This window comes from Pelodiscus sinensis, chromosome 1, assembly GCF_052426305.1.
Source record: "Pelodiscus sinensis isolate ZL-2025 chromosome 1, ASM5242630v1, whole genome shotgun sequence".
Classification (NCBI taxonomy): domain Eukaryota; kingdom Metazoa; phylum Chordata; order Testudines; family Trionychidae; genus Pelodiscus; species Pelodiscus sinensis.
The window spans coordinates 250,526,454-250,648,349 of NC_143052.1; the positions used below are offsets into that span (position 1 = coordinate 250,526,454).

A 121,896-nucleotide genomic window follows, 5' to 3' on the forward strand; every position below is an offset into this window, starting at 1 on the left:
TTTTTAAATTATGGATATTTCATTTCATGTGCTTCTATCAGAGCAGCTACACACTGGCTAATTCAAGCATGCAGTGTGCTCCAAGTATATATAACACTGCATCCAGTTCTTGGTCAATGAATCTTATGGACATAGAGGTTTGCTCCAGGGAAGGGAAAGACGACACTCCTGTGGAATAACAGGTGTCAGGCTTATGAGGTGGTAAGCTTCAGGCAACTGACAATCATTGACCCTCAACCTACGTTCTTGTGGATCATGTTCCATAAATCAGTGGCCAACTGAAAGATATTCTGCTTTGGGAGAGGAAGGGGAGTCACAAAAAGAAACCTCAGACAGCAGAAGCAGGGACTGCTTCTCAATGGGAAAGGCAGCACCTGCATGTAAAAATGAGAAACCAAGGGCTAACTTTTCCTCTCTTCAGCCACTCACAGCATGGCTGATGCTCACTTTCTACAGAAGGGGGCTGTGGGAAGTGGACTCCTACACTTTTTGCTTGAAATAATTCCTGTGAATGTCATATATTTGTAATCATAGTTTATCGTGTTTGTTTGTACCCCACAGTTTTCACACCAGTTACTTACAAAGTCCTGGAGCAACTCTGTTGTATTTAATAGTTGCCTATTTTTTGTAGAGCTACGGTGACCTCCAGTGGTCAGAATGATCACAGCCCTTTGGTTCATGCCACTATTTCTGGAGTGGCAATCAAATCCCTGATTATTATCTGAGTGTGACATGATGGTTTGGAATGGGAGACAAGAGAGCCATCCATTGGCCTGGGAGCAACATCAAAGCTGAAATACTAGCTATATTATCTCCAAACTAAAGGGGGAAACCTGAGTTTAGGGAATCCATTATTCAGCCATTTCTTTAGAAGGGACACTTTAGTTAAGTAAAACCGATAACATATCTTTCTATGAGTCTCCCTATCAGAATCTCTTCATTTAGAGCTCATAATTTTCATTTCTTTTCATTAAAAAAAAAAAGCCTGGCAAGATAAAAGGTAAAAAAAGGTTTAAAACGTGAAAGAACCTGAATGGAAACCAGTTTTTCCATGTTCCAATTTCCAGGAAAGAGTTATGGGTGGCGAGTTAACACATGGCTGAGGAAGAAAGCAGAAATTATTTACTTAGAACAAAAGCAAACAGATTTCTGGACTTCAAGGTGTGCAGGATATAAAAACCACAAAATATCTTTGGGACTGGTAGATGAGATTTGTTTCAGGTGCAGGTCCGCTGACCAGGAGGGAACAGGAATGGGAGGGGAGCAAAAGAGGCAATTGCCCTAGGGCCTGGGGCCCCAGCCATCAGCACTGCTGCCCTTGAAATCATTGCCAGAGAGTGCACGCTTGCTCTCTCTCACCCTCCCACCCGCCTCCCACACAAGCCTATAGCAAGCCTCCATTCCATTGACCCTTAGCTAATGACTCACTACCAGCTCGCCACTATCAGCCCATATTGGTTTTACAATGCATTTATCTTCTTATCTGTTATCAGGTTTTGTACAGGAACTCATCACTGTGATTTCTGAGCAGGGCAGATACAAGAGTTACTCATACTGAAGGTTGCAAGGTAGCTGAGAAGACTAACAGACTCAGTAAGATTACCACTGACATGCTAAGTTTGGGCTTAAACTGAAAAGCAAGTAACCTTGTGCTGATGAAAGGAAGAGGACGTCCCAAGGGCTCAGTGGGCTTGTTTCATTCAAATTGTTGCTTTGTGTAAATGTCCCGTTTTTACTCTTCCCTTTGGCTACCTCTACATTGCATCTGTCTTGCACAGAAGCCTATGCAAATGAAGCATGAATTAGCATATTGCTGCACTTCATTTGTATAATTAATTTTTTTTTTCCCTTCCATTTTTGCGCAAGAGGCTTTTGTGCAAAAAGGAGCTGTTTACACAGCTCCTTTTTGCACAAAACCCCCTCTTGCTCAAGAGCTGTTCTTCCTGAAAAAATGAGGAAGAATAGCTCTTATGCAAGAAGGGGGGTTTGCACAAAAAGGAGCTGTGTATATGGCTCCTTTTTGCATAAAAGCCTCTTGCGCAAAAACGGCCCCTAATTAATTATGCTTTTGTACAAGAAGGAAGCAGGGTAGACGTAGCCCTAGAGACATGTTAATTCCAGAGGTGAAGTAGGAGACTGAGGTTGGCTGGGGGGGGGCTCTGCTCTGTGTTCCTCCACTTACAGAGATAAGATTACATCTACATGGAGCAGGGCCTTCTCAGCCTTTGCCGCTAGGCTATGGCATTCTCTCCCCTGGGACATTCACCTGGCACCAACGTTGGCACTGTTTCAGCACCAAGCCAAACCCACCCTTTTTACACGTGCTTTTATTGTGTGTGTCCTCCTCTTTTCCCTTCTTTGGAGTCCTATATTTTACTTATATATATATATATATATATATATATGTATATGTGAGAGAGAGTGTTTTTTTAAATGTGTAAGTTGCTTCAAATATTTTGAATAAAAAGGTTGAGTAAAAATATTTTAAATTAAATTAAATAAATATACATACACACATACCCTGCACACTGATTGCCATACCTGATCGCCATCAGTATAAAAGCAGTGTACAGTCTGACACCATCAACTGTCCTCACTTCTGGGACAAACTGGTCTGACTGGAAAGAGCACCAAATACGTTTTTTCTCGTCTAACCAATGTTCATTCAAGCTGGAAAGGACTTACCACACACAGTAAGATGTGTAAGAGATTCCTGTACAAGTGCTTTACCCTGGTGCCTTGTTGTACATTTGGGGTAACTGAGATGCAGTGAGGTTAAGTGACTGGCCGAAAGTCACAAGTCCAGTGGCATAGCTGGGGAAAAATCCAAACTCTCCTGTCTTTCCGTATCATGGTCTATCCAAAACCAAAGTTGCCCCAGAATTAATAAAATGCTAAGGGAATGGCGGCAGCATGACAATAGTAGACTCTGACACTCACAGAACAGGTATACCAAATAGATTAACTCCCCACAGTGTACGTCGAGCTTCTCTCTCTCAATTCTCTGGAGCAGGGCACATATTCAGCAGTGAGGATGCTGAATCTGAGGGAGGTAGAAATAAGGGAACTAAAATGAATGTTGAGGAAACTCAGAATAATGTTGTAACACTGAAGTTTTGGCCACTCTGGTTTGCAGACTGACAGTTTACAAGGTTAGGCTGGTTGATATTCTTGACAGCAGGGTGGTGTCCGCCAGTTCTTGTGGTTGGTGCAAGTGAAAGGACAATAGTTAGAGGATCTAAACAGAAAGTTCTTTATTTTGAATTAGACTGTATGCATTGTCTTCATGAATTAATAGCAACTCACAAGGGGCAGAGGTGAAGTTACAGTTGCTGTATCTTCTGTAGACTTACAAGAAGCAGCATGCTCAAATGTCTCCTCAAAACCATGAGAGTTCATTGATGCTACATACAGTGGCTTGCTTCAAAGACAGGATAATCACAAGAGGCCTTGATGCTAGTATCTTAAAAAGAAAGGGAAAGTAACATTAAATTAAGTTTTAATTGTCCTTATTTAAACATTTTCCTGCCCCTGTTATATTCAGTTCCTTATGGCCATTGTGTGGCCTACCTGGGTTTAGCAAATTTGTTTATGCAACACCACACTACTAAATAAAATGGTGCCGTTTTAAACCATTCTACTTTAATTTCCTTCTTATTGCTACTAAAGCCTTCTGCACAGAGAAGATTTTATCTGTTATGTTCTCCTAATGAGTTTTGTATGGATTCATGCTTTTTTTTAAAAAATTATACACTGTGTATAATTAACCTAACTGCAATTATTTCCTTGTTTTTTTTCTGTCTGTTCTCTCCTTTTTTCTGATAAAGCATGAAAACCCTGTTAGAAAATGCAATTATCTATATAGTATTTACCTCAGAAGTTTCTAACCATGAGCCCTTCTCTGCTCTGCCTATCTCACAGGGGTTGGCTAGAAAGTGTCTTTCCAAATAATGATAATTATGATCCTCTGCATCCATCTAAATACAGCTGTATATTCTCCCTATATCTCAAGGCAACATTGTATAGCACACAATAAGCCAGAATGGGCACAAATCTTTTCTAGCTCTTATATAGTATGACAGCAAGTTCTCTCAGAATCTCATTGTCAGGGTTCTGAAAGCTCTGTCAATGATAGAGCTGGTGGCTTGGAGAAGAGCAACACACTTTTCCTGTTGAAGTATTTCTGAGATCAGTCAAAGGAGTCATTAACCACACTTTCAAAGCCTACAGAGTATTCCCTGTCAGCAAGATATCTTTTTACCAGCCTACAGTGTGTAATCGGGGGTGCTGATAGCCTCTGCAGATCCCCAGGCAACGTGTGTGTGTGTGTGTGTGTGTGTGTGTGTGTGTGTGTGTGTGTGTGTGTGTGTGTGTGTGTGTGTGTGTGTGTGTGTGTGTGTGTGTGTGTGTGTGTGTGTGTGTGTGTGTGTGTGTGTGTGTGTGTGTGTGTGTATAGCCAGCTCAGTGCTCCCAGAAGAGGAGGGGCTAGGGCAGGCATGTCCAAAGTCCGGCCCGCGGGCCAATTGCGGCCCGTGTTCCGGTTTAATACGGCCCCACAGGTAATTTGGCAATATCTATCTTTTATGGCCCCCAACGAATCCATATGTATTGAGATGAATACATTGTAAAATCTCAGTTAATGTCAGTTGGTCTAAATCAGTTATAAATATATTTGGACACAACATGTATACTTGGTGTTATGTTCCTGTTCATATTTTTTTAACTTAAAAGTTGACAGACAACCTTTATTACCAATAATATGTAATGTACTTTACAATGTTCCTGACATATATTTCAGCTTCCTGGATTTTTTTTCATCTGGCCTTCAGATATGAAAGGCAGAGTGATTTAACACCTGTTTAGATTTGTCATCCATGTGACGAAATGAAAAGTGTGCCGTTTGCAATAAACTTTGCATAAAATAGTTCATTTGCATTTAATTTTAATGGTTCAAAGAATGTCAGGCAAAATGGTCGGCCCTCACGCATGTTCACTTCATCAAATCTGGACCTCTTTGAAAAAAGTTTGGACACCCCTGGGCTAGGGGAAGCCAGCCCTCTACGCCACTCAGAGCTCTCTGCCACCCCCTGCCAACCCCGCCTGGATTGCACTATCCCGTTCAGCCCTCACAACCACCCAGAGTACTTGGCATGGCAATCCAGTGACGATTTAAAGGCCATGGGGCTATGGCCGCTCTCATGGTCACAGTAGCAGCAGTGAGAGTCAGGAGCCCTGGGCCCAGAGCAATTGTCCCCTTTGTTCCCCCACCCCTGTCAGTGGGCCTGCATGTAATGCTACCTTGAGCTGACTTGTTGTCTTTATCCAGAACCCAGCCCCCTGCAATCTCTCTGGTCTCTTATCCCACTGTCACACCACAATGTCTGAGAACATGACAGCCATGGCATCTTCCAGAGTGAACTGTTACTTGAGTTAATGATCCCTGTACTTTCCCCCCCAAAGGTGTGTAGGAGGGACATGAATGTTGTCAGGAGCACAAAGGACAGATTGGAAGTCTGTCATATTAGAGACTCCTCTACTGATTTGGCTGCCTATGGAAAAATCTGTATAATTATTGACGGTCCTGAGAATAATGCACAATTCCTCAATGCAACTGGAGGAGTGTAGCTTACCACTGGAGGTGACTCCTTAGAGTCTTTGAAATGTTCTTGTTGCCAGCCGCCCCAGAGTGGTGCTGACTTTGAGTATCAGAAGTATGGTTCTCATAGGTGCCTTTCCACATCCTCTACGAACTCTTCACAGGAGTGCAAAATGGAGCTAGTCAGGCCTTTAAGCTTCAGAAGACTTCTGAGATAAAATCATAAACCTTCAATTTAGCCTACAGATCCTATTTTTCAACACAAGGGCTGTAGTCTGGGTACACCTGCACAAAATGGAAAGCTGAAATGCACAAGGCTTTCCTCCACCTCCCTCTATCCCTCATCTCCCTGCCCCCTTTCCCCCATCTTCACACATCTATCTGGTTTCTCTCCCACTTGAAAAAAAAAACAGACTTGGAAAAAAAATAACACAAATGCAACTCTTGCTTTACTATATGTGAACACTGACAATAGTAGGGCACAAGGATTTAAGAGCTTTTATTTTTGTGGTTTAAGGTACTTCACTCTCACTCAGGAGATCTGGGTTCAATTCCTACGATCTGCCACATGCTTCCTGTGTCACTTTGGGCAAGTCACTTAATCCATGCCTCACAATGTCCTCATCTGTGAAATGGGGATAACAATGCTTCCCTACCTCACAGCAGTATTGTGAAGATAAATATATTATGATTTTGAAGTGCTAAGCTGCAACAGTGATGTCCTGCCTGGACAAATCTCTCTCCTTTTCTAAACTATGTGATTACACTCCAAGGTTGCTACCACTGTAGCACTGATGGCATGACCACCTAAGAGTCCCATAACTTTGGAGGCATTCCTGAGGGCCTGAGAAATCTCCCAAAAGCCTGGATCTCAGGACAAAAATTTGAGGATAGAAATGTCTACATCTGACTCGTGTTATCCATGGCACTTGTAAAAAGCCACCACTTCATAAAGACCTTACTTTTCTGTACCTCAGATTAACCCAAACCTTTGTAAAACATCAGAATCCCTCTAACTCACTTACATTCTTTAGTCAATATGCTTGCAGCCAATCAGTGCTACAAAGACAGGTTGATGGGATCATGCAATGCCATTTGAGTAAGTGCAGTTAACCTTATATTGATTGGTCTCTAGTAGCACCGTAACAACTAATAAAACATGTAGATGGTATCATGAGCTTGCGTGGGCAAAAACCACTTCTTCAGATTAGATGTCATGCTTCGTTAGTCTTTAAGTTGCTACTAGACTATTTGTTGTTTTTTAAGTTTTTCCTGTTGCAGACTCAGGGTATGTCTACACTAGCCCCCTAGTTCAAACTAGGGTGGCTAATTTAGGCATTCAAAGTTGCAAATCAAGCCCGGGATTTAAATATCCCGCACTTAATTTGCATCTTCCCGGCCGGTCACCATTTTTTAAATTTACAAGTCTGGACTAACTGCCCACATCTACACGCAGCAGGGAGCCGGTAGTTCGAATTACCTGTTATTCCTCCTGCAAGAAAGGAGCGGAAGACCCCAAGTTGGGGAGACAGCCTTGATTGGGAGGGGCAACTAGAAAAGAGGTCTCCAGGTGAGTGTGAAGAGTTTGTAATGAGGTTTCAGCATCGAATTAGCCAAGCGTTTTTGTTTCTTTTCATTTGTAACCTACTTTGCTCTGCCTATTCTCACTTATTACCACTTAAATCCTACTGCTTGTACTTAATAAAATCACTTTTATTTTCTATCAAACCCAGTGTAAATAATTATTATGGGGGGGGGGGGGGAACCACTGTGTACATTCCCCCTTTCAGTGTTAAAGGCGGCTTTCCTTTATCTAATTCTTTAGGGTTTGATCCCATCTGGGGAGTGGTATCCCAGGAAGCTGCGCCCTAAACTGCACTCTCCTCGGACCTGAAGAGGTTCATTGTCTGTATTGCTTCTTGGTGGGGGCAGGGATCTCAGGCCAGAACCTTGGATGGGCGAGACTAGCCAAGCTGGTCCAGCAGGATGCGGCAGAGAGGAACTCCAGAGAGCAGGGAGGCAAGTGACAGTGGCTGTGTCAGCACCTCTGGGAGGCACCCCACGGGGTCTTCTGTGACCGTACTGTGTCACACTCTCCCCTATATTGGTGCTGCCAACACAATGCAATGCATTTGGATGCAAACGGAGTTCAAAGAATTACACCCCTGTTGCACTCTTGCAGCACTTCCTCTTGGGCCTGTTAGAGACAAAAGCCTGATCCTGTCACATAAACATAGATAATGCAGAGCAATAATTCAGACATGTAACCTCATAGCATGACTATGAGAGAGAAAGCTATTCAATACAAGCATGTGGAAACCATACAAGGACGAGGAAATTTGTTACTTTAATGTTTAATAGTGAAAAGTAAAAGATTATAACTAGAACTCTCTAGACAGTATAATATGCAGTGAATGGAAGAACATTAATGTTTGTATAAATATTAAATAAAAAAATTAAATGGATGTGTAAGCAGGGTCAGGATAAACTCTACCCTGACACCTGTTGGTGAACTGTGGCAAGTCAGGGTCAGGATAAGCCCTACCCTGACATCTGGGGGTGAACTGTGGCAAGGGATGCAAAAAGACTTCAGGAGCTGATTCATTTGCATAGGCACGCCCACCCTGCCTAGTATGTGCTCTCAGCAGCTAAATGGTCACTTTGGCCACTGTGGGATCTCAAGTTTCTCTGTTATTGAGGCAGGGGGGATAAAGTGTTGTTACCATGATTATGAGAATCAAATAGTGGAAGGGCTCATCTACACTGGCCCCTTTTCCGGAAGGGGCATGTTAATTTCAGCTATCGTAGTAGGGAAATCCGCGGGGGGTTTAAATATCCCCCACGGCATTTAAATAAAAATGTCCGCCGCTTTTTTCCGGCTTTTAGAAAAGCCGGAAAAGAGCCTCTACACTGGCCCCGATCCTCCGGAAAAAGCGCCCTTTTCCGGAGGCTCTTATTCAAAGTAGGAATAAGAGCCTCCGGAAAAGGGCGCTTTTTCCGGAGGATCGGGGCCAGTGTAGACGCTCTTTTCCGGCTTTTCTAAAAGCCAGAAAAAAGCGGCAGACATTTTTATTTAAATGCCGTGGAGGATATTTAAATCCCCCGCGGATTTCCCTACTACGATAGCTGAAATTAACATGCCCCTTCCAGAAAAGGGGCCAGTGTAGACGTAGCCGAACTGTTTCACCATGAACTAAGTAGCACTCGCTAGACGAGGGGCATGGGTTCCAAACCCCGTCAGACTGAGCCGGAGAAAAGCAGCAGCCATCTTCATGCAAATGCCGTGGGGGATATTTAAATCCCCCGCAGCATTTGCAATTCCGACTGGTCTCATTAGCATCCCTTTTCCAGAAAAGGGTGCCAATGTAGACACAGCCTAATAGATTAGTAAGACAGGATTTCCCTTTATAGAAACCATGTTGACTTTTGTCTAACAAATTATGTTATTCTACATGCTTCACAAAGGGAGTTCAGCATGTGGGTATACTGAGGACCTGGGCTTTAACTGAAGCACTAACTGGTATAACAGTCACTGAAAAACAGCTGAGTTTTATTGCCTCTTTGTAACACAAAAGGTTTCTGTTTTCTTCTTTCAGACAACTGGCCATATTCCCCTGAAATATTTTGGAGATCATTTCCCCTTTTAAAGAACTTTCCTGTTGTGGGTTTGGGTTTGTGCAGGACCTTGCTGTTAATTATAAGTTAAGAGCCAGCACTATTCATTTATCTATTAAATGCTCCTGTGTCGAAATGACCTTTGGAGTTCCAGTCTCACAGCCACAAGCCCATATGACTCAAGGAATCTAGAAATGACAGTGTTCCCTGGAAGATGTGCACTTGTGCAGCCACTCAGGAGCAATTCAAATGCTATCACATTGATTAGCAGAACACCCACAGCTAGGTTTTGAGGTTCTATTGGTGATGCACATTCACACATGCCTCCATGCATATATTTATTCCACACATGGATGGAAAAAATCTGCACATGGAAAAAATTGGCAGTGTGTGTTGGCTTTCTCTAAAAAGAAGGATGGAGCTCTTTTCCTTGTGCAGAGAGATTTGCAAGCAAATGGATCTTCTGGCATGGAAAGTTTGTCACTGATTTTTCCTAAAAATTTTCAATTATTTTCATCCCCACCAAATCATCCAATGTTGGCTTTGGCATATCTTCCACCACAAAAAAGGGGGGAGTGGTAGAGATCCCCATCCTTCCCAGGCGAGCGCCCTATCCCCTAGGCCATGCGGTAACCCGCCCCACCACCTTACCGTCAGGGTGCCCTTTATCCCTCCTGCCCCGGGGCTGACCGGTTTTTGCAGATCAATTCTCTGCAATCAATTCTCACCGCATCTCTTATTAACTGGACTGCACTTGGAGCCACTGATAAGGTTAAGTCGGGGTGACCAACCTGTGGCTCTTCAGAAGTTAATATGCAGCTCCTTGAATAGATACCAAATCCAGGGCTGGAGCTACAGGTGCCAACTTTCCACTGGGCCAGAGGTTGCTCACTGTTCAATCCCGAACTCTGCCCTAGGCCCGTTCCCCCTAGTATCCTGCCACTTCCCACTCTCTCCACTGAGCCTGTCACACCCATGCGTCCCCTCTCTAGTGTCTCCCACTGAGAGAGCGCTGATCCCATTTAGCAGGAGAAAGAGGCACTGACTGGTGGAGCTGCAGGTGGGTGGAATGTGCTGAGAGTGGTGGTGTCAGGGCTGGTGACATAGAACTGTTGCTCTTTGGCTACGTGCATTAGTAATTTCTGGCTCCTCCTTAGGCTGGCCACCCCTGGGTTAAGTCCTTCCAGGCTGGCTCCCTGTACCTGAGTAGGTTCCTCTGCCAAGAGCCCCTGTGCTCCCTAACCACTGAGAGAATGAAAGCTCAGTTGTCTGAGATAGCCAGTATGCCAAGGGCAGGACTGAGCAAGGGATACTTACATTCTAATATGGGTTTTCTCACCCACTGGTGTTAGACAAGTTGCTTAATTTTTCGGCCTTTTTTTTTTCCAGTTTGACCCAGGAGTCATGAGGATGAATGCATTTTGTAAAGCAGCATAAACAAGTGCTACAGTTTACACAAATGCTGTGATAGCCATCAAGGCCCCACTTTATAATCCTTAAGAAAACTTTTCTAAATTACAGTGATTTCATGCATGGACTCTAGCCCAAGCAGCTGAGTTTGCCTTTCTGCTTTGTTAGGCTGGAATTGACCTGAAAATCCCTACATCTATGTATTTAGGAGTGCATCCATCTGTGCATCTCTGAGTCTGTTTGTTCAAGAACTCCTCTTAAACCGTAAGAGCTAGGACCACCAAATTTGGTATGCAGCTTCCTTTTACCCTAACTTTAGTTTGTTAGGGCTCAGTTGTGCCTAGAAGATGGGAAGTGCCAGGAATGGGAATGTTTCCATAAAATGGAAAGGGAGGGAGTAGAGAGAAGAAACACAAAAGGAAAGGGCACAGAGAGGAGCGATGTGATACTGAGTGGCCCCTGGGGGCAGCTGCAGCACCAAGAGGTGGCCAGCAGGTCTGGGGCTCTGCCATCTTTCCTGCCTCCAGACCAGGTAAGAAGCTCCCAAACCTGGAGCCTGTGCCCCCCATCCTGCCCGTGGAGGGCCTGCAGGAGGGACGCTGCAGGAGGGGACAGCTACCAGAGCCTGCTCCCCCAATAGAGAGCCTTCAGGCCACAGGGAAGGCTGCTGGAGGGGGCAGCCCCCAGAGTCTGTCTTCCTCCTACCAGACAACCTGAAGGCTCAGGGGGGACTGCTGGAGAGGGCAGCCTCTAGAGCCTTGACCCCACCTCAACAGCCTGCGGTTCATGGGGGAGGCACTGCAGGAGACTGGGGGCAGCCCCAGGAACCTCCTCCTCCCCCGACAGCCTATAGGCCATTGGGGGGTACTGGAGGCCAGGGGCAGCCCCCAGACAGCCTGCAGGCCACAGGGAGTAACTTGAGGTGAGGAGGGTTAGGGTTAGGAGCGGGCAGCCCCCAGAGCCTTGACCACCCCCCCAGACAGCCCGCAGACCCCAGGGAGTAATTTACGGGAGTAACTCCCACTTGCAGGGGAGCACTGCCCTGGTCCCCTGGGAGGAATCTCCATTGGAGTTGCATCTTCACTGTCACAAGCGGCCCCAGTAAGACCCCTTCCCACTTCCCAGCCCCATCCTGACTCCGGCACCTCCCACCTGCCTTGAATCTCACAACCTTCTGCCCTAAGCCACCCACCCACTACCCCTTCTCATCCCGAACTCTCACTCCAGCCTTCATTTTCAAAAAATTCAACAACTGGAATAATGCATGTACATTTTTCATTTATTTTTCCGAAAAAAATTACTTCAGTTAAAGACCTGAGCAATGCCATGTACATCTGCTAGAAACTTACTTAATGAATCAGGAAATTTGCTAGCATTCAAAGAACCATCCATACAAATCTCCCTAAAACAAAGTTATTTGATCTGTTTCAAGCAAAGTTGAAATACCAAACTCTACTATAGTTTAAAGAACAGGACAAAAATTGCCCAGGGTATAATCTTGACTGATAGAGAGCTGGGTCCCCTCAATTTGCCAATCTAGGGTGCTTTGCCATAAGAGTAACAACTCTTTGATCTGCTTAATCACAGCCTCGAGCATGCAAATCACTCTCAGCTATACTGTACGAATGCTATAGCCAGCTATCTATGAATTGAACTGCAGGCCAACACCAGCAAACTCCCAGTCCAAGACTTCATTCTAGAAGTGTGTGCCTTGTACAGCCTGGCATACTCATGGACAGCACAAGCTCATATAAAGTCTATAATTTCCATTAATAGGAAGTGTTGTGCACATATCTTATAATCTCAGATGGAGCTTCCCAAACACTCCAGGCACACTGGTTTAGATAAAACATGTATGTTTATTAGCTACAGGGAGATGGATTTTAAGTGATTACAAGTGGTTAGGCATAGGAGTGAAAACTGATTACAAGAAAACAAAAGATAAAATCTAACTTGACAAGCTAAATGAATTCAAAGCAAAGGTCTCTCTCACCACATGCTTCAGTAGTCTCACTGCCTGGATTTCATTTGGCCAGGACTACAATCTTCCTCTGCACACCCTCCTCCTTCTTTCCCCCCTTCACAGTTCAGTGTTACTTTCCTTGTTTTTCAGGTGGTGTTGTCATGGACAGAGAAAAAGGGAATATGTGGGGTAGGGGGGCTTGTTTCCCTTTTCTTTTTAATCAATTCCAGATAAGGTTCAGAAGATGTGTGGAAATAGGAAGCTCCAGATGTTTCTTTGCCAAGATGTAAATTTCTTGCTCACACCTTTTCCTACTGAAGAATGGCAGTTTAGCCAGATGATAGACCATGTGATTTTAACAACGCCTGAGGTGTCAGTTTGAATTTTGTCTTTGAGGAACTGGTTTGTGCCTGTTTTTACAGACTTAGAATATCTCTCAATGTCATATAATAGAGTCTTATAACTTAACATTGGTGTGGCAACATAGTATGTAATCAGGACATTAATGATCAGCAAATTATGAATTTTCAAATGATACTTCAGGGGCATACTTTTAAAAAAATGCAATCTAGTTTTGTAAAAGGTGAACACAGGGATAAAGACTTTCACAATGGGACTATCCAAAAATGTTAATGCCGTTTTACTATTATCTGCCCATACTTAAGCACACAGAGTATTTTTGGTCTCAAGGTACCACAATCAGGCAGGGATGCAAAACACTGGCTTGAGAGCAATTGTTAGTATTGTTGGGTTCTCAAAGTTATAGGTGAACAGTGGTCTATTTTGAGAAGGGAAAAGCTCCAAGGATTTAATAATTTGTTTTAAAGAAATTGGTAGTAATGCAGCACTATTCTTATGCAGGACCATTTGTTCAAATTTACAATATGGGGGAAAAGAGCCACTTGCCCCAAGGCTGTGATGCTCACAACAACCATACTTAAAAGGATGCAAAGAGTGGTACTGGAAAGAGACTTTTGTCTGAAGGGAACAGAGGCATCTATCCACTGACCTGACATCTCAAGAAAGATATTGCCTGTACGGAGGTCATATCTGAGATATCACTGAAATATTGTCAAGGAACTATTCACTAAAATATATATTCCTATACTCTGGCCTATGGTTTATTGTCCTGTGTAAACTATTAAAACAACATTACTATGAACAGAATAGGTGACAATGAAGAAATACAGGAATGTAATTTGATAGCACAACTTTTAATTTTAACTAGGCTTTATTATAATCTTATGTTTTGTGTAGTCAGCTGAGCTTATCAGGCACTATTATAAATTGCACTAGAAAGTTGTTTGCAGCAATACAACAGAATTCTGGATGTATGATCCACACAACTTGTGAAAAACATTAGTGTTGCACAATTTAGTACCTACAGTTCAGGAAATGCCAAATGTATGTTCCCCTCACATGTACCACCAGATGAAAATGTTAATTCAGGCTATCATTGCAAGCATTGTAGGGGAGCCGAGGCTACCCTGCCTTGGCAATAAATAGTGATGTCTGCCTTGTCCAAAGTGCGGATTTCTGGCCTGTTTCAATTCGTGTGCAAATAAGTACACAGGCAAGACCAGAGAGTCAGGAATTGTTTTGCATAACAATGCAGATTAAGCATGATACACGAGACCATGTCAAGAACACAGGACAAGTGGCCTTGTACTGGTACTTCTGTTTCTGATAAGCAAAAAGTATAGATGGAGCCGTGGAACTGTCAACAGCGCACATAGTTTAGGTAACATGCTGGGTAGCAGGATGTACCCCAAATACGGGCACTGGGCTTTTTACATATCCTACACAATACATAATCAGTTGGTGAATATTAGATGTACTAAATCTCGCCTTGCTATAAATTGGGCTTAGTAAGAACAATTGATGGGAGGGAATGGGTAGGATTGACCCACACGTCCTGCTCCATGTAACTAGAAGTAATTAGGCCCTTCACATCGACAGCCCAGTGCGTTGTGTTCCAATGAGTGGGAAGAAAACAGAACCACAATCTTCTGCCTGGCACTGTAGGTAGCATACCGGTAAAGTGTAAATGAGTTAGGTTTTATTATTATATATAGCAGATCTTGTAAGAATTGCTTTTGCATTGCTTTGCACTGTATTAATTACTTCAGAATTTATAATATTTAAGGTTTAAATTGTATAGTAATTGTTCTTAAGGCTTGTAAAACTTAAACAACTGTATTAACTGCTTAAAGCTTTCAATAAATAAGAAAGTGGTTAAGTAGCCCTGGAGTGTCTGTTTTCCCTTGGATCTAAAATAAATCCAACTGCACAACAAGCACACAAGAGGTTTTACACTTTATTAAAGATATCACATTGGTTTAATCCTAACACCACCATGAACTGCAGGTATCATTAAGCATTATCATGAAACCTGTGAAAAAAACTCAAAACCGCCCACACACACACTTACTTTCTAGTACCCAAGAGGGGACATCACATCATCTTCTTGCCTCTTCTCATTGCCTTGTACAACGTTATGTTTAAACTGGAGAAATTGCAAATTACCTCCAAGTCAAACAATTCCTGAAATCTGCCTATAAATCGATTATCTTTGTCCAGCCTGAATCTCATGGCCCAGAGAATAACAGTGTTGTCCTGACACAAATGATTGAAGGTAAGAAGGAGCTCTTCCAGGAAGGGATGGTAGTATACCACATCAGCAGCCATGATGTAGTCGAACTGACACAAAGACTTGGGGAAATTCTTCTCTAAATCAACTCCCCATGAGAGTTCTTTAATCTGGGGCTGATGCTTACATTTCGTTGTAGTATTTTTTAGAACATTGTACTGAAGGTTTCCTAGCAATTCAGGCAGATCTGTAGCAGTCACATGTGCACCTGGAACAAGAAAACCACCACCACATATTAACCTATAGTTCAAGAATTACAAAGAAATCTGTTGCAGTACAATATACATTTCAAGTGTGTTTCCACGCAAAAACAAACAATTAAAATATGGGCCTGTTCTGCAAGATCAAAAATAGAATGGGGCCTTTATATCAAATCTGCTTGGTATACTAGTCAAGAGATGGGGGAGAGCACTTTAACTACCAACCCTGCAAAATCATCCCGGGATCTGAAAATCCCCTGAATTCTTTCCTTCTTATAAAAGACACTGCAGGCGAAATGGTGTCCTCAGTTACAATGCAGTGGTTAGCGATTCCAGTTACTGTTGGTAGAGAACAGGTTGTCAGGCAAGAAGACTTTATGGATAACGGATGGGACAGCAAACTCAAGCATACACTGTGTTCAAAGTGACTTGAGAAAACAGGAAGGGGTTGCTTAATAATCATAAGATAAACTGCTCTTGTGAAAAGTTGTCTGAATTTAGCCTCTTCTACATGAATCTGACCTCTTGGTCTAACAGGACCCCTAGATCTCACAACATCTGACTTTTGTCCTCTGTTTAATATTGAATGGTGGTCAAAACTACTGCCTCCCAAGTAATTTTATGAGGATAAAAGCAGAACTGGCTTTGAAGTTGGCTGGAAATCCCAAAGAATTCAGTGTTTCTTCCTTGGTTTTTTACAACATTTTAGAGGAACTGAACAAATATACACTCCAGTAGTCATCAATATTCATCTTAACGACATTTCCAAACCCAGAAAAGCAAATCTAAATACTTACCAAGTAAACTGGCTACTATGGAGACCAGCCCTGTCCCAGCCCCAATTTCAATTACACTTTTATCAACCAGGCTGTATTGTTTAGCATTTGTTTCCAAAAAGTGAGATAGAACAAGAGCCTGCAGAGAAAAACATAAGAACATATTGAACAAAAAGAACCCGCTCTGTGCGCACACAAAACCTATCACTATATGAATGCTAACCTTTCTGAATCTGAATTACAAAAACACCCAGCTTTTTTAAAAAGTCAAGATTTTATGTAATTTATTTCACATCTATCTAGGTCCAACTGCACAGTAATAAGGCAGAGTTTTATTTCAGTTCTCTTACAATAACAGATCATCCTTTATCCATTATCTGATGGAGAGATTATGCACCTTGCCTCCAACAGCACCTTCTGCTGCCTAATTTGAGGAACTGCATTATCTTTCCAATCACAGCCATCTGAATAATTCCACCTACCACTGAATAATTCCACCTACCACTTCAATAGCTCCTTCCATTCCAGAATCTCAAAACACTTCACGACCATCATGCATTTTTGTCCAACCTCTCTCCACCCCTCTCCATGTGAGAGACACGGGAGAATGATGAGCCTGAAGCACAAATTGCTGAAGTGATTTGCCCAAGCTTACAGCACAAGCTTGTGATAAGGCTGGGAACATAACCAGTATTTCCTAACTCCTGTGCCTATGCCTCAAAACACAAGGCCATCACTTTCTCACAGAAACAATGAGAATAATGGGAGCATTGTGGTTAACACAGTAGAGGCAACCAGTGCCCTGCAGAGGAGGGGAGACAGGAAAGGGGGCCAGCGTGACAGCACTTGGCTTCAGCAATTAAAATCTAGGGGGAGGAGTGCATGGCCCATCTAGGGGGCATGTGACCCTGTATGCACCACACACACAGCACCCATGTGGGGAGATTTGCGGTCAGAACCAGAGGAACCAACCCAGAAATGACTGCCAAGAGATATATTTCAACCCCAGTGGAGGAACAGGAAGCAGTGATTCTGAATGTCCATGTCTCTGAGTTTCAGTTGGACCATAAACATCCTTTAACGGTTTGGGGGTCTGGTTCCCATGTGTGTTCCTAGGACCCTTCAACAGTTGTTCTGGCACCCTTACTGAAAAGATTTTCTCGCAATATCTAGTTGTGTTGCTGTTTATTGTATTAATTTTCATCCTAGTCTACAGTGGGGGAGGAGGAAGAGATTTCATTTGTAAAGTGCCCTGGACACACACACATTAACACAAGCATGATCTATATGCATTCCAGAGTAGTTTCCCGCTCTCCAAGAAGGCTGGGGAAGCTATTACTAAATATTATTTGTTAAGATCTTATGTCATGCTTTGGCACTGAATGATATATGCATCTAAATACAATTCCTCTCCTGAAGGAACCAAGGTTCTCAATCACCTTTGAGCTATATAAGCTGCAGAAATATACCACAACAAAAAAACCCTAGATACAGATTCATGGATTTTAAAGCCAGAAGGAACTGTTGTGATCATCTAGTGTGGCTTCCAGCAGAAAACAAACCAAAGATGTAACCAAAAAACAGGACTATGTAGCACTTTAAAGACTAACAAGATGGTTTATTAGGTGATGATAGATAGATGTAACCAGTAATTCCTGACTGAAATCCAATAACTTCTGGATGATTTAGAGTGCACAGTTTAGAAAGGCATCTCATTTTGATTTAAAGACTTCAAATAACAGAGAAACCAATACATCTCCTGCTAAGCAGCTTTAATAGATAATTACAGTTAAAAATCTGCCCTTCTCTCCCACTTTCAAAATGTCTAGCTTCAGCTATTAGCTCTTGTTACAGCTTAGGTTAAGAAACTCTTTACAATCTTCTCTCCATGTATGCACTTACAGATTAATTAATGGAGATGCCTATGTCCTAGAACTGGAAGGAACCTTGAAAGGTCATCAAGTCCAGTCCCCTGCCTTCACAGCAGGACCAAGTACCATCCCTGACAGATTTTGTCCCAGATCCCTAATTGGCCTCCTCAAGGACTGAACTTACAACCCTGGGTTTAGCAGGCCAATGCTCAAACCACTGAGCTATCCCTCCCCCCCTAACTTTAATTGATCAAGTAACATCTTAAACTTCTACATCCCTGCTTACTCCCCTAACTTTTCTCCATAAAACAGCTTCCAGTAAACCACAGCGACCTGAAGCATTCTAAGTGATATTTTAGTTTCACGACTGAAGCAGAAAAGCAAAGTTACTCACTTTGGTGCAGTAACTGTCGTTTGAGATGTGTCCCCCCATGGCTGCTCCACCGTAGGCGCGGGAGAATGGAGATTTTTCTAGTAGCAGTACTCGGCCGGACTACGCATGCGCAGTGGTGTCTCACGGCGTTCGTGCTCTTTTATGTGATTGCACGGTCCGGCCCCCGCCAGTTCCTTGAGACCGCCTTGGAATCTGGAAGTCATAAAGAAAGAAAGACTCCGAAGCGAGGAGGAGGGTGGGTAGTGGAGCACCCATGGGGGGGGACACATCTCGAAGAATGACAGTTACTGCACCGAGATGAGTAACTTCGCTTTCTTCTTCGAGTGATGTCCCCGTGGGTGCTCCACCGTAGCAGCAGCAGTACTCCACTAAGCAAGAAGGTGGGATACGGAGACCCTATTTGTCTGCTGAAGAGAGCACTGCTGATGCCACCATGGTATCTAAGAGCCCCCTCTGCTGTACTGCGTAATGTTTTACAAAAGTGTCATGCGAAGACCAGGTGTCTGCTCTGCAGATGTCTTTAAGGGAAACACCCTTGAGAAGGCTGTTGAAGCTGCCATTGCTCTCATGAAATGGGCTCAAGGTTGTGTCAGAAGCGGTATAAGCCTGGATGCGTAGGCTTCAGTTATGCACATGGTTATGAGTTTTGAGATGCGCTGCGATAATATTGGCTGTCTTTTTGATCTCTCGGCCAGAGACACAATCAGCCGGTCAGTTTTTCTGAAGGGTCTCCTGCATTCTATATAAAGTGCAAGGGCTCTGCAAATATCAAGTGTATAAAGGGACGCATCACACAACGAAGCATGAGGTTTTGAGTAAAAAGATGTAAGGACAATTGGTTCATTGACGTGAAAGGTCGAAGAAACTTTAGGGATAAATGCTGGGTGAAGCCTTAGGACTACCCCATCGGTATTGAAAATGGTATATGGGGATGTTGCCATAAGTGCCGATAACTCACCAACTCTGCGTGCCGAAATAATGGCAAGAAGGAAAACCACCTTCATAGTTAACATCTGAAGTGGTATAGTTGCCAACAGTTCGAATGGTAAAGTAGTTAGAGCTCCAAGTACGACATCTAAGTTCCACACTGGAGAAACGGGCTTGTGAGGAGGGCTTAGGTTCATAAGGCCCTTCATGAATCTCTTGGTAGTTGGGTGGGCTAACAGGGAGGTGCCTTCAATCGGTTGTCTGAAAGCAGAAAATGGACGCTAGATGAACTCTGAGAGAAGCTAACATCAGCCCTGTGTGTTTTAGGTGTAGCAAGTAGTCGAGAATAATGTGAAGTGGAGTCGACTGAGGGAGCAGTTGCTGTGTGGAGCACCAGGAAATGAACCTGTGCCATTTGGAGAGGTATGTGGTTCTGGTTGTTTGTCTTCTGCTGTGGATTAGTATTTCTCTGACTTGTGTAGAGCAAAGGGAATCTGAAAGATTCAGCCAGCTAGGAACCATGCGGCGAGCTTCAAGGCATGTATCTGGGGGTGTCGTAATAACCCTTGGTTCTGGGTGAGAAGGTTCGGGAGGGCTGGAAGTGGATACGGTCTGCATAGTGACATGCGTCAGAGGAAAGGAAACCAGTGCTGACACGTCCATGCTGGCGCTATCAGTATGACCATGGCACTGTCCATTTTGACCTCCTGCAGAACTTTGGGAATGAGAACTGTAGGTGGAAAGGCATAGAGGTCCGTTCCAATTGAAGAAAAATGCATCGCCTAGGGAGCCGGGGCCAAGTCCGGCTCTGGAGCAGTAGTCTTGACATTTCTTGTTGTGACAAGTGGCAAAAAGATCTATTGAGGGTGTGCCCCAGCATTGGAAGAGAATGTGGAGGACTCCATCGTGTAACTCCCACTTGTGATCTGGAGTGAAGTGCCTGCTGAGAAAATTCGCCGCAATGTCTGTGGTGCCAGATAAGTAAGATGCCATAGGTGTAATGCTGTGGTGAATGCACCAGTTCCAAAACTGGATTGCCTCCACACACAGGGAGCAGGATTGAGCGCCACCTTGATGGTTTACATAATACATTGCTGTGACATTGTCTGTGAGGATTCTCACTATGGTATTGCGGATGTGGTCGTGGAAGTATCTGCAGGTATTGAAGATTGCCCCAAGTTCCAGAAGATTTATATGGAGCCATGTCTCTGATGGCGACCATTAGCCCTGGGGGGATATGATGCCCATATGTGCTCCCCACCCTAGAAGGGAGGCCTCAGAAGTGATGTGGTGCGAGGGTTGGTGGTGGTGGAAGGGCACGCCGGCAAGAAGTTTTGTGCTGTTCGTCCACCACTGTAGCGACTGGAGGACCAATTGCAGAGGGGTCACTGATCTGTATAGATCATGTTTCGTGTGATTATATACCAGTGCTAGCCAATACTGAAGACTGCGAAAGTGTAGTCTGGCGAAGTGTACCATGTCAGTTGTGGCAGCCATGTGACCCATGAGCATTAAGCAAATGATTATCTGAACGGTCAGACTGCCTTGAATGATTTGTATCAAGTCTTAAATGGCTTGGAACTTCTGGAAGGGTAGATATGCTCTGGCGGTGTTCGCCTCTAGCAGGGACTGATGAATTCCAGCTCTTGAGTAGGGTAAAAAGTGGACTTTTGGTCACTGATAAGGAGTCCGAGGATATAGAAGGTTCTCATAGTGGAGTGGACCATATTGAGCACTTCAGTACGTGAGTGACCCTTCAGCAGGCAGTTGTCAAGGTAAGGAAATATGATTACTCCTCCTTGACGGAAGTGTGCGTGTGGTGACTGCTGTCATCGTAGGAGACTGTCTGCATACCCCTGGCCAAGACATCAAACCTGCTGTTTGTTGTTCAGCGGGGTCTGCATACGGTTGCCCAGGTTTTGATGCCTCTGAGGTCTTTGGCGCGGACGTTGCTGATTGAGGATCCATGCTGCCATTGCTGCCTGATATATAGGTAATTGTAACGCCATTGGTAGGCAGCATAACGGCATCGCCTATATGGCGGAGCATACATACCCAACGTCTGGAGGGTTGTGCATGAGTCTTTAGATGAATGTAACACACTGTCTGTCTTTTTGGAGAATAATTTGTCTTTGTTGAACGGCAAGTCTTCTACTTTATTTTGTAGGTCTTTTGGGACTCCTGCTGACTGAAGGTAGGATGCTTGTCTCATGACTATTGCCATAGCCGTGGACCGGGCCGCTGTATCTGCCACTTCCATGGCTATCTGGAGAGCTGTTCTCATTGAGGTGTAGCCCTCCTGCACAACTGATCTTAATATGGGTCTTTTTGACTCCAGTAGATGGTCCAGCAGTAGCATCAGCTTTGTGAAAGTATCAAAAATGTGCTTAGAAAGATGTGTGGTGTAATTAGATATTCCGAGCATGAGCATTGTGGAAGTGTAAACTTTTCTGCCCAATAAAATCGAGTTTTTGTGTCTTTGTCGGAAGAGACGTGTTTGTATTGCGGCATTTTAGACCTTTGATGGGCTGCATCCACCACTAAAGAGTTGGGTTGGGGGATGGGTAAAGAGGAACTCCATGCCTTTAGGAGGTACAAAATACTTCCTGATAAGCTTTCTTGCTGGTAGGTGGTACAGAGGCCAGGGTATGCCAGATTTCTTCAGCGACCTCCAGTATGGAATCATCTAAGGGTATAGCTATTCTTGATCTGTGTTGGGGCTGGAGATTTTTAAGACAGCGATGTCCTCTTTTGTGTCATCCAACTGTATCTCATGGCTTACTGATACCCATTTGAAGAGCTCTTGGAATTGCCGAAGGTCATCAGGCCGAGAAACATCTCGAGGGATGACAGCTTCAACTGGAGAAGAAGAATGGTTAGTGGGGGACACTTCCGGTGGGTGCTCCTTGGTGATGGAATGATGCATATCATCTGGTTCCGATAGAAGTTGTTGTAGAGATGCAGGCTGTCCTGTTGGGATGGGAGGGGCTAGAATTGGGGAGTGTCTGGGAGATGTATAGCCACAGTATGATCTTCCATGAGATCTGGACCTATGGTGGTAGGAGTATCTGTTGGGTGAGTAATGATGGTAACGGTCATCACGGTGGTAAAGTCTGTCAAGTGGTGAGTGCCTGTCAGAGTAAGTAGTTTGGCCATGTTCCCAATGCCTTATGTGAGAACACAGAGAGCAGGAATGGATGTACGACACTCTAGAGGAAGCCAGAGATATGGAGAAGTATTGTTGATGGTAGTGACGATGGTCCCTGTGGGCTGCTAGGAATGGAGAGGGCAGACTCTGGTGTGGAGAATACGGTGTTCAGCAGCGTCCCCCACTGTAAGATCTTGAGAAGCGTGATGCCGGTGGGGAAGGGGACGATGCCGGTGAAAATACTAATGAACGAGAGCAACTCTGCGGAGGAGGAGTACTCGGTGCCGGGACATGTGGTTTGATGCTTATATGTGGAGTCGGTGCCGTTGGTGCCAGTACTGTAGATATCGGTGCTGACCCCCGCCCTGAAACTGTAGTAGGCACCGGTGCCAAAGTTGCTGCTGCCAGTGCCGATGATGACCTCAGCATGGAAGAATCCTTTGGTGCTGGAGGTTTAATAGTGGGTGGTGCCAAGGAAACCTTCGGTGCTGCTGTCAGTGCCGCTTCTGCTGGTCTTTTGGTTTTCGGTGCCGCAGGAGTCTTTAGACGCTGTTTCACAGTGCCTGAAGTACTGGGCTTATCTCCTGTACTAACTCTGCTGTGAGATGGCCAGTAGAGACCTGGCAGGTGACGCCTGAGATATTTTGGATGAAACATTTGTAGGAGATGAAGTCCTAGGTTTCAGAGGCTGGCCTGAGGAGGCCAACTCTGAGCCCGTGAGCTGGAGGGCTTTATCAAACAAAATCATCCACAGCCTCATCTCCCTGTCCCGTTGGGCCCTTATGGTCAGTTTGTGCAATGTGGGCACTTTTGTGGGACATGAGCTTCCCCGAGGCAATGGATACATGAGGAATGCCAATAAGAGGTGGGCATTGTCTTGTGGCAAGTGTCACACTTCTTAAAGCCAGGTGAGGATGGCATTTTCAATCTTCAAGTTTGTGGTTTTTTTTGTTTTTTGTTTTTGTTTTTTTAAGTTTTAGGGTTTCAAAGGGGAGTTTAACTAGTAAATATCTCTATCTCTATATAACTATGCACAACGGGAGAGGAAAAAAACCTTGAGGTATTAGTATTATCAGGGCATGCCAGCTGTGCAGTTCGGTACGCTGCGCATGCACTGACCGTGCTGCGCGGCTGTGCTGGCTTGTAATCTACTCACCACAGGCAAGTAGATTACAGTAATTGTCGAGCCTTGATTATTATTATTATTATTATTATTATTATTTTGAAAACTAGGAGGAATGAAGTAAAACCATGAAGAACAGTAACTATTAACAAAAACAGTCTCATGATTGAGGTGGTAAAAGAGGGAAGTTGAGGAGATCAGTTCACTCTGTCTGCAGCCTGAGGCGATTGTGCAGTCTGGCCCCTGCCAGTTCCTTTATATCACACAAAAGAATGCGAACGCTGCGTGACACCACGGCACATGTGCTGAACTAGAAAAATCACCATTCTGCGGTGCCAGGGCAAGCCCAGCACCTACGATGGAGCACCCACGGGGACATCACTCGAAGAAGCAGCACTAGTTCCATTCATCATCTGAAAAAAGGTAGGGGCAGAAATTCAGAACTATTTCCAAGTTTAGGTAAAAGTTAAATGACAACTTTGGGTAGAAAAGTTCCAGGTCCCCATGAAAAAGAATACATATAATGGTTTCTTCTGGTCTCCTTGCAACAGAAATTACTTTTAGGAAGGCTACTTTTTAGAGGTCCAGGATATAACAAAATAGTTCTTTCCTTTGTTTTATTTGTAGCAGGTTAAAAAAGAAATGGGAAGCATTGACCCAAATGTTGCTGAAAGCACAAAAAAATGAAAAATTATATACATTTTCCTTTATCTAGCTCTTCAACTGAAGGACTATGGAGCCCTGTGCACTCAGCAAGTTCATGATTAATTGTGTGGAAGCATGGCCATCTCCCACCTGCACAGCTCTGACATAGAAGATTTGTGGGTTGCAAAGCAGAGGCAAAGAAAATGCAGAACATTTCTCTTGGTTTTATAGGGTAGGGCTGAACAAATATGCAAAGCAATTTAAAGGGCTAGTGTTTTAGAGGAATAAAACCTGATAATAATTCATAAATATTGTACCGATGGCCAGACGAATGCCCCATAACAGTCAGTGCCTTCTGTAATTTTTATCTCATGACCAGCAAAGTAAAAACCTTCCCAACATCTGTTAGTTAAAACAGAAGGAGAAAAACGCCTTCTCATGATTTCTGCAACTGTCTGTTCGTCTTCATTTTTACCTGGAAATAAAATGATGAGAGATCATACAAGTTATACAGTACTGCAACAGAACTGAAAGACACACAGAACTGACTGACCAGGAAGCTACTGGTTTATACAGGCAGGCAGCTCTCTAGCTGCCAATCTGACTTATGCCTGAGAGTGGAAATGTATTTTACAATAAATTGTCTTGTATGATATGGCCCTACTTTTGCTACTAGTACAGCCACTACCAACAACAGTCTCCTAAGATATAATTCAAAACTATTTATGCAGATCACAATGCATTTCTTCTCATTGATGATGCAGATGGGCACAGAAAATATAAAGAAAGCAATTAGAAAAGTGGCAATATCTTAATATACACACACTTATATAAAATTATATATAAAAATATATAACCTTGTTATTAAATAGGAAGTATTTTCAATTAATGCTACTATGCTGTTAACTCTCATATTTGCGTTTGTGTATTTTTCATGTTTTATTTCCAAGGCTCTTTATGGGATCCAAGAGTACTATTCCCTTTGACAATTTACAAAAGAAGTCAAAATACCAACTTGAATCTGTCACTGAGCATGTGAAGAAAAGACTTTAGCAACACACATTATGATAGCTAAGAGAAGAAAGCACGACTGTTGGCAGTTAAGCATATCCATTCAACCCACTCTACCTTTATATACAAATTCTTTCCAGTTGGCTAGATCATCCAAGTATCTTCCTTGTTACTGTGTGAAGAATATTTAGGACAGCTAACACAACCATGCATACATTTTAATAGATACATTTATATATATGGTGTCATCTGACGTCTCACAATAAAAGGAAGTTACCCACCTTGTGCAGTAATGACTGTTCTTCAAGGCGTGTGTCCCCGGGGGTGCTCCACTGTAAGTGAGGGGTCTCCCTGGAGCCACGGCAACATCCACAGCATTCCTAAAGGGGCTGCCTCTCAAAGACATTTATTGTGCAGCCACATGGTCATCAGACCACACATTTTCAAAACATTATGCCATCATGCCCCAACTGGCAGCTGACACATTAATGGCTAAGGCAGTTCTATCTACTGTTACAAAGTAGTGACTCCAAGTCCCACCAGCCACACTGAGCACTGTTTTGTAGTCACCTATAGTGGAGCACCACTGGGACATCACCCGAAGAAGAAAATGAAGTTACTCGCCTTGTGTAGTAACACTGTTCTTTGAGGTGTATCCCCTCATGGGTGCTCCATGATTGTCCCTTCCTCCCCTCTATTCAGAGTCCAATTGCTCTGCAGTAGATGAGGAACTGAGGGGAGGAGGTCGGGCCGTGCTCAACTGTCAAACCGCCAGCAACATGAGAGGTTCACTGAGCATGTGTGGCCCAACTGTTAACTGCCATCAAAAAGTCTCCGATCCTGCAGCTGCAGGGAGACCCTTTACCTATAGTTGAGCACCCACAGGGACATCACCTGAAGAAGAACATGCAAAACTGATATAAATATAACCACCATAAAAAGCACAAGAGTTAACATTTTCTACACTAAACTATGGACACACGTTTCAAAATGGGCTCTTAGGCTAAATCATCTGGAAGATTGGAGCTTCTTGGTTAACTACTGGAGGGTTAGTTATATAACAGTGTAATTACATTTATTTCTTAAACCTTACATAGGGGGGCAGAGCTCTTTCATTATAATATCAAATTAGGTGACTTTTATTGCTCAAAAACTGGAGTAAAAAAGGGGTTATGTTTCCTTTTAAAGAACAAAGAACCAGGGGCAGAGACACAGGAGATCTGTAGTAAAAAACATAGAAAAAAAAGTTCAGAAGAAAACTTGTGCTGAAGTTTATTTTTTGTTCTATACGTTAATAAATTATATCCCTAGAGTGGGGCAAATTAGAACTATGTTGAGTCCAAATACTTTGTTTGGAAGTGGTCGGTATACAACCTGTTTAAAAGTAGGTACATTCCAGTAACTATCCAATTTGCACTAAATCCCATACACTTTAAACAACAATAATCTGTTGTTTTAAAATCATGAAGCAGTAGCCTAAAAACTGAGTTAAATACCATTCCTCAATTACTAGCATGTATCAGATATACTGTAAGACAGGGATGGGGAAATTGGATCCGCTGGCTGGATCCGGTCCACAGAGTTAGTCTCAGGAGGGCTCCCAATGCTAACCCTTGTCTCTGAAAATACCAGAGGTTCACAACTCTCATTGGCCACAAATTGCCATTCATAGCCAATGTGAGTGGCAGGAAGTTATGTCTCAGGCCACGATACTTCCTGCCACTTGCAGCCAATCAGAGCTGTGATCCTCTGACACCTGCAGAGGTGCAGGTATATATAGCGGCAGCAGCCCACCGGGCTGCCTTTTTTTTTTTATTGTCCACCCCTAATGTAAGAGATAAGATGAATTCAGCACTTTCTTTACTCAAATTATGAGCTAAGTAAGAATCCCCTTGTCACCAGATAATTTGTTGCAAGGATTGATCAAAATTTCCTGTTGTAGTGGAGCAGCAGAGGCGGTGTAATAATCAGGTGCCCGCTCCAATTTTGCTTGCAATCAATGAATTCTCCCCCAATAAGCAGTTAGTAATACTTTGCACTTATACAATGCTTTTATCCAGAAGATCATTAAGTGTTTTATGAATATTAATTAAAATTCATACCCTTCTGTGACGTAGGACAAGGATACTTCACCTACTATTGAAAAGCAGCAATTTTGGGAAAGGAACGTGGCATCATTCAACAGCACAAAGTGGAGGAAAAGAAGTGAAGACAATTACATTGAAACAGCACGAGGACTGTTAATAAGCAAAAGTTAAGTATCCAAGCTGGCATGTGACCAAGACAATGGGATTAAGTACCCCTCCTATACAGAATCTGCAATGATTATCAGCAATCAGATAGCAGTTTTCTGTATCATCAATAAGACACGCATGCAGCAGCCAAGCACACATTGTACACTTTGCTGGTGGACAGCCACAGCACTTACTCAGATGCAAAAGTGCCACCTACTACGGAGCAACCTGAATCACTTCCTCAGGAAAAAGTGATAGCCCCTTCCAAGAATTGACCTGACCTAACCTTATTAAACTTTCTAAGTCTGATGTGGCACACAGCAATCTTATTTACCTCTGAAGCCATATCATCTTGTGCTGTGACCTTAACTCTCCCAGCTGGATAGCCCCTCTTCCAGCTGACATGAAAACAGAAACCCAAGCCTTCCTATTTGCAGTGTAGGACATGACCTGACAAGGTTCAGCTCTGCAACAACATACTCAACCTGCTACAGAAGCTACATACTCTCTAACCTACAGTTATTCAAGCCCTGTACTTGTAAATATCTGAATGCCATGTATCGCAGCTCTAGGACTGCATGTAGTTCCTCCAAGCACTACTCTTGGTAGAGCCACAATTTCTAATCGTTATATTTAGAAACAAGCCAATTCAACATTCTGATTCAACTTTGAATGCCATGTTGAGCTCTAAAAAATACCACAAAAGCCCTGTTAGATGAGCCTAAATTTTTAAAAGCAACTATTCATTTTGGGTGCCCAGTCAGAGCTATCTGAAATGGGCCTACCTGATTTTCAAAAAGTGCTGAGAATACACCCTCTGAAAATCAGGCCCCTTCATTTTTAAATATCTCAAATTGTCCTAAAATGGAGGCTTCCAAAGACACTTCAGATGAAGACAATATCCTTCTTTAGCTGTATTTAAGTCTTACTTATTAACAAACTTACTGCATTGTATATTTTAAGCATGCTAATGTCTTTTGTGGTTCTCTCTGACTCAATCTGATGTCAATATTGCCCTTAAACTACTGAAGAATGAATGCTACCAATGCTCTAGCAGTGCTGCAGCAACAATTTAGAGAAGTTTGGAGCATCATGTGCTTCCACTCTTGTTAGTCACGAAGGACAGAGCCGGTCACAGATTATCAGAGGAGATAGCAAACAGGAGCAGCTAATAGGGGTGTTTTACAAGGTAATTGTGACGGGGCATGTGAGTGGGGCTAGATACGCTTAACATTCTTTAAACTTCTGTAAAATTAAATCCAACACCACCGGATTTTTTTAAAAAAAATCCAATCAAGAAAGTAGTTCAGGCGTAAAAAGAGCATGCATGGGGCCTATCCAGTTTATTGCACCATATGTAGAATGTATGATTACCTGCCCTATGGATAGGTAAATCCTTGCCCTCAGAGTCCATGTATGAGCTTTGGAGACCAGAGTGGAAGAGAGACAACTAAGAGGGAATATGATAAAGACGTATAAAATCATGACTGGTATGTAGTAGGGATGTCAGCGACTAGTCAAGTAGTCAAAGTCGACTACTTGATAAACCTAGGCTTATCGGGTAGTCAAGTTGCTACTCAACTAGTTGCTTCCACCCCTTCTCCCACCTCTGTATTAGCAGCAAGCGGAGGGAGTAGGAGCTGGTCCCCCCAGCACCATCTCTGCAGGTAGGCAGATGTGCAGCAGGGCACCCGGCATGAACCAGGACTGAGCACTTCCAGCTCGCATCAGGTCCCAGACCCAGTGCCTCTGCTTTTTAAATGTAGTAAGAGATGCCTGGCGGCTGGTCATTCTTACTACATTAAAAAAGCAGAGCTGCAGCATCTGGTACCTGATGTGAGCCGGGAACTCAGCTGTCCCGGTTTATGCCCGGTCTGAGATCACTGCAGCTCTGCCTTTTAAATGTGGTAACCCCCTTATTGATTAATCAAGTAGCCGATGGAAATTCCATCAACTACTCGGTTAGCTTACTATCTGCTATTTAACATCCCTAGTATACAGAAAATAAATAAGAAAACATTTCCTTCGCATACCACCAGGTAGGGTGTTACCACATGAAATTAATAGGCAGCAGATTTAAAACAAACAATAGGAAATATTTCTTCATGCCACACACAGTTAATCAGTGGGACTCCCTGTCAGAGTATGCATAAGACCAAGACTTTAACAGGTTAAAACAAAAACCTTAGATAAATTCATGAAGGATAGCTCCATCAATAGCTATTAGTCAGGATAGTCAGGGATAGTGTCTCTAGCCTTTGATGTTAAGGCTGGGAATAAGCAACAGGGGATGAATCATGTGATTGTTGCCTGTTCTGTTCATTCCCTCTGGCATACTTGGTATTAACCACTGTCAAAAGAGAGGATACTGGTCTAGAAGGACCTTTGGTCTGAGGGAGTGGGCCATTCTTATGTTAGCTCAGTGATTTTTTTTATAAACAAAAAAGGTGCTGGTATTAGGGTTGCCAAGCAAAAAAAAAAAAAAAAAAAAAAAAGGTCAGAGGTCGGGGCCGAAATGTGGCCACAGCCCCTTTAATTGCCAGTGGGTTTCTGTCCGGTGTGGCACGAGTGCTCCCAGGGCTGGCTGAGGGCTTTGCTGGAGAAAAGCGAGTGTTCCCAAAAAAAGATGACGGAAGGTCGTACTGGTGCGTAACGGCACAAAAAAAGCAGTGTTACACCTGAGGCTGAGATGGAATTTTCATTTCATGTTACTATTTTCTTTTCATAAACTTATTTTGGGAGCTGAGATTTATCATGCTGAAATACAGCCAAGCAGCAATGTACACATGTGGTAAGTTTCTGATAAATTCTTATGTTCATTTCTGAGTTATCAGAGTGGGAGTAAGTATTTTTCTGGAGTCAAATTTGGGTTTGGATAGCTCAAAAGCAGGGCTCCTAGAAAACTTCCAACTTTGCATACGCAGAGATATAAATGTGCGGAATATTTTGTAGTATTTGTTTTGCCTTATCTGAAGAATTTTGATTTGAAATAGCATTTTGTGACTTTGAAATCAATGGACTGCATTAGCAAAGTCATAATTCGAAATGGTCTGAGATAAACAGAATGAAGTTTAATAAGGACAAATGCAAAGTGCTCCACTTAGGAAGACACAACCAGTTTCACACATACAGAATGGGAAGCGACTGTCTAGAAGGAGTACAGCAGAAAGGGATTTAGGGGTTATAGTGGACCACAAGCTAAATATGAATCAACATATTTATCAACAGTGTGACGCTGTTGCAAAAAAAGCCAACATGATTCTAGGATGCATTAATAGGTGTGTTGTGAGCAAGACACAAGAAGTCATTCTTCCACTCTATTCTGCGCTGATTAGGCCTCAGTTGGAGTATTGTGAGCAGTTCTGGGCACCACATTTCAAGAGAGACGTGGAGAAATTGGAGAAGGTCCAGAGAAAAGCAACAAGAATGATTAATTGTCTAGAGAACATGACCTATGAAGGAAGACTGAAAAAATTGGGCTTGTTTAGTTTGGAAAAAGAGAAGATTGAGAGGGGTCATGATAGCGGTTTTCAGGTATCTAAAAGGGTGTCACAAGGAGGAGGGAGAAAAATTGTTCTTCCTGACCTCTGAGGATAGAACAAGAAGCCATGGGCTTAAACTGCAGCAAGGGAGGTTTAGGTTGGACATTAGGAAAAAGTTCTTAACTCTCAAGGTGGTTAAACACTGGAATAAATTGCCTAGGGAGGTTGTAAAGTCTCCATCTCTGGAGATATTTAAGAGTAGCTTAGATAAATGTCTATCAGGGATGGTCTAGACAGTAGTGGGTCCTGCCATGAGGGCAAGGGACTGGACTCTATGATCTCTCAAGGTCCCTTCCAGTCTTAGTATTCTATGAAAGTACAATGTTCTGACAATAGTGCTTTCATCTTAAAGCAATTGTGTAACAACTTCTTTATTTTTACTTCCAATAAAGGTTACTTTCCCAATTCATAAAGGAGGGGTAGGGAGAACACATAGTCATATTTAGTAACACTTAAGGGTAAACCTCAGAAGCTATTGCTCATTTTGCATACACATCTTTCAGATGTTAGTCTGAATCTCTTTGGCCTATAAAAATTAGAGCCTCTATTTTGATCTAGATTAGGGTCCAATCCTGAGAATACTGACAAGTCCCCTGAGCTATTAGCATGATCTAAGAATATAAGAACAGCCATACTAGCTCAGGCCAAAGGTCCATCTAGCCCAGTATCCTGTCTGCTGATTGTGGTCAATATCAGATGCCCGAGAGGGAGGGAACACAACAAATAATCATCACATGATTCCTTTCCTGTCATCCATTTCCAGACTAACAAACAGAGGCTAGAGATATCATTCCTACCCATCCTGGCTAATAGCCATTGATGGATCTAACCTCCATGAATTTATCTAGCTCTTTTTTGAACCGTGTTAAAGTCCTAGTCTTCACAACATCCTGTGACAAGGAGTTCCACAGGTTGACTGTGCCTTACTCTTACAAGCCTTACTCTTGTGAAAAATCCCTGATGTCAATGACCACTAATGAACTCCTTGCACATGCAAAGGCTTCAGGACTGGAGCCCAGAGTCCAATAATCTTTGTTCCTATTTCATTTTATCTGCTTCTTGTTACCTTGTTTGAGGGGTCCTTGAGAAACAAGGAATTCTTCAGTTATTCATGCCCTTGTCACCTTTCAGCTCGACTGCAGCATGAAGCACTCAGCACTTAGGAAACACCAATGGATCCAGAAGGCCACAGCTCATCTCTTCAGAACCACAGGCTACCATGAACTCATCAAACCTGACCTCTGCTCTTTACTTTCTATAGAACACTGAATCAGATTAAAGGTCTCACTCCTTATCTTCAAGGTGCTCCTCAGCCTGGGGCCACAGTATCTAAAAATGCCTAATGATCCAGGATGAGGACCATAATCTACAACTTCATTCCTGAGGTACAACAGAAAACTGCCGTAGATGGAAGTCTGTGGAATATAGTCCCTCCCAGGAGCTAAGGGCCAGCACAAACTTTATCACCTTCTGCTCTAAGTGCAAGGCATATTTCTTTGACCTGCCTTCTCTAACAAACACATACCAACATGTGTGCACATGTGTACATTGCACATAAAAAAGGATATACTGTAGACAGAATAAAGCAGAGGTCCTGTGGAAAAATCAGTATGTGTTCATGTAATTAAAGACCATATCATAATGTACATGCTCAAGGAACCCAAATAAGGGCTAACAGCAGAGGAATGCTAAAATGCTAGGATATGAGTTCCAATCCAGGTGCTTGAGGGAAGCGTACTTTAATGGTCAGTCTGTTGCCCATTCCCCTCAAACTGGACCTCTTCTGCCTAGTATGTCAACATGGAGGATGACTACATAAGTAAACAATAAGGGTTTACTGGTTAATCCTGTCGACACCACACATACCTCCTTCCTTCCCCCCCCCCACACACGCTGCCTCTGTATCAGGGCAGCAAGGGGGGGGGAGGATGTGGGAGCCAGTGCCATGGGAAGCCAGCTTTAAGCCAGCTCCCCACAAGCACTGGATCCGCCTGCTCCTCGACCTCTGTGCTGCTGCTTCTGATAGAAAGGCAGAAACACAGAGTGCTCCCCAGGATTGGGGCCGGGAATGCATGGCTCCCGGCCCACCCACAGGGACTATTGAATAACTGTGTAACTAAATTTTGATGTGGTTACACAACTAATTACACACTAACTGTCTGTCCACCAGTCCTCTTTCTACCTCAACACTGGCTCCTCTTCCCATCACATTCTCCGTGCCTAAATCAGTCTCAGACTCCCCTCCTCAGCTTTCTGGTCCCAGTCTCAGTAATTCTAAATCTCTCCATTCCAGACTCCCCATCCAGCAGCTCCGTTATAATAAAAAAACCCCTCAACCAACAACACTCCTTCACATACCCCTCTGCCGCTGTGAAGAATAGGAGAGAAAATATGTGACAAATGATAGTTATGCTGGTTTATGCTCACATGATATTACTGGGACGAATATAGCATAAGAACCTAAATAGAACATAACATTAACAATGCCCTTGAAAGATTTGAAAGAGTAGTCAGGAAGCGCCTTGCAGACTAATTCAATATAGCAATTGTTAGATGAGCTAGTAGTGATTAGCAGAGGCTGTAGAACACTAAATCCTTCCACTTCACTTAACACATCCTGACAGTAATTTGCTACTTTCAAAGAACATGAAACAAAATATTTTTCCAGAGAATAAATTTACATAGAGACTATTTGACTAATGTTCTTTGGCTTAATCTTTTATAGGTCTTGCAGATAATCCAATACTACTGCTATTAATGCCTGCAAAGATATTAATAGGAAGAGATGAGCTCTGCAAAGACCTGGGTAATGTCATCCCTTCCCCTCCTCCTCTCCCTCGACTGGAAGGAGCTCCTGACTCTTCCCTCCTGCAGTGCCAAAAGGCTGCTAAGTCAAGTCATGTTCAGGTGTGAACTCTAGCAGAAATAAGGGGGCATGTGACTCTTTGTACTTCCCACACACACATTGCCTTGGCATGACATGGCACCAGGAATCAGAAGAGGAGGGTCCTTCCCAGGTGCCCAGCCAGGCATGGAGAGTGAAGAGTTCTGAGCAAGGAGGGTTGGGTCAGTCAGTCAGCTGCTTGATCTCAATGTAAGAGAGATGTTTGGGAGTAGCATCTGTGTGTATGTGGCAGAGTAGGGGTGTGTGTCTCACCTTTCTCTGTGGAAATCCTAAAGCCTTAAAGAAGGTAAATAAAATAAAAATTCTCAACTTCACAGTATTTCTTTTTAACAGTCACCTGGATGTTGATTTGAACGTTTGTATTGTATAGATGATCGCCATGGAACTTGCTTGAATAGGAGTAATTTTATTAGGTGTCCCATATTCAGCGTGAGGAAATATGGTCATCCTATGTTGGCGGAAGGTCTATCTGGGTTGGGCTCGAGTGCCAACAAGAACTTAATGAATTAAACACATATGAATGAAGTATCCAGGAGAGAAAAAGAAAGACCCGGTAGTCAAACACTGACTAAACATTGTCTTTTAATGCCTGGTAGTCAGGGAAGGAGAAGGCATGGAACACACAGGGCTGCAACTGGGGAGAAAGACACAGGAGTCTGTGAGTGCTGTTCTTCTTAATGTGGTCACCTGACACCAGGCAGACACATACCAGGGTCAGGGGTCCAGAAGAGACTGAGATGGACTGCAGGAAGCCATGGAAACATAGACCAGTTTTTCCTGTCACTATAAACACAGACATAAGCTTGACTTTTCCATGCTGATCTAAGGAGTCTTAAAAGATTGTATACCAGCTAATAAATGCTATCTTGTTTTGAAAATGCTGCCCAGTGCAGCTGCAAAAACTTACAGGTTACATTGCTCCCTGAATAAATACAATCTCTACCAGGAGTTTTAATTCATTTGGACTTGCTGTAGAGGAAGTCTTATGCTTGCTTGAAACTAATCCCCAAAGCATTGTAATGCCTGCATTTCAGACTTCTGATCTTCCACTTTCTGTCTGCATGACAAGAACCAGGGAAGGAGGTGAATGGAAAAAGCCCTCGAACAATTGTGGGTGCCTTTTTCTGGTTACTTAACTTGAGACCATAGAGTTTGATTTGCAAAAGTGCTGAAAACTCATAGCAGCAACTAACATGAACGGGTACTGAGCTTTATGCGTTCAAAGTGCTATATAATGGCAGGACCTGATTTTTCACAGTTCCTAAGCATCTCAAATTGGGTATCCAAAATAAATGGATACTTTTGACTTCAATCTCTCTGTGCCTCAATTTTTGGATAATACCACTCCCTGACCTCACAGGGGAAGTGTTATGAAAATACATGCTGATGTTTGTGAAGCATGCATATACTGTAGTGACTAATACAATTGAAAAAGCATATGAGGATGTTAACTGCCTTTAAAGCAGGGTCTGAACAATGTGCAATAGAAAAACATGAATACTGAATAGTTGCTCAAGAAGTGAATGCTGACCATTCATTATGACAAATGTCCAGTCCTAGATATAAGTTAACATTTTGAAAACTCCCATCCCAGCCACTATTTTACAGGGTTTTTTTAATTTAAAACCTAAAATCTGAGATTAGCCTTAAAGGTTAAGGGTCTTTACAAATCAGAGGGCCCGCAGTCACAAATTTTGTAGGAGCAAAGCCTGACCCTGTTACCAGCTTTATGTGATGATTTCTCAGGATTAAGTTGGAGGCAGTCCAAACCAAAATTGAGCTTATAAGTAATTCATTTTGACTAATTGATACCCCACATAGAAACTCTACATTAATATCCTGATCTATGGCAACAGCTTAATTCACTGGAACCAGAAATGAGCAACCTGCCATACACACTACTGTGCACTCTGGTAAGAAACTGCTAGGGTTGGGGTGAGCTGGCATGGCATAATATTATGAATTTGGGCTATAAAACTGCAATAAATGCATTTTTATATAAATGTTAACACAGTTCCTTATGTGAAATGAGTATGAAAATACCTCACAGAACACCACATTTTCTTCCTCCTCAATCTCAAGCATACAGGAAAATGAAGCAGATAATTAAAATAAATTACCTTCTTTGTGTTCCAGATTCCTTGTTAATACAGCAGATATCAGATGATTACACTGCGATGGTGTCACGTCCATTTTATGTGATACAATACTGGACAGAAAATATATTCATTAAAATATCAAATGGAATATTTTTTTTATATATATATATATAGTGTGTGTGTGCGCATGTGCGTCAGAGAGAGAAAGAAAATTTTGTGCTGGAAACCAAAATTCTGCTTAGGAAAAAACAGACAAGGCAAACAATGAGGAATACACAGTTAAGAGCTGCATGAAAAATAAAAATATAGTTTTAAAAAGTGAGTTCATATTGATGTAGAATGCATTGTTTTTCTTTATATTGGAGGAGAAATTAATGAGGCACTCTGCATGACAGACAATATTGTTTTACCACACAGCCACTTTAAGCTGGGAAAACATTTCTTTTTATATCACCCATGCGTATTTTCTTCTTAAGGCCATGTCCACAATACACTTATGTCTACTAAACTAGAAAACATCCTATTAGATTTTGAACGTTAATTCATAGCCTGCTTACTGGATTTTGCACTCCAGTGCTATGATTAACTAAAAGTACTCCAGTACTAAACAGTTCAATCAGTAACTTACACTGCTTATATTAAATAACACAAAGTAATTCAGATTAATTAGAATGAATTATGAAAATTCAGGCATGAAGAATTTCTATGGTGTCCAGTGTGTAAAAGCTATATTACATTGTATCCATCAACATACCTGAATCTATTCTCCTGGCCTTCAAATAAAGGAGATACAGAAAGGTTTATCTGCTGGACTTTCCCTTTCAATTAGCTCAAATAGTCCCAGATAGAAAAGCACTCAAGTCTGTTACATACTGCGAACAATTCCCCACCAAAAGGCATTAATAAATCCTGACAGCTGCAGCCTGAACACAAAGTGGTCACACAGTGCTGCGTTTCCCAGATAACTTGGTACTCTTACATAAGGGAGGAGGAGTTTCATAACAGCAAGAGGTCTAAATGCAATAGCACTCCAACAAGTAAAATTAAGTAATCTGAACAAATTCACAAAAATAGAATAGCACTTACTAAGGCTGTGACTATCTAGATCATTTAAAAAAAATAAAGGAAAAAATCATTCAAAACTAAACTTTTCTTCCAGACATTAAGGGTAATATTTAAAGCAATAGAGGTCTGGTTTGTGAGATGCATGTACAATTGCATGTGTAAATTTGAGTGCAAAATTACTACAACTGATTACCTCAGAGCAGATCTGTACACTCACATGCTCAATTTAAAAAAGAGGCAAGTACAGGCATATAATTGTACATCTTTGTATACAAACTTCAAATACTGAAAATTTGGCAGTAAGTGCATCTATAAGATCTCTCATCTCAGAATCTTTTCTATCAGCAGTTTCCCCTTCAATCTCTTCCAAGAAAAGAACAATTAGATCAGTGGAGTCACATATCTCTCTCAAAATCTTATTTAGACTGAAAACTCTTAAGGGCACAGATTGTTTCTTACTCTACCTTTATATAGCACCTAGATCAAGGTTTCCCAACATATGGGTCACCATTACATTTCAAAAGGGTCGCCAGGTGTCTCCCCAGGTGGCTCTTAAGGAGCCATTCACATATTTTTTGAATTGCCCTGGGTCACCAAGTCTTCCTGAATTGTCAAAATGGGTCCTCATCTGGAAGATTGGGAACCGCCGATCTAGATATAATAGAGCCTCAAAATCTCATTAGCCTATAGGTGTTATTAAAAATATTCATAAAATTAAACTGCACTAGAACTTAAAGAACAGTAGAATTCTACCATACTTAACAATTGTAAATTCTGGAAAGAACATTTTATACTTGGGAGCCACTGTCAAACAAAACATATTTATTTCAAATACAAGGCTAGCTTACCACTAGAGAAAGATCTGCAACCACCTCTTTCAGCTGAATCTACAACTATGGATATTTGCTTGGGATATCAGCAAATATCCATAGTTGTGGATTCAGCTGAAGCAGGGATGTTAAATTTAGATTAATCAATCAAACAGTCGATGGGATTTTTCTTATAAAGGAAGCACACAGAGTGTGCGGGGCCAGCAGGGGAACTCCCGCTGGCCCCTCGCTCCCTGCAGGGCTTCCTTTTGAAATGTACAAGAGTCCCATTAGGGCTCTGTACATGTCAATGGCTGAGGCACTGCAAGACTCCTGTACGTTGCAAAAGCAGACTTGCAGCAGAAGCAACGCAAGTGGAGACTGCTTCTATTCCCACTCGCCGTTTCCACTGTGCCTCTACCTGCCCCTGTGGAGATGGTGCTATAGGGAACCAGCTTCTAAGCAGAAGGTTATCGGATACAACTAGTCTCTTACATCCCTCATCAGAAGGCATAATTTTCTACACAGAGGGTTTGGATTACTACTGTAAGACTCCTTCATGAAATACTTGACTCCCGGGAGCCCCAAGGTCAAGTCCTATCAAAATCATCTCAGCATTTCATCCTTCGGAGGTAGATAAATAAAGTTCTATGCAATTCACTGTATGTCTGTGGACTTTCAAATGTAGCAGTGGGCATCCTTCCTCAAGAGCCATAGGTAGGCTCCCTAAGAGGTAAAGAATTTATTCAGATGCTTTTATGGCAGACATGACTGAAGAGACCCATTCAAGAGAGAGAATTTCTGCCACATGTGTCACATTTCAAGGTGATGTTTTGACCCTTTGGGCTCAGACTTCTGCAAACTCTCGTCTCCTCTGCTGAACTGAACTGTTTCCTCTCATAACTCCAGAGACCTTTGTTTAGCGTGTTTCCAAAGGCTGCAGTGTTGAGTGTGATCTTCCCAATTGTTCACATCCATCTGATGTCACATTCAAAGGATGAAAAGTTAAAACTAAAGATCCTTCCACTATATGAGACATTAAAAAGATAACATTCAGGAACTGAAGTTTACACTCAGAACTCTCTCCAAGGAACAGAGATATTTAATTTCTGCTGTTTTCTAATCTTTAAGAGCTAGATGCACATTCTTCATACCCTAACAAAAATAAGATTACATCAGTTATTTCTCACCTTTAAATTTCTCTTCTCATAAAAAGTGACCCTCTGGGTCAACTTATCGATATGTTTCTTGAGGCAGGAATATGCAAACATCTTTCTCCAGGTATTAGCCCCATTATAGCCCTGAGGCCTTGTAGGGCACCTAAACTTCTGTAGAATAATACTGAAGTTGGAAAAACACAAGAAAGATAACTAGGAAAAAACAGAGGGATGTCTCAGATTGAGAGAGGCCTGTTTTACAAGATGTTAACAAGAAAGAAAAAATTGGTCTGTACTCATGCAGTGGCCCTCACTGACCCAGAGAACTGCTGAGAAGTGGCAAGAAGTACAACAGAGAGGAAAGTCGCACAGAAAAAACCCCAAAGTTACACCAACGTAGATACTCTTACATTGTAATAAAATTAAGTGGCTCATATGTAGAGCAGGTGAGAATTGAGGGATTTTGGTTTGCCTCTAGCTGCGATATATTGCTCCTGAAACAGCATGTGAAATTGGCATTATTGTCTGTTCACTGGATAGTCACGAAACAAAGAAATATAATTTTTTCTTTGCTGCTAATTGGCAGGTAGCCTACCACCTTTGGGAGTTCCAGTTGGAAAGCTGCATCTCTAGAGGCTTTCAGCCACAGAGATGTCCTGGCTCAAACAGATACTCCTAGGGATGCTATCACAGCATGGGAAGCCTGCTAGTCTGCCACAGGCTAGCAGGCACACTGAAATACCAAGACGGTATTTTCATGAATTCACTGCCTGCATCAATGCCAGTATTTTGTCTATTCTTATGGGAAGTCTAAGTTTCACATCACCTCTGAATTTGGACAATATTTGCCTTCACATGCTCAAATGACTCCTATGACTTCAATGAAAGTTATACACATCTGAAGGCAAAATGTATAATTTTAGATTAATATCACAGTAGATTAATACTACTACAGAGATCATTCCTGTTTGGATTATGTAAATTCTCACAGTGATGAATCTTGTGGTAGGGGAAGAGACAATAGACTTTTTTGTACTATGAATGATGCAGTGAACAAGAAACTTTGAACATGCAGTTTTTGAAGACAGGTAGATAGATAAAGTAACCAAACCTGGCAGATTTTTTCTCCCAGTACTCAAATTGTGTACATCAAACTTCACTGAGTTATGACATTGATAGATGGTGATGTAACAAAACTCACCATCCAATAGGAAATATAACTGACAAATCATCTTCTGGCCCAATTTTATTAATTAAGTCAGAAAACTCGCATTTAATGTAACAGATACTTTCACTGAATAAGAAGTCCAACACTGGACATTCTGAGTAACTATCCTGAAAAAGCTATAATTCAAGCTTGCTAAAACTACTTCTTGTTTAAAGTCTAATCACAATGTAAATTCAATACACACAAAAACAAGGGATAATTTATGTTTATTCTATTCTACCAAAGAATTCATTAGAATATTTACAATGAAGATTTGATCATAAAACAAAATACAATTAGCACTTTTTCTTTTTTCTTCCTCTCATATTCCATAATTTCCCTTTTTTGCCCTCAAACACAGACCTGGCGGTTACCATGACAGTTTTCTCCTCATTTTCATCCTCACTACTTGAGCTACCATTCCCCTCTTCCTCTTTACTGTACTTTTGTCTCACTGTGTTTTTCTGAACTGGTGACTTCTTGATAGTTTTTCCTCTTTTGCACAGATGTAAAACTTTGCTTTCAGAATCTTCCTCTGAAGACCCACTGGATGCTTCCGAAAGCTGCACATCTCCAATGAAACCACCTCCATAGAAACTCTCCTCTTTGGACTTCGAATGCTTTTTCCTCTTTGTCTTTTGGCTTTGTACTACAATATCTTGAACAGCTACTTTTCCTTTCTCATCATGTTTCAATTTTTTCTCTGCAACAGCAGTAGCCTCCTGAATCTTATCAGTTGCTGCTTCTTTTTCTTTCCTTTGCATACAAGTCACAGCTCTTCGAAGTCTCTGGCTCTTAATGGCTTGCTTTTCATGTTCTGCTAATCTGAAGAACGAGTCAATTCGAAGCTGAGTCTACAAGTGTACACAACAATTAAAGACGTGTAAGTTTAGATACCATGATGATAAGCATTCTATAAATAAAACAGATTATGCCATAGTCTAAATTGGTATAGAACATACACTAACCAAACAAATGAAATATGAATCACAAGTAGATATAGAATATGAGTTACCAGAAGAGTTTAGCAATCTTACAATAATATAATTATGCAGTAAGTTTTAAAAGCTTACTTACAGCACGGAACACTACTACAGCCCCGTTTAAAGAAACAAATTAATGGTTATAGAAACAAAATTTCCTTCACATTTTAAAAATACTACATTTATACTTATAACAAGTTATTTGCAATTACAGCACAAATGGTGACACCCAAACTTGCAAAAAAAACCACACTTCAAGTATTCTCAAATGCAAAATTATTAACATAATAAAATGATTGATTTACTAGCAAAGCCTACAACTATGTCTTTCATTTGCACAAACCAGCAAAGTAAAAACATTATTTTGATTAAATGAACTGAATGCTTACTGCAACATTTTAAAGTCTTAACTTTAATGAACTTTAACTTTTTGAATAATTTAAAATTCAACATTTTTAACTGTGTGTGTAGATTAAAAGTTATCAATATATTCATGTAATACAATAAAAAGTATTCCTATTCCTATATTACTATAGTTGCATCTCCCTGCAACAGCTGATATTTCTAATGTATAGACTTTACAGGGAGTAAAGTACAACCTCATTTAGTAAAACTGTTGGAGAGAATACTTAAAAACATTCACATATATTAGGCTTTTCATCAGTGGTTTTCAAACTTTTTGGCCCATGGACGACCTAGCTCAATGTAAACCTTTCCATGAACCACCAGCTACTAATGGAAACTCACCATTAAGTACATAATTACACCCGAGCCCTTTTGTTAATGCTGCAGCTAAGGACACTAGTTTAATTTAAATTATTAAATAGATGAAGCACTTTAACTTTCTCATGTTAGTTTATGAAACTTCATTTTAAATAAAATAAAATATTAATGTATGTTCAACATAAAAGCTTTCAATGGTTTTATTTGGGGGGGGGGGGGAGAGAACCTTTTGTGTGTTAGGGCAACCGACCCACAGAAAAATCAGTTGGAGACCTCACAAGTGAAAAGCAAAAAAAGTCTTCAAAATAACCCCAACCCTCACTCATGCGGCCTCTAACTGAGACACAGTTAGAGGGGAAGGACCGAGGTATAGGTCTTCCCATAGACCACATTTACTCTTCTGGGGTTCTGGAGTTAGTGGATTTTATGGACCCCCTTAAACCCTGGGGTGAGGGGGGAGAAATAAGGGGTTCAGTGTTAGGGACATGGCTGCTAGTGAGTGGGATGGGTTGCAGGATATAGGAGGTGGGGTGCAGAAGCAGACTAGGAATAGGGTATCTGGTCGGGAGGAGGGTAAAGACTGGGTGTAGGGTGCCTGGCCAGGAGGGAGGGTGCAGGAGCATACTGGGGGTAGGGTTATCTGGCCTGGAGCAGGGAGATGGGGGCAGCGAGTGCCTGGGGCTAAAGCTGGTGGGCAGAGTGGCTGAGGGGGTTCAGACAGATCGAGGCAGGGTGCCCCTAGGAATAGTGCTAGGGTCAAGATGGCTCAGGGGGTGGGGTTCAGGGAAATGGATGGGCAAGGAAGCTAGGCGCAGTGCAGAAAGGCAGGGTTGGGCGGGTAGGTGACCCCGGGTGTCCAGGACTGCAGGGGAGACTTGCCAACCCACTTTGAAAATCCTAGACGAGTCAAGCTTCAATGCACCAGAAGTAGGAATTACATGGGTCTTTCTTATGCTAATTTAGGAATCGGTAATATTAGCTACTGTAGAACAAACAGAAGCACGAACTCATGAGCTGATAGGCAGCAGTACTAGATTTTACTAATTTATAGTTTGCACCTCCCAAACTGTATTTATGGTCAAAAATTTAGAATCTAATGATATTTAGTTTTAAAAATATATGTATTTATAATTGTACTATTCATATACACAAGACCTAATTACATGCTGATTTACAACTTATGAGAGCTCATGAATTCAAAGGAATTGTAGGGGTTGCAGTTCAGCTCAGAGTCTGTTAAATGATTTGGGTTTGTAATACATTTTTGGTTGAAGTTTTGTTGGTCATTTAAAAAATACTAAATGTTTATATTTTCCAACCAACCTTAAACTACATTAAAGCTTCCAACAACATGATTACCTGTTGTGAGTTCAGCTGTTTAAGTACAGGCAAAAGGATTTCATCTGTCTTTGTCCTAGTCCAGCCAAAGCAATTCTGACAGAATGTATAAGCAGTTAAGGTTCATCAAAACTTAAACACTTCTTAATACCCAAGTGTGAATATGAAATATAGAAGTTCCTCACCTAACCAAGCATCTTTCAAAGATACTGTAAATACAAATTTTTGAACTGTAAGAACAAAGGAAAATTCAAGATCTAGTTATATATATAATGCCAGGATTATCCTAAATGTTGTCAAAAAAATGTTCCCACCTATTGTTCATAAATTGTGTTAACAAAAAGATCACTCCGGATACATCCATTATTGACAAATATGTGAAACTTAAGGAAAAAAAATCCCAATGTTTGTACATACAGCAAAGGCTTAGTTACCTAACAATGGATCAATTACCACCCATTTTTAGACACAGAGCACGCTCTCTCAAATTGCAGTGAGTGCAAGAAATAGAAGTACACTATGACAAGGGATGCTAGGCAAAGTGAAGATGGGATAACTGATTTTGTTTGCAATTTACATTTAGAGTGAAATCCTCCTCATGGAGAGAATTTGGTTCTTGGTTACTGAACTTGCTAACTGACTCTTGTACTCTTTTTGATCAAAGCAACTTCGGTTCACAACTCAAATCACATATGATTTTTAAAAGATATTCTCTGATCTGTTCTACATCAGGCCTTCCCCAGATGAATGTTCCCTTTGATTCATCCACCACAGGTTTCAGGTAAGCTTCTACTACTGCTGGATTTGGGAAGCCAGAACTCAGCTGCAGTTGGCGCAGTTTTTTCTTTACTTTGGTATCATGTGGGTTGGGTCTTATTTTCTTATTCTTCTGAGCTTCAGTCCACCATTCACTGAAGAATATAGGAGGAGAGAGGTATTCAGTTGTTTCAGTGAAATACATTTAGAACGTCAAAGACTATTAAGCTAACTTAAACAGACTTTATTATTATTTCTTATTTGTTTCCAGTAGTGCCAAGAAATGATAGGCAATTTTCAAACAGCAATGTGTTACAAGCTCTGCCCCCAGAAGCATGCAATCAAAAGGCACACAAACATGATAGGGAAAAGGTACACAACCTATAAATACCATTAGGTCAAGGTGATCTTTTGCCACATCTTGATCTGGACAGCAGAAGTCAACTAAATTTCTCAAAGCCAGCACACAACAGAAGTTGGTCTTTAAGAGGCACGTAAATACAAAAGGGTGAAAGCCTCAATTAACTGTGAAAGAGTGTATCATGCCTAGTCATAATTCTTGGATGACTTCTGTAACAATCTGACTTTCATTGTTTTTTAAATAATAAGTCATAGCCTCAGCCACTTCCACTTCCAAGCGAAATTTCTCCATAAAATTTTAAACATTTGGCTCCAGTGTAGTGAGCTATGGATTTATAAGTGGTTTAAAACAATTTTATTGGAAAATAGGGAAATCTTCCTACTTACTAAATTATTTTATTCAATTAGGTTTTCTATAACAACCTGTACTGTTCACCTATGTTCACGTTTATCTCTTTGCATTCTAAAGTGATAGAAAAACATGTGAAACTAACATCTGTCTTAGAGAAAGAAAAATTAAATAAATCATACGTGAATTTTAAGAGAGGTTCCATTCCATGCCCAGGGAATTCATTTAAAATCTCCATTGCTGTTACATAGCCAACAGATGGGATCCCTTCAGTGTAGTCACTTCCAAGCAAATAGGCCAAATTAATTAACTTGCTTCTGTCTAACCCTGTAAGACAGAAAATGTAAACTAGACATTCTATGAAATTTAAGCTCTGTTCTCCCAAAAACAAGAACAGCACATAATCTGAAAACTAAAACAGCAACAAGAAAAAGAACAAGCAAGACCAGAGATCGAAGCTACTCTGATTCAAAGCAGGGCTTACTTTATTTCATTCTGGACAAAACACTATGGCTAGTCCAGGCACTAGAAACTGGCTTAACATATTGTATCAGACAACCCCTTAGAACCAAAATTAAATGCTATTAAGAACCCCGGAGAACTGATTAATTTCTGGCCTTTACATGATTTCACTTTTTTTTTTTTTTTTTTTTTTTAAGAAATCTACATCTCACCCCTTTGTCAATTCTGAGCTAAGGTTTAGTGGCTTCTATATCAGGAATTCAGAAACTGTGTGCAGCATTAGTTCTATCTCCTGAAGTCTGGAATCACTGTATTCAAATGGCTTAACGTAGTGGTTCTCAAATTGCATGCTCTATGCTCCCTGGCTGGAGGCTGATCACACTGTGTTGGCAGCACACAGGGTGATGATGTTCGTTGCTTCAAGTTGCATCAACAGGCCTCCAAGGCTCTTTTTGAAACTGCTGGAAAGGAATAGAAGAAATCAGCATAGCTGCTTCTACTAGGAATTGCTGTTATAAAATGACAGAAAAAACTGAACTACTCCTCAGGGACTGAATCCACCAGTTTACTCTCCATGAAAATAATTTCTGGAAAGAGACGGGAAGAGTGTGCATGCTCATGAGGTTCGTCAGACAGCTAATCAGAATGCCTAAATGTCCAGAGCAGCAAAAGAGAAAGGTCACTGAGTATAGGAATCCCTATGCAGAGGAAAGGAAGAATAGGAAAGATGGCAGAGAGAAAGTGAAAATAGGCCAAACAAAATATAGGTTAGCAAAGAAAAGAGGCTTGCTTTTATACATTCACAATTAGATATTTTCTGCACTTATCTTCTTGAACTTCTGTTGCATACAGAAATAAGAAGCACCTATCACATCAGCCACAACAGTGGACAAAAATATTCTCAGAATTTGCTCGGAGAAAATAATTTTCCATTATATAAAATAGAGAAATTCTGCATGATCAATAACCAACAAACACATTACAATATTATTTCAAAACCCTAACCTGGGAGTTTTGAAATAGTTGTGTAGAAGTAATGGCTAAGAAAGAGCAGGAATGGGCAAAAATTGTCCATAGTAAATTAAGTGACAGACATACAACTTTAAAAGTTCAATAATTTACTATGTGCCATGACTAAAAACTTTTTTGTTTAGACCAGTATATACTTTTTTAATCTTTGGTCTTATAACAGCAACCAGAAAGAAAAACACTACAATGGATTAATTAGTAACTGAAAATCTACAAAGTGATTTAATCCCTTGGATCTCCTTATAACACAGTGTTTGTCAGTACGTCCAAAACAAACTTCTATTTAGAGATGTTTATAGTCTGCCTGTATAATTTGCTCTGAATAAAACTATGAATGGTCTTTTCTTCACACAAAATGTGAATGTTTATCAGAAAGCAGACATTCCAATACATACTATTACTTTCATAATTAGGTCAGCAATATAGCCCCAGATGCAATAACTGGCTGTGAACTCAGAGAAATTACTTAATGCACAAACCACATAGAAGTTTGATGTGACTTTGATCTCTCAAAAAAAGTCATCACTGCTAGGGATGTTAAAATGAGATTAATCAACTATTCAATTAGTTGATAAGGACACTTCTGCTTTAAAATGTAGCAAGAGCTGCCGGGAGCCTAGGTCTAGCAGGAAGTCCCCCACTGTCCCCCGGGCTCCACGCGGGCACTTCCACTTTGAAATGTATAAGAGCCCCATCATGGGCTCTTGTGTATTTCAAAGATTGAAACACTCCACTGGCCCCGAATCCATGCGGAGTCCCCTGCTGACTCTGGGCTCCATGTGGACACTTCCGCTTTCAAATGTACAAGAGCCCACAGGGGTGCAGCAAGGGGTGGGAAAGCCAATAGTGAACTTGTGTGTCAACTACAGGCAGTCCCCGAGTTACACGGATCTGACTTATGTCGGATCTGCAGTTACGAACGGGGTTTGCTCCCCATCTCCCTGGTCTGCTGGAGACCAGCAGACCAGGGAGACGCGGAGCAAAGCCGCGGAGGACCTGGGCGGCGGGACCGCGGTGTGTCTCGGTCCCCCGCCCGTGTCTCCCTGGTCTGCTGGGGGGCGGGGGGCGCGCCGCTAGTAACCCCCCCCCCCCCAATCAGTCCAGGCTTTTCTCCCAACGCCTGGGGCAGAGCAGCTGGGGCGCTGCCAGTTGGTCCCGCAGCGCCGCTCTGGGCGCTACTGGACCAACCGGGCAGCACCCCAGCTGCTCTGCCCCAGGCGTCCTGATTCAGCCACTGCTGGTCAGTTTCAGCAGCGGCTGAATCAGGACGCCTGGGGCAGAGCAGCTGGGGTGCTGGTGGATTGGTCCAGTAGCGCCAAGGAGCGGCGCTACTGGAGCAACCCAACAGCACCCCAGCTGCTCTGCCCCAGGCGTCCCCAAGTCAGCCGCTGCTGAAACTGACCAGCGCTGACTACAGGAAGCCCGAGGCAGAGTTGCTCTGCCCCAGGCTTCCTGGAATCAGCCGCTGATCAGTTTCAGCAGTAGCTGACTTGGGGATGCCTGGGGTTCTTAAATTGAATCTGTATGTAAGAACTGGCGTCCAGATTCAGCCTGTTGAAACTGATCAGAGGCTGATTCCAGGAAGCCCGGGCAGATCAACTCTGCCTCGGGCTTCCTGTAGTCAGCCGCTGGTCAGTTTCAGCAGCGGCTGAATCTGGACGCCAGTTCCGACTTACATACAGATTCAACTTAAGAACAAACCTACAGTCCCTATCTTGTACATAACCCGGGGACTGCCTGTAGTCAATTAGTCACTTACATCCCTAATCAATGCAACAGTTATATAGAATACTGAGTTCCAATACAGAAAAGGAATAGAACAATACTGCCCATCAAAAACAAGCAAAAAAACCCAACATATCAATCATAAAAGCACTTGCACCTTACCTAGCTGGTTTTGAATGTCCACATATTGGTAATATTCCACATATTTATTTTGACTGAAGAAATTTTTATAAACATGCCGTGCTCCAAATAGCCAAATATCACTATCATCAGTAATTGTCCCAGAGGTCTGATCAGTAAGGTCCAAGAGAGCACACTGGGCCTCTGCCTCCATAGGTGCTTCAATGTAAGGAACTCCAAACAGACGGAGAAGTTCCTACAGGAAGCAAGGCTAGGGTTAATATGTAATAAAAAACCCCACAGCTCATCACACATGCCTTCCTGAATCAAAAATGTGCTTGGTTCACATCTGGAGAGCATTTAACCCATTCTTTACAAATCTAAACTATTTACATTAAAAAGTCAAAGGACTAAACCTACTTACTTTACTCATACAAGCAGTGCCATGGTGGAGTTTGAGGATTTTGGTTTCTGGCCTATCATAGTTCTTTTTATTTTATAGGGGAAGCAGTCCTGGAACATGCTGGTAGGGCTGAACTGGAGAAGAGATGGGGGCATTCCCAATCCCCCATCCAAACCCAATCCCCCAGTCTCTAACTGAAATGATATGCTGACCTCATAAAGAAGGTAGACTTCACCAGCTGGATAGGGTCATTACTTTGTCATCTGTTCTCTCTTTGAATCCAACCCTAACACATGGCAAGTAGAACCTTATTCTGCGAGGAAACCCAGTATGACTCAATGTAAGCTAAATTGAAAGAAGACAGTTCAATAATTTAAGGTGTCAGGCAAGTTGTACTTAATCTAAATATGTACAGGAACAGGACTGAATTATATTTCAAAAGCATATGTCTATTGATTTTCTTTTAAAAAATTTTTACATGAAACATTTTAAATGAAAAGAATGTATACAGGAACGATGTGTCTCAGTGCAGAGACAAAAGAAAACAAATATGTTTCCATAGACTTTTGAGGTCTGATCTGATAATCTAGTCTGATCCCTGAAAAACACATCTCATCGAATTTTCCATAGTAACTCCTGCAACAAACCCACAACTTTTGGTTGAATTAGAGCATACCTTTCAGAAAGATATCTAGTCTTGATTTAAAGACTGCAAGTGACAAAGAATTTCTCCACATCCCTTCGTAAGTTGTTTCATTGCTTACTTTTTCCCCCCTAATTGTTAAAAACACGAGCCTTATTGTTACACTGAATTTGTCCAGTTTCAGCTTCAAGCCACTAGATCTGTTATAACTGTCTTTAGATTAAACAGCCATCTGCTGGCAGAAATCTTTTCCCCATGTTGGTACTTATAGACCACAATCAAATCAATCCTCTCTCTAATTTATCTCCTTGCGTTTCTGAATTCTGAAATGACTGAAAACTAGATTGTGAAATATATGTAGATCACTAATTTGAGAGGGGAAAAACACACAGCCTTCTTGTATTAACTGTTTGCAATACAAGTTACTCTTGTAAATTCTCTTTTAGGAAAGTGAAGTTTTACAAAGATTGGAAAGTCGTCAAGCATGTTTGAGAGCAGACATCAGGTTAATGCTGGGTGTTCCCAATTTACAGATCCCAGTAAGACCACTTTAGAATACATTATTGCAATTATTTTAACATGAAAGATGCTCTAATTCTATAATGATTTAGCATAAAACAGGAAGACAAACAGATGTGAGCAAGTAACCTTATAGTCACCGTTCTGACCATGAATTGAAGCAAAATCATCATAGGAGCTTCTTATTAGTTTTTCAAAACAATTTACTTGGTTTTTAATGTCAAATACAAGCACAGGATCAGTTACAACATTAGTAGTTTGCCACCACATCTCTTGCAATATCTCAAGCTCTTAAATATTTGAACTTTTAAAAAAAATGTACATCAAGGTAAAAGTATGAGGAAACCTTTTAACCAAGGAAAAATTTTAATAATTTATACCATATGAACTATCCCCCTTTCCTTTCAAAGAAAATCTCTAATTTAGTGTTTTGGAACATAATTTACAAATATTAAATCATTTATACTACCACTGTGTATTACTTCATGTGGTGTCAAGTCAGTAAAGTCTTTAATCAAGATCAGAAACCTTTACACACCCAAGAGTATTTAAATCAAGATAGAACATCTTTCTAAAACAGGGCTACTCAACTTTGGAAGCCCTGGAGGCCACAATGATACCTCACAGCACATGCCGAGGGCCGCAACTTAAGTGTGGTTGCATATGCATGCAAATATATATGCAAATAGCTTCTTTCACACTGAGGCATGAATACAAAGATTAAGGCAAGACTACACAACACACAGGCCCCATTGAAGTCAGTTCTGCTGATTTATTCGATTTCCACCTATATGACAGCACTTTTTCTGAGCAATGACAGTCCAGGAATTTAACTACTAAAACGCATATTAACAGAAGACCATTATATTAACTATTTTTTTGTTTTGGCTCCCACCTGCAGACTGTGTGTTCAGCCCCGCGTAAACCCAAACCAGACCAGGGGCTGCAAACAAATTTTGTAGCTCTAACTAAAGTTATGGGCTTGATGAAGAGACTACTAGGTGAGGCTCTTTGGCCAACTGGCATACAGGAAGTCACATAATGATCATAATGGTCTCTTCTGACCATAAAATCTATTAAATTCAAATGAAACTTTAGCTGACTAAAATTTGCCTTCATTAAAGTGATTCAAGGTTGTTGTGAGGGTTTAATACTCAAAGGAGTATGCCTGGTACACCAAGACCCAAAGGTCAAATTCTGGGGGTTACTTCCACCTGCCTTTCCATACAAAATTATACAGTGTTGTACAGATTTTTTTTTTTAAAGGAGTCAGGGGTAGCACACAAGCACATTTTTTATTCAACTATGCTAAACATGAAATCTAAGATCTACCAAAGTTAAAATCCTGTAAGGATTCAAAAATACTTTTGTGCATACATGCAATAACCAGAGCCTGATACAGAGAGTACTTACACTTTCAAAAACTCAGCTACCAGACTGACTTCAATTGGTAAGAAATGCCAAAAAATGAACACAGTGTTTTAGAAAGCTCGATATGACACACCCAAGCATAATCTAAAAGACTTTTTTTAAATTTTCATAGAATTATAGAAATGTAGTTTGAAACACCTCAAGAATCATCCAGACCACCCACCCTTGAGACACATTGTTCTTTAAAAACCTCCAATGATGTGAATTCCCAGCGTCTTTTGGAAGCCTGTTCCAGAGCTTAGCAGCCCTTATAGTTAGAAAAGTTTTCCTAATACCTAACTAAAACCTCTCGCAGATTAAGGTCATCATCCTTCCTTCTGTGAACATGGAGACCAATTGTTTGTTTATTTGTATATTTTCAAAAATTGTACATTTCTACAATACAGTTTTTTTAAATGTTTCACTTCAAATATTAGCTACAACTTACTTAACTTCATCTTAAAGGCTTTTCAATTTCTATTCAATTTTATTGTTTCCTCCCCACACTAAAAAAAAGTTATGATAGTTAAAAAAAATGAAGGTATTTTCTCTTATTTATTCGCAAAATATATATTATAAACTGTTCAGTGATATTTCCGGCATTTTGAATCTGAGACACATGTTCTTTTAATATTCTCTCAAGTAGGTGGAGGAAACACTAGCTCATAAGAGAGAAAAGTGACGCAGAATTAAACATTATAAACAGTGTTGAACGCACTCTTTGACTTGCCAAGACATACCGTGATTTTTATTTTTAAAGTCAAAATAACCTTCAAGAAATATTACCTGACTTTCCAAGAACATCTGTCCTGTTACAGTGGCAGCAATACGCTCCTGCTGTTGTTTTTGAGCATGAAGCATATTTTGTTCAACAGAAAGGTCATTCTCTAAGGCTTCCAATTCCTCCTGAATATTAAATAAAAGCAAAGTCTGATCGTATCAACAGTGAAGTATATTAATCATACATATATCCTTGACTATAGTTACAACAGGAGCCTGTGCACCATTAACTCACAGTTGCTTGCAAGTCTTCTTACACTATTCACTCAATATAACTGACAAAAAAACAAGCATTGTTACCAAACTAATATCTTGCCACTCATTCACTGCATCTTTCCCGTCTTTTTTGGTTTCAGCTTTCTGATGACATGCCAACTGCACTTCTTCGGTAGTGTCTTTAAGGGGGTTCTCTGTGACATCGTCCTCTCCTTTCTTCTGCAGTTCTGTAGCTGCTGCTTCAACAGTGATTGTCTCATCAGGTTCAGAGGGAGCAATTGATGTTTTAAATATTTCACCTGGAAACTCAGTGTCATTGCTACTTTCACTATCCACTTCAATAAAGCTACCTGCACAAGAGGAAGCGGGTGGGGGAAGGGGAAAAAAACAACACAATTTCCTCCTCATTAAGGGGAAAAACATACTCCAATCCTAAGATACATTAATAGCTTTTTTATTTCCAACATTAATGGCTTTTTTATTTCCATCAGACACAATTTCATGCTCCAGGATTCCTGTGAGCAGCCCTACTATTAGATGTTGGTATTTCCTACTTCTCTCTAACATTACCAGAGCTTTTGCTGCTCTCACTGTTTCTGTACATCTTTTTGTTTGTTTACACTAGTGATGTTCTGAGCAGACAGAATTAAATACTGGTTGTCTGAACTGGCTTTACATTTCTTTATTTCCTTTTAGAAGACTGATATGGACATAGATTGTGAAAGGGCTTAAAGAGTCTTTAGAGGAAATATAACAGATTTTCTCTTTGAAAATGTTAGCAATTGGCCTTTTTTTATTCATTCATTTTTAAATAATTTTGTATTGAATAGATGAAAACTACCATTTTACTTTCCCCTCCACTCTGTGTAAAGTTTAGGGTGAATGCTGACAGGAATATAAAATTAATAAAGATGTGCAATTTAGGAAATGTCAAGCTTTCTGGAAGACCACCAATAACATATTCTTTACACAGAGAGTTACTACTTTAGAGGAAAAAAGGAAGTGGAGGATGTACATGTGAGACTACATATTTGTGTTTTTCCTATTGGGTAGAACTTTCCACAAGATATTCATGTTAAATGGCTTCTGGTTGGTAGGACTGCTGGAGAGCTTTTCTATCAGAAACCCTTATATAGAGCTGTGCAAACCTGTTTGAATAAAAATGTGGTGGGAAAAGCAGATTGATTTATTCAATGGCATTAGGCCTACCTGTTTTTGGGGGGCAACTTATTTTTTGTTTGTTTTAAAACAGAAGATAATACTCATTACTTTGCATAATATTGTTTTAAATGAGTATTAAAATTGTGTCAGTGTGTATTAAAAGCACAAAACTGAGCATAAAGCATTTACTGTTTTATATACTGTACAGGAAAACAAAACAGCTCAATAGCAAATTTTAGTGTAGGTTTTGAATGATAGAAGCAGGCATCTAAATTATTCCATCCCCCTTCAATGAATTTATCTCTTCACCAACTCTATAAGAGGAGGGAAGCTTATACTCATGAATCCAGCACACGAGAGGAATACAGCCGCTCCCCAACTTATGAACGGGTTACGTACCAAACACCTGGTCATAACTTGGATTACATTCACTTACCGCTGTTTGTAAGTGCGGATTTTGTTCATAACTCAGGTTCCGGCTGAAGGTTGGTCGTAAATACGAATGGACGTAAGTTGATCCGTTTGTAACTCGGGGACTGGCTGTACTGCCCTTCCTGCTGATCTCATAGCTCTATGGTTAGGGAAGGACATCAGGTGTCCACTAGATTCTATATCAAGCTCACATATCAAAATACTTTAAATTAATTTATGCGGCTTAGATATCTGTGCCACAGAATTTCCTCACCCCTTCAAGGTGGGATCCAGATAGAGCAGTCAGATAATACCTTAACAGCATGGCTTTCTACAAGAGTCAAATGATTCGTAGAGCTAAGTCAGCTAAAGTGGCTGATCATCAATATATACATTTGCTCAAATATAGGGGAAAAAAGAATGGTAAACTTTGCCTTCCCTGTGCAAAAATTACATAAAACTACAAACTGAAACTTCAGGTTACAATTACCATGAATGGCAATAATGTTCACAAGGAGAATCTAGCCCATGGGGTGGACAATTTTTGATGGGGAGACACACCAAGATTTTCGTAACGGGTCAATGGCTGCATTTTTCTAGGAAGCAGGTACTTGGTCTGGGACACAGGTTGAGTACAGAAGGGAGCATGAGGAGTTTGGGTGAAGAAGGGGATAGTGATCTGGGACACCCCTGATCTAGCCCAAAGATTTTTCTCCTCCTATACAAAAAGAATGTTTATTATAGGGGTGTGGGAGCACCTTTACAATTAAAGCAGTAACATCATGGCATGTGCTTAAAGGTCAACCTTTCTAAATCCTCTAAAATTGACATTTCTTTTAAATTTTGTATCTCTCAGGATATTGCTGGATAGGGTTAGTGACGTAGATTTCAATTAACTGAAGACAGAAGATCTGGAGATAAGGCCTCCCCAAAATGACATTTTAAAGTTTCTACATGTCCTCCCCCCTCCCCCCCCCCCCGACCTAGAAACCAAACTATTGATGACAATAGGTTAAAAAAACTGATTAAATCTGCAGAGTTTTATCCAAGGTTGTGCCTGGTACCCACCAAATCTTTGAGGGACCCAAATAGAGAACAGCATTAAAGAAAATATACATGTTTGCATTGTACCAATATAGAGAAAAACTGACATGCACTTAAAACAAGAACACAAAGTGTGGTGCCTGCTGATTGCGCACAATACTGTAAGAGCCATGAACTCCTTCTGCATCTGATCAAAGTGCTGCTATGATTCAATCGGCATACCCTGTAAATTCTACGTATGCAAGCAGAATTAGAAAAACTACCAATCCTGGGAGACTGTCTTGGTTCCAACAATCTTGCAGCCCACTGAGACGGAAGGCCACTCATGTGCCTCACTCACTAGCCTCACATAGCTGGATTATGTATTTATTTATTGTCAATAAAACCAGATTCTAAAAAAAAAAAATCATACATAAGAGATGTTTTTAAAAAATACAGCTGTCTATTAGATGTGGTAACTGTAAGGTTCACATCAGAAGATTGTAAACTCTTCAGGGTAAGAAACAGTCTTCCTGTAAATCTGTTCAGCATTAAGCACAACAGGGCTCTAATCCTGACTGAGGCCTTGGCTACCACAATCAAATGCGGAAAAAACCCAGCATGCTGCACATACCGTCTGAATCACTCTCTTCAGACTGTGATTCCCTTTCCACTCTTGCCTCATTAAGTTTTGCTATTTCTGGAGTGACTGAAAGTGGATGCTGTAGCTCAGAGATACTCTTCTCTGCTTTTGGTAAAACACACTCTACGTTTTCAGATTCCCCATTGTTGGAAATTTCTGTAGTTTCTGTATGAACCATAGCTACTGAAGTAGTCTCTGTTGTGGAACTTATTGGCTTCTGCATGCAAACATTCATGTTTTCTTGCAGAGAACCTGATTCCATTTGTGAAGTGTCATCTTGTTGATTTTCTGTCTCTTCTTTATCTATTCTAATGTTTTCAACAAATGAATAATTTTTAACACAAGGTGTGCACACGCCTTTAGGTAAAGGAATTAAAAACAATTCTGATTGACTTTTTTGGTCTGATTCACCATCTTGCACAAAAGCTGTGTTTGCTGAAAGAATTGTAGGTAAAAGTAGAGGTTCTTTTTCATCCTTAATTTTAGGAACCTCATTTTCTTCATCTGAGTTATTACTAAGATCCTTCACCCTTGACCTTTCCATTTGTGTTATATCAGCACCAGTGGTAATAACTGCTTTCACATCACCATCACTTAGATCTTGCTGAACAGCCTGTATTGTTCTTGGTGAGACATTGCCTTCAGCTATACTAGGGCAGAGAGTGGCTTGGTCCAAATGCAGCTGCCTTTTATCTTCATCCTCTGGCTCCTCTTCTGAGCTGTTTTCTAGCAAAGCTGCTTGTATAGCAAGCAACGTTCTGGGGGAAGGTGGTGCTCCGACTGCATTGCTATCCTCTATCTTTAACTTTTCAGGTGAAGGTGGCTTGAGATTAGCATTCATTTCATTATGTATTTTATCAGGTATATTATATTCCGATCTTGTGGAAGAATGCCCAACCGAAAGAGTTTCCAAGTGTTTACTGGTGGCTTCCTTTACTTGAATTCCTGAAAAATGAAAAAAAAGGATTGCTACATTTCTTCATATGTTTATATATTCATTTTCTGCTATAACAAATTAGATTTAAAATCATAGAAGTTGGTGCTTGATAACCGAGTAGTTTATTATTCTATTTCACTGCAATTTATAATTCATTATACTAAAAGTATCAACTGTAACTTTCTGTACATGAAACTCAGATTTTTTAGCAGTACACATAAGAATGACAGCAATACAGAGTGCCTACTCCCAGTGAGAAATTTCATGAAGTGAAGCAATAAGTCCACAATACCTTTTATCAAAATATAGTGAGAAGTATCTTCAGAGACCACCCTCTTGCTTTCCACTTCTTTCATAAAGCCTCCCTCATTTTCATACTGGGTTTGGATATGGCCTGAGTGTTGCTGATTCATCTCTTTTTCCACATTTTCTATGTATCGATTGAGATTATTTTTTTTAAGCAAGCCATTGAGTTGGTATTGCGAGAAGTCATTGGACTCCTTAAATAAACAAAATAAGCTTCAAATTAAAACATAAAATGAACCAAAGTCTATTTAAATAAAATGCAACTTTTGTATCTGAGGCAAATGCATTCACTGGGCTCTGGAGAAAAAAGCTGTGTTTTTCTACATCTCTTTTTGTCATCACTTTTAGACACAAGATATTTTTCTGTTAGGGGTTGCAATGTCACAATATCCTGACATATTAATACAAGACAAAAATAAATTAATAAGTGAGATAGATTGACAATGTTTTGCAATATCCTGAACCAAATGGAATTAAGATAAAGTTTCACTTCATTCAATAAAGTTTATCAAATTAGTGATATCGTCTTTATTTATGATGTATTAAAAATGCAATTGTGTATGTTACTGTGGCACTGCAAATACCTTTTCTCATGGCAGTGGAAGGGGGAGGTTTATAATATACTTCCTATATTATAAACCCACCTAGAAATATATATATTATTTCCATCTAGATTCTACAGAGACCAACAGGCAAAGAAAGAATTTTTGGATTAAAAGCCAAGTACTGAGCCTGCCAGAATCCAAGTTAGAGCTGAAGTTAATTCTGCTACACTTAATCACTTGCTCATATGTTCCTTTTCTATTTTTTATTATGTTTTACCTTAATAATAAATAGACGTGTACATGGTGTGCTGCATGTTAACATAACTGTTGATAATCACACTTATCAGTCTCTGAAAAGAAACCAAGCAGGTGTTCCTACACAACCTGTCTATGCTGAGAAATAGTCAGTTAAAGCAGGGAACTGAGCAGCTTGGGAATACCAAGGTCAGAAAGAAGAGAAATGCAGATTTCTCCCTCTCTTTCCCCACTCCCCTCCGAAAGGTAACAGCTGGTAAGCTGGAAGCAGTCAGTAGGTGCCCTGGCTATACCAAAGGGAAATACAGATGCAGCTGTCCTTGACATAGTATTAAACAATTATTTTAAATACGCTTAGTAACACTATTTAAATATTTTGAGACCTCTATTATATGTTCAGCTAAAACTGCTCATTTAATGGAGATGGTCTATAACTCAAGAGCAAATAAAATTATAAATGTTACATATAAATTATCTCTCACACTGGGGTGATTTAAATGTGATTGGCTATTACAATGTCTACCCTATTATACAGTAAAACATAGCTGTGGTCTCAAAAGTAATTCCAAAAATAGCACTGCAGGGTTCCAGTTGCCTCTTAATGATTTCTACACATTTGCTTAGTTTACAATTAAAAAAATAATTTCCCCAACTGCCAGCTCTGCATGCAACTTGGGATTTAGAAGTGAAGCTGTGTTCTATCCACCTGACTCAACATAAATAATAAGATTCTGTAATTGGAACTCACTAAATAATTCTGGTGAGGATGCATGAGCAACAATACAAATTGCCCATTCTTACAAGACAATCTGGGCTCTGCAATTCTAACAGAAATCAGAGATTAAGATTCTGAATACACACAGAAAGCAAGTTTGTTAAGAACCATTACCCTGACTTTTTTGTGCAGTCACTTTTCTTGACATAGCACCAAGAGTAAGGATTTCTTGATGTCAGATACTAATGCAATCTTTATCAGCACTAATGGCAGCAGATTCTATCCAGGCTTTAAAAAGGCTGAAGGATTTTTTTTTTATTTTACCTCTGGCATTGCCTCAAATAATGTTCTTCGTCGTTTTGTAAACTCCTTTATGTCCGTCAGGATTTCATGTTTCACTTCTGGAGGCAGACTGCCAAAGTCTTCTGATTCAATGTCTACAGAATGAGGATTGTCAAAGAATTCTTCCTGTAAAAATCGAAAGAAAATTTGCAAACACTGATGTCACATGATCAAGACAACATGTGCATGGAGGCACTCATAACCAAATGGAAAATCAACATGCAATATTTAGTGTTTGAAAGGAGAAGCTAAAAATAAAAGCTCTATTGTACTATCTATCAGTATACTGTACCACACTAAGAAGGTAAAAAAAAAATTGTTGCCCTTACAAAACCAACTATTGAAAGTGCTAAATTATATGGATGAAGTATTAACAGGAAATTTACTTCTGAATCAAATAACAGGTTTCTTATAACAAGCTAATCATATATTTGGCATGAATCACATCATTTACAGGGAGTAGAACTGTGCAGCTGGGGCCCTGGCATGCCACATGTGACCAACCACCAAGCCCCAGTTTTGCAAAGCAGCCCCGCCCCCTCACGAAGCAGGAAGCAGAGCCTGTAGTGTAGGAGGAGGAGAAGGATTAACCTTTTAGCTCCCGGGAGCTACATGCCCAGGCCAACCAGGGGCAGCCCCAAGGCCACACGTGCCTCTGCCATGCCCCTTCCCCACCAGCAGGAAGCTGACGCCGTTACAGGGGAGGGACAGGGCTAAGCTCCTGCCCATGTGCCAGTGAAAACTGGTTTGCGTGCCACTTGTGGCACACATACCAGAGGTTGCCGACCCCAGGCTTAGAATTATTCAGTGAAGAGAAAAAGGGAAGAGGAAATATTTAAAAAGAGTGCATGTGCTGCAAATATTTAAAAAGAGTGTATGGACAGCATTTGTTGTAGAGACAAACACAAAAGTTGGAATGTGAACCAAGGGAGGAGCAGAGACAACAGGACTGGAACAAACAAAAAAGGGACATCTAGCTATACTATTATAAAAGGAGAGGTGTCTGTCATGCTATCTATCACAGAGAACATTTGAAAACACTTGAGAAGCTTCTAGGGGGAGTCAGGCCTCCAGCCTCACCTACAGCCCTGCCCCATCGGCTGAGGCCCTGTCCCCACCAGGGGAAGGGAGGAGCAGCACGCCGAGCGTGCGTGCGCCTGCAGCCCATCACAGGAGGGGAAGAGTGCACGTGTGCCACAGCATCCCCAGAGCAGCAGGGAGGGAAGAGGATGCACAAGCCCAACCCCTGCCCCTCAGCACCAGGAGCAGTGGGGAGGGAGGAGGACACATGCACATGCTCACCCCCACCACAGGGAAGGGAAGAACATGCATGCCCGAGCATCCCCGGGGCAGTGGGGAGTCTCCGCATCCCCAGGAGCAGAAGGGAGGGAGGAGGCCCTGTGGCCCAAGCGGCCCAGGGAGCAGCAGGGAGGGTGGAGGCCACATGTACGTCTACTGCCACAACAGCACGGGTAATGCTAGTAATGATAAAAGAGGAAACCCAACTGAGTTAAAGTTTTGAAGTTAATAAATTGTGAATTTTGACAGGAGAGACTCCAACATCCTCTCAAACTTCACTGAGAAAGCAAATGACAGAAAAGATACATATATCAATTTTATTCTAAGTTTTCTACAGTGTTTTAGAGAGTTAACTTTCAAAAAATTATTTTTCCTTAAATGGTCAATATTTCATGAATCACCTTAGAAAGAAATACTATAGAATACTGGAACATTGAGTCTCTAGTTTTCCCCCAATAGGTGGAAAGCTCTACTTTCTACATTTTGAGATTAGCAAGAAATCAGACATTTAAAAAGTCATTGGGCCCATAGGGCATGTCTACACTAGGAAATTATTTCAAAATAAAAACTCCTGAAATAACAGTTTTGAAACAGCATGTCCACATCACAGGGAAGCCTTGAAATTAGTCTGAGGCAAGCTCCCTTAATATGGACACGCTACCTCAACTTAGAGGAAACACTGGGGAGTAATTACTCTGAATGACTCTGGGGAGTAGTTATTTTGAAATAGCAGCAGTGGAGCATCCACACTATATAATCATTTCAAATATATAACTATTTCAAAATAAGTGTTATTTCTCATGGACAGTTATTGTTTCGAAATAACCAGACTGTTATTTTGAAATAACAGGCTTGGTAGTGTGGACACTCTGCTTGTTATTTCAAAATAACTCCCTAGTATTCCAGAGCTTAGGCAGACAATCCTATTGTGACACCAGGAATTAAATGTGGCACGTACATACTGCCTCCCCCTGCCTGCCCCCCCCTCCCCCCCCCACACACCCCGGGTATATTTTCGTTCTTGTTGTTAATATTATCCATTTGAAGTGAACAACTGAAAATGTTCACAATTACAAGGCTACCCAACTACAATTACCTGCAATATTTTTTTTTGGCTCATTCTTTCTTCCCACTCTCTCTCATCTTCATCTTCTGAGCTAAAATTACAAAAGAAATCAAGGTTGACAAAAAGGAAGCGGCAGGGGTTTTTTAATGCATGTATCAGTAAAGCTTTTTTATATATAATAACCAAAACAGAATTCACCTACTGCTTGCTCATGAACAGGAAAACCATATGTCATTAACTAATCTGAAATGTACAATAAAAAAGATACAGCCTAGCAGAAAAGATGGAGAGGAATTGAATGGGATATAAAGATCATCACTAAGGCTACGATTATGTCACAGTCACGAAAGACACGGAATCCATGATATCCAGAGACCTCCATGACATTTGGACACTTGTGAAGGTCAGTCACTGCTGGTAGTGTGGGACCCTTTTTCAGCAGCCCAGCCACCATAGTCAGCAGAGGGACCAGAGAACTCCCTATACATCGCAGGCACCTCCAACCCAGCAGTTTCCAGTCCCCGTAGACCCCCAACAGATCCCAGCCCCGCAGGACAGTGGGGAACGCCACCTCCCAAGCTCCTAATCAACGAGCAGGAACTGGGGTTATCGCTACCAGGCATTGCACACAGCAAAGCATGCAGGAGCCTCTTCTCTCCCCATTTTGTCAGGTATGTTTTTAGTTAAAGTCAGGGACAGGTCATGGCTTTCATTAATTTTAGTTTGTTTATTGCCTATGACCTGTCCATGACCTTTCAGTAAAAACATTCATGACAAAACTGTAACTTTAATCATCACTACAGATAACATACTCATCAGTCAAATCTGGATCAGGTCAGTTGTGACAGTTATTTGGAGACCTCATGCAGATTCTTAGCACAGAAATAGCAGCATTAAAAACCAATACTGTAAAAGGCACCCCTGCAGGTTACTCTGATAAAAAAAAAGGGGCCAACAACTGAATAAACATGGAGACTAATCTAACCCTCTCTTCCTAAGAAATCACTGCAGTTCACTATGGAGGCACATTTATAGGTTAGTGTAGGAAAGATTCCTCTATCAATTACTCCCCTATAAATACAATAAAGGGCTTCAGTCTCTGGAGCTATCAACCGAGCCTCTATCATGAAAGCTAAATGAACTTAAAACAGGGAGAAGCAAGTAAATACAGATGATGTCCAATCACAGAATGCTCTAGGATGGGGTGGCCAACCCATGGCGCTCGAGCCACATGCAGCTCTTTGCTCAAAGAAATGCGGCTCTTGCTAGTTCGGAGCTGCGCACCCGGACTGCTCACGGCTGCTCTGCGCACCCGCCTCAGTGCCTGGAGGGAGAAGCGCGTGACTGCAGTGGTGGCTCCAGTGAGACCCAGGCATTGGGTTAGAGCAGGGAGGGAGGGTTGGGAGGGTGCCTGGCTCTGGGGGAGGAGATCTGGGTCAGAGTGGGGGGTTGGGGGTGCCTAGCTCTGGGAGAGGGCACTGTGTTCGAGCGGGGGGCCTGGAGGTTCCTGGCTCTGGGGAAAGGATGGGTGCATTGGGTTACAGCAAGGCAGCTGGTGGTGCCTGGCTCCCCGGGAGAGGAGGGGGATTGGGTTAGAGAGGGGAGCTGGTGGTTTCTGGATTTGGGGGAGGGGTGGGGCATTGGATTAGAGCTGGGTGGCTGACGCACCTTAAACTGAGTCCATGGATGCAGCATTAGGCAGCCAACACAGATGTCATATTTAAATTCCAGGGCTAAAAAAGAATCGGCATATACCTGGTTTACACTGTGTTTCTTTAAAGAAAATTCAAAGGCTATTGTTTGCCAGGTTGAGGCAATTATTCTGATATACGAGTCTCTCCCTTATTGTATTTGCAGTCTGGGACAGACCTGAATTTTTAGAATTATAAAAAGCCATAATCATAAGTAAAAAAAAAAAAAAAAAAATGAGGAAACCATACCAGAGATCAACAAGCTGGAATGAAACAGGAACTTCAAACTGTGCTAATTTACTTCTCAATTCAGTTTAATTAAAAAAAAAGAAATATCACAGGATAGAATAGGACAGTAGTGTTAAACTTAAAATACATGGTGGTGATGCTTATTTTTAGTGTGAGAATATTACTGTATTTTTAAAGGGGTTTTTTTTGTTTGTTTTTTTTAAATCTGATATTTGTTCCTTAGCAAGTTCTCTGAAGATCTATGGACTGGCCATGAATTTTTTAAGTGACTAGAGACTTTTTTATTGTTTTTTGTCCAAAATGTTATTTTTAATCACTATGTTTTGTGTACGATAGATAGATAGATAGATAGATAGATAGATAGATAGATAGATAGATAGATAGATAGATAGATAAATAGATAGATAGATAGATAGCTACGTGACTCTATCCACAACTATTTTGGCTCTTTGTCTCTAATTGGTTGGCCACCCCTGCTCTAGGACAAAGAGTAAACCTCAAAAGCAGCATTAAAAACGTTCAATATAGATTTTAAACTTATCAGACTAAGCTACTTGTCTTAGCATTGCTTACCTCTTTTTTTCTTCCTCTTGTAAAGACGACAATACATACATATCATCAATTTCTTCTCTTTGAACTTGTGAAATACTGGGCAATGCTTCATTGCTTAAGAAAAAGTTGGAAGAGTTATTAATATATAAGTAAAAACAGCAGAGAAACAGGAGGAAAATCAATTTTGTCCTTGCCTTTTGCCTGTTAAAGCCGTTTTGATAGCTTGTCTTTTCAGGAAAGTTTTCAAGAGTTTTTCGGTAGTTTTCTTAGAGTCACTGACTGCCAATTCTTTTCTTTGCCTTCGCTTAGCCTAAGAACATGTAATGAGTAATATCAAATCTCATTAAAAGGGCATTTCTTATTAACTGAAGATATTTTTCCAGTGAATTACTCTTATAAGTAGCTATAAACAGAGAGTATTATACAACCCAATCCCGCAATATTTATTCATTGGTTTTCAGTTTTAAAATGGGTAACTTGGAAGCTACTAAACTTTTCCTCCTCCCTCAGTTTTCACAAATCTGCTATATATAATCATATCTGGAATCCACAATAACCTTGTAAACTGCACCATTAGTCTACACATATCCCTGCCAGTGCTATCCTCATTCTGACTCTCCTAATTCTTTACATACACTTGTTGTGTCATCTTAATTTAGGGTCTAATCCTGCAACTGATTCCGTGCAGACAGATCCCTCCATCAGACCTTATTAAACTTGAATCCCTTGGAGTATCAATCTGGCCCCAATAAATTAGTGCAAACTCCAAGCAGGGACATGTTACATCCACACAATGTCAGATGTCCAATCAGAGGCCAATATTTTGACTTGCACAGTACTTGGGACAAAAGACCCACAATCTTAAAGTAACTTCTGCACACTTCTGTAGCACAAACCATAGCAGTGGTTCACTATATAAATTATCTCTGTAAACTTGAGATGAAAAATTTATCAACCCTGGCACAAAAATCGATTAGGCCACCATTTAGATTATCATAAAAAGTCATTGTGGTAATCATATATTCTAGTCATCCATTTAAACATACACATGCCCAGACAAGTGAGAAACTAGAATTTTTGAGCCTGGTTTAAATATATCAATTCACTTGCATGAGCAGAGTAACTATACACTATCAACTGATCTTTAGACTATAGTTATGCGCATATGCATGCAAAAACAATGTATAAGAATAACCTTGGTTTCTACACTTGTAGCTGATTTAACACCTATCCTGCCTTCACTGACATCAGTTGCAGAATTGCCATTAACTACAAAGATGCAGGACTGGGCACCTACTCATATAAAACTTTCCTACTGATAATTCTCTATCTTATTTAGCACTATAAAGAACATAAAATTGCTCAAAGAAAGTACATACCAAAGTTTGTCTCTTCAGTAATGGTGCCTCCCCATCAAAAACAAAGACAGGACGGATTCGAAAAAACAATAATTTACAGAGTCGATGGAACAAAGTGAGTAGGTGAGCATTTTGTATGGTGTTACCATGACGGTCCCTTACTCCTTTTACTGCCTGATTCAACCAAATGCTAATATCTTGAAGGACAGTTAAGAGAAAAAAGTTATAGTCTTACAAGCACATTTCACAATGTTAACCATGCAGTAAACAAGTTATATAAAATATTTAGATCTAAATCTTGTCTAAGGTTCTAAGCCCAAAAAGATAGGTTTGGTACACAGGAGACCAGTTGATCCTCTGAGGAATATGAAGATGGGAAAAAAAGGAATTCCCAATATAATATGTAAGCTAAACAGCAACAATTGAGTCACTCTATAGCCAATACAAGAACACACGTTGTCCCTGTAAGTGAATGAACTGTAATAGTTTCCCAGCTTTCACTCATGTTAATAACATGATTTGAACTGTTTTTTTCCTGTCCCAACACATAGTCATTTGAACAAGAATTCAGAAAAAGGGAAACTGTCAGTACTGCAGACATCAGATGTTCTCATAAAATACATAAACAAATGACATGTTGTAGGAACCTCTAAGGAACATATAACAATAAAGTCAATTTGTTTTTTCTTATGTATTATCCTTTGATTCCTAAATGTTTACTGGTAAGCCTTGAATTCAGACCATAAAGATAACGAAATAAGATTAGTGCTTAGTTTCAAAGCCACATAGAGGGTATTAAAAATAAAATATACAGAATTTTGACAAAGGCTAGTTCTAAAAGAAAAAGTACACCTTCATTTTCTAAAGATGTGTCTCAAGCATGCTTTGATAAATTTTCTGCCAGCATGTCCTAAGCGAACTGTTATAGAATACCACTCCCCTCTGCCTCCTCTAGAATGCTTGAGCAAATATGCTTTGCAACTATCCTTTGATGCTCAAGTGACGAGTATGATACAAGTGGTTCATATAATTTATTTTTTTTAAACACAACAATATCCAAATTAAGTTTTGAACAGTCAGGTGGAACAGACCTGCCACATTATGAGTTTTTTTTAAACTGGCTTATGTCTCTTCCTGAGCTAATGGTTTTTTTTTTAATTCCTCTCTGTAACATCTGCCAAACCTGTTGTGTAACTCATTTCAATCTGAAGTATGTCTTAAATAGAGACTCTGAATGTGTCTGGTAACAGCGGAAAAACATTTTATTAACTGACTGCACTTGAATATCTAGAAAAACTTCAGGAACAGAGCTAGAGTCAACCAGATGCAGCATTCCACCTCATCCTCTTTTGACATGAGCTAAAGTCCAACGTACAGAATAGCAGAATTAATTCAGTTCCTTTCAGCTTTTCAGACTTGTACCCCCTCGGAAGCACATTTAATTTGACATTTGTGTGAGAGATTTAAAGCCCAAACTAGTGGGAAGCAATCCTTGCCATTTCATCTATCCAAACATGAGGAGTAGTTGTTTCTCCAACTGCCCAACTCACAGGCTCTATACCTGTACCCTGCCTGGCTCTAGCGGACTCTTGTGTCCATTCGGGAGATTTCTGCATCTTTTCGCGGCGGGGCAGAGGCTCCGATATGTTTCAGCAGCGCCTGTCAGCGCACGGGGATAAGGATACCGACAGCAAGAATTTTTCCTTCCAAAGTTTCTGGGTTTATTGGTCTTCCGGAGCATTCAAGCAGCTTCCAAAGTCCTTGGACTCCCATCGCGCTGCCTCACGTTGCAGGAAGCGAATCAGGAGGAGGGGGGGGGGGTGAATATTTGCAGCGCGGGGCAACGGCGCTCGCAGACGAAAAGGCTCGTTACAGGCACAGACATTGACACGCAGCCACGCGGGGCACGACACGATCCGGCTCCCCCACAAGCAGCTGCATTAAGACCACGGCCCTGCGGGCTCCTCCCCCGGGCGCGGCCCCGGCTGCGGTTGGAGCTGGGGCCGCGCGACTCACCCTCCCGGCGCCGCCAGCTGGTCTCACCCGGGATAGGGCCCCGGCGCCTGCGCGGAGTGGGGAAGCGGAAGGGGCGGGGCTTCCGGCGGAAGGGGTGGTGTTGGAGCTACCGTTGGTTCCCTGGGCCGCTCGCGCAGCCGCGGGGAGCGTTGACGCAAGGGAACGGCCCTATGGAAGGCCAGTGGCGTGCCTTGCGCTCTGCGGGGTTTCCCTGCGCTCGGCAGGGGCGCGGGCGCGTGGCGGTAGCTCTGCCCCCCTCGCGCCTGCTCGGGCGCTGCGTGTTTGTAGCCCAGGCGGCGGTGACAAGTTGGCCTCCAGCCGGGTTTGACTCCGAACTGAAAGGCTAAACCTGTTTCGCTCAGACGGAGCGTGGCGAGCCCGCTGCCTCTCGCACGGGGGTGGGGAGCCTGTAATGGGGCCGCTGGCCCGCAGCAAAAACTAGTTGGGGCTGCCCACAGGTGAGCAAAAAATCCCCCCAAACACCCAACTTTCTCAGACGTGCCCCCCCCCCCCCCCGGAGAAAGATGCCCCCGCCATATTCCCCTTGTACAGGGGGGTAGTGGATTGTGTGCGTCAAACATGCCTCACGGATGGCGGGGGATCTGGAGCCCCAGTGCTCGGGGAGTCCTGAACCTCAGGGGCTTCTGGCCCCCAGGCTTTAGGTTCCTGACCTCTGCTCTGATAGCTGCAGGGGCAGGCCCAGTTAATCTGTACAGGATAAACTTAAAAAGAAAAAACAAATAGTCTGGTAGCACTTTAAAGACTAACAAAACATGTAGATGGTGTCATGAGCTTTGTGGGCACAACTCACTTCAGATGAAAATCAACAATGCCTGGATGTAAAACTTCTGTTTCACTCCCAATGCATCTTGAGAGAGGAGCTAGGTCACAACTTATCTTTTGGGTTCTTAGAGCGCTTGCATACTTCAGTCTTCAATACATTCCACTTGTACTGAATCAGAATGACAGTCTGACCCTCAGAACAAAAGTTTTCTAGTAGGTATAAAATCATGTAATAGTAAGTGGAATGCCAACTGGCAGACATCTCAAATTAACTGCGTTAACAGGCTGGCCTTTTGTATGACAACAATTGAGAAGTCTTTGAAAGGTCCATTCAACCTTAATCTGACAAGAGGATGTCTTGGAAGAGTATATACACAAAGTAGTATCCAAAGTATCCTGTGGTGTACATATTGCAGTCATAAGTTTGCACTACATTTTGTTTCACTGGGTGGATGCCTCCTTTACTGATTTTGCTATATAATATACAAACTCAGAAATGTTGCTGAAATGATGGTATCTAGATATTTGTAATTAAATTCCTCACACAGTATAGTTCAGATGTTCTTTTAGTAAACCTCTTGTTGATCCAGTATCCTGTTAAGCTGTCAGAAAGTTTCTGTAGTGTAGCTCTGGGCACACACTTTCAACTTATTAAATCAATGGGAGTCATTTCCATTGAATGTTAGTAAGGAAACACAACTATGACATAGTTGGTACAACAGAAACATGGTGGGATAATACATGGTTGGAATATTGTTATAGAAGGGTACAGCTTGCTCAGGAAGAATATGCTGGAGGAAAAAGGAAGAGGTGTTGCTTTATATATTAAAAATGTACAGCCGGTCCCTGAGTTACGAACGAGTTACGGACCAAACACTTGGCCGTAACTTGAAGTGTTTGTAACTCGGATCCCATTGAGTTACATGGCAACCACGCTGTTTGTAAGCGTGGATCATGTTCGTAACTTGGGGACCGCATTTCTGACCGCTTTGGTCATAAGTGCAGATGGTCGTAAGTGGAGGTGGTCATAAGTCGGAGACCGGCTGTATACACTTGGACTCAAGTTGAGATGGACATAGGAGACAGACTTGTTGAGAGTCTCTGGAGAAGATTAAAAAGGATAAAAAATTAGGGTGATGTCATGCTAGGGGGTCTACTAGAAACCACCTAATCAAGAAGAAGAGGTAGATGAGGCTTTTTTTAAACAACTAACAAAAATCATTCAAGGCACAGGACTAGATGGTTGATGGGAGTCTTCAACTATACAGATACTTGTTGGGGAAATAACAGCCAGCAGGTCACAGGTTGTCCATTGTTGGAATGCATTGGAGACATTTTTTATTTCAGAAAGTGGAGAAAGCTATTGGGTGATCTGTTCTAGATTTGATTTTAATGAATAGGGAAGTATTGGTTCAGAAGTTGAAGGTGGAAGGCAGGTTAGGTGAGAGTGATCATGAAATCAGAGTTAATGATTCTATAGAACGGTAGAAAGGAGAACAGCAAAACAAAGACAGTGGATTTCCAGAAGGCAGATTTTAGTAAACTCAGGGAGCTGGTAGTTAAAGTGCCAAGGGAAACAAGACTAAGAGGAAAAACAATTGAAGACAGTTGTCCGTTTTTCAAAAGGACTTTATTAAGGGTACAAAAGCACACCATTCCACTGCGTAGAAAAGATAGGAAGTATAGCAAGAGGTCACCCTGGATTAACCAGGAGATCTTAAATCTTATAAAAAATGAAAACTGGTCAAATAGAAAGGATGAATATAAACACAAATCTGTAGGTGCAAAATTTGAAAGGCAAAGGCACAAAATGAGCTCAATCTAGCTAGAGACATAAAGGTTAACAAGAAAATATTCTTAAAATATATAAGAAGCAAGAGGAAGACCAAGGACAGCGTAGGCCAATTGCTTAATTAAGAGGGAAAAACAATAACAGAAAATGTGGAAATGGCAGCAATGCTTAATGACATCTTTGTGTCAGTTGTCACCAAGAATGGATGCCTAACATTATGAATGCCAGTGAAAATCATGTAGGCTCAGAAGGTAAAATAGGAAAAGAACAAGTTAAAAATTACTTAGAAAAGTTAGATGTCTTCAAGTCACCAGGGCCTCATGGAATGCATCCTTATCAATAAATTAGGGAAATACAACCTAGATGGAGCTACTATAAGATGGGTGCATAACTGGTAGGATAAGAGTTCTGAGAGAGTACTTATCAATGGTTCACAGTCATGCTGGAAAGGCATCACAAGTTGGGATCCACTTAGGAAGGAATAAACAGTTTCACACATACAAAGTGGGAAGTGACTATCTTAAGAGGAAGTACTGCGGAGAGGAATCTAAGGGTCATAGGAACCACAGGGTAAATAGGAGTGAATAGTGTGACACTTCCAAAAAATGCAAACCTAGTTCTGGGATACATCAACAGGAGTGTTGTAAGCAAAACATCAGGGCTGTGTCTACACTGGGCCATTTATTCCGGAAAAGCAGCCGCTTTTCCGGAATAACTTGCCAGCTGTCTACACTGGCCGCTTGCTTTTCCGAAAAAACAATGACTATCTACTGTAAAATTGTCAGTGTTTTTCCGGAAAAACTATGCTGCTCCCGTTCGGGCAAAAGTCCTTTTCCAGAAAAACTGTTCCGGAAAAGGGCCAGTGTAGACAGCACAGTAGTCTTTTCCACAAAAAAGCCCCGATCGCGAAAATGACGATCGGGGCTTTTTTCCGGAAAAGCGTCCATGGCCAATGTAGACGCGCTTTTTCCGGAAATACTTATAACGGAAAACTGTTCCGTTTTAAGCATTTCCGGAAAAGGGTGCCAGTGAAGACATAGCCCAGAAGTAATTCTTCTGCTATACAGGCAATCCCCGGGTTACGTACAAGATAGGGACTGTAGGTTTGTTCTTAAGTTGAATTTGTATGTAAGTCGGAACTGGTACATATTGTAGGGGAAACTCTAGCCAAACATTTCTCCAGAGCTCAGTTTTATTCTCCCACACCTCACTTTCCTCAGTCCTTTATTCTCAGGCTGAGGTGTCTGCTGAGAAAAGCCGCTCCGTGTCTCCTGGTATGCTGGGGGGGGGGGGGGGGGCGCTAGCTTTGTGTCTCCCTGGTCTGCTGGGGGGAAGCAGCTAGTGCGGGGTTGCCTCACCCCGTTTGTAAGTAGGGATCCGATGTAAGTCGGATCCATGTAACCCGGGGACTGCCTGTACTCTGTTCTGATAAGGCCTCCTTTGGAATATTGTGTCCTGTTCTGAGCACCATATTTCAGGAAAGATGTGGAGAAACTGGAGAAGGTCCAAGAGAAGAGAAATACAAATGATTAATGATCTAGAAAATGTGACTTATGAGGGAAGACTGAAAGAACTGGATTTGTTTAGCTTATAAAAGAGAAAACTGAGATGGGACATGATAGGCTATGTATTAGGCTATCACCTATGAATTAATCACTGAAGTAGATCCCTCCTCCCCCCATCGCTCTCTTTATTGTAGGTGCAATAAATAAGAGTATGCAATGTCGAGTTGCATACAAGGTAAAATATTATTTAGGAATTAATTACAAAAGAGGGAGAAATGGGGAGATAATCTGATGCAGATATAACAAAACTGGTGATAGTGACAGCACAAATAGGGACTTAAATCAAACCCTTTTGGCCTAGTGTTTTAAAATGGTAAGAATAGCCCCTAAATGCAGTGACTTTTCTCTCCTGAGGACTTGTTAGTGGCGATGGTGGAGGTGCCCAGAACCTTCTACCCTCATGCTGATTTAGAGCCCTTAGAGAGGAGAACTGGAGAGTTTCATAATGTTCTGTCCCAGACTGGCAGTTGAAGAGAAGTTGCAGGCTGTTGGTGGTACGGGCAGAATGTATGTTGGTGAGGATGGTAATCCCCTTCTTCCTCCACTTTAGATCTGACTGGGTATGTCCTTTGTTGCCAGGTGACAGCACAGACAGACCCGTGCACTGCTGCCACTATGGCAGACAGCACTGAGGCTGAGACAACACAGTCATTATAAAGTCACAAGGGCGGGAAAACCCTGAGGAGAATGGAACCCGTGTGACCACTTGGTGGGAAAATATGGTTTAGACTGCTCTCTGAATGGTTAGTGCATGAGGAGATCCAACATGGAAGCCTAGCTCAAGGGTTACAGACTCCATGTTGGTTGTCCCAATTACTGACTTAAACACTGTCATAACATTATAGTTAACAAGGTAGAACAATTAAACCATACTGTTTCCTGGGAGACTTAGCTAAACAATTGCTGTGTAGCCTAAGCAATTAATTAAAGCCTAAGGCTGTCATCCCACCGATGTTACGTGAATACTTTTAATAAGTACCAACAGATCAAGGATGCCAAAGGTGTAAGAGGGCAATCCTCAAAGAAGTGCTTGGCACTTCCCAATCCTCAAGGGATGGTAAAACAGGTTCGATCTCTATTCGTATCTATTCACCGTTTAAAGTGCGAACCGCAATGAATGAAAACATAAGTCCAGGTATACATTTTATAACAACAGGACTATATTGTTTAACAAGGTAAAAAAATTTAACACACACAATATCTCGGTTTAACAATAACCCGGGGCCAGTCCCCGTTATACAATAACCTAAAGGATAAGAAGGGGAAGTCCCCTCAAATCCTTGAATATTACCAGAGTCTTCGACGATAGTGGAGCCACAGAAGCTGGTGACCTCAAGCCTTTGGCTGTTTTGGAGCCTTGGGCGAGGAACAACCAGGCGATCCCTCGTCGGGCGATTCGAGGCAGGATAGTCCCACGAAGGCAGGAATTGGGAACGATGACCGGCGATTCGTCTTCCACGAATCGTTCTCCCGTCAGCCCCTTTTCACGCTCTTCAGTAGCGTCTCGAACCGGCGATGATAGACCCTGTACTTAGCTTATCCTAATCCTAAAATAAAACCCTACACTCTCCGACGCACCCGTCGAACAAAGTTGACCGACGCACCTGTCGATGACATGTGGGAGATCTATCCTATTCTAAGAACTAAACTACACTAAACTAAAAGTGGGAAAATGACCTTCTGTCATGTAACCCAAGGAAGAGGACTAGAACACCATAAAGATGTTCGGTACCACAAGGATACCTAGTACCATTAAGATACTAACAGATTCTGTATATGACAAATACCATTAAGGTATTCTTTCTGAAAAGAGCCCAGGCTAGGATGCTCTACTAACCCGACAAAACACACGACGCTGCAGGCCCCAGCTATGTCCGGGAACCAGCACGAACTGACATTCGGTCCAAACTTATATAAGGTGGTCTCATACATATTCATTACCTAGATGTTTTAAATTGATTGGATATGGCAAAGATGCTTTTCCAGCGTGGTATGAATTGATTGGCTAATATAGATGCTCATGCATATTCATATTTATGCAAATTTAACTGACAGGTAGCTTAGGGTTTGAACTCAAATATTCTACCTGCACATTCTATGCCATACCCAACTGTAAAAGACAAATCTGCAAAGTTCCAGGTACAAAATGGAGTTTTGGACTCCATTTTGGAAAACTACATTTTAAACAGCTTCTCCATTATTAATGGTTTTACAAACATTTTCTTACAATTTACAATTCTTCACAGCATTGACAAGAGTACATAGTGCTATATTACATCACTAATATCCATTACAGGTGACAGGCCTTAAAATTTACTTAGATCTTCCTCTATTCAGCATTTCTGCCTTACACAGAAGAGAGAGTCAGCCTGGTGGTACATGTCTAATTACCGTTGGAATGGAGTCACAAATCAGACCAGAGACAAAATGTAGGGCCAAACCATATATTTTGAAAATAGGAACACGCATCAACAAACAACAAGACAACTGTAATTGTCCCACCCTATCCCATAAGAAAAGAAAGATAGAAAGGTTCCCGTACATAAAAGGATTATACGTTACAAAACCTGAAGGCGGCGATGGGTGCCTGTGACCTGCTACCCTGTGGCTAATTTGAAGCCGTAGGGGAGGATCAGCAGGGAGATCCCTCAAACGTAGATCGGTCCGGATTCTGGAGCAATCCTCAAGCTGGATCCTCATCTCCACGTGTGTTGACACCTTTAGGATCCGCTAACACCAGTCCTTTGGCTAGATGCACGATCCGTAGGCAGGACACGTAGTGGATAACAACAGTCCCAAAGTCCCACAGCACTGGTCCCAGTTTCTTTAAAGGGAGGCTTCCCTCACACCTCAGGAAATCACAGCACTATGAATGGACTCGGACAGTCCTAGTCAGATTAGCACGCATGGTTGGAGCTTCTCAGGGATGACGACGACACACAATCTCGGAGGGATGGAGAAGAACCAACCCAAGCTCTTCTCAACAGAGGGCTTATAAAGAGTCTAAGGCAGGAAAACTGGGTTGGCATGAGAGGTGCAGAAAATAGGGTGGTGTGCACACAAAAAGAGGGTTGGGTACACAACCTAGATGTGCATGTATCATATTGGAGAGGAGTGCACAGGTATAGGGATCTGTGCACAGGCTAGGGGGTGGAGTGCAAAGCCTTCTGAGGCGATGCACTCTGTATAGGGTTTGGCGGGAAAAACTGCTGAGGTAAAATGGAACCCAGCAGACTCCATTTTGATTATTATCTTCTCTTAGTCTGGGTAACAGTTCCCCTCCTTGACGGTGACAACTAAATTACTGAGGATGGGAATTTTGTTGCACCACCATCACAGTTACAAAATATACAATGTAACTAGTTACAAGTTATTATGATTAACAGTAACAATGTAATGTTAGGCTTCTTCCTTTTAAAGTATAAAGGTATCCTTATGCCTCCTTTTAGATTGGTTACATATGTACACTGTTAACACAATTATATAGAATAATATACAAACATGCAATACAAAACTAATAATCAAAGGATTACTAAACATGGAAGTGATATTTTCAAATGGTACAAACAGTTCCTACCAATGATGAGATACAATACTGGTTTTCACATTTTTACTAATTTTATAGATTTCATCTATAGCATACTGCACGATGATTCCAGCCTTATTACCAACATTAGTTACTTCCTCTATCAGACCAATTAATTCAGGATGGTGGAATAGGGAGGCCATCGCATTTAAATTAGGTCCTATTTGAATGGGTTCAATTTCTTTTATGATTTGTAAATCAGTATGGAGCTGTTCTTGGGACGCCTTAAACAGGGTTCTCTCTACATCGCAACCTTGGATGTGAAAAATCTTACACAGACATAAATTGTTTACAACCGAATTATTTACCCAATAATAGGTATTTACAGTAAAAACTGGGCATAGGCTCTGGATACACACACACACACACACACCCTTCTGCGATTTGTACTACCACCAAGTGGTTATTTGTGGAATCAGAGGGATGCAGATCATAATGACATTCCCCTGAATCTTAGTTGAGACAAATATGATAGTTTGTGGGAAAACTATCTCACCTGCTCTACGCAAGCTTGTAGATTTACTGTCTTGATTATACGACCTTTGAAATGAGCCCACATTTGGTCTTGTAACGGGAGTAACAATGAATGGTTGACAAACAAGCCAAGAGGAATTATAGGATATATTTGTTCTTTAAGGGCATCCCGTAACATGAGTATTGATAATTGTAATTGCTTTTCTTTTAAATCATAATTAGTATTTACAACTGACCACCATTCTGGGTTTTCTTGTTCAAAAGCACTTAATTGAGGCCTCAGTAGTTTCACAAATTCAATTGGAACTTTTCCGGCAGCACTGTCTCTAATAATGTCTTTGGCGATGTCAATCAACAAAGATTGAGCTTGGATGCATGCCAACACAAGTGACACATTATTTTGGATATATTCCATGGCATGTAATAGTATGAGGTTATCCTCCTTTTGCGCAGCAATCCATAATGGGAGTATTTTCGTGATATCTAGTTGCAATTTATCCAGGGCTAGCAAGGCATCCTGAACTGGATGAATTAGTTCTGCAAAATTATTGGACAGGGTAACTAACCATTGAGCCATATGGATTTGATCTATCGTATTTATTGCCCCTAAACTGGCTCCAGCTCCTCCCATTAGTTTGGCAATGAGAACTCGTTTCGGGCGCTTGGGAGTAAATTCTGGTTCCATGACATGTAGCCACCTATTCCATCCGATTAGTAGTGGAAGCATGTAAGACTGACATGCGGGGTTCAGCTTGATTGTGGAAACATGTAGAGGTATGGTGACCATCTTTATAGAGTCTTTAGGTTCCACCATCATAGTTTTGATGATATCCCTCTTAATAACATAGGGACCCGCATTTGTGATAGTTGGAGGATGGGCTACCGTAACATTTAGCTTATATTTGACCTCATAAGGCCCTCGGATTATCCAAGTGCCAGATGTTGTCGCCTTCATCTGCACATTTCCATTACATCCATGCCCGATCGTGTTGCTTCTCTTCTCCCATGTACAATATAGAGATCCATGGTGGGTATTGGACTGGGCGGCCTGTCCATATGGTCCACATGGAATTCGGCGATCATGTTTTTGTTCATCAGGGCTGAAGATGACAACAGGAACGCTCTCAATATTAGATGCAAGATGTACTATCTGGATGGTGATGTTCATGTGACCGGGCTTGACAACGGTGGGGCTTAATATGTCCATAAAAACATATTTGGTGTTATCCCATTGCTTAATGACTTGAAGGCAGTTGATGATACACCACACCGGTTTTCGATCTAGGCACCCAACTTGTTCAATATCAATGCTCCAGTCACATCTGCCGTGGGAACTTAGGCCCATATCAAACCAGTTAGGCGTGCTCAGAACTATCTTTTTAGATTCCTTCTTGGCTGAAAAGGTTAATTCTGAGCGGCCTGTCTGCTCGTCAATCACATTGAAATAACATTTCCCTTCTGCGGAATAGGCATACATTAACAAGTTCTGGGACTGGAAATGTTCCAATTCTACCACTCCTTGCCTATTGGTGATGAGGATTGAGGAAGTTTTAGGTATGTTCCAGTACCATAATGGTCAATGAAGAGCGGTACACCTCCAGTAGTCATATAAAGCAATCCTTGTCCCATCTGGACATATGCTGACACTAAAACTATGAACAGTAATTCTTCCATATCCTGGAAAACAAGTAGAAAGAACAGCAGTTAGTTTCAACCTTATGGAGGATTGTCTGGCACTTGGTCTTTTGATGAGGGTAAATATGACTTGTGGTTTACTATTTTTAGGTTTCCATCTTTTTAATTGGGAGCTATGGAACCATTTTTTAATTTTCCGCTTTCCTGAGGTAATTTTGACTTGATAGACGGTGGGTCCCACTTTGTTAATGATAAAACAAGGTCCCATCCATCTAGGATTTAGAAGATGTTGTTTTTCGCTTATATATCCGTACAAGACTCGATCTCCTACTTCCCACTCCTGGGTGTTAAAATGCTCTCCCAATCTCTGGTCTACCTTTTTGATGTTTTTCTTTAGATTCAGAGCCACTGTGCGTTGGATAGAAGAGATAGTTTTAAGTATTTGCCGTATATACAGGTTGGTTACTAAGCGCGGCTGGCATTCATCTGGGGGCACCCTATCTTGAATCCACCATTGTTCAGGAGTTTTCATTGGTCTTCCAAACAGGGCTTCATGAGGTGAGAACCCATTGGCACTTCTGGTCGATCTTATTGCCATAAGGATTATCGGGAAGTGTTCATCCCACCGTTTTCCAGATGAATTGATTACTTTCCACAGTGCCATTTTAAGTGTTCTATTTGAGCTTTCTACCAGCCCCAATGACTGGGGGTGACCTGGAATGTGCAATTGCTGGCATATCCCTAAAGCCGTGCATAGGTGTTGGATTACATTGCCAGTGAAATGCATCCCCTGATTGCTGCCCATTTCTGCTGGCAAACCAAAACATGCAAAGACTTCATTTAGCAGTACTCTGGCTATTGTCTTGGCCATACAATTTCTTATGGATATGGCTTCGATCCATTTGGTAAAGGGATCAACGATGACCAGGCAATATAAGTTTTCCTTTGCAGTCTTTGGGAGCAGTCCAATGAAATCCACTTGCAATCTATGCCAGGGACCATTTACAGGCTAATGTCGAATAGGTTTACAGTGATTGTCATTTTGGGGATTGTTTTAAACACAGTGAAGACAGTTCTGAATAAAATGTTCTATATCAGACTGGATATGTGGCCACCATGCTACTGCTGATAGTAGTATAAGGGCCCTACCATCAATCAAATGTTAGCCCCGCCCCTAACCCCGGAAGTCCCGTCTCCCCTGTCACCGGAAGTCCCGCCCCTGGAGGGTAGTACATCCGGGTCAAGAGAGACAGGTGACCAGAAGTAAGGGGTGTCATGTGACCCCCTCTAAGGATTCGCCCCACCTCCCTCTACCAATCAGGAAGGGTTTTTCCCCTGTAGGACCGCCCCGCGAACCGCTTTGACCAATCAGGGGGGCAGTTCCAGGACCGGATGACCTGCCCAGAAGTGGGACGTGTGACCCCTCTAAGAACTCGCCCCGCCTCCTTCTACCAATTTATTTGTAATTCTGGGCTAGTATAAACAGTGATTGGTAATGTGGAGTCTGTACAAGAGGTATAGGACATTCATGATTGTCATTTCCAGAATTGCATAATGGTGCTGGAATGATACTTGGAGATTTGATCTTTTCTATTTTTGTGTCCTTATTGAGGAGAGCCAAAGTCCAATTAGCTAATCTAGGATTGCTGATTTGTCCTTCATTGATGCTTCCAGATATTACATATCTCACGGGTGTATGGGTAGTTCTTAATATCATGGGAGCCATACCGATCAGGCACTGCCAAAGTTGCATAGCCCATACGAGAGCTAAGACCTCACGTTCACATGGAGAACATAGGCGTATGCAGCATATTTATTTAGGGTATGCACCCAGAGAATTTTATTTTTTATTTTTTTGAAGGCAAACATTTATTGAATACTCAATCATAAAGGACATGCTGCGAGCGAACGCGGGCTTTCTATACATTTCTACAACATCTATATTACGCAATTTGGCGCTTATTGCATAATACAACAATCCATACTTTAAAACTAAAAGAGCATATCGTGATTAAATTAAAACTCAAAGCTACTTTTTTTGAGACAGTAGGGCACACCTGGCACACCCCCTGCGCACACCTATGATGGAGTAAACTGTTGTTCAACATCTGAAAGTAACCAGGAGCCATAAGCCACTGGTTTAATTGAAGTGCCATGATGTTGTAATAACATGCACCAATAACTGGTCCGATGGTAGACAGTTTGAGATAATAAGGCTGTGAAGGATCTGGATAGGCTAAAGCCAGGGGCATCTATTAAAGATTTCTTCAGGCCACATAATGATTTCTGTTCATCCTCTTCCCACTTCCATAACTGGCTTTTACTCAATGGATTGTACAATGGTTTAGCCTTCAAACTAAACTTCTCAATAAAATCCCTACAGAAACCCATTCAACCCAAAAATGATCTTAAGCTGGTAATATTGTCCGGAGCTGGAATCTTGGATATTAATTTGACCCAATCTTGGTCAGGCTGTCTTCCTTGAGGCCCCAACTTGACACCTAGATAAGTCACCTCTCTTTTTACTAATTGTGCCTTATGTGGGTTGATCAGGAAACCCTTCTGTTGTAGGATTTGAAGCACTTCCTCTAGCCCTTCATGTAGATTTCACGATCTCGTGTAGCAATCAAGATGTTATCAAGGTAGCTGATTATATGCTTTGAATATTTTGCATCCTTCCATACAGAGGCTACAATTTTATGGCATATACTTGGTGCATTATGAAAGCCTCGTGGGACTCTCGTGAATGTATACTGGCTTTCGTTGTATGTGAAGGCGAATTTGTAGTACAAATCAGAGTGTAACAGAATTGAAAAGAAAGCATTGGAAATGTCTAGCACCGTGCACCAGCATGCTGCTTCAGCGATGTGTGCTATGATTTTGGGATATTTTGCAACCACTGGCGTCATTCTGGGAATAGCACAGTTCAGATGTTGATAGTCTATTGAGAGACTCCAAGTGGTGCCATCTGCCTTCTTCATGGGCCAAATTGGTGAGTTGTACGTACTTTTGCAAGGGATCAGCACACCTTGATTTTAAAAGTGCTTTGATAGTGCTTCTGATTCCTTCTTTTGCTTCTTCTGGGAATCTGTACTGGCGTTGTGGGATAGGATCTGGTCCCACTACTCTGATGGCTGCATCCACCTTCCCATAGCTTAACTTGTGTGGAGCGTATACTGAAAAGTGCTTGTTGGTTATTTCTTCCACATCAGGATCCCATCGAGGAAGCTCTATTCTTTCGCTGGCCTTGATTGTTCCAATTCGGTGGCTGGCAGAAATCACAAATCCGTATTTGTTCTTTATATTCTCTGATCGGTACATCCACGATTAATTGGAACTGCTTCAGAAGATCGATTCCCAATATCCCAACTTCGTCCAATGCTTGCAATCCAATGACAATATTCCTGGTTGTTGATCCAATTGGGATCCATTATATGATTGTAAAGTTTTGATGTGATCAATTTGCAGCTTATCCATGTTAGGTATTGTTGATATGCACATTAAACTGGTAGAAGCTGCTGTATCCACTGGCATCTGTTGACGGATAGTACCAAACCTCCCTTTTAGAGTCACATATATACATGGTCTTCCCCATTGGTCTTGCTGTACGGGTAAAACCTCTTGCAGGGGCTGGGAATCATAGAATCATAGAATAATAGGACTGGAAGGGACCTCGAGAGGTCATCGAGTCCAGCCCCCCGCCCTCAAGGCAGGATCAAGCTCCGTCTACACCATCCCTGACAGATGTCTATCTAACCTGTTCTTAAATATCTCCAGAGAGGGAGATTCCACCACCTCCCTTGGCAATTTATTCCAATATTTGACCACCCTGACAGTTAGGAATTTTTTCCTAATGTCCAATCTAAACCTCCCCTGCTGCACTTTAAGCCCATTACTCCTTGTCCTGTCCTCAGAAACCAAGAGGAACAAATTTTCGCCTTCCTCCTTGTGACACCCTTTTAGATATTTGAAAACCGCTATCATGTCCCCCCTTAATCTTCTTTTTTCCAAACTAAACAAGCCCAGTTCATGAAGCCTGGCTTCATAGGTCATGTTCTCTAGACCTTTAATCATTCTTGTCGCTCTTCTCTGTACCCTTTCCAATTTCTCCACATCTTTCTTGAAATGTGGCGCCCAGAACTGGACACAGTACTCCAGCTGAGGCCTAACTAGTGCAGAGTAGAGCGGCAGAATGACTTCACGAGTTTTGCTTACAACACACCTGTTGATACAACCTAGAATCATATTTGCTTTTTTTGCAACAGCATCACACTGTTGACTCATATTCAACTTGTGGTCCACTATGACCCCTAGATCCCTTTCCGCCATGCTCCTTCCTAGACAGTCGCTTCCCATCTTGTATGTATGGAACTGATTGTTCCTTCCTAAGTGGAGCACTTTGCATTTCTCTTTATTAAACCTCATCCTGTTTACCTCTGACCATTTCTCTAACTTGCTAAGGTCATTTTGAATTATGTCCCTATCCTCCAAAGAAGTCGCAACCCCACCCAGTTTGGTATCATCTGCAAACTTAATAAGAGTACTCTCTATCCCAATATCTACATCATTGATGAAGATATTGAATAGTACGGGTCCCAAAACAGACCCTTGAGGAACTCCACTTGTTATCCCTTTCCAGCAGGATTTAGAACCGTTAACAACAACTCTCTGACTATGGTTATCCAGCCAATTATGCACCCACCTTATCGTGGCCCTATCTAAGTTATATTTGCCTAGTTTATCAATAAGAATATCATGCAAGACTGTATCAAATGCCTTACTAAAGTCTAGGTATATGACATCCACCGCTTCTCCCTTATCCACAAGGCTCGTTATCTTATCAAAGAAAGCTATCAGATTAGTTTGGCATGACTTGTTCTTCACAAACCCATGCTGGCTATTCCCTATCACTTTATTACTTTCCAAGTGTTTGCATACGATTTCCTTAATTACCTGCTCCATTATCTTCCCTGGGACAGACGTTAAACTGACCGGTCTATAATTTCCTGGGTTGTTCTTATTCCCCTTTTTATAGATGGGCACAATATTTGCCCTTTTCCAGTCTTCTGGAATCTCCCCTGTCTGCCATGATTTTTCAAAGATCATAGCTAAAGGCTCAGATACCTCCTCTATCAGCTCCTTGAGTATCCTGGGATGCATTTCATCAGGACCTGGTGACTTGCTGACATCTAACTTTCCTAAGTGATTTTTAACTTGTTCTTTGTGTATCCTATCTTCTAAACTTACCCTCTCTCTGCTTGTATTCACTACGTTAGGCACACCTCCAGACTTCTTGGTGAAGACCGAAACAAAGAAGTCATTGAGCATCTCCGCCATTTCCAAGTTCCCTGTTACTGCTTCTCCCTCCTCGCTAAACAGTGGGCCTACCCTGTCCTTGGTCTTCCTCTTGCTTTTAATGTATTTATAAAAGGTCTTCTTGTTTCCCTTTATGCCTGTAGCTAGTTTGATCTCATTTTGTGCCTTTGCCTTTCTAATCTTGCCCCTGCATTCCCGTGTTGCTTGCCTATATTCATCCTTTGTTAGTTGTCCTAGTTTCCATTTTTTATATGACTCCTTTTTTATTTTGAGATCATGCAAGATCTCCTTGTTAAGCCAAGCTGGTCTTTTGCCATATTTTCTATCTTTCCTACACAGCGGAATTGTTTGCTTTTGGGCCCTTAACAACGTCCCTTTGAAATACTTCCAACTCTCCTCAGTTGTTTTTCCCTTCAGTCTTGCTTCCCATGGGACCTTACCTACAAGTTCTCTGAGCTTATCAAAATCTGCCTTCCTGAAATCCATAACCTCAATTGTGCTGGTCTCCCTTCTACCTTTCCTTAAGATCATGAACTCTATTATTTCGTGATCACTGTCCCCTATACTGTCTTCCACTTTCAAGTTCTCAACTAGTTCCTCCCTATTTGTTAAAACCAAATCCAGAACAGCTTCTCCTCTGGTAGCTTTTTCAACCTTCTGAAACAGAAAGTTGTCTCCAATGCAGTCCAGAAACTTATTGGATAGCCTGTGCCTCGCTGTGTTAGTTTCCCAACATATGTCTGGATAGTTGAAGTCTCCCATCACCACCAAATCTTGGGCTTTGGATAGTTTTGTTAATTGTTTAAAAAAGGCCTCATCCACCTCTTCCACCTGGCTAGGTGGCCTGTAGTAGACTCCTAGCATGATATCACCTTCGTTTTTTACCCCTTTTAGCTTAACCCAGAGACTCTCTACACAGCTATCTCCTACGTTCATCTCCACTTCAGTCCAAGTGTGTACATTTTTAATATACAAGGCAACCCCTCCTCCCTTTTTTCCCTGTCTGTCCTTCCTGAGCAAGCCGTACCCTTCCATACCAATATTCCAATCATGCGTCCCATCCCACCAGGTTTCTGTAATACCAATGATATCATAGTTGTATTTATTGGTTAGCAATTCCAGTTCTTCCTGCTTATTACCCATACTTCTCGCATTTGTATATAGGCATCTAAGATACTGATTTGATCTTGCCTCCCTGTTATGCCCTGACCCTCCTTTCTCCTTGCCATTATAGGCCGTAGTCCCCCCCATTTCCAACCCATCTCCCAGTCCCGCACATTCAGCACTTACCTGTGGGCTTTGCTCACCTGCCCCCGACAAACCTAGTTTAAAGCCCTCCTCACAAGGTTAGCCAGTCTGTGTCCAAACAAGGCCTTCCCGCTCCTGGAAAGGTGAACTCCATCTCCGCCAAGCAGTCCTTCCTGGAAGAGCACCCCGTGATCAAGGAAGCCGAATCCCTCCTGGCGACACCATCGTCGCAGCCAGGCATTCACCTCCAGGATGCACCTCTCTCTGCCCGGGCCCCTACCTGCATGGCATCTTCATTGCTGTTCATTGGTGTTGTTATGGCTTCCGGATTCCGTACAATGTGGAGCACAGCTATGGCTTCCGGGTTCTGTATGGATCCGACTTCTAGAGTCCGTGCAATATGGCGGCTCACAGTTCCGGTTTCCGTACGGCAAGGCGGCCTGCTTGATTCAAAATGGCCGACAGATGCCATGTTGCCCGATGATGCTGGTACTTCCTCGTATTGCGTAAGCCTTTTAAAGAATTCATCTGTGTTTAGATTTTTGAAACGTTCCCATGGCTCATGTTTACTATTCTCTGTGATGGTAACCTTCTCATTGCGCTGACATCCTCCGGTTTACCATTGAAAAGTCTAGGCTGATATCCTGGCCTTTTACCTTGATAATGCTGTTTATTTTCACGGTTATTAAATGCTGCCATTTTCCTATTCCGCATTTTATAACTAGGGTGAGCTAACTGGTGGAGATCAAAAATCTCCCTCACCTTATTTTCCAGCACAGACAGTGGTGTGCTTCATATGTCAATTGTTCCTTAGGCCAATTTTATGGCAGGGAGCAAACCTGAGTGGTGTGGAGAGGGCCAATAAAGAAAAGTTATTTATTAGTTCCCTAAATAGAAGAACTAGAGGACACCAAATGAAATTAATGGGTAGCAGGTTTAAAACTAATAAAAGAAAGTTCTTCTTCACGCAGCGTGTAGTCAACCTGTGGAACTCCTTGCCAGAGGAGGCTGTGAAGGCTAGGACTATAACAGAGTTTAAAGAGAAGCTAGATAATTTCATGGAGGTTAGGTCCATAAACGGCTATTAGCCAGGGGATAAAATGGTGTCGTTGGCCTCTGTCTGTCAGAGGCTGGAGAGGGATGGCAGGAGACAAATAGCTTGATCGTTGTCTTCGGTCCACCCTCTCAGGGACACCTGGTGCTGGCCACTGTCGGTAGATAGGATACTAGGCTAGATGGACCTTTGGTCTGACCCAGTACGGCGGTTCTTATGCTCTTATGTTCTTATGTTAAATTTCTTTCAGTTCAGGTGTGTCATAAGACAGTGCATGTCCCCGCAATTCCCCAAGACCATTAATCCAAAATAACAATTTCTCATTGCATAGGTTTCTGGTCTTTCACTTTCATGTTGTCTCTCGATATTCATCCTTCCCATCAAATTGTCATAAAGAAAATAAACCTTATAGATGTTTTTGTATACTTCATCTAACCCAATGCAATGATTATTTACAATAGAATAAGGCAACATGTTATAGTCATCCCCAGTCATGCATTCACGCAGCAATAACACAAGATCTTCATGTATAAGGTTGGGAGTCATAGCAACCTTAGCCAGCCAGTTCATGACTGTGTCCCTAGTACACACTCCCAAGGATTTGCCCAGTGCTCTGGCCTGCTCAGAGAACAGTGGCTTGGTCTCCCTTTTAACCACAGGGTGATTACTCCCCTCTGTGGTGGTATAGGTGATTATAATGGAAGCCATGGCATCCTCTCCTGCATAGGCTGGGGGAAGCACTTGGGTATTTAGTGGGCTCACCCAAACCATCTTCAGGTCCCCAATGGCTTTTAGGTTTTACTGCCACTACTAAGCCCCTGGCAGTTTGTAACTGAGCCATTAAGGCAGTGGTCCCCAACATTTTGGGGCTGCCGGGTGCCTGAGGGCAGGGCCGCGCACATGCTGCGCATCCAAGGGTGGGGCCGCACATGTGCTGTGCACCCGGGACCGGCACAATGCATGCGCCGTGTGCCCGGGCCAGGAGCCGCGCATGTGCCGTGCATCTGGGGTTGGGGCCGCGCATGCACCACGCATCCGTGGGCAGGGCCGCACATGCGCCACGTGTCTGGGGCAGGAGCTGTGCATGTGCCATGCGCCCGGGCAGGGAACGCCCATGCCCTGTGCACCCAGAGAAGGGCCAGCCCTGATCACTCAGCAGGTGCACATAAATGCCCCAGCGGGCACCATGGCGCCCGTGGGCACCGCGTTGAAGACCACTGCCTTAAGGCTTCAATCTCTACCTAGCAGGCTGAATGGTTTGCCTGCCCTTCTGAAGCCTTAGCTTCCTTCAGGAGTTTCCAAACTGCTGCCTGAGATTCTTGCAACTCAGTACCAGTTAGGGAGGCCACTTTCTTTGCGACTGTAGAACGAGGTTTACAGGGATGCTGAAAAAATGCATCTGCTTTTCCGATTTTTTTTTTTGGAAAAACAAACTCATTCCTTGGATGCGGCAGAGCTTTTCCAGGATACCTCTGGTATCCTGGAAAAGCTCTGCAGTATAGACATAGTTTGATAGAGCACCTTCTGTTATTAACAAAAGGGGTTGCACTGCCTTACACTATACGACTTGAGAATTTTAACTTCTTTGATAGGTAAATCCTTCACCTCAGGGCTTGCTTTGGTACAAGCAAGGCTGGCAGATGCCCCAGTATTTACCAAAGCCCTCTGCCTGAAATAAGCAAACCTCCCCTGATATTTTAGATCTATGATTGGTCTACGCACTGGTCTTGGAAAATTGGGAGCTACGATCCCTTGAATCAGAGCGGCTCGGCCACTTCAGTATGTTTTGCTCACTGAGGTGCCTTGCTCTGGAAGGCTGGCTGATCCTTTCTGCACTGAAACCTGCTCTGCTGTTTTGTATTTTGCCAATTGGTGGAAAATGTCTTTTAGGGTGAGCTGTTAAACTTCCTCCCACAACTCATATTTCAACAATCTCTTAACAAGCAGTTTTCTCATTATTTTTATTTCATCATGACTGCCACAAAATATAAAATAGTTCTGATTGTAATTGGATGACCCCTTTTCATTTAGCTCCTTGGGTTTATTATCTATGTTGAGAGCACATATTTTCCTTTTCGCGGCTAACCCCGGATTTGCCAGTAGCTGCAGCTCAAATACTTCCCTAACTCTAGCCTCTAACACAGGCAATCTAGTGTTCTGCGTGTTTACCGGCCCATACCTAACTTGATAACAGGAGAGAAACCCTGAATGTATAGATCTCTCAAATTCAGGGGTATCATAATGAATCATACCATTCCACAGCACACCCAATCCAGCCATCCAGAATAACTTTTTCCTCATGAAGTGCATTTCTGGGTCTTACTAGTCTGCTGCCTTTCTGCAAACATTTTGTCTGTGATATTTTCAGATGGAAAATATAGCCTTAAAACACACTTGTATAACTCAGATTGGCTGGTCTGTTTATCACTAGTACATGATAAGGTGGGGAATAAAATCCTTGCCCGACATGCATTCTCATAAGACGGCAACCACATCCTCCTGGCTATGGTTAGGAGTAACTGACAACCTTGCCAGCCAATTTAGTTTGGTGTCTCAGGTACAAAGATCCATTTGTTTGCCCAAAGCTCTTGCTTGTTCTGGTGCTAGGACTTTGCGCTCATGTTTTACCACAGAAGGGTGATGATTGTTATAACTTGTCACTGTTGTGACTACTAGGGCCAATGGCCCTCCAAATGACATCTCTCCTTCATACCCCTCAGGAGCAAAGAGCGTTAAGTGATGTTTACCAGCATATATTGGCAGCTTCTTCTTATAATACTCCATAAGGGATTCACTTACTCCCATACCAAATGCTGCCAAAGGGCTTGCTTGGATAGCATCAACCATACCCTTTGATGATTGCAGCTGCTGCTGCAATTTTCTTATTTACAATTGACATTCGGCATAGTTCAAATGTTCTGCTAGCAGGGTGTTAATCTCCTTCATCAGCTGCCTGATTGCTGCTTTTGATTCTGCTAACTGGTCTTTTAAACTAGCAGCCTTTTCTAAAGCACCTTAGACACCCTTGAAGAATTCCACACAGATTTCAACAACTTCCGCCATCAACCTTAGCCTGGACCAGTCCACACTAGAGATCCACTTCCTTGACACTACAGTACAATTACACAAGAGCCACATTTTCACCACTTTATACTGGAAATGTACCAACCGTTACACTTACCTACATGCTTCTTGCTTCCATCCAGGACACATTTCCCTATCATTTACAGCCAGCTCCTAAGATACAACTGGATTTGCTTCAATCCCACAGAGACAAACACCTACATGATCTATATCATTCTGAAAACTAAAATATTCACCCAGAGAAGTGAAAAAACAGATTGACAGAGCCAGATGGTATCCAGACATCAGCTTCTTCAAGACAGGCCTAACAAAGAAAACAATAGGACACGACTTGTCATGACCTATGGTCCCCAACTTACACCCCTCTCCCAGCACATTATCAACAATCTACAACCTATCCTGGAAAATGACCCCTCACTCTCACAGGCCTTGGAGGACAAGCCAATCCTTGCCTACAGACAACCCCCTAATCTCAAACAAATTCTTTCCATCAACCACACAGCACACCTCCATCATACTCATCCAGGAATCCACCCATGCAATCAACTCCGGTGCCAACTCTGTCCACACATCTATACAGGCAATATCATCACAAGACCTAACCACTAGAGGTTCATATAACTGCACATCCACCAATGAGATCTATGCCATCAAGTGCCAGCAATGCCCCACTGCCATGTATATTGGTCAGATTGGATAGCCTTGATGACAAAGGATTAATGGACACAAATCAGATATTTGAAAAGGCAACACACAGAAACCTGTTGGGGAACATTTTAACGTGTTGGGCACTCATTAATGGATCTCAAAGTTACCATATTATTACATGCCAATTTCAAAACAGAACTTAAATTTAATTTACTAGTTTGATACCAGCAATAGAGGTTTAAACAAAGACCTTAACTGGATTACCCACTACATTGCAAATCCTAATGACAAACAGGCAACCACTGGTACTTAAAAATACGTAGAATCCCCCCTATCAGCTTCATTTAGCTTGGGCACTCTAACATTTTTTCCTTCTCTTTCCCTCTCCATCTCCTCTCTCTGCTATTTATTTTGCAATCTGGATCCTTTAACTCCAATTTATCTGAAGAAGTGAGTAGTGCCTATGAAAGCTCATGATACCATCTACATTTTTTGTTCGTCTCTAAGATGCCGCAGGACTATTCATTGTGTTTAAGTGTTTTCAGTTACAGACTAACATGGCTACCTCTCCAAAACTTTTTCTGCAGCAAACACTCAAATGCAGGTCCCGTAGATGCTGGTCTAGATGGGACAGCTGCAGAGTGAGGCTAATAATCATAGCATTTGCTGCCTGATGTTCTGCAGTCTGCTTCTGGAGATCTTTTTCCAGCTTTTGTTTCTCATCAGGAGTCATTTCGGTCTGGGTTTTTAGGTGAGCCACTTGGGAGTTTAGTTCTCAGCTGACTGAAGCCAAGCTGTGTAGATCAAGGCCCATTTCTGTGCCTTTTTTTCAGGGCTAGTTTAGCTTTTAAATACTGAACCCATAAAATTGCATATTCACTTAATGAGTCTTCTCCTGTCAAGGACTCTGTCACTCAAGGATTTTTCCTGAAATGATTCACACTATACTTGATGGAACTTTTATTATTCAGGAACGTCCATCCTTGGAGCCTAAATAATTTTGATGCCATCAGCACTAAAGGATTGCTTACCCATCAACCCAAAGAAAAGGTTAGCAGGAACAGAAACTTCTACAGGCCCAGGGGAGGCAGTATTAGCCATTGTCTAGTACCACTAGGCAGCTCCCTCTCTGGGTACAGACTGTTTCAGGGATAGGGTGACAGGCAAGGAATCATGAACTGCCAGCCTCTCTGGGTATGGCAGCCTCTACATTACAGAGTTTTTTCAAAAAAATGGCAGTTTTCTGAAAAAACTTCAGTTATGTCCACACTGCAAAATTGAAAGAACAGAGAGGTTTTTCCAACATTGGTAATCCTCTATGAGGAAGAAGACTTTTTCCAAAAGAGCTCTTTCGGAAAAAGGCGTGTGTGGACAGGGAGTTCTTTCGAAAGAAGAGGAAAGAGGAAAAAGCACAGGTGCTCTGGTGACCAGTTCATCATTAGTAATCACAGCTGAAATGCGAGATAGCATCCACACTGAATAAACGCTATCTTTCGAAAAAGCAGTTCGCTTTTTCAATGTGTTTTTGCAGTGTGGATGCTCTCTTTTGGAAGAAGTTTTTCTGGAAGATCTCTTCCGGAAAAGCTTCTTCTGAAAGAAGCGTACAGTCTAGACATAGCCTAAGAGGAGTAGATGATCAGTTTCAGCATTAATGCCTTATGATAGTTCCCATTTGCCCTGTTGCCATGGAAAAGGGCAGTCGATATCTTTCCCCATGCCCAACCCTATGGTTAGACATTAACAAGGTAGTTGGAGGTACACCAGCACTGCTACCTGAGTCTCTGGAGGGACTACTGAAGGTATCTTCTCTCCTCCACTCCGATCAGGATTTAATTGAAAGGCCTGAGGCCACTTCTTCTGAGTGGCTTACCTCACCAAATGCACCAAAGAGAAACAGGAAACCCTCCCCAAGTCAGTGGACCATTAATCCCTGACACAGAAAATATAAAATGTCCTAGGATGCTTACTGGACCTAATCACGGCAATTACTCCTCAGAAGGTCCTGAGTTGCCACAAACTGTTACCCAAGGTACAAAGGCAAATAGGAAAAATAGGAAGCAAGAAAGTGACCCTGTTTCAGAAGATACAAGCACCCTTTTCCCATATTTGTCACTGGTATGGAATAATCATACTGGGAGGGTGCACTGAGTAATGTGATGAGAATAAAGAATGACACTCCAGCTAAGTTTAACAACTGTATTAAGGGATTAAGTTACAATAATTAGGAAAATGGGAGAATTCAGATTACAACCGAAAACAAAGAACAATTGTAAGCATCCTTAAATCAACAAATAACCGTACAACAGTGCAGGGATTCTATCAGTAGGGCATGTGGTCTAGGCCCAAATGCCCTCTTTGGCCAGTAAGAAGGGAAAAGACAACAGTAAAGAAGGGAAAAAGTAATAAACCCCTTTTACATTTTAGAGGTGCCGATGGGTGCTGTGCGCAGTCCGAGGTCTGGGACCTTCGACCCTCGAGCTAATTGGATGCTCTTGGGGAGGAACTCTGGAGAGATCCCAGCGGGGAACTTCAATGAGCAATGGTGGATCACTAATGGTAAGTAAATCTTCCCTTTCCTTCCTCACAGCCTTGATGGTGTTGTGGTGATCCGATGTTGACGGGAGTGTTGATGGAATGGAAAAAGATGGCTAAGATCAAAAACCACGCCACCCAGCAGCTGCACAGAGCCTTATTATATCATTTCTGTGGTGTGAAAACTCTGAGGTGATGAAATGCTCAGGGTCTGCTCAGGCTGGAAAAACTAGTTTTGGCTGGTAAAAACCAGCACAGCTCAGAGTTCTCTAGCTTCTGACAGGCACTCTGATCAAAATGGAGTTCTTAGGGTTAAAAGTTCACTGACTCCATCTCGAATGGTTTTCATAAACAATACACTAGAATCATGTTCAATTAAACACTTAAATACAAACCTATACATTGATGATGATGATGATGATATGTTGATACATTAACCCTTTATTCCGAACAGCTGCTAGAGTTCAGTTCCCCTTCTGGGGTGGCTCACAGTACAGGCCTCTTCTCCCAGTGACTAATAGAGCTGGGGGTGGCGGAGGCCCAGGCCCACCTTCTACTCCAGGTCCCAGGATAGGGACCCTGTAAGATAGCAGCTGTCTGTAACGTACCTTTAAATAATTGCATTGCTGCTACAATTCCATGGGGCACTTCTCCATGGCTCCAGCATATTCTTGACTCTTACCTCAGGTCATTGTCCTGGTACCAGCCCAGAGCACCATCTGCTCACCTTCAGATCTAGCAAGGAACTGCTCTTGCATTGAAGCTCTTCTTATAACAGGGGTCCTCAGGGCCTAGTCCACCCTGTCACATTCTCTCATGAGTCTATTTCTGAATCCAAAGTATTCTGCTACAATCTTTAACTCTTGTAAAGCAAACTTGCTTCTTTTCATGCGTTTTTCCTGAGAAAAAAAATCATTTTTTCTTAGGTTGAGCCCATTGTTCCCATTGCTTACATAGTTGCTACCAGGCACAATGAATGCACCTTGCTTCCAAGGACTGCATCATACCCTTTTAACAAAATCGTCTAAGTTATGTCCCAATGTCCTTTCTAAAGTATGGTTACATTGGTCATATTGCAGCACAGTGAGCATATGATAGTGACTCTAACAAATAAAAGTGGTTAACGGCAGAAAGAGAGGAGTTAAAGAGAAAATTGAGCTAGACAAAGAAATATTCAGCCTGAGGGCAGCTCAGTTAGTGACACTGCAGAAGAAGGGTGTGATGTGAAGGACCGAGGAACAGGCTGCAACAGGCAGCGTCTAGCTTGAAACAGCAGATGAAGAAGAGTGAAGAAATTGTTAGAGGATCCTTACTAAAGGATTCCCAGAAGACACAAGCAGATCATGGGGACTGTAAGAGAGAAAGCTGTGCTGTCAAACTGGGAAAACAGAATGAAATAAAGGTTGCCATTTGTGGGGGTTACAGCCCAGAAACTAGAAGCAAGTTAGAGGAGACTCTCTACTTTTATCCTTACCACTATGATTATGAGAAGAATGAGCTCCTTTAACTTCCTTTTCCCTTAGGCTGTTGTGGGCAGTTCCTGTATGGTCTTTGCTTGAAAACTAGAAGAGCTGCAAATGCCTATACACCTAGCCTCCTTGATAGATCACCATGGAGGTAACTTAGGAGAAAAAGAATGAGTAGAGGACAGGCCCTTCACCCCTGACCAGGTTAGAGCTGCAGGAAAATTGGTTGGTCCATTAACTCAGAGCACAGCAGGATAGAGGTTAGGGGTATGAGTTTCCCACATGCTTTGGCCCGAAGAGCCCTACATCTAGATTTGTTGTTGCTTTCTATGTTGTGGGTGCTTGTCTTATGTTTTCCTTTTCCCTAAGTCCTCTCACTCTTCCTCTCTCTGCTTTTTTCACACACCTTCTCCCCTTTTCTTGTCTCCTATTCTCTCTGCTTCTTCTCTCACTTCCCATTCTCTCTCCCTCCTACTCATTTCTGCCCCTCTTCTGCTGCTTTTTTCCTTTTTGTGTATACTTTTGGTTTGGAAAGTTAAAAGGTAAAGCCACAGTTGGCTTTTACTGAAAATATTTTACTGTCTTTGAAGATGTAGTTGCCAGGAGTTGAGGAATGTTATTACAGGTTACTGCCTTGAAATTAGTTTAGGAAAAGCAGTAAACAAACAAAAGAAGGATCAAAGATTGTGAAGTTTGTGTCCACACAAAGCAATGTTGTTTAAAGCAGAAGCTCATCCAGATAAAGTAAAAGGAGGGAAAAAGGAAAGAGAATGGATTTTCAAGGCTGTTTACCTGACCAGATCAGGAACGAGGGTTGAAAGTATTCTTGTCACGTGCTCACAACTCCTCTTCCTGCAGTAGTAGTTTGATTAAGTGATCATTAGAGATGTAAGAATGTTATTTATTTTTAAAAATTGTAGTTATTTATTTAGGCCCTGCCCTTCTGGGGATAGCTCCACTTGGGTGCCTTTCCTCCTCTTCCTCCCCTTCCCAAACACACCGTGCCAGGAGAATTCCAATAGCATAATTTCTTTGGATCTCCTGGTGGACAGGCAACCTGATCTCTTCCAGACTGAGCAACAGGCACTGAATTTATGGTTCCTGCCTTGCTTTTACAAGCAGCCACCGCCTCCAAATCCCTATCTTTAAGGCTATGTCTAGACTACATTGATCTATCGGAAAAAGGTACATAAATTGCGCTCCGCAATTTACGTACCTTTTTCCAGTTCTTTTTTCGGAAGAGGCTTTTCTGAAATTTGGCCAATCTACACTGGGCCAAATTTTGGAAAAGCCTCCTCTTTCGGAAGAGCCCTTTTTCCTCGTGGAAGGAGGAAGACAAGGCTTCTGAAAAAGTGCAAAAAAGTGGAAGAGCAGACGCATTCCCTGGATGCGGCGGAGTTTTTCTGGGATACCAGGAAAAACCCTGTAGTGTAGACATGGCTTAAGAGGCTAAGACCCACAACAGGAATAAGGGTTGCAGCTTGACTTGCAGCACCAACACACAGTCACATGCAGGTTGAGACAGTAAGAAACACCTAAGAAATGAGTAACTTACACATTAATATTACTTTTCCAACTGTGGCTATTATTCCCATGTTTTAGATAGGGAAACTAAACACAAATACAAATACATCAAATAGCTTGTTCAAGTCCATGCAATAAGCCATGGGTAGAGCATAGAATAGAACGCCACTTTTGCAGTTTTCTACTCTAGGCACTAAATCTACATTGCATCCTCTGGTGCTTACTGATGTAATTTTAACATAAGTTTTTTAACCAAGTCGCCTAAGAACAAGTGCTTCACATTTTCACTTTCGGGTTCCAATTTGCCACATTAGCTGGCTGCCAGTAATTACATCTTGGTTTCTCCTGACACACAATCTGGGCCTCCTTCTAACTCTTTGTCAGCATTCCTCCACAGCAGCTATACAAATGGAAGGCAGGTGTGACACTATTTAGTTTGCCAAAGGAATGTCTTTCTAGGTTAGTATATAGTAGTATGAGTAAGTTAATTGTAAGAGGTACATTCTTAAATTAGATGTGCACTTGTCTAAAGTTTTGTCAGCTTTGAGAGTGACATGCCAGACACCGATTTTTGGAGCATTCCAGGTACTCTTAAACAATACATGTTTAGATCTCGCACTGATACACACAAAATCCAACTTGTAAATTAGAGCAATATGAGCTGACAGAACCTGTGTGTGCTGCCTAAACTTGTTGGATCCTCCTCACACTTTCACGTTTTACTGGTGATCCACTCATATCCCCAGCTGTTATCAAATCACCTGTCGATCCCATAATCTTCTTTTCTTTCCCTTGCAAATTACTCTCTTTTAGGAAAAAATATTGCACTTTTCAATTCCTATGCTTACTATATCAACACCATGGTTTTATCAAAGATACTTAAAAAAAAAAAAAAAAAGCAGATGCAATCTATGTAAACAGCAGACATATTATGGACTCAGTCAAGAAGAAGTTGTCAGGAAATCCAGTGGAACTACTCCACTGCGTGAGAGCAACAGGAATGATTCCTCAGTTAGACAATAAACTCTTCAAGACTAAGAACAGGGACATTACCACAACAAATAAATGACAAAGTAGAAAACAAATTTTATTGGATGAACAAATTGTCTAAAAGTCTCCCTTTTTTTGGTTAACAAAAGCAGCAACCCACAAAATATCCTGCATTCCAGGACAAGTGTTCATGTCAACAAAAATTATCCTTAAGCACATTTCATTTGTATGTAGAATATTATAATCGCTAAAATATTTTTCGGCAAAGTTATTAATCCAAACAGAGGTGCTTTACAAGGAAACCTGAAAAATAATGCTGACAGAGGTATACTTTTAGGGCTGCCAATATTTTTGGTACTTAATAGTGTCATCCCTCATAGAAAAATTAACAAGTAAAAATGCGATGACATTTGGAGACACAATGAAAGAAAAGAATAGCCAACAAGTCACAGTGTATTCAGCTTGATTATCAGCAAATTCAACTTCATTTTTATTTAAAAAGGCTGTGGAAAATGAAGCGAATTCAATGGTCACAAAGGTGATATAGTCAGAAGTCCTCACTACTTCATCCACAGAACAGGCAGAAGAGGGGTAACAAGACAAGCTTATTCTATACTGTTGTGCCTCAAGCCTTCCACAAAGTAATGTAATTTTCCCTGTACAATCAATCAATCTCAAGCTTTTCAGATACAACAGCACTAATTGGTACCAGCTGGCAAAAAATGTTTTAAGGGAAATAGATACTAAATCCACTGGGAATTAGACTGAGACCACCCACTTCAGTTAAGTTTCACACATTTTTTGCATTACAATATTTCTAATAGACAGTGGCAGCCTTATTGCATTTAAAATAAAAATGTTACAAAGAAAGGAAACACTGACATTTTTACCTTTATATATTATGCAGGATAACTAATCATTTTAGAAAGTCATAAGAGATGAAGTTTCATGCTTTGAGTATCCTACTTTTCAATGCTGCTTGTTTACATCAATGGCTTTAACCACAATTTGTTCTTTTGTTTTCATGGTCCCAAATGCAGTTCAATTATTTGAAGTGACAGTTTACTTATTATATTTACTCTGATTACAAAGTACAATAATCTGTGCTTGTCAAGTTTACACATCTGATCTCAGTCACCACGGCCATATGTATTTAAATAACTATGAGATTGTATTTTATACCATGATTTCTATTCATATGTACCCTAGGCTTAATAAACTCCTACTATGTCTTAGCACAATTTTAGTATACCAGCTGTGCTGTACTAAAGTTAATTTCTATCATTCCCTTCATAATCAGTATAACTCTGATAGCCACTGTTCCTCCTCTCATGTATATTACACATCTTCTTCCACGTGGACTCTGGATGGAAACCAGCACTGAAAGATCTACCCAGATGTCCATGCTGTTTCTTGGTGATACTGTCTTCGCTTTCAGATTTGGCAATTCCCTGTGCTTGTGGTTGAATATCTCGCCTAATGTTTCCAAATGGGAAATTCCAAGGACCAAATCTTTGCCAATTAAGTCTCTGAAAAGCGATGATACAATGCAGATTTCCTCCTACCTGACAAAAGGTAAAGAATGTTAAGAAGAGTCCAGAGAAAAAAGTAATTAATGATCTACTAGTATTATTTATGAGACAAACTGCTTTCGCTTAGTTCTTCAACTCCTTTACTTGCTCCCTTTTTAATCTTTTACACAGTACGTAAGTTTACCTAACATTCTCATACTAGCATAACCAAGCTTCTGCCTAACTTACCTTTACACCAGGCATGTCCAAAGTCCGGCCCGCGGGCCAATTGCGGCCCGTGCTCCAGTTTAATACGGCCCCACAGGTAATTTGGCAATATCTATCTTTAATGGCCCCCAACGAATCCAAATGTATTGAGATGAATACATTGTAAAATCTCAGTTAATGTCAGTTGGTCTAAATCAGTTATAAATATATTTGGACACAACATGTATACTTGGTGTTATGTTCCTGTTCATATTTTTTGAACTTAAAAGTTGACAGACAACCTTTATTACCAATAATATGTAATGTACTTTACAATGTTCCTGACATATATTTCAGCTTCCTGGATTTTTTTTTCATCTGGCCTTCAGATATGAAAGGCAGAGTGATTTAACACCTGTTTAGATTTGTCATCCATGTGACGAAATGAAAAGTATGCTGTTTGCAATAAACTTTACATAAAATAGTTAATTTGCATTTAATTTTAATGGTTCAAAGAATGTCAGGCAAAATGGTCGGCCCTCACGCATGTTCACTTCATCAAATCTGGCCCTCTTTGAAAAAAGTTTGGACACCCCTGCTTTACACTCTCCATGCAAAACACATAATTATCACGTTGTTTCTGTCTTCTTTCTATTCATCTTCAGATTTCTTTCATGCATCGAGAGTTACAGTAACCAAGATTCCAAGATGTATGTCCCTGTGGGTGCTCTACCTCAGGTGTTGGTGTATCCCAATGCCGTTGATTAGAGATTTTTAGCAGAAGGTCAGAATGTGCATGTGCTGTAGCTGTCATGTGGTGCCGCTGGAATTTCATTTAGCACGCAGATGGCCCAACCTTCTCAGTTCCTTCTCTACAGTAGTGCCTTTATATTGAACTCCGAAACAGAGGGGGACAGTGGAACATCCACAGAGAAACACATCTTGAAGAACCTCAGCTACTGCACAAGGTGAGCGACTTTCTCTTTTTCATTGAGTGCTATCGCTATAGGCCCTCCACTTCAGGTGATTGTACACGGGCATCCACTATAAGTTTTACTTGGTGGAGAAGAGGACTGTTAGGCCTAGTATGGTACTGGCTTGTGGGCACAGTTCCTTGGAAAGTGCACATCTGAGTTACCACATAGGAAGAAATTAAGATCCGCCCACCTCATTAGTGGAGCCAGGCAGTGTGCCCCTACTAGTCAGGTGCTTCCTCCTAAGTTCTAACCCTGCAGATGGAGAATGTGGGAAATACAAGCTGGTGGGCTTGGTGGGGGGAGTCAGTGGGAGAGGTGACTGAGAGTCCGACTCTTTCCCAGACAGCCCCAGCTGCTGGGCTGTTTTGAGAATAGCACTGCCCGTCCCATCCCTGTCACCTCTGCCTACCCCTAACCCCCGTAGCTGTAGCTGCTGGGCTGCTTCAAGAGTAGCAGTGGCATCTCTCTATCCCCTCTCCCCTCCTCAGATAACTCCAGGCTCTTCTATTCAGAGGACAAGGGAGGGGCAGTCAGAAGCGGGAAAAGAAAGTCCTAGGCAGCCCCAGCTGGGCTGCAGACTTTCCAGGAAGCAGCTGGGAGAGAGCAGACAAGGAGACCCACAGGCAGGTCCAACTGAGCTGTGGGCAGTGCCTAGGATAGTAAAGGCAAGGCAGTAAAAATGAAAGAAAAAAAAAAGGATTCAACTAAATTTTACTTTTTAAATGCGATATTTCTTTGTCACGGTGTTGGAGATTACCCCATGTGTGCCATTTACAAGTTACATGCATTTTGCAGGATTTTTCCTCTCTTGGCCTTTCAGGTAATTTTTTCAGTCTCTGCCTGATTTGGACCTTTCAGGAAGTGGTTGTCTAGGAATGGGAAGAGTATGATCCCTTGCTTGTGCAGGTGTGTTGCTATGACCACAAGGGTTTTGGAGAATAACCTTCGGTCAAGTGAACAGTCCAAAGGCCAGTATTCTGTATTGGAAACGGTCACGTCCAACTGTGAATTGAAGGAATCATCTGTGAGCTGGGTTCATGGTAATGTGGAAATACGCATCTTATAGGTCAAGGACTGAAAACCACTCCAACATTCCAGTGCTGGATTTATTGTGCCTAATGTGACCATCTTGAATTTATGGGACCATACAAATCTGTTGAGTTTCTTTAGATTTAGTATGTGCTGCCATCTTCCTTTTTTTCCTCCTGGATCAAAAAAGTGGGAATAGAAGCCCTTCTCTCTGTATTGTGTAGGCACTGGTTCTACAGCATCTTGGTGCAATAGATGATCTAATTCCTGCCTTAGGAATGATTGTGAGAAGGGTCTCTGAAGAGGGACAGAGGGGGTACGTCTAGACTACAGGCTTTTGTCAACAGCTTCTGTCGACAAAGAGAGTCTAGACTACATCCAGTTCTGTCGACAAAGCAAGCCGCTTTATCGACATGACAGTGTAGATGCAAAGGACAGTGTAGATGCAATAACGCCTTCTGTCGATAGAACTCTGTTGACAAAAGGCGTTATTCCTCGTAGAATGAGGTTTACAGCCGTCGCCAAAATTGCTGAGTTCTGTTGACGTTATGTCGACAGAATTCAGTGGCAGTGTAGACGCAGGTATAGTTTTGTCAACAAAAGTCGTTTTGTCGACAAAACCCTGTAATCTAGACACATCCAGAAGGGTTATGGCAGGGGGCAAGAAATAAAGGGGATGGCATAACCCAATCTTATGCTTTATAAGGCCCAATGATCCTTCATGGTGCACTCCCATGCACAGCAGAAGTGCCTCATTCAGTGGCCACAGGGCAAAGTGGTGTTGATGTGAGGGGAGGTTGTTCAAACCTTCAATCAACTTTTCAAAAACATTGTTAGGTGGTGGCTGTGATGCCATTTGCTGAGGTGATGAGGGTTGTTGCCTTGAAGGTCTATATCTGTCTTCTGGACTCATGTGGTCTGGACCATGGATGAGTAAACTGCATCCCTCTGGCATGCTGGTAAGGCTAGTAGCACTTTCTCTTTGCAAGAGGTGTGTAGATGCTCAGTATGTGAAGAGTCACACATGCATCTTTCAGAGAGTGGAGAATTTCATTGGTCTTAGATTAAAACAATTTATTTTTGACATGGAGAGGTCCTCTAACTTAATTTGTGGATTGTTTGGGGGGGGGGGGCTGGAAACAAGAGCCAAGATGATCTACACATCACAATAGTTGGGGCAGGAGTGCATGCTGCCCTATCAACAATTTCCAGAGAAGCCTATAGGGCAGGACTACTCAACTTTGGAAACCCCAGGGGCCACAATGATACTCTCAGCACATGCCAAGGGCTGCAACTTAAGTGTGATTGCATATATATATGCAAATAGCTTCTTTAACACTGACGGGCATGAATACAAAGATTAAGGCAAGACTACACAGCACACAGATCCCATTTAAGTCAGTTCTGCTGATATTAATAAAATACAATATTTACCCGATTTCCACCCATATTTTACCACTTTTAATGAGCAATGACAGTCCAGGAATTTAACTACTAAAATGCATATCAACAGAAGACAACTATATTGACTACTTTTTTGTTTTGGCTTCCATGTTGAGCCCCATGTAAACTTCTGACCTTGGAAACTGCACCACGGGCCGCATGTGGCCCATATGTTGAGTAGTCCTGCTATAGGGCAATCCTAGATATTATAGGTCCCTCAGTGAGCAATGTCTCGAATTGTGCTCTTTTATCTTCAAGAGAGCCAGTCATAAACGCTAATAACGTCCCATAATTGTCAAATTCTGCTAGAAAGATATTGTAGTCAGTCACCTAGGATTGTTAAGGTGTAGACTTTCCATCCTCAGAGGTCTAGTCTCCTGTAGTCTTTGTCCGAGGTGTGGATGTGGACTGGGGACGTTTGAAGTGATGGTTCGCCACCTCAAACACCAACTAGTTTTGTGGTAGGTGGGAAAAGAAAAAGTCCATTCCCTTGGACAGCATGTGCTATTTTCTATCAGCCCAGTTGTCTGCCATACCACTTCAGTAGGTTCCAGAATTGCATCATTTATTGAGGAAGAGAATGATTGCAAGATTTTGAGCAGCTTATGTTGGTTTTCCTGGATATCCTCCAATGAGATGTCCTAACCTAGAGTGATTCTTTTAAAGAGGTCTTGAAATTGTTTGAAGTCATCTGCCACTGTAAGTGGGGTGGCATGGTGGCCACACTTAGAGGAAGAAGAAGAGTTGTATGTTGGCTACACATTCTCAGGGTCTGTTTCTTCACTAAAAAAAATATATCACTATTTCATGAAGATAAAATCCAGCTTCACTATCAGGAAAGGGGTAATTTTATGCTCCCAAAAATTTGAGTAAAATGTGTTGTCTTTTAGCATCTTTGTCTGGTTTTCTTAATTTCAATAGCATTTTTTCTCAGCAGGAGTTATAATTAACAGATTCAGAAATTTCAAGGTCAGAAGAGACCACCATGATCATGTAGGCTGACGTGCTGCATAACATAAGCCATAGACCTACCCCAATAATTTTCACTCTCCCAGGCATGGCAGCCATAGGATTTGAATTCTCAACTTCTAACCATGTAGGAGATTTCATCAAAAGTTAAAACTACAGATTCTTAAGTGCAGCAAAGTTTGAATAAGCTTCTTGGGGAAAGAGAAGACTACTGTAAAAGTTTTTTCACCCATCTTAATAAGTCAGTATTACCTTCTTTGTTTTTCTATGCTGCAGACCTCTTTCCAGGTGCCGAATATCCAAGTATTCTGGATTTTGAGTGTTCAGATCAGTAACAATATCTGCCCACCTACAAAATAAAATAGACTAACATGTAGAAAAGATTACAAAACTCTGCTGCTATAATTTATGGAAATACACAAATAATTCATTTCCACAATTGTTAAAGGCACGTTATCATTTCCTGTGATAACCAAACTAAGATTTGAATGAGCACATGAAAAAAAAAATCAATATTAAAGACTTGGGGATGTGATAAACATTTTAAGCTTTAATAACCAATTCCCATTATTCACTGCAGTGGAGGATGGTGCCTAAAATGAGTGACACAGCTGCAGATAAGTAAAAAATTGGGACAGCACTTTACAGTAAAAAATAACATGGAAAGAAAAATATTTACACCTCCATGTCTCACCTTTACTGTCCTTATTCCCAACCTCTCCCTCTCTAATCTGGTTTTTATCCTAGGATCCACATGCTCTTGTTCTTACAGCCTCAAATCAAAGGGCAGACAAAGTCTGTAGGCGCAGTTTACAAAGGGATACCCCTCTCACCGGGTACATATGGCCCTAAGGTCTAGGCCCCAAGAACACATTCCCCTCTGACAGGGTATTTATGACCCTGAGGCCTAGTCATCGGGTAAGCCCTCTCCCCCCCGGTTGTAGGGTGGGGAGGTAGGGGGACCCGGGCCCTCCCACTCCACCAGGTCCCAGCGCAAGGCCCTGTAGGCAGAGGTGAGTTCCACTGCCAGCTCAGCGGAGATTCCTACTGATACGCACCAAGCTCCTGGAGGACAATCCTCCACTCTGGGCTACTTTCTACCACTCCCGACGAGTTGCTCCACTCCCCAAGTGTTGCTTGGCAGGTCGCACCCCAGTAGTCGGCCTCCTGGGTTGGGGCTGTCAATCCTGGGGCATCTGGGATTGCAGTTGCGGCGGCTGTTGCTCCAGGGGTTGCTGGGGCGACGGCTGCTGCGGCTGCTTCTCTGGTGGCTGTGGTTGTGACTGCTGTCCCTCAGGCAGCTCTGGCTGCACAGGAGCTCTGGACCGTGCTCCTTCCCCTCCCGGTGGTCAGCCCCAACTGAGTGGCTCCCTGGGCTTTTATACCATGACCCCTCTGGGGGTGGAGCTTTTTTGGCCAGGGCAACTCTCTGCCCCATTGTGTGAGGTAGATTCACCCCGTCACACTCAAATTTCCTATGTTCTGGAGGGAAACCGATCTCTCAGAAATGCTGATTTTTTTGGAGAAAAGCTGTTTCCTCCCTCTAGAATCTGGTACAGTTTTTTAGAAATCCAGCACCACATGAGACTGAGGAAGCTGTTCAGTGAATTAGTTACAACAAAGACACTGGTATTTCCTGAACAAAAACAAAGTGCTTTGAGTAACACCTTTTCTAAGTCTCTTTTCATATTTTCTGATTTTTGATTGTCTATTTAGGTCGTAAACATCTGGGATTGGAACCTTATCTCCTGTACTTTGTACTCACTCTATGCTCAAACTAACACTGTCAACATGTTGTAGATTTGATTACAGAATTAGTAACTCAGATCTAGTATAATATGAAAAAAATCAAAACAGTCACTAAAGCTCTGACTATTGTAAAAATATTGAGTACTCCATGAGTTATGGAAGCTACAAATCCAGGCAGGCTGCACTCCCATCAATCCCATTGGCTGGAAATCATGGCCAATGGCAGTGGGGCAGTGCTTTCCTGACTGGAGAGGGCAATTCTTAAAAGAAACTGAATTTTTAAGTACCTATATTCTAGAACTTAAAAAAAAGACATAGAAAAGTATATGGACTTACTTTTTACAGTGAATGGTAGGGTGTTTTCTACTTGATTCTCCAATTAAGACCCAATATTCCACTTCTTGTTGCAAGAGGTGACCTCTGTTGAACAAAAAATGCAATTCTAATAAGACTCAGCACACATACTGCAATGAAATATAGCAGCATATTAACTTGCTATTGGTTTTTTAGATTAGTATGATTGAGACATTACAACTTGTTAATGAACTAAAATTAACATCTCATGACAAACATGCTACACATACACTTACAGTCTCATAAAAATGAGTTAATGGCTGTAGTCTGTCCAGCCTAACTACTAGCTTTTACTTCTTGAAATTTCTGGGCTTTCAATTTCTGTTTCTTAGCAGACTAAAAAGTAACACGTGCAAAAGAAGACACAGGTTGGAAAAGATTGTTTTTGTACTGTGCTTATGTGTTGGTAGACATTAGCCAACCATGGAGTTAGTTAAGACACTGTCTTAAAGACAGACACACAATGTATAGGGATGGATGGAGGCAACATAAAAAGGAAGGCTGTGTCTACACTGGCATGAATTTCCAGAAATGCTTAAAACAGAATAGTTTTCGTTATAAGTATTTCCGGAAAAAGAGCGTCTACATTGGCAGGCTGCTTTTCCGGAAAAGCCCTTTTTCCGGAAAAGCGTCTGTGGCCAATGTAGACGCGCTTTTCCGGAAAAGAGCCCCGATCGCCATTTTCGTGATCGGGGCTTTTTTCTGGAAAAGACTACTGGGCTGTCTACACTGGCCCTTTTCCGGAACAGTGTTCCGGAATAAGGACTTATGCCCGAGCGGGAGCAGCGTAGCTTTTCCGGAATAGCGGCTGATTTTGTACAGTAGAGCGTCGTTGCTTTTCCGGAAATTCAAGGGCCAGTGTAGACAGCTCGCAGCTTATTCCGGAAAAGCAGCTGATTTTCCGGAATAAGTGGCCCAGTGTAGACACAGCCGAACAGTGGAGTGGACTAGAAAGAAAAAGGGAAGACAGTCAGCATACACACACTCAGATTCCTATAGTCTCCTACATTTTTGCCACAGAAAAACTGTCATGGCCTCTGGGCAAGAGAGAATATTTTGGAAAAATCCATTCCCTGCGTAAAAAAGGAAAACGTGTCAAGTATAAGAAAATGATGCAGGGCCTAGTTGCAAGAATGAATCATCATAAGGAACATTGCTTATTGAGAAAAAATGATGTGGATGTGGCTGAGTAGATCAACAGGTTAGTAACTTAAATAAATAATTCACTTTGCAATGCGTCATTCTTCAAGACTCTCTCTATGCCTTTTAGTATAAGAGTGATTTCACAAGTAAGTTCTCAAGCTGTTTGCTATGTTGAATGTTGCTAGAAATAAAGTTTAGATTAAACAAGTCAGAAGGATTAGCTAATTAGTTAACTAATGTAGAATCTGTCACTCAAATATACAATTCAGAAAGCTTCAGTATGAGAAACCTAGAGTTGATATAGTTGCCACTGAGTGTCATTTTCTTATTTTATATTATATAATATATGCTCCTTTTGGAACATCATGGCCACAGACTATAATGGTGATGCCATAAATCTATTTCCTATTTTACTTCAGCATAACTCAGCTTTTCCAGGGAACTCCATGCTGTACTTGTTTTCTCGAAAAAACAACAGAAGTGCCAGTCAGGTCAATGGGGCTTACTCCAAAATTAAGTGCACTTTAAGCAAAGTCAGTTTTAGCTTTTTGGATAATTTAGTTTAAATCAATTATTCTTTTTGGTAATTTAAAGCAAACCCACTCTGAACAAGAGTATTCGGAGTTCAAGTCCAGCACCCTATCTTCCTTTTACTTATTATTTAATTATTTTATATTAAGATTTAATTATTAAAACCAACTTCACAGTGACAAGGCAAAAACAAGAGGCCAAAACTTGCTGCAGAGACTATCAACAGGAGACCTGGAAATCTGTAAAATAATGAGACATTCCATTCCCACTCAGATGCTAACATTCTGTCCCTACAACACTTTCAATTCATATATAAATGCCATGCTCATCTGTAGCCATCATTTTGATGGAAGATTCACATAAGAGCAAGCATAATTAAAGATTCTTACCTGTATGCTTTATTAGCTTTTACAGGGGTAGCTTCGAATCCAATTGGACAAAAATAATGATTTTGGCAATGATAGATATAAGCCATTGACTCATCTTTCAATCCTTGTGTTAACTTTACCAAGGCCCCTGCAGCTACAAAGAAAGACACTTTTAATCTTGCATTCAGTAGGAACCAGAAGAGTTGAGTTATTTCTCTTACATCTGCTGATATTATATTTATTGTCGCAGTGCACAAGCAGCAGTATAATACTTTACAGGAAAGGTTTAAAATAAACAAATATATTTAATTTTTAGTTTGTTCTTTCAGATCCCATTCTCTAAAAACATATTACCCTGAAACAGTTACAAGAACTATTTCTCTAGAAATGGCACACAATTGAAACACTTGTCATTTAGATCTAAGTGAAGGGTTGTTTTTTTCCATTTTCCAAGAGTCTTAATTAAAGACTTAGGGCTTGTTTTTGTTTTAAGCTACATTAAAATATAAACTGACAAAAGCAAGAATATTGACAACTATTCAGAGGAAACCCACTGTCTTTAATTCCACTGACTCCAGTTAATACAGCATTAGTACAGAAGTATATTTTAGAGAGACCTGTAATTCTTAGCCCCACACCCACCACAAAGAGGGAGCTGCTCTAGCCTGGCTGGGTGCGCCGTGTGCAGGAGCACTCCAACCTGGCTGAGGCACGACGGGGAACCACCCCAACCCAGCCAGGCCGAAGCAACCCTTCTCCCTGCCAGTCTCTCCATTTAACCAGTTAAACATAACATTATATCCCTAATCTGAACCTTGACCGCAACATATTCCTTAACCCAGTGGTCTCCAACCTTTTTACCCCCAAGTTCACTTTTTAAATGTCCGGGCAAGCAAAGATCTACCCCATCTCTTCCCCAAGACCCCACCCCTTCCTTGAGGTCCCACCCTGTCCATTCCCCTCCTCTCCATCATTTGCTGTCCCCAGCCCTTACTCACTCTCACTGGGTTGAAACAGGAGGTTCAGGCTCTGGGGTGGGAATGAGGGATTTGGGTGTGGGAAGGGGTGAAAGATGCAAGCTCTAGGAGGGAATTTGGGTGCAGGAGGTGGTAGAGAAGGGGATGCTGGCTCAGGGAGGGGGCTCCACACTGGAGAATGTTGGGGTTAGGTGGAGGGTTGGGGTGCTGAGCTTGTGGATGGAGGTGCAGGATTTTGGGTTGGAGTGTATGAGGACACAGATTTGCAGTGCGTGGATAGTGCAGGAGTGTTGTAGTCCAACTATAGTGCTTGCAGATAGGAGAGAGACTAGAGGAGCACTGAAACAAGGAAAACTTATTTCTCTCCTTAAAGAGCAGAGATACAATATGTTATTTCTACTCCCTGGGTATAGAATTTAGCAAACTGTCCCTCACAAGAGCAGTGGAGATTGCTAGCTATCTCCCAGTTCCTTTTTCAGCATGGTGCATCCTCCATCTTAGCTCTCTTCCCTTTGACATTTTATTACCTTAAATGTAATTAAAAGGTTCAGCTACATACTTTTATATGCAGAGTAGTCTTCAATTAGAGAATGATACAGCTTATATATTCATAAACACCTGCACTCAGCCTGGGGTCAGCTGAGGACTCCAGCTGATCCCAGCTTCCACAGCGCTGCCCCTTTGAAACGCTGCAGCAGCATTTCAAAGGGACAGTGCACGTGATTAATCACAATTATTTTTTTTTGATTGCTTGACAGCCCTAGTACAGTAAACTTCCGATAATCCAGCATCTTTAGGACCCAGGGGGTGCCGGATTATCAGATATGCCGGGCTATCGGAAGGGGGGAGGAGCTATGAGGGGTCTAGGGTGGGGTGGGGGAGATGGCGCTGCAGGACCAACCCGGCAGCACCCCAGCTGCTCTGCCCCAGACTTCTAAGTCAGCTGCTGCTGAAACTGACCAGTGGCTGACTCTGGGAAGCCTGGGGCAGTGCACCCCAGCTGCTCTGCCCCTGACTTCCACAAGTCAACGGCTGCTGAAACTGACCAGTGGCTGATTCGGGGAAGCCCGGGGCAGAGCAGCTCCAATTGTCCGGCTGCCTGGAGCACTTCTGGACTAGCAGGAGTGCCGGACCACTGGATGCTGGACAACTGGAGCTTTACTGTATTTATATACAAAAAAAAAAAAAAAGACTTCCCAAGTGTTGAAACATATCAGTTGAAGGGATATGCTGTGAAGGTGAATTCACATCTTGAGAGAGAAACCATGCACAGGCTGGGAAGCCAAATGCCTGTAGCATCATAGGAGTGCAGCTGTTTCTCAGTAATCACATATGAGGTATATTATTTTAGTTAAAAGAAAGGAAAATTGAGTACATGGAGGGAGGAAAGGAAGATTAGAAAAAGCTATACAACTCAGAGCCATTTGTTGTTCTGCCTGTAACTATGTTAAGTTGGCACTTCAGTTACACAAATTGTTCTCTTGATCCTAAAAAAATTTACAACTACAGTTTTCCAACGTACACACTAAATTAGTGTTTAATTTTAGCTACTTACCAGTTTCTCCAGCTGTCTTGTTCTTCCCATGAGGTTTATACAGAACATATGAACATCCTTTAACATGGAAATGATCATTAATTTGTCTAAACCATCTGAAAAACAATAAGATTTGTTTTAAACATTTAGGTATTTTAAAAACAAAGACTGAAGAAAATATGTTTGTAATATTTATAATTCCTTTCATCCATCTTCTCTTCTTTTAGTGATTTAGAATATAAACTCATTGGGGCAAGGTCAATCTCCCCATGCATTTATTTAGTACTTTGCCCAATAGTGGGTTGGTCTCAATTAGAGTTGTGAGGTCCTCTAGTAGTACAAGTAATAAATAATTTATCACAAAGAGTTGGAAGCACCAGAAGTCTAATAATGGATATATAACTTGTTCACCTTTATCTTACCAGCTCAAATACTACACAGATCCATACTGAACAAAGTTCTTATTCTCAGATACAGCTAATTAGGTCTTACTCCAGTTTCTAAATAGGTCTGCACATAAAACTATCATGACATCTGACATATTTGATGATGTATTAAAAAAAGGAAAGGATTGATTGGATATGGAGAACAGACATAGAGACTGATGTGCATCTAAAATGAAAGGTGAATTACAGATTTTTTTAAAAGAAGAGTATTCCCTGCCATATTAATTTTTGGATGCTCCATGTCACCCTGCCAGTGAAGGCTCACAGTACAGGCAGTAGTAATGCAACTAGAGCCATCAACTTAGAAGCATAACAAAAAATACTAGGACACCAAAAACAGCTCAAGAAAAAAAAACTATTAAAGGAAACTAAAATTGATTTCATTGTTCATAATAGAACAACAAGAAGTCCTGTGGCACCTTATAGGCTAACAGATTTATTGGAGCAGAAGCTTTTGTGGGCAAAGACCCACTTTGTCAGATGCATGTAGTAAAAATTCCAGAGGCAGGTATAAATATATAGGCATAAGAAGAAAGTTCCAATCAAGCATAAGGCTAGAGATAATGAGGTCAATTCAGTCAGGGAGGATGAGGCCCACGTCTAGCAGCTGATGTGGAGGTATGAACACCAAGGCTGTGTCCAGACTCAGGGGTTTTTTCGAAAAAAGTAGCCTTTTTTCGAAAAAACTTCCCCTGCATCCAGACTCAAGCCGCGTTCTTTCGAAATTAATTCGAAAGAACGCGGCTTTTCTTTCGATGGCGGTAAACCTCAATTTACGAGGAAGAACGCCTTCTTTCGAAAGTTCCTCTTTCGAAAGAAGGCGTTCTTCAATGTAAATAGGGCTTCTTCGAAAGAGAGCATCCAGACTCACTGGATGCTTTCTTTCGAAAAAGCAAGCCGCTTTTTCGAAATTTCTCCGTGCAGTCTAGACGCTCTCTTTCGAAAGAGGCTCTTTCGAAAGATGCTTTCGAAAGAGCCTCTTTCGAAAGAAGCCTGCAGTCTAGACATAGCCCAAGAGAGGAGAAACTACTTTTGTAGTTGGCTAGCCATTCACAGTCTTTGTTTAATCGTAAACTGAGAGTATCACATTTGCAGATGAATTGTAGGTCTGCAGTTTCTCTTTGAAGTTCTTGAAGTTTTTTTGTTGCAGGACGGCTACTTTTAAATCTGCTACTGTGTGTCCAGGGAGATTGAAGTGTTCTCCTACAGGTTTTTGTGCATTGCCATTCCTGATTTGTGTCCATTTATTCTTTTACATAGGGACTGTCCAGTTTGGCCGATGCATATGGCAGAGGGGCATTGCTGGCACATGATTGCATATATTATATTGGTAGATGTGCAGGTGAATGAGCCTGTAATGATGTGGCTGATGTGGTTAGGTCCTGTGATGGTGTCTCTGGTGTAGATATGGGGGCAGAGTTGGCACTGAGGTTTATTGCAGGGATTGGTTCCAGAGTGGAAGTTACTCCACATCAGCTGTTAAAAGTGGGCCTCATCCTCCCTGACTGAATTGACCTCCTTAACTCTAGCCTTACTCTTGATTGGAACTCTTTTCTTATGCCTGTATATTTATACCTGCCTCTGGAATTTCCACTACATACATCTGATGAATGGGTCTTTGCCCATGAAAGCTTCTGCTCCAAGAACACGGCTACCCCTCTGATAATTGTTCATAATGTTTTCAGAAATCCAAAATAAAACACACTGAGTTTGAGTATATTATTGGTTTTTTAAGAGTGTTAATTATTTTTAGTATTAGAAAATTATTCTATATATTAACATTTCAGTTATATCAAGAAAACAAATTGTACCTCATTAAAGTAGTATTTCCAGTGAAGGGACCAAATCTAATTTCCTCAAATGGGGGTTGAAAGCCCAAAATATGCAAGGCTTCTTCTTGAGTAATAGGTGGTAGACTGAAAATTAAGTTAATAATCACAATTAACAGAGTATTTAGATAGCTATTTTAGGTCCCATGACTTTGAAATGGAATAGAAATGACTTACTTTCCCGTTCCAAGTGTGCTATATAAGTAATTCCAGCAAGACACTAGAGAGGAAATTCCACAGGAAGTCTTATATTGTGGTCGGCTAATACAGTACCTGAGGGGAGAGAGTAAAATTTTATTTAGATATATGCAGTTTATTACATTTTCTTTTGCGACAATTTACCCAAAGGTTAAATAGTATTTTTTTAAAAGTATTTTGTCTCACCTTGTCTTTACAATAAGTCACTAGTAAGACTCAATATCCATATGTGAATTAAAATATCTGTAATAAATATGCCAATTTCTCTTTCATGAGACGTCACCCAGAAAAAAAGTGAACGAAATGGAAATCTGACACATTTCACAAACACCAGTCTCACACACATTCGTTTGCTTATCACTTCTAAAGCTAAGTGGTGATATCAATCCCACTCCATCAAGATCTGTGCGGAGACCACCAACTCAATTTACAAGGGCCTAATAACTATTTTAACAATTTTGGGGCAGAAATGAAATAAGTCAAATTTACATTAATGATATTGTGGAAAAGATGATGAGTATCCCTGTAGTAATATCTTGGCCCGACAGCCTTTCAAATCAATAGCTTCCTAATACTTCAGTTCCTTTCTAAATTGCAACCTTTTCAAACTTCACCAACGGAGACGATTTTACATCACAGGTTCCTAGTACTAAACTTCATTTCCCATAACATAGAAACTTTTTGAAGGGTTAAAATTAGATTGGTGGCTTCAACCCAGTTCTCAGCGAACATTCTGCAGTATATTCACAGTTCTATATGACTGCAAATTTTAATCAAGTAGCTCCAATCACAAGGGCAGAATGTTAGTTAAAGTACACCTGTACATGTGAGTAAATTTACGCATTGCTTGCTCATGCTTCTGGGCTTTCAACAATAAGGAAAAACATAAAGTTACTATACATCCCAGGCCCTCTTGTAATATCAGGTCTAGTTCAGTAACTATTTTTAACCAATCCCATATACCCTTCAATTCGATTAAATAAAAACTCTTACACATTAAAGTTTAAAATAAGTCAGACAGCATGCATTTACAAACAAGTTCTGCATACTGTGGTAGTCTTAATTAGGACTTTTAAATAATACCATCTTCTGATGTCAAGCACTTTCCGCTGCTTTATGTCTTCAACAATGGAATGCTGAGAACACTCCCGGTACTGTTTGCTTTTTTTGTCCAGAGATTTTTTCTTTATTACTTGTTTTTTCATGTTGCCTACAAGATAAATTTTAGAAGCAGTTAACAAATATTTAATATTCGAGCTAAATATTTCCACCAGAATGCCCTTCCAGTAGGCATTCAGTGTACTGCTAACAAAAAGACAATATGCTGCATGGCTAGAAGTGTAATCACCCCTGTGATTAAGGGATGTTAAGAAGTGGGTATTTTCGCTAATTGTGTAGTTGATAAAATTTGTATCGACTACCCTATTAGTCAATAAAGGAAGGCACTCAGCCCTGGCTTGTGCCAGGTCCGGGAACTTTCCCCACTGCTTGCCCGCCCGGCTCTTACTACATTTAAACTGGGGTAGCTCCTGGACCCGCACAAGCCAGGACCAAGCCAGGCTTGCTCACTCCCCACTTGCGCCGGGTCCAGCAGCCCCATCTACAGACACAGAGGGGAGCTGGAACCCCTTGCAGACAAGGGCTGCTGCAGGAGCAGCTTCTGTTCATGGCCAGCCCAGGCCTCCGTGGACAGGGCCTGCTTTGCGGGGGAGGAAGGTGGGCAGCCGGGAGCTGAGGCCCCCTGTGGACAGGTGCTGCTTCGTGGGATGTGGACCAGTCTCTGCCTGCAGTAAGGCTAAGCCCCACGCTGTTGCCTCTGCCACCACAGAGATGGTGCTGGGAGAAATAAGCTTTTAAGTCAGCTCCCGCTCCCCACCCTTTCTGCCTCTGATACAGAGGCAACAAGGGGGAGGAGGGAGAAAGGAAAAGTTAGCCTGTGAACTGGCACAGTTTTGGGAAGAGCGAGTTAACTGGTATATAATATTACACAATAGTATATTTTACTGAACACTATTTCTATTCTCTATTACAGTGGTCACCAACCAATAGATCGGGATCTACTGGTAGATCCTGAAGCCTTTGACAGGTGATCCTGGCAGGTTTGGCCAGGAGGCTGTCAAGTGCTGACACTTCATGTGCCCCTCTCAGCACTGCCACGTTGTTCCTGCCCTCTGCGTTGGAGCTGCCCCACCACCCCCAGGAGCCTCCTGCTTGCTGTGCAGGGCACAGGAAGAAGAGGAGGAGATGCTAATATCAGGGTGCCCCTCCCCTCACCCTGTATCCCATCTCCACAGAGTGGGAGAGGGCAGGGATGGAGAGAATTTGCTGGGTGCTTCTGGGAGTGGTAGAGGGCCAGAGTAGGGTTGAGCCTGCCTTAGTCCCCTGCAGCACCACCCAGAAGCCACCTGTGGTAAGCGGTGCCCAGCTGGAGCCTGCATTCCAAACCGCATCCCCAGTCCTCAACCCCTCCTGCACCCAAAACCATTACCCTAGCCCTGAGTCCCCCTGCACCCAAACTCCCTCCTAGAGCCTATTCCCTCAACCCCCTCCTGCACTTTTAGCCCAAGATCAGAGTCTGCATCCCCTTGCCCCAAACCCTAGCCCTCTTCCCTCAGTCTGATAAAAGTGAGTGAGGATGGGGGAGGGAGGAAGAATGGTGTGAGCAGGAGTGGGGCAGGAAGGAGACAGGGAAAGGTTATTTGGGTTTGAGGTGGATCCCGGATTGCATTTAAATTAAAAAAGTGATCTCAGAAAGAGCAGTGGTCTCCAGCCTATCAACTGAATGGACTTTCTTACCCCAGCCATCCCAGGAATTGGTGGCTTTTAATGACTTTTTCACTTGGTGCACTAGAGGGAGAGCAGACCACTGACACTAATGTAAAATCATACATCTAATCTTTCTATTACTAATTTGCACCTAAGGCTATGAAGAGCGGAAATATATCCCCAGCAACTTTCCCTTATTGCAAGTCACTATATAGGAAGAACAACAACAACAAAAATAGGTGAGGGGGACTATTTTCCATCTTGTTTTGCAATTACATATTTTTGAACCACAGTGAAATATGTTTCAGCAGTGAAACCATACCTGTAAAATACACATTATCCATACATCTTCTCTTTCAAAAGAGCACTTTATGTATGCATATAGTCAAAGCCGATATAGATAAGATAGATAAGATAGATAGCTGCAAAGACTGTTTTATGATCTTTAAGATACTTGAGAACTTGACTGGTGAGCCAACACAAAAATTCAATATGGAGAGAACACAATAATATTCATTTTCCCCTCCTCCTTAGGTGGAAAATAGGCTGAATTATATGAGCATATAAGATTTATACCACCTTGTATTAGTTCTACAGCTTGAAAATGTATGCCATATCACTCATAAACTATTGTGTTGTACAGGAAAGCACACGTACAGTAAGGAAGCAAGAGTCACAAGGTTGGATACACTGTGGCCACTACGCTTCTGGCCTGACCCACTCCTATCCTAACCCACCCCAGCCAGCATCTGTGAGGCCACCACAAAGACTATTTCTACAACAGAAATGGCATGCACGTATGGGAGGGGTTGCATTGGCCGTCCACGTCACCCAGGCAGCATTTTTCTGAATAGTTCATTGCTGTAATGTCATACCTGTTCTGTTTTTCAGCTTTGGGGCCACTCCATTGAACTCTGTTTTGTCAATTTCCCATGCCAGTGGAAGCTTTCCAAGACTACTAGATAAATTTTCCAAGTTAGTGTCTTCATTGTAGATTATCTCTGAAGCACCATCTCGAATACCAGTAAAGTTAGGTGTATTATTTCCAACATTTAAGGCAGCACTATCTTGTAGGCAGGCATTAACTGTAGCACTTGGACTTCTACAAACAGACGTTACCTGGTTTAAAAAAGCATAGTCTGAACAGATAGTATAAATTTTTTCCCGGGTGTGAGTCACAGGACATCCCCAGGGATAATGCCCATCTCCAGAAGGAGCCAGTGACACAGGGGAGGTACCAGAAGTACAATATGGCTTTACGTCATCATGAAGAGCCGCTTCTGGAGATTTTTTTTCAGGTCTGTCTTCAACATGTCCAGAACCATTCTCCCTTTCACTTTCTGCAATGTTCGGCATTGAATGATACTAAAAAGTTCCGTCTAGTTAAGAAGTGTTCCGCAATTTTTGTAAATAAAAATACAGCCTACATCATTGCCTGCAGGTTTGCAAGCTATGGATGAGGCACCTGCAAAAAGAAAAAAGCAACAGTTAGCACAGCAAGCCTCAACTGATAAACATGCTATATACAATCTTTAAATAAGGGCTTTTATTTTAAAAATTGCAAACAATGATACTTGCAGTATATTTCAGGGTAAGTCAGTATACAAAATGCTCTACATTGCTGTCTAAACATTTGCTTTCTGTAAGTACAGGCAGTCCCCGAGTTACGCGGATCCGACTTATGTCGGATCCGCAGTTACAAACGGGGCCCTTCCTCTCCCTGGTCTCCAGCAGACCAGGGAGAGGAAGCAAAGCGGCGGAACACGCGGGCAGCGGACAGGGCTGTCCGCTGCCCACGTGCTCCGCGGCTTGGCTCTGCTTTGCCCCCCCCACCCCCCCGTCCCCCTGGTCTGCAGACCAGGGGGACGGGGGGGGGGGGGCAAAGCAGAGCCAAGCCACGGAGCAGCGGCCAGCTGACAGCCCAGACGCGTCTGGGCTGTCAGCTGACCGCGCGCTCCCCGGCTTGGCTCTGCTTTGCCCCCTCCCCCACCCCGTCCCCCTGGTCTGCAGATCAGGGGGACGGGGAGCAAAGCAGAGCAAAGCCACGGAGCCCAAGGGCACCAGGACAGCCACGGCGCGTCTAGGCTGTCCCGCTGCCCCCGTGCTCCGCGGCTTTGCTCCGGACACCTGTGGTACAGCAGCTGGGGCGCTGCCAGTTGGTCCCGTAGCGCCGCTCTGGGCGCTACTGGACCAACCGGGCAGCACCCCAGCTGCTCTGCCCCAGGCGTCCTGATTCAGCCACTGCTAGTCAGTTTCAGCAGCGGCTGAATCAGGACGCCTGGGGCAGAGCAGCTTGGGTGCTGCTGGATTGGTCCAGTAGCGCCGAGGAGCGGCGGCGCTACTGGACCAACCCAGCAGCACCCCAGCTGCTCTGCCCCAGGCGTCCCCAAGTCAGCCGCTGCTGAAACTGACCAGTGGCTGACTACAGGAAGCCCCTGCCCCAGGCTTCCTGGAATCAGCCGCTGATCAGTTTCAGCAGCAGCTGACTTGGGGATGCCTGGGGTTCTTAAGTTGAATCTGTATGTAAGTCAGAACTGGCGTCCAGATTCAGCCGCTGTTGAAACTGATCAGTTTCAGCAGCGGCTGAATCTGGACACCAGTTCCGACTTACATACAGATTCAACTTAAGAACAAACCTACAGTCCCTATCTTGTACGTAACCCGGGGACTGCCTGTACTACTAGAATGCTGATACATGCAGAGCTTTCATTATTTGTAAAGTGCCAAGAGCATAATCTGTGCTGATAGCATACTAAGTAAACTTAAATAAGTTTTTTTTTTAAATTTAGGATAATAAATAGCTTTTCAACTGAAGAAATTAGCATATTCATGAACACTGCAGTTTATTAGTTTGTAACACACATCTGTAACTGAAATCATACAGATCACAAATGCACTTTCCAATCATTACTGAATTAAAGGGATATCAACTAAAAAAAGCATACTTCTCACTAAAATCTTACCGATTTTTGCTATCAGAGAAACTCAAATGCATTGTAACTAGAAGAGCAGAAACATTTCCTTTTCAGTTTGTATATAAGGGCTGTGTCTACATTGGCAAGATTTTGCGCAAAAGCAGCTACACTGGCCGCGAGTATTTGTGCAAGAACACTGATGTTCTACTGTATGAAATCAGTGCTTCTTGCGCAAATACTCTGACACTCCCGCTCAGGGAGAAGTCCTCTTGCACAAGTATTCTTGCGCAAGAGGCCAGTGTAGACAGGTAACATCAATTTCTTGGGCAAGAAAGCCCGATGGCTAAAATGACCATCAGAGCTTTCTTGCGCAAGTGAGTGTCTACACTGGCACGGATGCTTTTGCGCAAAAGCAAATCTTTTGCGCAAAGGCACATGCCAGTATAGACGCTCTCTTGCGCAAATACTTTTAATGGAAAACTTTTCTGTTAAAAGTATTTGCACAAAATAATGCCAGTGTAGACACAGCCAAGGTGTTTTACTGGCTTTCCTATATAGATACTCAGTCTTCCTTTTTGTTTGTGTGAGTTTTTCACATAGCAACAGGGGAAGAAAAGGTTTGGGGGGGTGGTTTTGTTGGTGTATATATACACATGTTTGTTTTATACAGACAAGAAAATAAGGCAAGTGTACTTCTACTTCTAAAAACTACTTTTAATCAAAGGTTTAAAATCAAGGGGATGACACCCTTGAAATCGTCCATACTGCTGCAACGTGGGTAACAATTATGAGGAAACACAAACAGAAGGAGGGATGTGAAAGATTAACTAGTGGGGCCTGGAACAGCACCCTGTCTGCTGTGGGCGGGGGGGGGGGCTGCTCCATCCCCATGGGGCCCGCTCCAGCCCAACCAGAGCAGACTCTGCCCTACCCCATTTAATTGGTTAACTAGTTAAACATAACATTCGCCAGTTAACTAAACAGAATTTTACATCTCTTAATACACATTCACACACCATTTCCTAAGACAGCTAGAGCTACAGTGGTTTGTACCCGAGGTTATATCAGGAACCACTGAGGAGAGTGAATCCTCCAGCCAGCACCACGCACACAGGAACATAGCACCCACGTTTGTATGCATCAGGCAGCCCTAGAAACCCTCCATCAGGCCTGGGAGAAGATGGGCAGCTATCTAAACTCCACCCACTCATGACACCAAGACAGCAGCAGCTTTTCTCATTGCAAATGCCCCTCCCCGAACGTGGGGCTGGATCAGTGGCTCACACAATGGCCAATAGGTTCCAGAGTTAACACAGCAGTGGGAGGACCCTGAGCAGCCCTGGCAGAGAGCAGGGTTTCACTGCTCACTGGCTGGGCCAAGAAAAGCAAGTGGCTGCTGCAGCCCAGCCCATCTCAACCCTGCGCAAAGGGCAGTGGCCACCAGAAGCTGCGACAAATCTGCCCCGTTTCACCTCAGGATGGGAACCATGGGGAAGCCTCCCCAGCTTCTTTATTTCCCTTGGGACACAGACACCGAAAGCTGCAAGTAATTACTTTCATGGCAACTCCAAGATGAGACTGCACCAGAAACAGAAGGGAGGTAGAGAGTACAGCTCAAGCTCCAACTAATACTCAGCATGGCTGCCTAGATGAGGAGGGGAAAGAGGGACCCTCGCAAAGGAGAGGGAAACCCAGTGGCAGTGACCTTCCAGAGCCCTGGATTATTCATGACAGCTGGCAGGCTAGAAATGCACCAGGTCCAAAATAGGGATGTTAAATTTAGATTAACTAACTAATCAAATAGTCAGTGTGGTACCACATTCTATAAGGGTACCTCCACCTTTGAATTGTAGTAAGCCCCTCAGTGGGGCTCTTGTACATTTCAAAAGCTGAAGCAGCGCAGGGAATGCAGGGCCAGCGGGGAGTCCCCAGCTCCGTGCAGCACCTCAGCCTTTGAAATTTCAAAAGAAAGCCCCGCAGAAAGCATAGGGCTAGCAGGGGAGTCTCCGGTAAACCCCGCGCTCCCTGTGGGGCCTCTGCTTTTGACATATACAAAAGCCCCACTGGGGCTCTTGTACACTTCAAATGCAGAATCCCAGCAGAAGCAGCGTGAGCAGAGATTGCTTCAGTAGCTGCTTCCAGTTTCCTGCTGAGCCTCTACCTCCCCTACTCTCCATGGAGATGGTGGTGGGGGGAACCAACCCTTGCTGCCTCTCTCTGATTCAAAGGGAGGGGGGGGGAGAGACTAGTTGCATCACTAGTTGACTATCCAATAAGCTTCTGCTTATCAGATAGTCAACTAGTTGGTTAGATCCCTAGTCCAAAACAGAGCAATGCACCACCCCCAATGGTATTACCAGTGCTCCCAAGGCGCCTTGGGGCAGGAAGAAGCAGCAAGGGAGGGACAGATTTTAGGCCAATAAGAACATACCAGAGGTATGATGAGCAGAGCTTGTTGGGAGGGCTTGCTGGGTGCTATGGTGTAGGAAGGCTGGTAGTTTGTGCGAGGGCTGTGTCCATAACAACAGGGCCCCTACATCTAGGAGCTGTTACAGTCTTGTGGCTCCATCCCAGCCACGGACGACCTGAAAGAAGGGTACAACCCCCACCAGGGGGGTGTGACACATATGTGTTTGCCATCAGTGGCTGTCTGATGAGAACAGCATGGCTGCTAGGGTCTATGTAACAAAGCTGTTTCCCTACAGTTACCCCAGCCCAGCGCTGCACTTGTGGCTCATCTGACGTAATGCTGAAAAGGCTTTCTCCCATCAGTTTCATGACAGCTAATGTTTTCAAATTTAGCTGAAACAGTGACATCGAGAGACTCTTACGGCAATCTTGAGTGAGGACTCTAGACACAGCCACAACATAAATATGGAATATAAATAATAAAGCTGCTCATCTGCAACTCGGGGTGCTCCTGATAGTAAAACACACACACACAAAGGGCTAAAAGCTATGACCTTCTAAATTATAATTAAGCCTTATAATACATAAATACAGCAGTCCCTAGCCATGCATACAGTGGAAAAGGGCTTATGCTGTTGGAATGAGAACTAAAACTAGAAGCTGCTTTTTTTTTTAGCCTTTATTTAAAGTAACCTCACTGAGTCTACAAATGTCTGGATGTACAGTCAGGTTTGCAATGAGGGCATTGGCAAGGGACAAGGGTAGGTTGAATACAAAAGCCAGAATTTTGTGTGACTGCTTCCATCTAGAGCATCTTCCCAGGTTTCACTCTTTGGAAGGCTTGCTGAGCCATAGTTGGCTAGAAACCTTGGAGGCTATTATGCAACAATTTTGCTTCCAAAAGATTTTTCTTTGAGCCAAATTACTGTCATTAGGATGGCAATAGTATTGGCTTGGCCAGCCAGACCTAAAAATAGATTACATGATTTAAGCTTATTTTAGAAGTTAGCTTGGCACTGACAGGCTGTGCCAGATTGTTCATGGAGCTACAGATACCCCACTTGTGTGAGAAACGTGGGCAGTTCAGCAACCTCTACAGATTCTGGGCATGTCTCTCCATACAGTCAAAAGTGGGGGGGGAGGGGAGGAAAGGAGGGATATTTTACGCTGTAGAGTCTCACACAGTAAGGCCAGAAAAGGCCAACCAGCTCACCTAGTCTGACCTCCTGTGTCACAGGCTGCCAGCGCCCTCAGAATAAACCCAACCGCCGATATTAGATGCAGGTGTTACAGCTCACACCTCAGACTACTACATGGCGCAGGAGAAGAGCAGGGACTGAGGTGCGCTTGTACCTAAAGCCCCCACAACAGCAGGGAAAGGACAAGAGATTCCCCGACGTATCCCTGCACCCACACACCGCAGAGAGCAAACACCTGCCAGCCTGATGGGGGGGGGGGGAGATATTCCTTCACCGCCAGAGCCTTGCTGCAGGGCACCCCGGCCCCACACCCTCCCCTTTGCCCCAGAGCCCAGCTGGGGCGCCCCTAACCCAAACACCCCTCCTGCCAGAAGCCAGTCCTGGAGTAACCCCCCCCCCGAACCCAGACACGGGGCAGACCCCCCGAGATTTCCTCCCCCAAAGTCCTTTACCCCATCACCCGCTCCACCCCCCGGGCCATGGTGCAGCCCAGCGCTGCCTCACCCTTTGCCAGAGCCCCCGCTCGCAGGCCCTCTCCTGTCCCGGGGAGAAGGAGCATCGAAGAGCAGCAGCTTCCAGCCCCGGCAGGCTGGGCGCTCCGCTCACGGCGAGCTGGGCTCTGCACAGCCCAGCAGCACCTAGTGGTGGCCAGAAATTCTGCAGGGGAAACAGGGAATAATGCAAATTCTGCACCGTTCCCCCAGGAGTACCTGTGCAATCCAGCTCCTGCACCTTCCCCAGCGGCAGGAGCTGTGGGGTGATCCTGGCTCACCTGCAGCCTCGTGGGAGCGGGTGGGAGGCGCAGATACTGTTCGCTATAAGCTGAGTGCTGGGACAGATGTCCAAGAGAGATTCAGGTGCCTCCCAGCTGATAGGCAGAGCACCCACAGCTGCCAGCAGCATGTGTTTGCATTTGTGGTGCACATCTGCACATGCCTAGGTGCACATAACAACATTTATTCTGCACACGGGCAGTAAAAATTAGTACATTGGGCACTGGTGGCAGTGAGCAGCGTGAGCTTACAGCCCACAGGACGCAGAAGAAGGGGAAACTGCTGCTTTTCTCCAACTGGTGGCAGGGCTGCCTGCTGCTCCTCCTGAATCTTCTGGTTCACAGGCTCACATCTCTCACCATTGTCTGGTGAGTGCAGCTGGGTGCAGCCTGCAGGAGGACTGACCAAGAGATGGGGCTGGCTAATGGAGCTGATATGCAGCTGCTAAGGCACCATGAAATGTGGACAATTTGGTGCCTCAAATTTCATTGTGCCCTACATACCTACACAGTTTGCATATGGGTAGGGATAGCCCTGCGGCTATCAGTTAGACCAGGGGCCTGCAAACTATGGCTCTAGGGCCAAATATGGCTCAGTATGGTACCAAATATGGCTCTTTTGTCATTCCCAAAATACACACAACTTTTTAAATTTAAAATGAAAAATTAATTCAGAATTTTTAAAATGCATAATTATTCATGTCAAGATGATTTTTGTTGTCTATTTCACTTTTAACTGTTCATTTTAACAACCATCCATCCTCTCCACTCATTGGGGGGTTGTGCACATTCTCTTTTTATTTGATTGGTCAAGAAATCTGTCCATCATCATACGTGATGGTGCACTCTGTAAGCCCCTCACAGTAAAAATGGCAAAGAGAATGAGAGATGATGAGCAGCAAAATTTTTAAAAGGAGTGGACAGATTCATATGCATTTGTGGATAGGTTTGGATCTCCATACTGTCTCATTTGTAGAGAGAGACTGTTCTCAAAGAAAAAAAAATGTCATGACAAAACATATAGCATTTGCTACAAAATACCCTGAGGGTGACACATCCAAAAAAAAAAGCCTGTGAGGAGCAGCAGCAAAAAATGAACATTTGACAAAATAGTCTGCTGGCATGGTTAAAAAAGGGTGGGAGCTTAAACTCCGCACGTTTTGCAGGCTCATACAGCATTATTCTAGAACAGTGTTTCTGAAAGTGTTCCACAAGAACACTTAGACAAACACTTTAGCTGGCTGCCCCAGTGTGTTTACTTACCAGCGCTGCAGCCACGGAGCCTCGCAGGTCCCATTGGCTCCGTTTCGCTCTTCGCAGCCAAGCAGAGCAGTGGCCCAGTCCACGCCGCTTCCCACGGCTCCCCTTGGCTGCAAAGGATGAAATGTAGCCCATGGGAGCTGCGAGGCTCTGTGGCCACGGCGCTGGTAAGTAAACACATCAGGGCAGCCAGTTAAAGTGTTTCTCTAAGGCTGTGTCTACATTGGCACCCCTTTCCGGAAAAGGGATGCTAATGTAGACTTCGGAATTGCAAATTCCACGGAGGATTTAAATATCCCCCACGGCATTTGCATTTACATGGCTGCTGCTTTTTTCCGGCTTGGGGATAAGCCGGAGAAAAGCGCCAGTCTAGACGTGATTCTCCGGAAAATAAGCCCCCAAGTAGGAATAAGAGATCCTCCGAAAAAGGGTTTATTTTCCGGAGAATCACATCTAGACTGGCGCTTTTCTCCGGCTTATCCCCAAGCCGGAAAAAAGCAGCAGCCATGTAAATGCAAATGCCGCGGGGGATATTTAAATCCCCCGCGGAATTTGCAATTCCGAAGTCTACATTAGCATCCCTTTTCCGGAGAGGGGTGCCAATGTAGACACAGCCTAAGTGTTCCCGTGGAACACTTTTAGAAACACTGTTCTAGAGGGGAAGCCTTTCACTGAAGGGAATTACGTGAAGAGATGCATGATAAAAATTGGTCGTGAACTATTTGACAAGTTTCAGAAGGACAAAATTTTACAGAAAATTCAAGACATGCCATTATAGTCAAAAAACAGTTCATGACAGAGCTGTGAAAATGGCCTGTCAAATTGATAAGAAACAAATGCAAAATTTGAGAATAGCTACTTACTTTTCATTTGCTTTGTAC

The 121,896-nt window shown here is 42.3% G+C and overlaps 3 protein-coding genes and 1 long non-coding RNA gene across 9 annotated transcripts; 1 reads left to right on the forward strand and 3 right to left on the reverse strand.

Moving 5' to 3' along the window:
- Nucleotides 1-12,699: 12,699 nt before the first annotated feature.
- LOC102445348 (methyltransferase-like protein 21E) lies at nt 12,700-37,141 on the reverse strand. Its single transcript, XM_006131033.5, has 5 exons — nt 36,864-37,141; nt 36,131-36,219; nt 24,636-24,793; nt 16,232-16,349; nt 12,700-15,442 (listed from the first exon to the last, which is right to left on the reverse strand). Exons 2-5 carry the CDS (start codon nt 36,201-36,203, stop codon nt 15,039-15,041), a joined length of 753 nt encoding a protein of 250 aa, XP_006131095.3. The 5' UTR covers nt 36,204-36,219; nt 36,864-37,141; the 3' UTR covers nt 12,700-15,038.
- Nucleotides 37,142-40,373: 3,232 nt separating this feature from the next.
- On the reverse strand, nt 40,374-66,734 carry ERCC5 (ERCC excision repair 5, endonuclease). Its single transcript, XM_075918734.2, has 15 exons — nt 66,402-66,734; nt 64,738-64,913; nt 63,553-63,668; nt 63,380-63,472; nt 60,897-60,957; nt 58,484-58,627; nt 56,631-56,838; nt 55,393-56,346; nt 52,248-52,513; nt 51,954-52,073; nt 48,235-48,448; nt 45,039-45,183; nt 44,100-44,302; nt 43,413-43,495; nt 40,374-41,201 (listed from the first exon to the last, which is right to left on the reverse strand). The coding sequence occupies exons 1-15, from the start codon at nt 66,487-66,489 to the stop codon at nt 40,644-40,646; spliced, it is 3,429 nt and encodes a 1,142-aa protein (XP_075774849.2). The 5' UTR covers nt 66,490-66,734; the 3' UTR covers nt 40,374-40,643.
- Nucleotides 66,735-66,911: 177 nt separating this feature from the next.
- LOC142826446 (uncharacterized) lies at nt 66,912-98,355 on the forward strand. 2 transcript variants are annotated; one of them, XR_012900565.2, is made up of 4 exons: nt 66,912-67,190; nt 90,342-90,473; nt 96,813-97,115; nt 97,945-98,355. It is a non-coding gene; the product is annotated as an uncharacterized LOC142826446 (long non-coding RNA). The 2 variants fall into 2 exon arrangements; XR_012900564.2 differs by lacking the exon at nt 97,945-98,355 and having other exon boundaries at nt 96,813-97,792.
- Nucleotides 94,502-119,761, reverse strand: BIVM (basic, immunoglobulin-like variable motif containing). Of its 5 annotated transcripts, none has more exons than XM_006131032.5 (11): nt 119,488-119,634; nt 113,721-113,925; nt 113,336-113,579; nt 110,778-110,904; nt 109,674-109,769; nt 109,479-109,583; nt 107,243-107,337; nt 104,732-104,864; nt 102,651-102,734; nt 100,818-100,914; nt 94,502-95,990 (listed from the first exon to the last, which is right to left on the reverse strand). In XM_006131032.5, exons 2-11 carry the CDS (start codon nt 113,814-113,816, stop codon nt 95,673-95,675), a joined length of 1,395 nt encoding a protein of 464 aa, XP_006131094.2. In that variant the 5' UTR covers nt 113,817-113,925; nt 119,488-119,634; the 3' UTR covers nt 94,502-95,672. The 5 variants fall into 5 exon arrangements, with proteins under 5 accessions (XP_006131094.2, XP_014432969.2, XP_075774850.2 ...); XM_014577483.4 differs by adding an exon at nt 117,807-117,960 and having other exon boundaries at nt 113,336-113,925; nt 119,488-119,613; XM_075918735.2 differs by lacking the exon at nt 119,488-119,634 and adding an exon at nt 119,694-119,761 and having other exon boundaries at nt 113,336-113,925.
- Nucleotides 119,762-121,896: the final 2,135 nt, after the last annotated feature.

Bases quoted from the DNA above. Each gene is read 5' to 3' on its own strand.
- BIVM (XM_075918735.2), bottom strand. From the start codon at position 113,816: ATGCCGAACATTGCAGAAAGTGAAAGGGAGAATGGTTCTGGACATGTT. The intron at 110,905-113,335 runs GTATGACATTAC...TTTATCTTGTAG, and splicing joins AAAGCTGAAAAACAGAACAG to GCAACATGAAAAAACAAGTA. The intron at 109,770-110,777 runs GTATTATTTAAA...CTCTCCCCTCAG, and splicing joins GTGCTTGACATCAGAAGATG to GTACTGTATTAGCCGACCAC.
- LOC102445348 (XM_006131033.5), bottom strand. From the start codon at position 36,203: ATGGACGTGACACCATCGCAGTGTAATCATCTGATATCTGCTGTATTA. The intron at 24,794-36,130 runs GTAATTTATTTT...TTTTATTTCCAG, and splicing joins GAATCTGGAACACAAAGAAG to GTAAAAATGAAGACGAACAG. The intron at 15,443-16,231 runs GTAAGTATTTAG...TTCTTGTTCCAG, and splicing joins CATAGTAGCCAGTTTACTTG to GTGCACATGTGACTGCTACA.
- ERCC5 (XM_075918734.2), bottom strand. From the start codon at position 66,489: ATGGGAGTCCAAGGACTTTGGAAGCTGCTTGAATGCTCCGGAAGACCA. The intron at 56,839-58,483 runs GTAAAATAAAAA...TGTTTATTTAAG, and splicing joins TATTTGAGGCAATGCCAGAG to GAGTCCAATGACTTCTCGCA. The intron at 41,202-43,412 runs GTAATCATGTTG...GTACACTTGTAG, and splicing joins AACAGCTGAACTCACAACAG to ACTCAGCTTCGAATTGACTC.